This window comes from Eubalaena glacialis, chromosome 4 (genome assembly GCF_028564815.1).
Source record: "Eubalaena glacialis isolate mEubGla1 chromosome 4, mEubGla1.1.hap2.+ XY, whole genome shotgun sequence".
NCBI lineage: Eukaryota > Metazoa > Chordata > Mammalia > Artiodactyla > Balaenidae > Eubalaena > Eubalaena glacialis.
This window is the reverse complement of record NC_083719.1, coordinates 55,978,547-56,122,725: the sequence shown is the minus strand read 5'-3', so window position 1 is coordinate 56,122,725 and position 144,179 is coordinate 55,978,547. Positions and strand designations below refer to the sequence as shown.

At 40.7% G+C, this 144,179-nt stretch overlaps 2 protein-coding genes and 1 non-coding gene across 3 annotated transcripts; 1 reads left to right on the top strand and 2 right to left on the bottom strand.

The window, feature by feature from the left end:
• Positions 1-36,482: 36,482 nt before the first annotated feature.
• On the bottom strand, positions 36,483-38,114 carry CARTPT (CART prepropeptide). The gene is made up of 3 exons (XM_061187893.1): positions 37,956-38,114; positions 37,462-37,545; positions 36,483-36,590 (listed from the first exon to the last, which is right to left on the bottom strand). The coding sequence occupies exons 1-3, from the start codon at positions 38,112-38,114 to the stop codon at positions 36,483-36,485; spliced, it is 351 nt and encodes a 116-aa protein (XP_061043876.1).
• A 40,887-nt stretch (positions 38,115-79,001) lies between these two features.
• MCCC2 (methylcrotonyl-CoA carboxylase subunit 2) lies at positions 79,002-142,299 on the bottom strand. The gene is made up of 17 exons (XM_061187892.1): positions 142,041-142,299; positions 138,631-138,697; positions 130,952-131,036; positions 128,638-128,739; positions 126,368-126,495; positions 123,521-123,633; positions 111,817-111,930; positions 105,325-105,389; positions 100,299-100,398; positions 100,093-100,188; positions 96,842-96,914; positions 93,810-93,886; positions 90,873-90,939; positions 87,279-87,435; positions 86,281-86,395; positions 84,349-84,434; positions 79,002-81,643 (listed from the first exon to the last, which is right to left on the bottom strand). Exons 1-17 carry the CDS (start codon positions 142,167-142,169, stop codon positions 81,526-81,528), a joined length of 1,692 nt encoding a protein of 563 aa, XP_061043875.1. The 5' UTR covers positions 142,170-142,299; the 3' UTR covers positions 79,002-81,525.
• Positions 137,572-137,644, top strand: TRNAK-UUU (transfer RNA lysine (anticodon UUU)). Its single transcript has one exon. It is a non-coding gene; the product is annotated as a tRNA-Lys (tRNA).
• Positions 142,300-144,179: the final 1,880 nt, after the last annotated feature.

Here is a 144,179-nt window from a genome sequence, read left to right as displayed (position 1 = left end):
AACTTCTGATTGTTTTTCTCCTGTTAATCTGTCTTTTGACAGTCTCATTTGCAGAGCCCCAGCCAACGAACCTAGGTTTGAGGAAAAGGTTTTTTCCTTCCCCGCGTCTCCCTCCCATCCTTCGTATCCTTCATGCTAAACGAAGTCAATTATTATCATCGTCTCTCTTAACTTTCCAGCCAAGAACTGGCTGCCCAGCGTCCAGGGCAGGCACGTGGCTCCTGAACAGGCCTGGATAATGTGAGTGGAGGGTAGTGGGGCAGCCTGGGTGGCCTATATGGGGCTGTCTGCACATGCGGAGTCCAGAGTGGAGTCCACACAACTGCCAATTTCTCAAGGTTGGATTTTTTTTAATCCATCTCTCTCATTTTATTCATTTTCCTTTTAAAAGCTATCATTCACTTTTAATTATACAAATAAACACAAGTACATTCCCACAGTAAAAATATTAAATGTTACTTATAGCTAGCTATTTCCCAGAACCTCCAAATCCCAGTCTCTCCACAGAGAAAACCATCATTGCCAGTTTGGCTTGAATACTTCTAGGCATGTTTCTACGCTTGGATTACATATAGTTACACTTATCAAAATAAATAGTTTCATTTTTTTGTCATTGCTAATTGTTACTTTACAGAAATGACATCAAATTATACCTACTGATCTGTGACTTTCCTTTTGTTCACTCAACAATAGATTTCTGATAATGTTCATGCCACTTTACAGACCTATAGATCTAATCGCATATTCAGCATCTGCTATGTAGCATTCCCTATATGTTCACATTGTTCATTTAAGCACCCCCATAATGATGGATATTTAAATTATTTCTAATTTTATTATAAATAAATAATACAGTGAATAGCTACATATTTGTAAATGTTTTATTACAATAAATTCTAGGAAGTAAAATTGCTGGGCAAAGGATACACACAGTTATATATCTTAACATGGTTTTAAACCTCTCTCAGTCTGACCTTGAGAATGATGAGCAAGGGGCAGCAGAAGTGGGGAAAAGTCCAAGGAGCCCAGATGGACAGAGCTAAGACAACTCAGACTGCCATGGTAGGCAGAGCTTTTTCCCCTGAGGGTGTCTGAAATGGGCTATACAATAGATCTTTGAAAACCCTCAGTGGGCAAAGGCTACTCAAGCTGATCTGAGAGAGCTAGGTATGGCCATGGAGCTCATTAGTAAAGCAACTACTAGTCACTGGCAGCAAAAAAACTCACCACCACTCTGGGATCCATTCTGGTCCCACAACACAGCTCCTTCTTTGAATGATAAAGGCAATCCTGAGGAAGTAGATGTGGACCTCACTTAAGTCCTGCAGAAAAGGGAACAAGGATTTTCTCAATCTTTCCTTCAAGAAGTAGCTGATTGATGGACAACATGCAATGATCTAAGCTCAGTGAATACAAGCTGCTAAACTTCTTGACCTCATGTACACAGCTTGATGCAGCCCATCCAACCAACGTCCAGTGCTTGGCTGAATTATTACAGGTGATGAGACATGCCATTGTAAAACTAGTTAAATTATCAAGATGATGCATAAGAGATCAGCTGCACACACAATGAATTGTAGTTGGTCCCTGATTATGACTCGGATGTAGACATTTTGAACCAGGATGGAAAGGGCTCCTCACCTATAACTATTTCTTCCAAATACATGCTTTCCACAACTACTGCTATGTTCCACCCATGGAAGTATGACAGCAAGCAAGCATAATCCAGTAAATGAAAAAATTGTGGAATGCAATCCTAGTCACACAAAAGTGTATAATTTGGACAAAAGGCAAGATTTCATGTAAGTCCAACAATAGCCTCTATCAGAGGTCAATGAGATGGTGGATGTGGAAGTTTAACCATACCTGGAAGTCCATAGTTAAGGTAAAGAACATCCTGGGCCATATCTGCCTTTTGGTGTTAACTGGTCATACAATAAAGATTATAGATTGGACTCAGCAATGTCCTCCAAGTCACCAGCAAGAAGGACATAACACACAAAACAAAAGCCTCTTGGCTCTCCATACCTACTTGGCATACCATTATACTGTTTTTGAATTATTGCAAATGATACGTGAAAGGATTTCAGCTTTACCAATTGACCACATATAAACTCAATAAGCTTAACATTAGTCCCATGAAGATCTTCCTACCATTCCTTCCTGTTTAATTGCATCATGTGAAAGACTGCTCAAAGTTCAGAAATAGTTCTGAAGAAGAATAGTTCTGACTTTGGTTTGAATTCCTCAGGTAAAACCTTAAAGCTTGCATTCCACCACTTTTCAGAATATTATTATTAAAGAGAGAGACAGCATCTTCAGTACCCTGGTTATGGTCTGCTGAGCTTCATGTAAATGTAAATCCTCAGTATGTTTATTAGAACCTGGAGCCCACCACTAGCCAGAAAAATCAGCTTGCTTTCTTGGTTGCCATAAGAAAAAGTTTAAAGGAAGCCTATTGTAACAGGTTGAGCAAGACAACCTCTCTAAACTTGCTCAGGACGTAGAAGCTGCCCAAGTTATTGAAAATAATGGAGCTATAACTCTTTTGACAGAATTCCTTCACTCTAAAAATAAGGATATGGCAACATGAAACTACAGGGGTTTTTTTTCCAAATGTGTGAGAATGAACCACCTTTCAGTTGAGTTGACTAGCTCTCTCTCTTTCTTCAGAACTGAGCCAGTGGCTTAGAATGAGCCCATTGGTCTTGGACTTTATTGGCTATTTTCAGAATGATCCAGACTGTGGATAGAATGTCCAAGGTATGGACCCATGTTGAAACATGAGACCATGACCACCATCCAGATGCTGACCAGCTAGATGCTTGGCTGCCAGATCTGGGACATTATGGATGGACTGCCCTAGGTCACCACCATCAGCTGTCCTAGCTTGATATTGATACTATAAATTATGAATAAGAATGACAATACAAATGGATTTGGGGACTAACTCCAGGAAAAGAATGCACAAGAATGGATCATAAGATAGACTTTTTAAAACCCTAGCCTTTATTTAACAAAATAATAAATTTAAAGTATTGGTAATAGAACTGCCTTTGCTTGCTTTGAAGTAGCTCTTTAATTTTTTTGTTTTGAATAATGGTTAGTTTTTTAAGTAATAGTAAGTAGTGTTACAGCAATTTCTAATTTTTAAGAAACAAGTAATAATGTAGAACAAAGGTTGGCAAACTAAGGCCTGCAGGCCAAATCCAGCCTACTGCCTGTTTTTGTATAGTCCCCAAGATTATAATGGTTTTTACTTTTTTTAATGCTTGTGGGTGGAAATCAAAAGAATGATACATAATGATATGTGCAACTTATATGAAACACAATTTTTAGTGTCCCTAAATAAAGTTTTCCTGGAACATCACTTCACTCATTAGCCTACAGTTTTTCTAACCTGCTCTTATAAGATGCTTCAGGAGAAAATGAAATTACAAAAACAGTCCTGAATCAAAATAAATTTTTAAATTGACAAAAATTTTAACATATACTGACAAAACTTTTAATATATATTGATAAATTGCCCTCCAGGATACAGTGAAATTTACAATCCCACCTGCAGTATATCATATGTCCTTGTATATCTATTTCTCCATATCCTTGCCAACACAGTAATTTTTACCAATCTGATTAGTGAGAAATGATGTCTTTACATTTGTAGTTTCCTGCTTACTAGTGACAAAGAGCACCTTTTTATGTTTCTTGATCAGTGTACATTTCTTATTCTGTTAATTGTCTATTAATACCTTTGGCTTGTTGAAAAAAAATCTATCTTACTGTCTTTTAACTATTTCCCTGATTACTAGAGCAGTTATGTTCTTTAACATTTATTGGTCATTTTTTTCTTTCCTATTCTGTGAATTGCCTGTTTATATCTTTGCCAATTTTTCTACTGTGTTGCTTGCCTTGTTCTTATTAATATTGAATTCTTAAGATTTACTATTGTTTAGGGGGTCTCAAAGTGCAGTCAGTTTTCAGAAAGCAAACATAATCTGACACAATAACCTAAATTAAACTCTTGTCCAAGCCAGTCCTGGGGTTAGCATATTACCCCTTGTCTGTGTTGTACACCTACAGCAAAGCACAGAAAACTGCCAGATAACAAATTAGTTATCTCCTCCGGTGAATGCCACACGCCTCTTCTTTCCTTTTCTAATAAGCCGTTCAAAGAAAGAAGGGAATTGATCATTAAAAATAGCTGCTGGGGACAGAAATAAAGGTGTAGACGTAGAGAATGGACTTGAGGATGCAGGTAGGGGGAAGGGTAAGCTGGGACGAAGTGAGAGAGTGGCATGGACATATATACACTACCAAATGTAAAACAGATAGCTAGTGGGAAGCAGCCACATAGCACAGGGAGATCAGCTCCGTGCTTTGTGACCACCTAGAGGGGTGGGATAGGGAGGGTGGGAGGGAGACTCAAGAGGGAGGAGATATGGGGATGTATGTATATGTATAGCTGACTCACTTTGTTATACAGCAGAAACTAACACACCATTGTAAAGCAATTATACTCCAATAAAGATGTTAAAAAAAAAATAGCTGCTGGTTTTATCAGTAGCACTCAGTAATAACAAAATCAGCTTTGGGCTCAGAAAGAAACAGCATGTATTGAACATCCTCTGTGTGTGCTGGTGATTCATTAAGAAGCTAGCAAAAGACCTTCTAGACCCCCTGGTGGTGGAGGGATGGGGGGAGGTGGTGCTAAGCAACACCAGACCAGCCCACCAGGGGATAAGATACTAGAAGGGGTCCAGGTTGAAGCCCTTAGAGATTGCCATGGTCAATCCAGGAAACAGGGATGAGTTGACAAGTCCAGAGGGCAGGAACGGGGCCAAAGGTAGGAAACAAGATTTAGGACATGGATGGACCTGGAAAGAAAGGGGAAGAAGGAGTGAAGCAAGGCAAGCCCTGGAAGCTGTTCAAGGTCCCCAACCTGCTGCTGTAACAGCCACAAGACATTTTACATGAGTCCTCACGTGGAGTGGCTTAAAGCAAGTTCTCCACTCTCACTGAGCAACCCATAGAGTCCTTGACCCCTCCCCAGAGAGATGGATTCATTGGCCTGGGGTGGAGCCCAGACATCTGTATTTTTTAAAACATGAAGCTAAGGTTGAGAACTACAAGCTTAAAGAGTCAATCAGCTGACATAGAAGGAAGAGACATGGCCACAGTCTTGTATATGTTACAGTTGTCCCTTGGTATCCAGGGGAGATTGTTCCCAGTACCTCCACAGATACCAAAAGCCAAGGATGCTCAAGTCCCTTATATTAAATGGCATAATATTTGCATATAACCTACCCACATCCTCCCATAGACTTTAAATCATCTCTAGATTACTTATAATACCTAATGCAATGTAAATGCTAGGTAAGAAGTCATAAATACAATGTAAATGTATATAAATAGTTGCCTGTGCATGGCAAATTCAAGTTTTGCTCTTTGGAACTTTCTGGAATTTTTCTTCTGCCTATTTTCAATCTCTGGTTGGTCAAATCCACAGATGTGGAACCTGTGGATATAGGGGGCCAACTGTAATAACTGCTGTGCTCAGAAGCCCAGCCCTGGGTGGACAGCTGCTCTGGACCACCCAAAGTCAGGCCTGAGAGGGAAATCAAACTCAAGTGCCACAAGGGAGGAGTCGATGCCTAGAAGAACTGCGGTGCCACTAGTTAATCTAGGAAACATTGAACAGAAGATAATGTGTTCTGTGACACCCCCATGAGTCCATGAGTTAACTATGTCAATTTGTTTCAGTTAGAAATATAGATGGATTGCTCAGCAGAGAATTCTGGGCCAAGAATGTGCACTAGGAAATCACCAAGAGCTGCTATTGTGCCCGCCTATATTCATATGTTGAAGCCTTAGCCCTCATTGTGATGGGATTTGGAGATGGGGCTTTTGGGAGATAATTAGGTTTAGATGAAGTAACAAGGCTGGGTCCCTTGTGATGGGATTAGTGCCCTTATAAGAAGAGACACCAGAGAGCTTGCACTCTTTCTCCCTCCTCCATGTGAGGACACAGCAAGAAGGCAGCCATCTACAAGCCAGGAAGAGAATCTTCACCAGAAAATGACTATGCTGGCACCTTGATCTTGGACTTGTAGCCTCCAGAAGTATGAGAACATACATTTCTATTGTTTAAACCAAATATTTTGTTATGGTAATTTGTTATGGCAGCCCCAGCTGACTAATACAAGAGCCATGGGAATGGACCAGATTACACAAAGAGAGATCAGAGAGTGAGATGAGAAATATGTCAGGAATAGAAACTTGGGGAGTCTGACATTTAAGGTAGGGCAGAGTAAAGAGATCCAGGGAAGGGCAAGCAAGCCACCAGAGAGACAGAAAGAAAATGAGGAATGTGCCGAGAGAGAGGAGATTTGAAGAAAGCAGGGATGCTGTGCAGAGTCACTGGAGAGAAGGGCACAGTTTGAGGAAAGGAGAGAGGCCTTTCAAACCTTCTGCAGTGAAGTCATTGCTAACCTCAGAGAGACAATTTCAGGCAAAGGAGAGAGGCTTTTCTCTTCTTCCCCTTGTAGGGCTGGCTGCCTGGCTCTGCTCGGCACAGTTATGGGTACTGAGGCTTGTGGACTGGAAACATTAGGAGCTCCTTCTGTACCAGCTGGTCCATCAGGATGCTGTGCTGCCTGTGTCTGGAGTCCACAGAAGAAGCAAATGGTGCTTAGCTCATCCCCAGACTGTCAGACTACATGGTAGGCCTTATGCTCATGTCCCAAGTTACTAGATGGAACCCCACTGAGGCTGGAGCCCAGCCCCTGCCCCATCCTAATGAAATGGAGACCTCGACTCCCTCAGCTATCTCCTGCCAGCTCCTTTCCTTGGGGCTGGTTCTTTCTTCCCTATATTAGCTTAGGTAAACCTCTGATTTATACTTTGGACACTTAGATGCAACCAGGAGCCACAGCCATCTCCTGGAAGCCCTGATTTTGTGCTACCTTAGGCATGGCTGAGGGCAAGATCAGACATTTCAGCATGCCCCCTTGCACTGCGGATTTGGTACCACCATCCCATTGGTCCTCGTTGGTCCCCTTCCTCATCATACCACTGCCTCATGCCAGTTTAGTCTTTTCACTGCCCCCTTTTCCTCTGCCCTGGGAGCCCCAATCATGCTATGGGGTAGGGGCCACAGCACTGATAAGCATGCACTCACACTTTTCTCCAAGGTGCTGTCCTAACTGGCCTTTCTGAGTGCCTCAATGCCTCTGCCAATGTGGGGGTTCTTTCATCACTTTTTTTTTTTAATAATGTTAACAGACATATCAACACATTTGTCAAAATCACAAGTCAACAGAAAAAATTCAAACACTTAACAGAGTAAATATGAGAGCTGTCTCCAGGCTGCAATAATCTTGCTGGAACGCAGGCAGACACAACAAACGTCCTCTCATTTCCCTCCCACTACATCCTTTACACCAAGGCCATCGCCTGTCCTTCCTGGACCCTGATGATCTCTCCAATGAATAAACAATTAGGCTTGAAGCAAGTTTCCGGACCAAGCTGAGCCCATGCTGCCGGCAGCCTGATCTGTGATGAATGATCAGGGATCTTGGAAAATGTTGTGCGCCATATTTCACCCAGGGAATAATTTCTTGGTGTTAACTTTTTAAAAAGTGATTTCTAAGAGGGCTTAGAAAAAAGCCTACAAGACATCACCACAGTCATTCGGTTGTGTAGAATCCTTTGATATGCTCAGATAAAAGACACAGTCCTGTGTAATTAATCTAAGCCTGTGGAAGATCACCTAAGGTCTAATGAGTGTTGGACCAAGCCTGATGGATGCAGGGGAGGCAGCATGGGATATCCCAGCCCTGTTTGTTGCCAGCCCCAAGGGTAGTTAGATGAGCCCTGTGTCTCTTGTCACCTCCCTCTCATAAACAGGACAGAAATGAAATCCAAACCAGGGTCTCTGCTGATAACCTGAATACACAGAAAGGATATGTTTATCTTCAGCCCTGGTAAAACTGCTAAACTGCCTCAGTTTCTCCACTGGGAATGAGGGTGGATGCAGCTTGGAGCAGATGCAGTGTTTGTCTATCCCAATCCTATGCTATGCAGATGTGCACCTTTGCTCCACCCCAGCCTCTCCCTCCTATCCTTAGCCACTCTATTCCAGGAGAAGAGCCAGAATGGTCAGCCCATCAATCCAAATATCAATATCTCCAAGAAATGATATTGGACCTCCTTCCTCAAAATCTGGATGTTGCTAAGTACCTCCAGTGGTCAGATTCTATCTGCTTCTTTAGGTCTTGGATATTGATCTTTGATTGCTATGTCTATTTTTCTTGGTTTATCCCATAATCCTTGGGTGGGTGAAGGATACAATATTATACAGAAATACAGATAACACGGCCTGGGTAGTCTGCCTTGCTAAACCATATCATCCTGTACACACAAACATCTATCCTGACCATCTCAATGAGTCCAGCATCGGGACCAAAGACATGCCAATCACTTTCTGAGTTGCCTGGGCCAGAGGCTCGTTAGTGGAGAAAGTGATGGGAGTGATGGCAGAGAACATGCCGCCCACTGCTCACAGGTAGCAGCTGCCAGGAGTCAGAACGGGCCAGTAGGAAGCAGTGGGAACATCACGTCCCAGTCCTGGTTTTATCCCAGGGTCACTCTAGGACTTTGTTCTCTCTCTGCCTCACCTCCCTCCTCTGTGGCAGGAAAACACCGACTGTCACCCAGGGAGGGCCAGGTTGAGAAGTCCGTAATGAGGGACCCGGCAGCAGTTGATAGCTGTCCTGTGTGGAACAGCACATCCTTGTTAGGCCACATCCCTCGCCTCGCCTCAGGGATATCAGCAGCTGGCGGCAGGCAGCTGAGAGAATACAGACACCCACAGACCTGTCAGCTCCGTGAGCCGCCTCCCTGCCCCACAGTGATCTGGGGGCCACTCACTGGATTGTTGCTGCTCATAACAATATAATACCTGTGCTTCTACTTCCTCCAATGATAACTCATTTACTTAGGAGACTTACTAAAAGCCAAACATCATCACCGCATTGCCAGCTCACCAGTGGCGTTCATTCCATAAATACTGCTGAGGTTTTGTGTGGAGTTTGTTTTTGATCCAGGACGCTACAGAGAGGCTCACAGCCAATGCGAGGGAGTGGAGTGACTCGTCAGGGAAGACTTTTGCCTGCCCAAGTGGTGGGAAAAGTTCAGCTCTAGGCCAATCTTTTAACTTGCTCCTCTCCACTTGTCATCTTGTTTAGTGTCACTTAAAATAAATTGTCCCTTTCTTGGGTGAAACTGGGCCTTGGACCATAAGGAATTACTCTTGGAGGCAACCTGTGGAAGCTGCATCAGGCATTCAGTAATGGATGGCATTCTGATCGCCAGAGCCTCGCCTCTGGCAGCTCACCATCTCTCTCCTCCTTCCCCTCCTCGTTCCTTCTCCCTCAGGAGCAGCAGTGATGACCACTCAGAGCTGGAAGCCATCACTGCATGATGAGTTCTTACCCAGAATGATTATTAGGAGGAAGGGTGAGGTTGTTTTCACTCTATTCATGGTCATACGGTCAGAGACCCAGGAATGACAAATTCTGCCCTGCAATCGAATCTACTCCCCACAGCAAGATTCTAGGAAGGTATATGCAAGGTTCAGTGGCAGAATGAACATATTAAAACAATTTATGAATAGCTGTCAAATGCCTGACGTTCCGAAAAGAGCTCTGTGAAAAATGCAGAGTAGATTCTGCTTGAGACCTTCACTGAACTTATTTCTTCCCCATGCACTTGAATCTAGGAACTTACAAGTTCCTATGGAGGGGAATAAAGAGATGGATGACCCTCAGGGCCCCCCAGGATCCAATTATCCAACTCCTTGGACTCAACATGAAAGAGGAAGAAGTGACAGTTTACCAATTCTACAGAATAAGGAGAATGACAAAGAACAAGAGAGAGGCGGGGGACCCAAAGATGGCACCTTTCAAGGCACAATGCGCTCACACACAAGTAATTGTCTGGGACTCTGTTCCATCATCAGATTAGCAAGTCTTCAGCCCTTGAGGAGGTGGACAGAGGTCAGTGCTCTTGAGTGGGAGGAAGAGGGAGCAGTGTTCCCTCTCTTACAACTGACATCATCATTGTTGTTATCATCACGCCTAGACAAACACCTCCATGTCTATGCAGCCATTCTGGTGAACTTCTGTTTATTTACCATGCTTCTCCTATGGACCAGGCATGATACATGGCACTCTACAACCTGAATAGAGCTCTCTTCAGTGATTATAGCTAAGACAGCACTATTAACTCAGGTATTACATTTCAGGACGCAACTGGGATTGAAAGGGTACATTGAAACTGGCTAGAGAAGCCCCAAAGACAGACCTAGGGATTAGAAATGGAGCTCCTCACGTGGTAGAGCAGGCTCTCAGCTTCAGTTCATGGGGGAAACTCTACCTAAGAAATTAATTCTGGTACTTAGAGAGTGAGTAGCCTGAAGTCCAGCCAAAAGTAACAGGGGTGTCCTGTCAAGCAGACAGGCATGCAAAGCCCACGAGGGTTGAAAGGAGGCAGTGAAAAGGGAGGGAAGAAGGCAAAAAGGGTGAGAAAACGTTTAAGGTAAAATCTTAAGGTGACTAGCAGTCATTTTTTTCCAAGTTGTGGATGGGTGGGGAGTTGACCAGGGAAAGATTGACTCAGGCAGATGGAACAGTATGTGTAAAAGATGCAAGTTGGCCAGTTGTACATACCAGTTAAGTACTGGAAACTAGGGAAAGAAACAGACATCTGGAAAAAAAAAGAGAAATTTATTTCTCTCTTAAGTAAGAGTCCAAAAGTGGACATTTCTGAGCTGATGTATCAACCCCACAGAGTCTTCACTGACCTGGACTCCTATCTTGCTATTCCACATATTACCATTGGATTGTTGCCTCACAATCCAAGACAGCTACTTGAGCTCCATCCTTGGCATCTGCATTAAGGAGACTGATGTGATCAGATTTGCCATCTTGGACAATTGCTATACCTGCAACGTAAAGAATGCTTTGGAGGAGACAATGTAATGTAAGTAGGCCATTGAAAGAATTCAGGCAAAAGATAACTGTGATCTGAGCTATGCCAAGCTGCCACTAGTATAGCTTTTGCCAGAATTACTTCAATAGAGGACAATACTGATGACATAGTAAGTGACAACATGGAATATAAAACTAAATGAAGAAGCACATAGGGCAGAGTCCAGGAAAAGTGCCAAATGTGGAGCTTCCACGGTCCTCTCCCCATGGAATCATGGACATATTAATGTATGACCATACACACTAAGTATTGCCATCCAGGGAAGCTCACCTGAGCCTTTGGTGTCTAGAGTTTTCATTTGGGCTCAATCATACTGTGAAAATTAATAAAGGGAAACCTCACTAAAATGGAGTCCAGAAGAAGGATGGAGCTTTCACATGCATACCACTCAGCACCAATAAAGATCCCAACAGGAAGAGACATACCTTACATCTCCAGCAGGAAGTGACACTACTTTACTATGTCAGCAGGAGGAAGAAAGATTTTCTCTTTGCCTGACAACAGTTTGGTCAGTAAGAGACTGTTACCACTCAGTCAATGAAAAGCCACTATACTCTGAACTCCCAGTTTCCTCCAATGGACTTTTTGTTTATAACAGCCTCTCCCAATTTTCCCTTCTCCTCTATAAAAAAAAACTTCCTCTCCTTTGCTTTACTAAACTTGAATATGGCTTGCCATATTTGCATGTCCAGAATTGCAATTCTTCACTGCTCCCATATAAACCCATTTTTCTGGTAAAATAACTGGCTGTTTCATTGTTTTAGGTTAGCAACATATTTCCCATGTGGCTGACCTTTAGTCTCCAGCCCTCTCAGAGGTCAGGCTGATACCTATAATCTCCAACCCCTTTGAGAGGCAAAACTGATAGTAGTGATAATGGGCCCAACGCCCCCAGTATAAATCACACTGTTGACTCTCTAGTGGCCCAAGTCCCTAGGCAAACAAACACACTCCTATCAGACATAGTATTCCAAAGGCCTGGAGATCACCCTCCAGTAGCTGAGGGAAAAGTCCAGATCTTCAGGTAGGGTTAATTCTTCACTACTCAGTAAGGTAAAGTAGTGCCATGTCAATAGCACCTCATATCCTCCAAGCATCTTCAATTCAGGCCAGCAGAATTAAGGTCAGGCAATAAACTCACAAAGTTAACCAAGCCCTTGAGAAATTAAGCCATCATGTGGGACAGCCAATGGAAACAAACAATAGATTTAGACTCCTGGAGGCTGATAGTATTGGAACTCTCAGACTCAAAATATACAATAGATATACAGAAAATATTTAAATAAATAAATAATGTAATTTGAAATACGAACAAAAAATGAGATACTGTAAGGAATAGCAAACACATTTGAAAAAAAACTAATGGAACTTGTAAGAATAAAAAGGGAATTAGTAAACTGTAAAACAGAGGTGAAACGATTATCCAGACTGCAGCACAGAGAGGTGAGTATATGGAAAATACAAAGGGAAGAAGAGATAGGCAGGATAGGTTGAGAAGGTCTAAGTGTTTGAGAATGTGTCTGGGATTTGTTTTAATCAGGTGTGGTAAGAAATGCAAACACAAAAGTGACTGTCATGAAGAAAGAAGTTGTTATACCCAGAGATCCCTAGAAACAGAAGGCACAATGTGCCACACAGGGAAGCCCTGGGTTGCTTAGAAGGCAGAGGGAACAAGGGGAAAACATGGGCAAGAGCTTTTATTGTGGTTTCCATAGGAAGGAATGGGTGAGGCAGGGTAAGCAGGCTTAGGGTTAGCTACTTTGAATAATTTCAGTGGGCTCTGGGGTGTAGGAGCTGTCTCTACTTGTCTGGTACCTGGCCTTGGGGTGATTAGGGCAGGGGGATATTGGCCCTGAGTATGACAGCTCAATAGAGGAGGTGGTGGGGTTTGTGGGCTTTGGATTGGTTAGTTTGCATGTGAAAGGCATGTTCCCAGGTGACTCATCTACTATCTCTAGGAATTGGCTATCCCTGGCAGGGGCAATCTCTCCTGGGTCAGCAGGTCCCCAAGACATCAAAGCACTAGGAAATATAAAAAATTAAAAAACATGATTAATACATTAACATATATCTAACATGAGTCTGAGGGAATAAAGAACACCAAAGATGGAAAAGAGAGTATCTGAAGAGATAACGACCAGAAATTTTCCAGAACTAGTGATAATCATGAATCCACAAATCTAGACAACACAACATATCTCAAAAAGGGAAAAGAAAAAAGAAATCCACGCCTAGATATGTTGTAGTGAAACAGAATCAGAAAGACAAGAGAAGATACTGAAAAGTAGTCAGAGAGAACTGATAGGTTACATTCAAAGTAATGGCAGTTTAACTTATAACAAATCTCTCAACAGCAACAATGAGTAGTTAGAAGAGAAATAAAAATAACTATCAACTCAGAGCTATAATCCCAACAAAACCATCATCAAAATGACGACGGGGTCCTGGTTCCAGACAAGATGGAGTAAACACATTTGTATCTGTCTCTCATTGAATACGACTACAAACCATGGCCAGAATGTGTGGGACAGCTATCTGAGGCATCTTAAAGATTGATAACAGATTGTGGAAGGAGGCCAAAATTTTACAAACTAAACTGGCATTGAGTATCTGATTTTTTTCCTTTCCAGTATTACCCAGCCTAGACTCAAAAAGCAGCTCAAAAGTTGGGTGAGGAAAGAAAGAACGCCAGGAGAAGCCCTCTCTTTCCGGTCTGAAGGGGAATTCTAAAGGTCAGAGAGAGTACGGGGAAAACCATGTTCTTTTTTTCCCCATTCTCTCTCAACCCAGATTCCAGGGACCACACAACAGCAGCATGATGGCATCAGTGGCCAGACGGGCACTTACAACTCCCAGGGCGAGGAATTCTTCTCTGACCAGAGGAAAAGGATAGGAGGATGGGATAAATACCTGTTCCTTTTCTTCCTCTCTCTCTCTCTCTCTCCTCTCTCCTCCCTCCCCCTCCCCCCATTGCTTTGCCTTGGGTGGAGGTGCAGTAAAGGAAAAGACACAGAAGAAAGGGGAAACTAAGACCCCAGGTTTGGGGTCAGAAGACTAGGAACGGGTACTCGAATCAACTGGAAATTGTTAGATCATGGAGAAAAAAGAGCTCAAGAGAGAGCTCTCACAAAGTTGTGTATAAAACTCTGGACTCAACTCCAAGCTGTGCATACATGGATCTGACTCTGAAGAGTATATTAAAAGCTTTGAGAACTCTACTATAAGGTAGACCACTGCCAGGGTCCTGGACTGGCTGGGGCACACGCAGGACAGATCCAAGTAGAAGTGCAAACTGACTGACATTGGAAACATAGTCCATAGAGAAGAGGCCTGAACCTAACCAGGTTCTGTCTGCTTTAAAACACATCAACATTCTCCTTAGGATTTAAATAAGAAGTCTCATAATGGAGAAATTTTACCACAAACAAATCTTCACTTAAAAAAAAAACTCTAGGGGCTTCCCTGGTGGCGCAGTGCTTGAGAATCTGCCTGCTAATGCAGGGGACACGGGTTTGAGCCCTGGTCTGGGAAGATCCCACATGCCGCGGAGCAACTAGGCCCATGAGCCACAACTACTGAGCCTGCACGTCTGGAGCCTGTGCTCCGCAACAAGAGAGGTCGCGATAGTGAGAGGCCCGCGCACCGCGATGAAGAGTGGCCCCCGCTTGCCGCAACTAGAGGAAGCCCTCGCACAGAAACGAAGACCCAACACAGCCAAAAAACAAATAAATAAATAATAATTAAAGGTGCTAATAATTAAAAAAAAAGTTGTATCAATGTAACATCCATTAAAAAAAAAAACTCTAAAGAATAAACCTCAGCAAAAATGAAAATTTTCCATAAAAATAGACTAGGATGCAAGAAGGAAAGATGAAAAAATAAAATGACAAAATACTTGTAAATCTTTTTTTTAATTGCATGATGAAGTGAAAGTACTTAATGGAAACACAGCTATGAAGTCTCCATGAATATGTCATGTTTCTGCAGAGTCTGGGTCCTCTGAGAGAAGACATTTATAACTAATGTTTATATAAGCGAGACATTCCAGGGTAGTAAAGCTTAGAGACATCTCTCTCCCCAGAGGCAACCCTGGGTAATAAAGATAAAGACCTCTTCTTCCCTGCCTGCAGATTTGCTTACATTCCAGGATAAGAGCAATCTCTCTCTGAAAGGAGGGTGGGCAGATCCCAGCAGCTTCTTTATAAGTCAGTTTCCTAATTCAGGGTTCTCCTGAAATGCTCTCCATTGCATGTACATGTACTATCAGATTCTCAGCATTTCACCCCATGAGGATTTGGACTTAAGAAACCAGTGCCATGAAGCTACTCTGGCTGCTGCTTTTGACCTGAATAGTAAATAGTGCTTGTCTCAACCCAGGGGTCTTAAGTCTCCTGTTGGGGGGTGTGTGTGTGTGTGTGTGTGTGTGTGTGTGAGAGAGAGAGAGAGAGAGAGAGAGAGAGAAAGAGAGAGAGAAAGATTGTGATTCACAACAAAAAATATATATTTGGTCTTCTGACCACTCCCCAAACCCTTGGAATCTCCTAAGCAATGGGAGCATATTTTGCTATGATATTTGGTCTTTTGTTCTCAGTTTCTGAAATCACTTCAGAGCCATAAAGGTTAAATGGGTGTCTTGTTATTCATAAGGAGCCCCTTTCAACTACAATCGAGTTTATATTAACAAGGTGACTTACAAATTTCCTAAAGATGGGGTGGGCTTGGAGTCTGGTTGCACGGGAACCAACCATGAATAGAGGGTTGGAACTTTCAGTCCTACCCCTTAACATTCAGGGAGATTGAGTTTAATCACCAATGGCCAATGATATAATCAATCGCACCTGTGTAATGAAGCCTCCATAAAAACCCAAAAGAGCAGGGTTCAGAGAGCTTCCACGTTTGGGAATCAGAATGCTACCACGTGCCACTGTGCTGGGCCTCAAACTCCATGGGGAGAGAAACTCCTTTGTTTAAGATCTCAGCCTATGTATCTCTTCATTTGGCCGTTGATATATATCCTTTAATATCCTTTGTGATGAACCGGTAATCTATGAGTAAACTGGTTTCCTGAGTCCTGTGAGCCACTCTAGCAAATTAATCAAACACAAGGAAGGGATCATGGGAACCTCTGATTTATAGCCAGTAAGTCAGAAGCCCAGGTAACAACCTGGACTTGCAATTGGCATCTGAAGTGGGGGCAGTCTTGTGAGACTGAGTCATTAACCTGTGGAATGTGATGCTATCTCCAGGTAGATGGTGTCAGAGTTGAACTGAGTTGTCGGGAGAACTGCTTGGTGGTGTGTGAAAACTCCAACACGTTCAAATTGAGAGCAGAGTCATAGCGGATTGCACTCTTCACCATTTCTGATTTAACAATAGTCTTTAGTATCTATATTAGAAAATAAAAAGGCTAAAAATTTATGAGCTAAGCATTCAACATAAGAAATTAGAAAAGAACAGCAAAATGAATCCAAATAGAAGATAATATATTTCATTTAATTTGAAGTGCTATTGATTTTATGCAGTTATTTTATATTTATATTCTTAGACTTAGACATAGTTTTTCCCACGTATCGTTCAATTATTTTTCAACTCCAAGTTATCAATGTCTGTAATTTTTCTACATAATATTGTTTTCTGTGCTATCAGGAACATGAGTGATGTAGCATTTCTTAAGAGAGTGTGCCACTACTGTCTTGGGGATTTTGTTCCTTTCTACAAGTTTTGGTTGCATATGCAGAGCCATGACAAGTATGTCATAACTGCTACCTGGCTGACAACAAATAAAAGCCACATCCACATTTGAGGTATGTTATGATAAGAAAAATTATACACCTTAGAATCAATAAAATATGGAAATAAAGATAAGATCAAAAATTAGTGAAATTAAAAAAAGGAACAATAGAAAGCATAAGCAAAGCTAAAATGAGCTCTTTGAAAAACTAATAACAAACCTCCTGAGAAATTAATCTAAAATAAGATTAAGGCTCAATATTAGCAATGAAGAGGTAAACATAACTGCATATATAGCAGAGGTTAAAAAGATAATACTATTGTCAACTGAAAAAAAAATGCACAACCTAAAAGGTGAGAGTTATGCTTTATTCAGCAGACATTCTTAGGACTTTAGCTGGGGCCAGTATCCTTTGTTTTCTCATCCTGACTCTCTTCAGGGTGCACCGTTGGGGGTGGCTGCAGTCTGACGTCTGCTAGCTGGTGGGCATTCCTTGTTTCCTTCCTGAGTTCCCTCAGGGCTCACTTCTGGGGGTAGCTACAACATCCTTTATTTACTGATGTGGCAGGCTGCTTTCCTAGTCCACACTATGAGTAACTTTTTGATGATATATTTGAAATTTTAGATGAATAAAAAACTCATAAAAATGAAAACTTACTAAGATTGAATCAACAGGAAATGTAAACCCTGAGAATTTCCATAAATATTAAAGCTTTTAAATCAGTAATTAAAATTATTACCACAAACAAATCACCAAATCCAGGTAATTTATAGAAAAATCCTATCAAACTTCCAAGAAACATATCATTGTAATATTTTATAAACTCTTCCAAATACTTAAGAGAGAATATTCCTCAATTTAAGTTGGCTGGTATAATCATGATATCAAAACCAGACAAGTACAGTACAAGAAAGGAAAATTATAAGCCAATTACATTCATGAACATGAGTGCAAAGACGCCAATCAAAATGTTAGCAAATTTAAGCTAGAATTTAAAGAGAGATAATACATCAAACTTAAGTTGAATATATGCCAAGAATGCAAGAATGTATTAATCATGTTAACAGATTAAATTAGAAAGAAATCATCTCAGCAGGTTCAAGAAAAACATTTGTCAAAATTCTGCATGTATTTATAGTCTTTAAAAACCTCCCAACAAACTAGGAATGAAAGAGAACGTTTTAACCTGCTAAAGGATATCTTCATAAAATCCATTGCAAGCATCATTTTTAATAGGGAAATATAGGAAGCATTACCTTCATGAAAAGGAACAAGACAAGAATGCCCATTTTTATCATTGTAATTCAGCATAGTGTGGGAGGTTCTAACCAGCACAGTTAGATAATAACAACAAATTAAAGGCAGAATACTGAAAAGAAAAAATGAAAACCATTATTACTTAAGGTAATATAATTATATCTACATAAAAAACTCAGAGACTTTACAGAAAAATTATTAGATGTAATAAGATAATTTAGCAAGGAGCCTGGCTAAAAGATCAACATACAAAAAGTAATTACATTTGTATACACCAGAAATCATTAACTAGAAAACATAACATTTAAAAAGATTCTATCTCAGACTCATAGACTTAGAAAACAAACTTATGGTTACCAAAGGGGAAAGGTGTGGGGGAAGGGATAAATTAGGAGGTTGGGATTAACATACACACATTACTATATATAAAATAGATAACCAACAAGGGTCTACTGTATAGCACAGGGAACTCTACTCAGTACTCTGTAATAACATATATGGGAAAAGAATCTGAAAAAGAATAGATATATGTATATGTATAACTGACTCACTTTGCTGTACACCTGAAACTAACACAACATTATAAATCAAATATACTACAATGTAAAATAAAAATTTTTTAAAAGACTTACTAAGGTACAAACTTTTGCTATAAAATAAATAAGCTACGGGATGCAAAAATAAATAAATAAAAAAGATTCTATCTACAAGAGTTATAAAAACAGAAGATACTCAGAAATCTGAAAGCTATATATGAGACCTATATGGAGAAAAATTCTAAATTTCATTGGAAGGCATTAAAGAAAATGTAAATAATCAGTAAGACGTGCCATGTTTAATAAGACAACTTAATGTCATAAAGATATCAGTATAGTCCAAACTGATTTATAGATTCAATATAATTAATCAAAATCCCAACAGATTTTTTTTTTCAGAGAACTTAGAAAGCCAATTCTAAGATGTATATGGAAGAACAAAGGGTCAAGAATAACCAAGACACTCCTGAAGACAGTTAGGTTGAGGGGACTGTCCTAGCAGATACCAAGATTTATTATAAAACTTTAGTTATTAAAACAGTGTGATACCAGCACAGAAATGGATAAGTTGACCAACGAAACAAAACAGAGACCTTAGAATCAGGTCCATGCACAAGTGGAATCTTGAATTTACTACAAAGGTGGCATTGTAGATCATGAGAAATAGCCTCCCTTTGTCTAAAAGGAAGTGAAACAGTTGTGATAGGGACAGAGTAAAGGGACAAAGTAGGTAATTAAATAGTTAACCCCACTAGGGGACTGTAAGTAAAGAAAAAAGTAGGGGAGACCCCTGTAAATTAATGTTCACTCAAGAAAGTAGGTTTACTTAACCACAAAACCAAGCAGGCTTGCTTAGCCAGAAAACCATACAACAGAAGCATGAGATATGCCCCAGAACAATAAAACAATGGTGGCGTGAGACCCACATCCTGCCCAGTGAGCCCAATAAGTTAATGATTCCTAGGACACACTCCTTTGCGTGCACTAAAAACAAAAATATTAGGAAAAGGTGACATTATACTAAAACCTGAGATGATTTACCATTTTTAGCATATGTTACCACCTTTTTGCTTATTTCCATGTCACTATGACAGTCCCTGCTTGACCATGTAGGGACAAGAAAACTCCCCCACCCAACATGCGGGAGGAAGTGATGATGGAAGCATGATGTCTCCTCAAAAATGAGGAAGAAAATGGTCTTTTCCCCCTCCCTACTTTTCCTTTGATTTTAAAACAGTAGCCCACTAAGTTCCCGGGGCATGGCACCCTCTCACCCACCCACGTCTAAGCTTCACAAGCATCCTATTCTAATAAATCACTTCTTATCTAACACTTTGCCTCTCACTGAATTTTTTCTGTACTGAGACATAAAGAACCAGAACTCCTTGGAGCCCCCCGAAATGCTACCTAGTGGTTTCAGTTGGTTAGTCATGGAGGACAAAATGGAATAGGATTCCTACCTCTGGAATCTAGCAATTCTACATAGATTAAGGACTCAAATCTGAAAGACCAAACTTCAAAACTATTAGAGGAAAATGCAGGCAGGTATATATCTTTCTGACCTTGAGGCATGGAAAATTTCCTCAAACGATATTTTGTATAAAAAAGGAATTCCCTGGCGGTCCAGTGGTTAGGACTCCAAGCTTCCACTGCCAGGGGCCCGGGTTCAATCCTGGTCAAGGAACTAAGATCCCACAAGCCACATGGCACAGCCAAGAAAAAAAAACAAACATAAAAAGCAGTAACAAAAGAAAGAGTGATAAATTTGGCTACATTAAAATTAAGAGCTCACTAGCTACACGTGGCTACACTAGTGAACAACCATAGTCTCTAAAGTTAAACATTCGTGTACCCTTTCACCCAGTAAGTCCACACCTAAACAAATTCCCTACAGCAGTGGTTCTCAAACTTCAAGCATCAGAATACTTGAAGGGCTGGGTAAAACACGTATTGCTGGGCCCATCCTAGAGTTTTTGATTCAATAGGTCTTGGATGAAGTTCAAGAATTTGCATTTCTAACCATTTTTCAGGCAATAACTGACACTGCCCTATATGACATGTACACAAAAGTTCATTGCAGCCCTGTAATAGCAAAAAACTAGAAACAACATACATATCCATCATCAGAAGAATGGATTTTTGTAAAGTATGGTATAAGCACACAATACAATACTATACAAAACTGAAAATGATTTGTTGTCAAATACAGCAAGATGGATCAAGCTATATCCATTTATGGAAATAGAATGTTGATTTTTTAAATCAATTTCAAGAAGATTACAGACAATATGATGCTTTTCTTTATAAAACTCAAAAACAAATAATATATTACTTGGACATAGATAAAACTATTTTTATTTTAAAAGCAAGGGAATGAAAAACACAAAATTTGGGATAGTCATTACCTCAGGGGGTGGAGAGGAGGAATAAAGATTAGAGTATATTCATAGGTGTTCATTATATTATTATGCTTTATAAGTTACATATATGTCATATTATTTTGACATATATAAAACATAATAAAGAAAATAAAATATAAAAATTAAAATAATACTACATAGCACAAAATCTTAAATATCTTTAAAAATACACGTATTTATAGATGCAAAGAAAAAAAAATCTGGAAGAAAAAATATCAGAATGTTAAGAGTGGTTATTTCTGGATTGTGGAGTTCGGATATATTTTTTCTTTTTGTATAATTGTATGTTTTCTACATAAATATGCAATGCTTTATAATTAGACAAGTTTGTTTCTTTTTATCTTCAACACATATGGGATTCAACTTGCTGTACTCAGTTAATCCCCAAACCCTCTGTTCATTTCTGCACTGCCTCAGTACAAACCTTTAAAAGGATCCATTTCTATTCTCTAGAATATATGTCTCAGATGTCTTTTCATATGTTCATCAATGATAACAGTAACAATGATAGCTGACATTTATTAAGCACCTACTATGTGTTCTTGTGTTCTAAGTATTTAGTGAATAAGTCTGGTTAATCTTTACAAAAACCCAAGAGCTAGGTACAATTATTTTTCTCACTGTACAAATGTAGAAAAAGAGGTACATCGCCTACTTAAGTAGCCTGGATAAACTGCTTGCCCAAGGCCACACAGCTAGGAAGGTGGTTTCCCATGAAGAACAGTAAAGAGGAAAGCAACAGTTTGCATTTCATGTTACGTCCTGTTTTAGGGCCCATTTTCTCAGAAATAACTTGGTGAGATTATTCCACGTACCAGCAAAAAGTGGGGAGAGGACTCATGGAAAATTTATTAGATGTCCTGATCTAATAAATCTAAAAAACAATTGTAATTACTACTGATGACAGAACTTCCTGGCCAAAATCAATATCTGTCTAATGAGCAGTGTTTGGCTATTCTCAATCTAATCAAGACAAGCAGAAACCTGGATGACGTCAGCAGTGGTCAGAGTCAAAGAGCCCTCAGCTTCATCAGGCCCTGGGGACTCCTGCAGTTTGGTTCACCTTCCAAAGAGAAGAGCCCCAAATTCACGAGCTGTGCTGTTGACTGCTAGAAAAAGTTTCAGCGGCGATTTCCTTCACTGTCCACGTGCGTATACATTTCATCTTTCATGGGGAGATAGTCAATCATCTTACTTGCCAGGTACAGTGGAAAATAGATGTTATTGGGTTTTTCTGGCAACATCATGCTGGGATACTGAGGCCATATCAGTCCACAGATGTTGCCTTTTCACCAGAAGTGGCCTGAGTCGTCAATCGCCAAGCAGCTTATTTAATTTTATTCTAATAAAATCCCCAAATACATCACTTACTCTACCCAAGCCTAGTACCAAGGCTCTTGGGAGCTTCATGTTTCTGTCTTCTTTTCTCTATTTTCACCTTCCTTATACCTCAGTGACAACTTAGAGTTATTGAAAGTCCCAATTTCTGTCCTTTTTAAAAATGTCTATTTAGTTTTAATTTTAAGAAAGTAAGAATGTTGTTAGAAAACCCAAGATCTCAAATCTATGATGGTACAAAACATGGGGGACAGGCTGAGCATCCTGCGTTTGGGTCTGACCAGGCCAAAAGTGACTGTGGAGGCCAGTGGCTTGGGTCAGCTGGCAGGAAGGGCAGAGCCACACCCCAGCCCAGCACCTGAGAACAGAGGATAGTCTAGGCAGAGAAAACAACATGCAGTGAGCCCAAAGTATTTGCAGGGGTCCTTAAAAGTAGAAGAGAACATTAGAAGAGGGAACCAGAGAGATGGCAGCATGAGATGGGCTCTGCCTGATGTTGTTGGCTTTAAAGATGCAGGAAGGGGGGCATGAGCCAAGGATAGTGGGCAGCCTCTAAAAGCTGGAAACGGTAGGAAAATATATGTTCTGAATTGATTGTTAGGCTCTACTTACAAATATAATCCACATCCTCTTGTGAGCCACGCACACAGCCCCTCCTACTCCCACAATTCTATTTCCTGTAATTTTCTTAGTTTCCCTATTTCTCCAAATAGAGCAGAGCACAAAGGCCTTGGTGCAGCTGTTGGTACAGGCCACGCCTACCCCTCAGGGACCCTGGAAACACAACATATCCTTGGCCATGTTCTTAACTCCAAAACCCAGGGATTCCTCAACTATTTTGTTTCTCTGACTTTGAAGAACCTTAAGCCATTTAAAAACATTCTCTCCTACAAGTATTCATTGCACTTCTATCATGTTCTAGGCATTGTGCTTATCTCTGGCAACCCAGTGGTGAGCAAGATAAACACTGTCCTTGTCCTTGGGAAGCTATTGAGGGAAAAAAGTAGTAAACGATTAACCACATTTTTTTAGAAAAGCCAACACTTAAATAGACACAAATAGGTACTTAACACACATTAACATTTTATCTTCCCAGCAATCCTAAAGGTTGTTATTATTTATGTCCCCATTTTACAGATGAGAAAAATGAATTTCAGAGGGGTTAAGTAACTTGGCCAAGGTTATCTATCTAAATAGTAATGGAGCTAGGATTCAAACCCAGGCCATCAGGACCCAGATTCTATGTTCTCAGTCTTTTCAATACATTATCTCTTTGTGACTCTGTGAATACAAATATTCCTTATACCACCCATTTTTATTCTGCAACAAGATCTACTTTATCTAGAGTGACAGACCAGAAATAAGATTGCTGAAAAGCAGGGCAAAGAAAAATATGATCATGGTTAAATGCCTGACACCAAGCTCAGAAGCCCAGTCTAGTTTTGGAGGAACTTGCTGTGGTCCAAGAAATGATGCCAGTGTTAGATCTCGCTAACCAGACAGCAGAACTCTTTACTATTCACAATGTCCTTGCCCCAGAGAAGTATGACTCTGCTACAGATAACAGTTCTGGATAAGCCTGCTCTGGCCCCAAAATAGAACCCTGACTTTATCAAAACCAGATTCCATCTATTACATTCTCTCCTAGTGCAACAGCCTGGATCTCTGCCTGAGACTTCACCTACAAGGAAATGCAACTGCATTACCTGTATACAATCACTAAGAAACCTGCCCTCAGCCAAAAACCTCTTCCCCTCCTTGCAAAACTCAAACATGACCAGCTCCATGGTGGGTATTGCCCAGCAGCATCCAGCTGCAAGTGAGATTTGAAGTGTCACTGTGAGAGGTCTCCCAGTGAAGGAGGAGCCCCACTCTTTGTGTAGGACTTTTCCCCTGAGGATATACCCAGCTGTCTGCAGAATACACCAATGTGTGTCTAAGAAGGAAAGAAACAGGAAAAAGGGAATGAGAACCCTAAACTCTCCAGCACCTGCCTCCTAAGGTCAAAGAGACCCTAGCTAGATCCCTGTAAAAGATATGAGCATAGGGGATAAAGCCAAAATATTTAGTATTACCAGACAGAGCTTTGCTCCCCACCTTCTCTGAGGAACGCTGGATGAATAGACTGGACCATATTTCAGAGGGTCTCGCTTTGGCTGGTCTAGATTGATTGATTGAGCAGCCTGATTCAAAAACCATTTGAGTGGCTTCCTTGTTCCACTGTCTCTAGGTCCATACCCTCTCTTGGTCCTGAAGATCTCACCAGGGTGAAAAGAGACAGGGAAAGATAAATCTACGGGAAAACACACCCCAAAGAGGGGAGTCTTTCCCTAAAGGTCCCCAGTATTGGCCTAAAGCTACCTACCTAGGAGAGAGAGGAGGAGGAAGCCTCCCAAGGGGCAGAAGTCTCCAGATTCTCTCACTGCATTAACAGGGAGCATTCCAAAGGAGCCAGCTCCAGCTAGAACACACACGGGGGAGAACAGGTGTCAGTCTCATGGGGAAGATTCAGGAAGGAACACCTCCCCCAAAAGTCTTGAACAATAAACAGGAGTGATGACTTTCTTGTTATTTTCTATTTTACTTGTTATGAAAAATAGTAATAAAGTTAGAAACAAAAAACTTTTTTAAAAAATTTAGCACCTAGGACAGTGCTTATTATTCAAATATTTGTTGGGTGAATGCATACTCCCTTCTCCCAACCTAGAAAAAATTGCCAGACTTCCAAAACAGGTTCAGTATCCTATAACTACACACTGGATCCAAAAGGCTGGTAAAATTTTGGCACATTTAGCCTCAAGCTTCCCTGCCTGTTTTGATATGGGACATCCCATTTGGGAGTCTACCTCCAGACACCTCCAGACACCTCCTTCTTGCTAAGAGGGCAGGAATGACCTGACAGTTCCTCAGATGCAATAGTGAAACTCCTCCGTTATGTCCCACAATGTCTGAAACAAATCCTATAGAAGCCAGCCACAAATTCAGAGCATAGGAAATGATGCAGACTTTCCTTTATTCTTTGGAATATTGAATACTTACTGCGTTCAGGTACTGTTCATACATTTAAACTCACTTAGTCCTCCTTGGGTCAACAAGGTCGGATCAAAAGGGGGGAAAAAACTGCCTTCTTAGAGAGCAGGTGTCATCATCTTAACAGGGCATCAGTGGCTTTATAAGACTGTCTCATTTTAAGAGCGCTGTGTCCAGTTCCTGGTGTCACATTTTTAAGAAAGTCTCCACCTGTACTGAGAAGACGTCTCAGTAGAGGTGACCCCCAACTCCTAGGTGACAGAATAGACAGACTAAATGACAGCACATTGACATTGATATTCAAACAGTGATCTTCACCTGCTTCACTTTATCTTATTACGCCTAGTTTCACCTCCTCTCTCTCTGTGAAGGAAGAGTTCAAAGGAACTCAGGGCAAATGCCCACATATTTATGAAATATGATCTGTCTGCACTGAGCCTAGAGGGGGAATTACTTTTCCCTTTTCCTGAGGGACATCATTAGCAGAGTGATAATTAATGAAAGGCAGCAGCCAGAGTTTGGTAAATTATTAATGGTTTCAGTCATCCAGACGGCAGACAGCCCCTGTGTGCAGTTGTCCTTGGCAACAGTGTGGAAGTGCTCTGGGGAAACAGGGATGGTGGACAGAGAACTAGAGCCGTGTGTGTAGCTCTGCCTTCCAGAGTCTGTACACACAGATTCAGCCTCTCTCATCCAAGCAGGCTGGGTTTTCACACAGAAGTGTTCAAGGATTACGACTGGGAGCAGGTCCGTCTGGCAGACGGTGGATACTATCAGATTCTCCCCATAAAATGGCTAAGTGGGAATTAGGCCTGGTCCCAGGGACCTGTTAGAACACTGTGGGGAGGGAGTAGTGGGTCTTTTACAGCAACCACAGATATTGGGGGCCAGAGGGTAAAACTGAGAACTGCATTAGGAAATCAGTGCCAAAGTGTAGCTGAAGAGTGTTTCAAAGAGGGTTATCAGAGCCAACGGGTTGGAAACAAATGTCAGGAGCTGAGATACACAGACAAAAGGAATTCCAGGCAACCTGGGAAAATGACAGGGAAGAGAACCATGTAGGAACAGGTAAAAGAAAGATTATCAGGACAAATTCCCAGGGGAGAGGGATTCAATGCCATAGCAGGAATCTTTCTTCCTCCCTACGTCCACCTGCATGGGTCCCACTTAAACAGGGCCTTCTATTACATAAAAGCATAAGCTCCTTGAGGGTGGCAACTTGACTGTTTTCTTCTCTGCTCTATCCTGGAGCCTATCACAGTGCCTGACACAGAGTAGGTGCTCAAAAATGTTTGTTGAGGACTTCCCTGGTGGCACAGTGGTTACAAATCTGCCTGCCAATGCAGGGGACACGGGTTCGAGCCCTGGTCCGGGAAGATCCTACTTGCCGCGGAGCAACTAAGCCCGTGCGCCACAACTACTGAGCCTGCGCTCTAGAGCCCGCGAGCCACAACTACTGAGCCCACGTGCCACAACTACTGAAGCCCGCGCGCCTGGAGCCCGTGCTCCACAACAAGAGGAGCCACGGCAATGAAAAGCCCACGCACTGCAAGGAAGAGTGGCCCCCGCTCACCGCAACTAGAGAAAGCCACACGCAGCAACAAAGAACCAAAGCAGCCAAAAGTAAATAAATTAAAAAAAAAAAAAAAGTTTGTTGAAACAGACTCACAGGTATAGAGAACTAGGGGTTCCCAGGAGGGAGAGGAAAGGGGGGAGGGGCACAATGGGGGGAGGGGCAAGATAGGGGTAGAGATTAAGAAATACAAACTACTATGTATAAAACAAATAAGCAACAAGGATATATTGTACAGCACAGGGAAATATAGCCAATATTTTGCAGTAACTTTAAATGGAGTATAATCTATAAAATATTGAATCACTATGTTGTATACCTGAAACTAACATAATATTGTAAATCAACTATGCTACAATTAAAACATGTTTGTTGAATAATGAGTAAAGGGATGAATGAATGGATATAGCTATCTTACCATGCTAGCTATTGGCTAAAGGAAAGAAATATTGATAAGCATTTTTTTCAATGAAACCACATCAATTGTTACTTTGAGAAACAAAGAATTTACTGAAGAATTCATTGGAGAGCAGGAAGAAAGGTTTCTAATATACATAAACATACAGCAAATAACTAGATAAATGTTCATTAGACATATATTTATGTTCTTCCCATAGATTCCTTTTCCAAACGACTTCTTCTTCAACCCTTCCCCAACACAGCACACAAGCGTTCTCACTCTCTGTCTCTCCCTCTCTCTCCCCCAACCCTTACTAAGTGCAAAATAAAAACAAAAATTCTTCCCATATTGCATGTGGTTAAGAAAACCACTCCTCCAATTGTGATGTGATTTGAAGAATGAGAGGTGCCACTCCCACATGCCATCTTGGAGCCCTTGGTACTCTTTTTCCCTTTGGGGGTGTGTGCTGAGCCTTTGAAATCTCCAGCCAGGCTTTAGCAAAGTGTGAAGCAGATAAAGCTAGTTCCAGTGTCTCCCTATGGGGCCCTGATACCTCAGTCTTTCTGCCGTCACCAAAAAAGAGGCTGTGGAAAACCCACCCTAACATTAGCATGAGTAAATGAGTGGTCTGCGTCTTTCAGGAGTATTTGCTTTTTACATCAGAACCACAAGAAAAGGGAGTTTGAGGAAATTTCCTTTGTGGGGACTGATCTAGTGAACAGAAGATGAGTTACTGAATACAACCAAATTATGGGGTTTCCCTGGTGGTGCAGTGGTTAAGAATCTGCCTGCCAATGCAGGGGACACAGGTTCGAGCCCTGGTCTGGGAAGATCCCTCATGCCGTGGAGCAACTAAGTCCGTGTGCCACAACTACTGAGCCTGTGCTCTAGAGCCCATGAGCCACAATTACTGAGCCCGCGTGCTGCAACTACTGAAGCCCGCATGCCTAGAGCCGGTGCTCCGCAAAAAGAGGAGCCACTGCGATGAGAAGCCCGCGCACTGCAACGAAGAGTAGCCCCCGCTCGCCGCAACTAGACAAAACCCGCACGCAGCAACGAACACCCAACACAGCCAAAAATAAATAAATTAAAATAAATAAATTAAAAAAAACAAACAAATTATGAATTAGAGAACCACCTCAAAAATTTTCCCCAGGACTCAGAGGGAAAAGACCAAGGTAAAAAGGAGAAAAGATATAGTTCACATAAACATAGATATAAGAGATTCTATATTTATGTAAAAGAATCCCAGAAAGAGAACTAAACATACAGCAGGTATAAGAGATTCTATATTTATATAAAAGAATCCCAGAAAGAGAACTAAACATACAGCAGAGAAACAATAATCAAAGAAATGAGAAAAATATCTTTCACTTAACCAAAGAAAATCTAGAATCTTTCCACTGAAGGGGCTCAACAAGATTCAGGTGAGATTATGGAGACAGACCTACCCCAAGATACCCTGAGTGATATTTCTGAAATGCAAGTATAGGAAATAATCTCTACTCAGATATTGAGGGAGAGACAACACTCCAACAACAACAACAAAATGACAATTACAGTGAAAGATTTCCCTTACCCCAATGCCAGGAAACGATAGACCAACAGCATGACAGGACACTTCTACATCAATTAATAAAAACTATGTTTTTTGAAAAAGCAAAATAAACACAAATTCAAGTATGCGAGGATTCAGAAACACAATACCCAAGTACCCAGTCCCCAGAAAGGCGTTCAAAGAAAGATTCCCATGAATTGGAATAAAGAACTCAAAAATCGAGACAAAGTTAAGAAGAATCAACGATGAGCAATACCAATAAAACTTAGAATTAAGTCAAGAAAAGTGTTGCTATTGGTTGGGTAGTTTAATGCAAATGTTAACATATTACTCCTAAGGTAAAAATATAGAAAAATTTAAATGTTAAAAACCTGGATATAAAATACTAGATTATTTTAAAAGAGACTAGAAGGTACCAGTTATGAGTTTAAGATTCTACTACACAACCCAATAGAGCTGCCGTGAGGAGTCAGGAAAAGGAATAGTTGTAGGAGTAGCAGTGACAGAAGAGGAAAATCTGGAGATGGAGGTAAACTGAAAGAAGAAAAGCTATCAATAAATTAGAAAATCTATCAATAAATTCACCATGTCAAGCAGACAAGGTGAAGGACCGGCAGCAAAAACAGCAAGTCTAGAAAAGCATTGCTGGGAGAAATTTGTGATGGGGACAAGAGCAGGAGCAGGTATGTGGTCCTCCACTGCCCGCCCAGGGCATAGAAGAATCAGATTGCAGCCTCTCAGAAAGGGATCCAGGCCCTCAGGCTGTGAGAAGTATTAGCCGCTCACCTGGCAGGATCAAGGGCTATGGCTGTAGGACATGGCGGAATCTTAGACTCCAATCCTGATCTTTCCACCTTAGAACTCCACCAAGATTGATCGCTCAACCACTAGCATGTATCCATGGAGTCTGCTAGAGGCTGACTACTTCTCTAGGATGTAGATTAAGTCAGATTATTAAAAGGTCAAGTAAAATATTAATAGATTAAGTAAGATAAAATGATTATTTCAATAAATGCAGAAAAAATTCTTTGAAACTCAATACTCATTTATTTTTGAAAAAAAAAAAACTTATCAAACCAGGAATAAAAGTAAAATTCCTCAGTCTAAGAAAGGGTATATATTTTTTTAATACACACACACACACATTTCCTGTTAAACTTAAGAAACACTGTCGCTGAAATCAAGCATAAATAAGAATGTCTGCTGTCACCTCTATACCATTGACATTACACTGACAGACCCAGTCAATGTAATAAAACAGTAAGAAAAGGATAAGAATTAGAAAGGAAGCAAAAACTATCTTTATTTTCAGATAACATGATTGTCTATATAGAAAATTCAAGAGAATATATAAAAAATATTTAAAACTAACTAATGGGAAAGTTCAGAAACATTATAGGATCTCATGTTTATACATGATATGTAACATTCCTATATACCAATAAACCAGTTATGAAACATGATAGAATTAAAAAGCATACATACTTGCAACAAAAAGATACCAAATAATAAATCTAAAACTTGAAAAAATTCTAAAACCTATACGAAGAAAATTATTAGTTATTTTAAAATCCAAACTTAAATTGAGGTGATTTTAGGTTTAATCTTTCTTGTTAAAGCCTGTAGTTCAAATAAAGTCAAAACCAATTTGGACTGAGGCATATTTGCTTTATTTCCCAGTTGCTCAAACATAGAATATTAGATATGATCAAATAAAGTAGAATTCAGTCTCCAAATACCTCACCTGGAAGGGGAATCTTAGATGTCAGCCTGTCCGAATCCCTGCAAGGCTACACAGGTAACGAGTGGCAGAGCCATGACTAGAAACCAGGCTTCCTGCTTCCACTGCAGTGCTACCCTGCCCTTACCTCCATTCTGGTGAAACCACACCTGAACTGGAACCTAGAGCAAATCTAGAGAAGCTCCAGGTTCCTTAGAGATTCAAAACCTCAGTCCTCTCTCCCTCCTGCAAGCATCTCTCCCCATGTCTCCTTTCTCTGGCATCTACCATCCTCCCAGCCTTTCAGATTCCTCATTTCACAAGTCTCCAGGAGTTCAATGGCTTCCAGATTTCCAGATTTTCTAGACCAGTCAAATTTCCCCCCAAATTCTGGCATCTGAAAATAGAGATCCCAAATTTTGTTTTGCTAATGGAAACATTAGGAAAACAACCATCTATTTCCACTATCATTTCATAAAAGAAAGAACATTTTATAGAGAATGTACATTTCAAAAGGATGAATTTTATTGTATATAAATTATACCTAAATAAACCTGACTTTTTAAACGCAAGTATGCTAAACTTTGAATTGAAACAGTTAGAAATTGGATATATCTAGCTTTGGTATCTCAACTTCCACACCACTTTCCCATAGAAGATGAAATAAAACACCATTACAAACAGAAGAGTTTTGGGAAACCACCACTTCAGACTTTTCCTGAACGATGTCTTCTTTGTCACTCTTGTCCATCCTTACTGCTCTTATCCATCCAGGCTCTCATCACTTTTTTTCTGGACTACTGCAATATCCTCCCACCTGCCCTTTCTGTGCCCATGTCTCCCTCTCTGGTCCCTCCATTAGTGTGCTATCAGAGAGCTTCCTAAAACACAGCCCTGATCATATCATTCTGCTACCAGGAATAAAGCCTTGGCCCCTTACCCCACAATCTGAGCCAAACTTGTCTCCTTCATCATTTTACACCACATGGACCCAGTGCTCAAGTTATTTCTAACTGCATTCTCTTTTCCCTGTGTACTTTCATTCACACTACTTCCCACACCTTAAACAAGTTTTCCCAATCTTCACCCTTTGAAATATTACACACTCTTCAAAGAATATTCAAATACCACTTTGTCTACAAGCCTTGATAACTCACCTCTTGTGCCTTCTAAATTGATTTTTCTCTCTGTCTAGTATTTGATGTATCATGTCTTATGGTGAAACTCTCACTTTATGGCAGAGACCTGGCTATCATCAATTTCTTTTTTTTTTTTAATTTTATTTTATTTATTTTTTTATACAGCAGGTTCTTATTTGTCATCCATTTTATACATATTAGTGTATACATGTCAATCCCAATCTCCCAATTCATCACACCACCACCCCCCGCTTGCCCCCCTTGGTGTCCATACGTTTGTTCTCTGTATCTGTGTCTCAATTTCTACCCTGCAAACCGGTTCATCTGTACCATTTTTCTAGGTTCCACATTGGCTATCATCAATTTCTATATTGTGTATATATAATTATTGAATGGACAATTTGCTTCTTCTCCTCCTCAGCAGATGACTTTATATCCTACTTCCCTCAGAAAACAGAAGCCATAAATAACCACCCCAACTTCCTGCCAACACACCTACAAATTCACCTGCATCTGTGCACATCATGTTCTCCCACCTTCCCACTCCTCCTTCAAACTAATCTTTTTCTTGGCTCTGAATCCCATCCCCTCATCCCTGACAAGAGCCTTGCTTCATCAATTACCTCCTCTTTCTTCTAAATTTGTAACCTCTTCCTTTCTTCTGATTCCTCTTCTCAATAGTGCAGGGAACACCAGCTAGAAATATTTACATAAACTATTTTCAAGCCAAAAAAATTTTGCTGATAGACCCTCAAGACTAGATACCCTGAAAAAAGCACACCCACACTTAGGAAGGTAAAGGAAATAAACCATAAACACACATTAGCCAGGCAAGAGAGAATTATATTCATCCATCACTGAGACAAAGAAGATTAAAAGCTGATGTCAGGACAACCACCCTCCTTATTCTCAGTCCTACTTTCTCGTGAGAAATTCCTAACCTATGAACATCAGTTAATTTCACCTGGCACCTGATTAAGGCAACTGTGTACACCCAACGGGGCCCAAAGAACTATTCACAGGGGTAGACACTTGTGCCTCTCCTCATGGGGCATTCATCTGCTAAGAGTCCCTGGTCTTCTTTCAGTTCCTCAAGCATGTCGACATCTATCCTGCCTTTGAACATGTCAAACCCTCTGCCTGAAGCCCTTGTGGCAGAGTACTCCAACCACTCTGTCTTTGACATGACTGGCTCCTTATCCTTCAACTCTCAGCTCATATATCACATTTCCTGACCACTCATTTGATACCACAATGTCCTTCATAGAATTTCTCATGGCTTGCAATTTTTATTTGTTTGTTTCTTATTAATTTTTCTCACCACTAGACTATAAACTCTATGAGAACAGGAATTATGTCTGTCTTCCTTACCATTATGTTCTCAGTACCTAGCACATGGAAGGTACTCAAAAAAGTGTGGAATGAATGAATTATATTAAAAGCTAGCTCAGCATTGCAGTGGTTCTAGAACAGGAAGCTTAGCAGAACCACCTGAGGATCTTATTTAAACAATCCTAAACCCCCTTCCCTAACTACAAACTGTCAAAGAAAAACTATAGCTAGACAGTAGTTAAAGCCATAAAAACAGATTTTATTCAGGACTGTCGCAATAATGGAAAAGAGACCTCAGTATAGAACAGGGCTCAATTCCAAATACAGCATGGACAAGTAGTAATTTATGGCCAAGGGACAGGGTTGGGGTGTCTATGAATGGAAAGTTATTAAGAGGTAAAAGGGGAGATCCTGGCTAAACTGATCTAACAGGATCTTTGCTGAAGGTGGGCCAGGGTGATCAGACATCACTTCGGGGGTGGTGGAGAGTAAGGAACTTGATCATATTTGGAGAGTGATCAGATGTCCAGGGTGGGGAGTTCTTGATAAACTGACTTAGCAGGGTTCTTGCTAATACTATATTTTACAAGGAAGCACACAGATGGGTCTAGGACAAGGTTCAGGAAGCTGACTAAAGTTTGGTCAAGCAAAGAATCTTTGTCAATACCTAGAGTCAGATGTGCCATTTTCAGGATTGGGAGAGGGTACAGGTACACAGGTAGACTATGTATCCCTCGTAGCCCTCCAGATTCTGGCATAGGGTGAGGGGTATAATATCAGTAATCACCATGGGAAGGGGAATGCTTGTATGCAATTGAGAAAACTCCTCCAGTAACTTTCACACATCATCTCCAGGCCCCTGTGAGAAACACTGCTCCATTCCTATGCCTTGTAATATTATTCCTCAGATCTTTAGATGGAGCAGCTTGTCAACTTTCAGACGCCAGATCTTTCAGCCAATCTCAAAAGGTCTCTAAGGCACACACATGGAAGCCTCCATATGGGCGACAACTTTTCTCATTTAAACTTTCTTGATCTTTAATATTCTTGTCCTCTACCAAAGGGACCTTCAATCATTAAACATACTAAGACATTCTATTGGAAGAGGAGCTCTAATACTGATAAAATGAAAAGGCAAAGTTACTTCTAACAAGCCACTTAAGATTAAATGTTGCCATCGTTAATGTAAAATGTTACTAGCACTATGAACTTAAAATCTGGGCACCCACACAAAATTTTTGGAAAAAGCCTTTTCATACCGAGCCCACAGATTCTCCATCATCAATCCCCCATAAGTCCATATCCTTTAATTGTATTAAACAAGAAAGGAGGGACGATATAGTAGGGGTAGGGGTGAGCGGGCAAGTTAAAGGGGTTTAGAGAAATATTCTTATTCTTTTCTTTGAACTACAAATTCCTCCAACACTTCTCGCTTTTGGGTGAAACATTCCAGGGTGAAATAGGAAGCAGTTCTAAGTGTTATCCCTGAGGGTCTTATCTGTGCACTAACCAAGGATTAAAGCAATTTCCTCATCTTATTTATGTAGGACTGACACGAATGGGAAGAGTGAAGGTACTCGAGAAGAAAGATAGAATTTCAACTGAAATGCTTTCTGGAAAAGCAGTGGACTATGAAACTATTAAATAACTCTTTTCAGTTTTTACAGATGAAAATGCAACACATTTCAATCACAACTAAAGCCTGGAATTCAAATGGAAGTGTGACCCCCCCCAAAATACATTGGCATCCCAATGAGCTAATTTCTACTAAAGAAAGAAGAGCTTCTGGGGAATTTGGGAGTCCATACAGCCTGTTCTGGAGTGACATGGAGAGAAAAGACAAATCTTTGGAGTCAGAGAGATTAGAGCTGAAATCATGATTTAGGATTGGGTAACTTGAGCTAGTTCTGTCTCCTCTCTTGGTGTCTGTTTTCTCCTCTGGGGTAGGGGCAGAGGACTGATAACAGTATCTTGCAAGATTATTAGGAAGACCAGCCATGATAACAGTAACAATAAGAACACTGCAAAAGCCAGTTGTGTATGAAAATATTTTTTAACAGCATACTCTAGGTCCCCAAGAATCAGTGGAGGGACTTTATTTTTAAATTCTACTACTATGCAGGAGCCTCCTGAGTTTGCATTAGGAAAAAGCGTCTGTTCCTCTCATGATGCTTCTACCTAAATGTTACTTAGTTTGGTTTAAACCCCCAGAAACGTGACCTCGGGTAAGCACTCAGAAACATTTTAAGACTCTTAAACTTTACATTTAAGATTTTTGTATTTCTTGAGTTGAAACTGCCCCCATTAATTTTCACTTGCTCCCCTCAAAACTATTTACTGAAATGACTGTTATTCCTTTGAAGCAAGAATATTTCCAAGATGGTGTATTAAATAGTGCGAATGATTGTGTCTCACATCCTTAGGGTACCTGAAATAGCTATTTACCTTCCTTTGGACAAACAACAACTCCCAAAGAGCCCACTTTTTTTTTTTTTGACCAATGCATATCTTCTAATAAAGAGGTGTCAAAACAAAAGTCCTAATTTTTCAAATTGCTTTTAATGTGGCTAAAGTATAAGACAATTTCTCTTGTATTGGTCTCCCTGTTAAAATTAAGTATTCTAGCTAAAGCGTTTAATAAACAAAATATATCAACTCAACTCCAACCATCTTCATTTTATTTCATCTCTCTCTCTCTCTCTCATACACACACACACACACACACACACACACACACACCACACCACTGCAATCAAAGAAAAATTGTGTACAAAAGCTTGTGTGGCAAACTCCTAATTAATGATGAAAACTCCTTGGAGCCGCGGTGCCGTTTTCCCAATAGACTGCCATTTTAAAAATATTTCTCCTTGAAAACAACAGCATGATTAATGCCACGATTCCTGTTGAAATGACTTATGCAGAAACAACAAAGCACTATGAGCAATTATGAAAAACACTTTATTATGTATAATTTGTACATGCTTCAATTTGTGATGCTTGGGGTGATTTATTTTTCAGGTTGTGATGTCATCTACCAGATTTACCTGATCTAATTTTCATCCTGTCATGCCACCTACAAAAATACAATTTTCAAAGTGAAGTTCTCCTTCTTTACTTAAATAAAAAGTAAAAGCTTTTTATTTGAAAAAGCTTTGAAAAGCTTGTCAGACAGATAAAATAAGAATAGAATACTTTGCACACGTATCAACACCATACAAGGCATTACCCTTCACACAGTAACACCTAATGTGTTCTTTTATTTGGAAACAGCAGGAAAAGAGCCCCCTTTTCCTCAGAGGGAGATGCAAACTTTGTTGCTAAAGCCAGACTCCGGGGATGAAGGTGTGGTCCTCTGGGGAAAGTGGGGGCAGGGGGACTTATGGAGAAGGGTGGACACCTCATAAGCACTTCAGGAGGAAGGAATTGCAGGAGGTTCCTCGGGGACAGTCGCACAGCTTCCCGATCCTAGCTCCTTTTCGCACGGCGCACTGCTCTCCCGCGTCACACTGCGAACAACACAATGTGTAGTCATCCTGCACAAGCATGCCCATGCTCCCAACAGGCACGTCTCCCCATCAACACAAAGTCTGCCTCATGGGAGAGACAGATGAACCCTACCACCATCACCATGGGTCTAAGTATAGTCAGGCCTGAAATGAGGAGAGCCTTGTGCTTATAATTTCAGTGAGAGAACATAAAAAGAAAGAAATTTAAATTATTGAACCCCTCTTACTTTCTTCTACCTTTTGTGGGGAAGTTACATTTCCTGGCTCCTTTAATTGCGCATCCAAAAGAAAAAGAAATCAACAAGACCTTTTTATCTAAGAGATAAACAATAGACCTATATATTCTCACAACCCCTGCTCCCCGTGTTCACCTCCTCACCCCAAGAAGAAAGATTAAAGTGTGTGTGTGTGTGTGTGTGTGTGTGTGTGTGTGTTCTTCAAGGAAGGTGACCAGACCTGAATCAAGATTTTTGACCCTAGAACTTAGATTGTTAACAAGCTGGCAGTGGTCCGGAAGGCAGAAAGAAAATTAGGGGAACAAGCACTGACTGGATTTAAGGGCTCTTCCAACTCAGAGAATTCTTCGTGAGGTGAAAAAAGCACATTTTTAGGAAATACTGCTTTCCACGGAAACCCAAGGGCTGATTCCTGGTACAAGCTGTTCAATCCTCCGAAACGGCCGATCTACTCTTTAACCTTAGAGACCAAGGGGCAAGGGCTGACGGTGGAAACAGAGGGGAGCCCACAGAATTCTGCAAACTCATTATCTGAATTATTAGCCACACCCTGGAGAGAAGGTTGTGTAAAAGACACAAACTGTGATGTATTTCCTCTTGGAAAAGCATGGGGAGGGGTGACCCCAAAGCCTTACCATGGGGACTTGGCCATACTTCTTCTCATAAATCGGAATACGTTTACTCTTGAGCTTCTTCAGAACTTCCTGCAGCGCTTCGATCTGCAACACAGCGCCCGCAGAGCCCCAAGTTGCCGCCTTGGCTGTGCGCCCAGCCCCGGTGCTCTCTTCCAGCCCTAGTTATAAGGAACCCCGGAGCCACACACACGCCTCCCCTGCACTCCACAAAGAGGGATGTTCAAGGGGTGGAAACTCAGCGAGCGCTGTCCCACGAACTGACCGCAGGTCCAGGAGCCTCGGAGACTCCTGTTGCTCCGAGGAGCCGGGATCAGGGATTAGCTCTACAGACTGTCTGGAGCCCGTGGGTAACAGCGGGAGCCGGGAATTTGTGCCCACCTCCCCGGGCCCTGACTTAGGAATGGGGGTGGGGAGGCAGGGAGAGAGGAAGGACGCGCACAAAGGAAGGAACCTCGCGGCAGCTCAGGGGAGTCTGGGGCGGGGGGGATACAGACCAGCTGCTTCTCGTGGGAGGCATCCTCCACGGCGGAGTAGATGTCCAGGGCTCGCGGCTGGAGCTCGGCGTCCTCCTGGGCTAGGGTGCCCAGCAGAGGTAGCAGCAACAGCAGGGCGGCACCCAGGAGGGGCAGCAGCCGCAGGCGGGGGCTCTCCATGGTGCTGAAATCCGGCGCTACGGGGGCAACCCGCGCTCCCGCCTTTTATAGCGAGCCTGAGCCTGGGCGCAGGGAAGAAGGAGGGGGCGATGAAGGAAGGGGGTGTGGAGGAGGGTCCGGGTCAACCGTCTGTAGGCAGCGCTTCGCCGCCGCTTGACGTCAATGCCCGCTGGGCTCCAGGCGCCCCGGAACGAGGCTCTGCGCACAGATGGGCAAGAGCGCGGAGAACAGGGACCCCGCGCCCCCAAGTGCTGTCAGCCCCGCGGCAAGGGACGCTCCCCAGGGGCCTGAGCTGAAGTCGAGGGGCAAGAGGTGAGGGATGGAGAGAGGGAGGGGACTAGGAAACGGAAAATGCCTTCGAGTCAAGGCACAGACAGAAGAGTCCTTCCCCATCACCTAGCAGCCACAGCGGCGGCACGATCCACCTCCCAGCACCGCCGTGTTTCTTATCCCAGCCCCATTTGTGGCAGCAAGAAGACGGTGTTGCCTCCAGGCAGGCGTGTTTGCTGAGCACCTTACGAGGTACTCTGTGGTGGAGGGGAGGCAAATATAGTACATAAAAGAAAGAGAAAGCATGGCCTTTCTCCTGCTGGGTTCTTTGGTGGAGTCTGTGGTAATGAGAAAAGAAGGAAAAGAGACCAACCCCAGTTCAGCGGCGGCGTGGAGAGGGTAGAGAGCCAGGTTCTGGTTTCAGGCCTGGCTCTACCACTTACAAGCTGGGTGACTTTGGACAACATGAAGAACATATCTGAGCCTCACCCTTTTCTTTTGTAAAACTGGAATTTTAAAACGTACCTCACAGTGTTTTCAGGAGAATGGAATGACGGATTAGGTATGTAAAAGCCCTGGCCCGTAGCACAATGAACACCAAGCCTCTCCTTCGAACTCTGAGGCTGACCAGACAAGTGGCTGTGTGTGCAGTGTCTCGGCTTTTCCTCAGGGCAAATTCAACCATCCTCAGAACCCCTCCTACCCACTGCCCACCCCTGATATCTAAGAAGCCTAACTAGAAAGAAAGAAAAAAGGGGTGGAAAAAAATGCAACTTCCTGATTATGGAAATATCTCCAAAGATTAAAAGTCAGTGGTGAGCCAGGTCCTCAGTGACTTGTGAAGACTCTGTTTTTTCAGAGGTTGGAGTCTCCACAGTCTGAGCACAAATGAAAGTTCCTGTAGGGGAGGCAATGTTTTCCTACTAGACCTAGAGGCTTATCCCACCTGCCTGCCCACCTGGCTTCTTCTCTCACCACACCCTCTTTTTCTCAACTGCTCCTGAATCCATCCACTCTCATCCATCCCCATTACCACCACCCGAGTCCTGGACAGCTGCCCCAACCTACTTCTTGCCTACCCCCAACTCCCACCTCATCTTCTCTTGTTTTCCTCTAATCCGTAAGTCACCCCCAGCCAGAATGCTTTTCCCCTTAACATACACTAATGGCTTCCCATTACTTCCCATACTAAGCAATGAATCTAAATTCCTTATCCTGACTTACCAAGTACTACATGATCTGTACCCCTGTCCAACCTCATGTCCTACCATTCTGCCCTCTCCACTTCAACCTCAGTAGCCTTCTTTTTGGTCCTCTAACAGGCCAAGCTCATTCCCACTTTGAGGTCTTTACACTTACCTTACCTAGAATGGTATTCCTTCATCTCCAAATGATTGACTATTTCCTGTCATTGAAATCTCAGTTTAAATGTCCTTGACCACCCCATCTAAAGTATCCACTAATTTATTCTCCCACAGATTTATTGTTTAGCAGATGCTTTGGGTCATTGGATAGTTAATGCATAATATGTGTCTGGTTATTACATTTATCAAGTATTTAATTGTTACTCAAATGCACACTGGGAAGCAATTCAAGAAGTAATATCTCAAAAGAAAAAAAGAAGTAATATCTCCTCTAATAACTGGCACACATATTAACAGCATCAAAACATTTTCCTTTGGGATAAATGCAACTTGAAAATTAATCTAGCACCTCCCATAGCTCTGCCTTTCACACATACCTTGCAATTCTATACAATAAAACTTCAGTAGCAGCCCATATTGCCAGTCAAACTTTACAGACACATGTTGGCACTTGTTGCAAAACCCATCTCCAGTGATAAAAGTATTCTAAGCTTTAGAAGAAAAACAGTCCCTAATAAGATTTTAGCCCATCCTTCTGCAAAGATGGGGATATTCCCAATGTAATACTTTCTCTCAAACTGTGATCTATCCAGACACAAACAATAGCTTTTCCTTTGTGCCACTCCTATTGGAAAAACAGCTCAAAGTTCAAGTCCTGCTGACGTTTGGTTGGTGCTATACTCTTCATGGAAGGAGGACACCACATTTAGTTGAGGGGTTGGGAAATGGACCCTTGGACAATTCTGTGAAGCAAGCCACAGGTATCTTGGTCATTTACATGCTACAATGCTTTTTTCATCTATGAATAGAATGACTTGATAACCTATCTTTAGGGATCATATGGTACAATAAGATTTAGACCATTTTATTCCCAAAGATAACTTATGTAAGTTATAACAAGGGAGAGCACAAAAGCATGAGATGTTCTGCAGTCTGTACACCATGCCCTGGCAGGAGAATTTATGTATTCTTGCTACTTTCTAATGACTCCATTAGAAAGAAAAAAAACCCACCTTTGATAACCCCAAGCAAGTAAAGTCATAAGTGGATTTAATCACTACTTCTCATCTCAGATATAGAAATGGGAGTCAAGTCACCTCTCAAAAGAGAAGCAGTGACCAGGATGTGTCTATGGAGATTTACTGTAGACAAATCTCTCAATCACTCCTCCTAAGATAGAGCAGGTCTCCCGTTCTGCTCTTTGAAATAGTTCAAGAAGAGAAATCTCATCAGCAGAGAGCTGAGAAACTAGTGCCAGTAAGATCTACTTATAATGTACTGCTATCCGAATTAAAAAGATTGGAAAAACCTCTTCTGACCATTGTCTATCTCTTGGAGTTCTAAAATTTTCACTATAAAAAATTAATTAATTAACCCATTAATTGATTTGTGACTTGGCAAGAGAAGAGAGTCTGGTTCTGGTCTAAATGCCCTAAAAATACAGGGGCTGGTCAGTATTACTAAATGATAACTCTGGAGCCCTAAAGTGTTAAATAGTGAGAAGACCATGGAGAATCAGACACCAAAATGACATTCCAAATTCCAGTACTTCCCTCTCCCTCCTTCTTTCAAATTTTGAATCATTTCTTTTCCTATACGGCCCGCAATAGCACCAGCCTTTTGAATTGTCATATTGCTCAAATGTCAGACTACTCTGTTGTCCATTAATGCCCTCTCTACCCCCCACAACCAAGTCTTGTTCAACAATAAAACTTCCTCAGTTTCATTAACTTCTTTTTTTTTAATTAATTAATTTATTTATTTGCTGCGTTGGGTCTTTGTTGCTGTGCACGGGCTTTCTCTAGTTGCGGTTGAGTGGGAGTTACTCTTCATTGCGGTGCGCGGGCTTCTCATTGCGGTGGCTTCTCTTGTTGCGGAGCACGGGCTCTAGGCGTGCGGGCTTCAGTAGTTGCAGCACGCAGGCTCAGTAGTTGTGGTGCGCGGGCTCAGTTGCTCCGCGGCATGTGGGATCTTCCCAGACCAGGGCTCGAACCCGTGTCCCCTGCATTGACAGGCGGATTCTTAACCACTGGACCACCAGGGAAGTCCCTTAAATCCTTAAATATTTGTATTTAAGATTGCTTCTCTTTACCTGTGTTTGCTGCACTTTCCCCCCAAGTTAAACATCATTCTGTCTCCTTTGGTACACATTTATAATCTCTCAGGTGGCACACTTTCATTTCTACATTGTCTGCTCTCCACCCTCCCTGCCTGTGGAAGAGAGATTACTTTCCATTGGCATTCATCTTCTGTTTACTGACTTTCAGTCCAGAGCCTTCCTTCCAAAGGAACTGATGTTCACTCTGTTCTGACTAAACATCTTTATCACTATGTGAAAGAAAATAATCTTTCAGGGAAGGACATTTGGTGTTGGTGCTAAATTGGGAGGTGTTGGAGATGTAGTAGGGAAGAATATGTGCTTTACAGGCAGCCTCCAAAGGAATAAAGCAGGGGAAATTAGACAAAGCTTTTCATTAATTTTTTTATGCTTTCAGTTAAAAGGCTTTCAATTTCAAGGTTTTCAATTTTTAAAAATATGAATGCCAATATGTTCACAGCACTGCTAAGTACTAGGAGGACTGCTACGATAATCAAGACAAATTCTTGCCCTTGATCTTTGGGTCTGGTCATGCCTACCAATACCCATAATATAACAACTCAGTGAACTTAGGGTCCTAATAGAGAAGGAGAAGCCCAGAAAATTCAGAGATTAATTCCCTCTAAAGATAGGAAGCTTCACAAAAAAATGGCATGTGAGTGGGTCCTAGAGGGTGGGTAGAATTTCAGTGATACCAAACATCCCACTCTGGGGACTCGGGTACAAGCAGGCTATGTAAATGAAGTCACAGAGGCAAGGACATCTCAGGGAACACTGAGTGATCTGGTTTGCTGGTGAGTAGGCTACATGGAGAATCTGAGAGGTGGCAACGTGTAATGGGAAACATGACTAAAAAAGGAACTGTAGAGCAGAAAAAGAACATCCAAAGCAGCAATAAATAGTTCCAATTTTGGATCCAATGAACAGGAAACACGAGAATAGATGAACCCAAATAATTCAATTTTTAAAATACTAACACTAAAAGCAATTCTTGACCTGAAAGGTCTAGCCTAAGAAAAGTAGGATATAAGGAGGAATCACTGATGAAGAGATACTTGTCCCAGGACAAAGCAAGCAATCTTTCTCTGGTTTCTTTTGCATAGCACACCTGGAACACAGCAGACGGAGTGCCACACCTAGCCCACACTCCCTGTGCCACATCTATCCTGTCTTCTCCTCTAACTCTTCTGGATCCAGATCTCCTAAGCTTACAGGAAGTATAGGGTTAGCACTAAAGCAGTAGACTAGGATGCCCCAAGAGATGAACTCTATGACTTAATAGTGAGCAATTTGAATCCTTCAATGGCTGCTCGTTGCCTATAGATTCTAGTTAACTTCACAGCAATGGTGTCGAAGTTTCTCATAATTTGGTCCTAGCCCATATTTCCAATCTCATTTTTCTCCATTCCCAACAAGTCCCATCAGATATCTTGTATCTTATTTTGCAGGCACACCATACTTATTTCTTAATTTTGCACTGAATTAGAGAAATAGACTAGGTTATGCTAAGTAACAATCAAAAATCTCAGTGACTTGAAAAAAGCAGGTATATTTCTTACTCATGTCACATGTACATCAAGGGTTGATGGAGTGCTGTGATCATCATGGTCAGTCAAGGACCCAGACTGACAGAACATTCACCATGTCTGATGTTTCTGGTTGTGTTCCAAAGGGAAAAAAGAGCACTGGACAGTCTTAAACAAGCTATTAAAAGCTTTGGCCCAGAAGTGATATTTCACTTTTGTTTCCAACTCACTGTCCTGAACTAGTCACATGGCTCCACCAAGGTAAAAGGGACAAAATAAGAAGCACAGTGTTACCAGGAACCTAGAATGCATTAATGATTACCACATGTTCTCTGCATGTTTGTACCTCTGCCTCTGTCCATGTCCTTCCCTATGAACCTCACCTTGAACATCTAAAAAGCTCACGCTTCAAGATGCATCTTACCTGAAGCCCTCCTCATCCACTGCTCCATCACACCACCAGGTTTGCCTTGCCTTTGTTTCCATAGAGCTTTGTACAAATACTTATTAAAACACCTAACCTGCATTACATCATATTATCCTATGTCTATCTCATTTGCTAGACAAGATCTTTGAGGGCAGAGAATATATCTAGTCACCTATGTATTCTCAGTATGTAGCATGGCACCTGACACAGATGAGGAGGGGAACATTAGTTGCTATGAAATGAAAGATTATCTTTAGACACTAACAAGATGACCATCCAATAAAGTACACAATCTATTGCAGAATAGCTTCATCCAAGCAGCTTAAAAGTACTACCAATTTACTATCCAGAAACACCATTGTCACCCTTGTGTGAGGGGAAAAACTGTGCCAGAAGGGGTAAAACTGTTTCATAGTAGTCAATTTCAGAGGTAGGATTTCTGAGGTTCAGACTATGGCCTCTCTCAACATTTCCTCCAATAACTCAGGGCATTTCAGTTGCAAAATGGAAAATTTTTCTCAAATGCAAAACTTGCTTTGTCACTAGGAAGAAGGATATTGTCTCCATGCTCTTCTTATAGACTTCTACTTCATTGCTTTCCCCTCACACTCACCATGGTGCAATATGGAAAGAAAACTGGAATAGGATCAATCTTAAAAAAATTCTTAGGAAGTTTAAAACCTGTCCCTGATCACCAATCTCCAAATCATGGAGACATGAAGAAGTGACTTCTGTGCTGGACAGGGGTTTGGCTTAGAGGGCATCTAAGGTCACTTTAAAAACGACTATTCTGGGACTCTTCTATGCCTCCTTCAGAACTCATCAAAGTGAAGTCTATTTCTTTTGACATAAACTATAACCTCAGGAGAAACAGAATACCATCCGGCATGATCCAAAGAGGCAGGGCCTGAGGGCAAAAGTATATTTTATAAGAAGAAAGATTTTCAACAAGTTTCTCCTCTACTTTTTAGAAGCTCTCTGGCCCTGACATTTCTCCACTGCACATCAACAGAAGTTTAATCTGGTTCTGGTTTTAACAGTACATTCATCACATTGGCTTGGCTTACCAGCTAAGTCAGACCCCACTTCTCCTGTTCTGCAAGCTAGATGTATTGACATTCAGGTCTCTGTTCTTCCCATCAAACTGCCTCTCTAAAGCCAGACTGGCAGCCTCTGAGATGGATGGGCTAGCAAGCATTCCTTAAGCTCCTCCAACATTTGCAGGACATCCACAGGGACTGCGCTTATTACTCAGGAAGGGGAGATTAGAGTGGACTTTGAAAAGACTGCAATCCAGAGAACGCCAAGCTTGCCCAAGGTAACATGTCAACATTTTCCTCTCCTATTAATGATTGCTGGAAGACAGTTGTTTGAAAACCCAGTTTAACTTTATGAACAGTATTATAGACAAGGAAGGTTCTTATATTTCTATACAAAAGAAGCTTAGAGACTTTAGGGAAGGCAATCCAGTTAGAAGAGTGGGGACAGAGGGGCGTGTCTTAAAGCTGCACTTGCCAAAGAGTTGACTGTTTTAGGGGGATGTTAGAGAGATGACAATGAAGATTATGGACATGTTTTAAAACTCCTCAGCTTTCTTCAGTACCCCATATTCCCTTAATTTTCCACCCTTCTCTGGAAAAGAGAGCTCTTTAATAGTACTCTCCTCTCTTCGGCTCTGGGGCCTCTACTCTCATTCATCTGAGGATATGAGCTATTCCTTCTCTTTTCTGTATATCATGGTGGTCTGTGGCTACCCCTCTCTCTGATGGTATATTATACATTGTGTTCCTGTTCACGATTATTTAGTGCTCCACCCTGGGGTAGGATTATACTTTGGGTCCTGTTCAACTCATACATGACCACATGACTTGCTTTGGCCAGTGAAATACTAAGCAGAAGTATGATGTGTTGTTTTCATGGGGAAGATTTAAAAGTCAGTACATACTTGGCCCTGCTCTCTTTTTCCTCTTCCATGATGATTGGCAATGTTCCAAAAAGGAGCGGCTCTGTCAGCCTGGGTTATGGAGAGTTTTGGAGGGAGAAAAATATTGAGCACAGCTACAACCAACCTTCAGTGGACATAGAGTGTGATCAAGGAATAAACTTTTGTAGATATGAGCCACTGAGCTTGGGGGGTTATTTGTTACTGCAGCATAATTTAGCTTAATCTGACCTGTTCAGGTAGACAGACTACCATATCCATCAACACATCTCATAGATAATATTAGTTATCTATTGCTACATAACAAATTACCTCAAAACTTAGTGGCTTAAAACAATCCATGTTTATTATCTCACCATTTCCGTGAGTCAGGAATGCAGGTGTGGCTCAGCAATGCAGGTGTGTCTTAGCTAGGTCCTTCAGGGTTTGTTATAGGGCTACAATCAAGGTGTCAGCCCAGGGTCTCTCAGAAGGTTGCAATCAGAAGAAGTTGGGGCTGCCGTCATCTCAAGGCTCAACTAGAGTAGGATCCACCTCCAAGATAACTCAGTGGATGTTGGTAAGGTTCACTTCCTCAAAGGCTATTTTACTGAGGCCTCAGTTACTTGCTGACTCTTGACTAGAGGCCACCCTCAATTCTTTCCAGGTAGCCCTCTCCCTCAGAGCAAGCATGCGAGAAGAGCCTGAAAGAGAATGCCAACAAAAGAGCAGGCCCAGTCCCTCCTATCCTAATCACAGAAGTGACATCCCATCATTTTTGCCAAATTCTATTCACTGGGTCCTGCCCATGCTCAAGGGCAGGGGATTACATAAAGGTGTGACTATCAAGAGGCAGGGATCATTGGGAACCATGTTAGAAACTGTCTACCACAATGACTCTGTCAAAAAAGAAAAAAAAATTGATTAACACGAATTGTGCAAGAACCTAGGCTTGACTGGTGAGGTAAAGAAGAGAATTGCAGAATTTAACAACTGGGCTCTGAAACCCAAGAAGTCTAAATATCTTGCCTAAGATACACAGTTAGAAGTCAAGCCAGAACTAAAACTCAGATCTGTATTATTTCCACTAGACAGAGATAAGTGAAATATTAAATAGCAAGACAAATTGCATTCAACTGAAACAGAAGCTAGCCATCAATTGCTAATGGATTGTCAAATAAATCATCTGGACAATGAGTGAATAAGAAGCGCATGGAAGACAAGTTCTTTAGGCTGGAGCAATTGGAAAGGTAGGTCAAGAAAGGATGGAATGTTTGAGCAGAGAAGAGGGGAAAGTGTTCTTGGCAAGGGATTGGTCAAACTGAGGGTTCTTCAGGGAATGCTAGTGTCATTGGAAAAAGTTGCCCCAAGTGATTCTGATATAACCTGAATGATATAACCCCCTGGTTGAAGAGCACTGCTCAGGGATTTTTTGCATAATCTAGTGAGGTGTCAGGAAGCACGCTTTGCCCTACAAAGATCTCCAAGGCCAAATCTTTTCAAGATTCCAATACACTTTGTTCATAAAACATGAATAGCTCAATAGCTATATAGACTCTACCCAGTATAGATGGGTAGAGTCAAGTCACTGCCAGTTCAGCAAAGACTTCTATGGCCCCCTGATCTAAGGGGTCATGAACACATCTCAAGGGGCTTTCCAAGAGCTCCTAGCATGCAGAAATAAGCCCCCAAAATATAATAAGTAATTAAACCTTGAAGAAAGACTTATTTATATTCACCTTGAGCAGATACTGTGTTCCTAACTCTGTAGGCGATAAAATTGATAATTTAAGTAACTGGATCCAGGTCCCCAGACAAGTGGGAAGGAAGTTGGACCCAAATCCTCTGAAAAACTAGTGTTTTCTTATTTATACCTTCCTTCCATTTTATTTTATCAACTTGATCATTTTTGTAAGGGGGTTAAAAAAAAAAGAGGGAGCAAAAGAGAAGGAGAAAGTAAAACTTGAATTCTAAAATAATTTTTAAATACAGTAAAAGATAGTGCCTAATGGTCAAGATTCCCCCTTGCTCCCTGAAAAACCAGGTCACTTTCCACTGGAAGCTGCAAAAAGGGCGGGTTAAGTCTCCAAGTGCAAGCTTTGACTTTCAAAATGTGAACTGGGACTGGCCATGTTATGACAGAGACCTTAATGTCAGGTACACGAGAGGGCTTAGGGCCTTTTAGCCGTTGGAAGAGCAAAGATCTCAGCCTACGAGGACACAAAACCCCACATGCCTGACTGATGAGGAGGGGGCCCTGCGGAGCCACAGTGACAAGCATTTGTGATGCTTTGTACCCAGATGTAAATGTCATTTTCTGCCATTTGCACTCTTGGCCAGGGTAGCCCTGGATGAAGACAGCACTGATGGACATGGCCTTTGCCCAGAGCCCTGCAGTGAGGGTAGGAATGGACAAAAGCTGGAGCTTTGCCCACAGCAGCCACCAGATAACCACAGAGACCAATGTCCTCCAGTGTTTGCTAACGAAATTTCTCCTTAGCAGATGAAAAGGACTTCAAAGAAACCTGTCCAGTTTACTGTATTTTTTTATCATTATGTTTTATTTCTGAAGCAAGGGTGAACATAAAAGAGTAAGTAGCTTCTAAATGTTTCCTCTTTCCTAGGAATCTTAATATTTGCCATAAAACAGTCTTGATATTTGAGCATTTCAAAGGAAGACTTTGAAATAACTCTTTGTTCCTTTCTCATCTTCTCTCTTTCTCCAGAATTCTATAAAATCTTAGCACTGGAGGTGCAAACATAAAAGTCAAAAGAGCCCAATTACACGTGAGTAAATCAGGATGAGGTGAATGGGGCTACCCTGGAGGTGCTGGGAGACAGGTAAAAACAGCAATTTTGATGCAAGACTTCATAAGCCCATTTCTCTGACATAGAGACCTGAGGCTGGAGTGCTACTTATGGGCAAGCCCTACTTATTGTTCCTAACTTGGCTGCAGATTAGAACCACCCTGGGAGCTTTTCTAGTAATGCCTATCTAGCCTCAGACTCTGATTCAATCAGCCTGAGGTAGTGCCCAGGCAAGGGCCATTTAAAAGCTCCCCATTCATCTGCCAATGGACACTTAGGTTGTTTCCATGTCTTGGCTGTTGTGAATAGTGCTGCTATGAAGATAGGGGTGCATGTGTCTTTTTGAATTATAGTTCTGTCTGGATATATGCCCAGGAATGGGATCGCTGGGTCATATGGTAATTCGATTTTTAGTTTTCTGAGGAACCTCCATACTGTTTTCCATAGTGGCCACACCAACTTACATTCCCACCAACAGTGTAGGAGGGTTCCCTTTTCTCCACACCCCCTCCGGCATTTGTTATTCGCAGAATTTTTTTTTTTTAGTTTGCAAACTTGTGTTTCCAATTTTTTTTTTCTTTTTTTTGCAAGACATTTATTGAAGTAAGAGATTTGGGGGGTTTTTGTGGACGTTTTAATGATGGCCATTCTGACTGGTGTGAGGTGGGTACCTCATTGTAGTTTTGATTTACATTTCTCTAGTAATTAGCGATGTTGAGCATCTTTTCGTGTACCTATTGGGCATCTGTATATACAGAATGGACAAACAACAAAGTCCTACTGTATAGCACAGAGAACTATATTCAATATCTTATGAAAAACCATAATAGAAAAGAATATTTTAAAAGTAGATATATACATATATGTATAATTGAATCAGTTTGCTGTACAGCAGTAATGAACACAACACTCTAAATCAACTATACTTCAGTTTAAATAAATAAATAAATAAATAAATACTCCCCAGGTGGAAGCCAGACGTATCTCATTCTTTCAATGATCAGATGGCCTTCTTGGTGCCTACACTGAACTAGTCTTTGGGTCAATTAGCTTTGTTCTAGCCTTGGGGCTGCAAACTCAGATATTTAAGAGGGCCAGTAAGGTAAGGCATGAAGAGGGCCATATACAAGGCAATAGAGAGTGGTAGAACTTCTGGTTTTTCAACAGATGGAAATTTGGATTTTTACATGAAACTTCCTGATTTTAAAATGTTGACAACTGATTTAACATGAAACTCTTTTAAGGTACACAAGGCAATAGCCTTGGTTCCCCTTCACAGCAGTTCCTACAATGGGTCCTCAGATGATCTGGTTATCTCTTTCTTTCCAGGATAAACTAACAAAATTAAGGAAAGAGAGAGCAGGTCTACAGAGCTTGATTGCATGACCTGGTAAACACTGGCCCCCATCAATATGGGGAAGAGAGGTGGGTTCTCATTTATACCCTTGTATCTTTAGTTGGCATTTAATAAGACTGTGGTTACAGAGAAAGCACAGGAATATCTCCATAACCAAGAGGGGTACCTCTGAGCCCGAGGCTAACCCTTACGGTAACCCTAAGCCCAGACCTTAGACAAGGACGTGCCACTGGGTCCAGGACTTCAGAAGAAACTCAACAAAAATAAGACGGGGAATAACTGAACCCCCAAAAGATCACTGTTGAGCCTTTTTGTTAGGATCACCAATAAGAGAGTGTGATGTATAGGAAAAAGCACAGGCACTGAAGCCAGACACTTACCCACTGTACGGCACTAGACAAACCAAACCATCTACCAGACTTCACATCCATAAAATGGGCATAAAAATACCTCCCCCATAGAGCTGTAATGATGACATAAAATGAATATAGAGCACTCAGCACAGTGCCTGGCACATAGAAGGCACTCCATAAACTCCCAATCAGAAAAGGCAACGATTTTCATCCCTTTGTAATCGAATTAAAGCATCTCAGAACACTTACAGTTGGAGAGCTCTTCCAAACACCCAATTTAATTCTAAATTCCTTTTGTTTATCTGCAACAGCTGGCAAATACATGTTCCTTCCACATAGGGAACACAGGTAACAAATGTCCCCTCCCTTCACAGCTCTTTTCTCCTTCCAGCATTTTCCCAAGCCTCTAGTGATTCCTGTTGCCCTCTGAATTCTGCCTTCCTTCCCACATACCTCAGGTACATCACATATTACTATATCTACTATAGCACCTGCCAATCAGTTCACCAGGATGTGAAAATGCCGCACTTTAGCAGTCTGCATGCAGTCTCCCAACAGAATTAACCTTAGGGATGAGACTGTGTGCTGTTTACCTTTTCATCCTCTTCAGATACAGAAACATCACCCAGGAGACGAAAAACGTCACCCAGGGCACCTTCTCCCAGCCTCTTTCTGCAAAGCCCTATCTTGCCTCCAGCACCCACAGCCAGTTCTGAAATTACATTTTCCATCTTGGTGGGCTTTGCATTCCGCAAAGCAGCTACATTCACGGTTCACAACCTTCCATGAAATCTGTTTACGTACAGTTTAATTTACAAACATGTAGTGACTTCTATCTCCAACCACTCTACTAAGGCCTTGAGGAGGACAAACTGAACAATACAGAGTCCTTTACCTGAGCTCCCACATTAGAGAACAAGTTTTCTTGAGGAGATGACATCCCATCAGTGGTTAGGCAGCTTTTTATGAATACTTCTCTGCTCTGTATCTCTTTACCAAGATATCCACCTCTGATTCAGATTCCCTGGCCCAGAAGTGGAGTGGGTATGACTATTAACTAATATAACTGATTTTTTGTTAACTTATTTTTATGAAGGTGACATTGGTTTGCAACATTATATAAGTTTCATGTGTACAATGTTATATTTCTATTTAGTTTCCATCCATCACCATACAGTTGAAACCCTTTACCTATTTTGCCTTCCCCACCTTCCAACTTTTCCCCTCTGGTAACCACTACTCTGTTCTCCATATCTACATGTTTGTTTTTGTTTGATTTGGCTTATTCATTTATTTTGTTTGTTTATTTTCTTTATATTCCACACATGAGTGAAATCTTACCGTATTTGTCTTTCTTTGTCTGACTTATTTCACTTAGCATAATACCCGCAAGGTCCACCCATGTTGTGAAAGATGGAAGAGTTCAGCCTTTTTTATGGCTGAGTAATATTCTTTCTATATATACCACATCTTCTTTATCCATTCATCCATTGATGGGCACTTAGGTTGTTCCCACATCTTGACTATCGTAAATAATGCTGCTATGAACACTGGGGTGCATATATCTTTTTGAATTAGCTGTAACTGATTATTTAAAATTAAGAGCTTTCATGTGCAAATAGATCTGGAAGGAGGTCAGGGTATGCTACCCCACAATATGCCACTTTAGCATAAGGATTATTTTGATAAGAATTTGAGCTGAAGGCAACTGAGAACCAATAAACACAGAAAGAGTTCTCTGCCCTCCCCTTATCTGCCTATAAGCAGAAAATAATTTTTTCTTTGTGAAGGTATCCCCCTCTCCTGTACCAGAAGAGGAGAGTGACCCTTATCACCGAAGATAGACAGCAATGAGTTTTGCAGAAACAAAGCTTACTAAAATAGCCCTCCTCTTCCATTAGTTTCCCCCATGTATTTCCTAGTCACTTCCTTACAATTTATTGTCCCTTGAAGCTCAAACCCTCTTTCCTTTGTTAAGAAGCGTATATAAGCTCCCAAGTCTAACTGCTTCTTTGAGTTTCACTTCTTTTCTGTGAAGTCCCATGCATGTAAATATTAATAAAAATTCTGTGTTTTTAAGCCTGTTAATCTATCTAATGTCAGTCATATTTGTAGGTCCCCAATCACTGAATCTAAGCAGCTGGAGGAAAAGATTTTCCTCCCTAACAATTTCCTTCAAAGCAGACATTCTTGGAGACAGTATACTTACACTCCAAACCTAAAGACCTGCACCCCCTTCTTGGAAGATTCATTGTAGTTTATTTATTAAGCAAACAATTGTTGAGCCCATATGCATTCAGGGCTGATGGTGGAGAATTATAAACATTTAATGGCCCTTAAGCCATGGGTAAGCTACTGGAGGTGGGATGAGGGGACATCAAACAATTCCAGTACAGTGTGAGATGAGCTATAAAAGAGAAAAGCACAGAACGCTCCAAACTGGAACTCGAAAGCTGTGCTTCTAGCTCCTTCAAATCCCATGCTCCATCATAGCAGACATAGTGATCTTTTTTAAACATAAACTGAGTTTTGTTCTTCCCCTGCTTAGATCCCTTGAAGGCTTACTTCACACTTTGAATTCCTAACTCTTTTCATGGCCTGCAAGACACAGAGTGAGCTGGTCCTTGCTGCCCTCTCCACCCACATTCACTGGTTCTTTGAGCATCTACTAGGCTGTAGGCCTCCACTCACCTCATTTCAGGCCACTCCCCTTGACCCTCACCTACTCCTGAGTGGTTTCTTCTCATCCTCCAGGTCTTTTGCTCTAATGTCACCTCGACAGCCACTTAAAATAGCTGTCCTTTGTTATTCTTAATTACAGAACTCCATTTCCTTCAGAGCACTTATCACTATCTGAAATGGATTAATTTGTTTCCTTGCCAAAGGTTTATTTTCCTCCATAGATTGCAAACTCAGTGAGGATGAGCTTCTGGTCTGAGTGGAACAGCACCAGCCACAGGGCGTCTCAGGAATGAACAGTTCTTTTTTTTTTTTATAAATTTATTTATTTATTTATTCGTTTATTTTTGGCTGTGTTGGGTCTTCCTTGTTGCACACGGGCTTTCTCTAGTTGTGGTGAGCAGGGGCTACTCTTCCTTGCAGTGCGTGGGCTTCTCAATGCAGTGGCTTCTCTTGTTGCGGAGCACGGGCTCTAGGCACACGGGCTTCAGTAGTTGTGGCTCGCAAGCTCTAGAGCGCAGGCTCAGTAGTTGTGACGCACGGGCTTAGTTGCTCCGCGGCATGTGGGATCTTCCCGGACCAGGGCTCGAACCCGTGTCCCCTGCATTGGCAGGTGGATTCTTAACCACTGAACCACCAGGGAAGCCCCGGAATGAACAGTTCTGAATGAGGAAACAAGTGGAAGGTCAGCCTTCTGGGCAGCCCCCGCCACCCACTCCCCTGCCATGTGGAGCTCGTGCTATCTGCAGTCAGCCATCCTTCACCTGCCCACGGCCAAACTGGTGCGAATGCTCCCACACACCTGGCACGTCCAGCAATGTCTCAGGGCCCCTTTGCAGCTGTGTTCCTGGGTTCCTTCCCCCTCCCCACCCCCGCTCCCAGGAAAGCCTGTGGAAAGCAGACTGGATGGAAATAGAAGCCTGTGCCTCCCCCTCCCTCTTCATCACACCTCCCATACAGGCACTGTCACTCACACACGCACACACTCACACACACTCACACACACACACCCCCAGAGAAGCATGGCTAGGTGTCTACAGAGGGAGACACAAACTGCACAACTGGTACAATTCTGGCTTTATTCTGAGACCTTAAACTCCTGGCCCCTCACTCCCAACTTTCTTCCCAAAGGGAGTCCATGCTGCGTCTTTGCTCTGGGGCTCCTGCTGAACCCCACCACAGGTCAGCCTCAGGGAAGGCCTTGCCGCTGCTGCCCAGGACATCCGGCATGACCAGAGTTTGGGACGGTGCCAGTCAGTGACTGTGGGCACTGGGTGACATCACACATGAGCTGGCACTGGACTTCCAATGCTGCACAGCATGAACTTCATCATAAGAACGGGAAAATACCGACTTGATGCCTCCAGAAAGAAATGGCTAGGATCTCTTTTCCTAGGGATCAGACAGATAAAGCTGAAATGGCTGTTGGTAATACCCACTGATTGCATCTCAAGGGCCATTTCCCTGAATTAAGCCTGGGTCTTGTCGTCAGACAGCTTATTCCTTTATAGCTGCATCTACTGGGAAAATTTTAGTTCTAAAATACATTGCATTAGACAAATGGAAAAAACCTTTTACAATTTTGTAGTGAAGAGGAGGGGGGCATAACAACCTAATTAATTTTTAGGATAGCATAGAGCTTACTGAAGACCAGCTCTGAAGACAAGATGCATTAGTGTCTTAGGGGTTACACTCAATAGATTTTGACATCAGAACCCCGCCGTGTATGCTAATGGAGCCCTTACTCTGGGCCAGGCACTGAGCAAAGCACCTGACAGGCATTTCTCATTTAAACTGAGGATCAGGAATTATTCTCCCATTTCCACATGAGGAAACTCAGACTCAGAGAGGTTAAGTAGTCACACAGCTTGTGGGTGGTGAGTCTGAGCCCTTTGCCACATGGCTCCATCAGTTCTTCCTGCCACCATCTCTGTGCTTTTGAACTCAAGGGTCAGCGAGAAAGCCAGGGGAGGTAACCAGCTTAAAATCCACCATCCAGGGCTTCCCTGGTGGCGCAGTGCTTGAGAATCTGCCTGCCAATGCAGGGGACACGGGTTCGAGCCCTGGCCTGGGAAGATCCCACATGCCGCGGAGCAACTAAGCCCGTGAGCCACAGTTACTGAGCCTGCGCGTCTGGAGCCTGTGCTCCGCAACAAGAGACGCCGCGATACTGAGAGGCCCGCGCACCGCGATGAAGAGTGGCCCCCACTTGCCGCAACTAGAGAAAGCCCTCACACAGAAACGAAGACCCAAGACAGCCAAAAATAAATAAATAAATAATTTTTTTAAAAAATAGCTTTGAAATTACAAACATTATCACTGTTAAAAAAAAAAAAATCCACCATCCACTGCCACAGTGTCCACTTCCTGTCCCCATCTAGGTGGCCTCATCACCAGCCGCCTTAGGCAGACAGCTCTCAAGGCTGCTGCGTGGAAATTGGACCTGCGGGAGCAGTGAGGAGAACAAAGGGCCGGAGGGCAAAAGCCTTGAGACCCTCTCCTGCCACCTACGCACACAGCCCCCAGTCACCCACATCCAGCTCCCACACCACACAGGATACTGATGACATGGCTTTCAAACAGTAACAGTGCTCAGCGTGAGTCACCACATTTCTGCTGGACCTGAAAACAATGTGCTTTCAATAAGCTGCTCTTTCAAAGCTCTGAGACAGAGCTGAATCTAGTGGGTGCCCGTTAAATACAATCCAGCATATATTCCTTTCCTGATAATTATTAGTAGTATAGAATTATTATTATAGAATTATTATTATAGAATTATTATCATAGAATTATATAATAATAGTAATAAATGGCTACTGTTTACTGAATATCTACTATGTGTCAGATGAATTACATAGATATTTCTCTTAAATAGCTGTATCATGAATAACGTACACTGTACTAATATTTTAAGTTATTAATTTAATAGTTATTAATAGTATCTTAATAGTATGAATTTACTATTAAAGTATTTTATTTATCCATTTCTAATCATTTGCAAAGTTAATAATTTCATTCTTTCAGACTTTTTTTTTTTTTTTAGAAACAAATCAATTCTGACTGCCTTCAGCAAACGAGGGCTTTTTTGTTTTGTTTTTGCTTTTTGTTTTGTTGTTGCTGCTTTTTTTTTTTTTTAAGTATTTGTTTATTTATTTATTTATGGCTGTGCTGGGTCTTCGTTCCTGCGCGAGGGCCCTCTCCAGTTGCGGCAAGCGGGGGCCACTCCTCATCGCGGTGCGCGGGCCTCTCAGTATCGCGGCCTCTCTTGTTTCGGAGCACAGGCTCCAGACGTGCAGGCTCAGCAACCGTGGCTCATGGGCCCAGCCGCTCTGCGGCACGCGGGATCCTCCCAGACCAGGGCTCGAACCCGTGTCCCCTGCATTGGCAGGCAGACTCTCAACCACTGCGCCACCAGGGAAGCCCCATTCTTTCAGACTTTTATAGCAATTACAGTTTAGAATAGGGCAGGCCCTATAAAGATTAATTCATTTAGTTCTTCTTAACAACACTATATATTATCCCATTTTTTTGCAGATGAGGAAACTGAGGCCCAGAGAGAGTAAGTAATTTGCCCAAGGTCACACAGCAAGTAGGTAGCAGAGTTGAGATTCGAACCCTAGCAGTCTGATTTCAGAGTCCAAGCTTATGGCCTCTACTCTTTGCTGTTACAAATGAGCCCAATGGCTAAACTCTTGAGAGAGCAAATGATAACTACATAAAACTAATAATTGTAAAAAAAAAAAGGATTAGCAGATTCAGACGAGTTCAGCCTGTGACAGAGTCAGAATCACATACATTTCTTAGAAACACTTTTACACACTGAGTTGAGATCACAATAAACAATAAGTGCTTAATGTTACCTACTATAGAGATTCTAATTTTTTTTAAGATTAAGTACATAAAGACTTAGAAATGCTTACAACACTTATCAGCATTCCTAACTGTAATTTGTTAGTGTCACCATTTATAACTCAACAGGAATGGTGTGTAATGTGTTCATTGGATATTCATGCCATCAGTGGATGCTCAGCTAAAACCCACATGCAGGTGAATCTTGGGGAAACATATTTAATTAGTTGTGTGTGTGTGTGTGTGTGTGTGTGTGTATAACATACAATAGCCTGACAGATTTATTGGTGGGAAACAGGACACTCAGGTAGAATATGTAATGTGTCCACCATCACACAGCTGGATGAGTGGTGGAGCCAGGATTTGAAGCAGATCTGATGCAAAGCCCACATCCTTTCTACTCACTACACTGCCTTTCTGAAAAAATAGGATGAGAAGGGATTTCAGCTATGTTTTCCTATAAAACCTTGAAAATATGTTAAAAGCTATTCATCAAGAGGAGATAAACAGACCTAACTCTCATAAAGTATAATTTATCTGCCATTCTTTGATCTATTTATTTTCTATCCTTCATAGATTCTGTATCCCCAGGGTCTTTCATAAGTCATATTGGTTGTCATTAAAAAGATTATCTATTTAATTGATTGTTTTTAGTTTAAAATTCTATAAAGTAAGTTTGCTATAAGCTGGGAATTCATGTTTTACAGTATTTCTTTTTAGTGTACCATAGACTAATTGTTCCTTTCTTCCTTTTTCTAAATGACTTATTTTAACCCAAAATAATAGCAACGGAAACCAAGGAATTTTGTGGGAAACATATCTGTGGATATTGTTATTATTTTGTTGTCTATTGTTACTCATTGAAATCACGATCCTTATCACAATGGTGACAGGATAATTCCGGATAACATACATTGTCTACAAAGCGGGTGAGAGAAAAAGGGAAGAAATGAGAAAAATGGTTAGATCTCATCACAGCTGGGTCACGCACACAGAATAAAATGCCTGTAAGCTGTTTTTCCCTTAAACTGCTTTATTAAAAAGCGCAGTTTGCTTTTTCTGCCTTTAACTTCATCTTTGAGGCAAGTTTCTACCCTTTGCTTTACTTCAACTAGCTAGCTAACCCTAAGGTCATTCAAGATAACTTCCCAAATGTCAGGCACACATAGAAAAGGACAAGGGCTGTAAGGTTTAAAACACAGGCTGCTCCTGACCAGAACCGACCTGCCTGGAGTGGGGGGGGTCCAGCTGCCCCAGCCCCCCACCAACTCAAAGAAGTAAGGGGTCCACTTAAGGCCTGTTGTCTGTGAGTGTCTCTCAAACTACTTGAGAGACCAGGGTTAAGGTTAGGGTTGGGGATAGGCATGAGCGAAAGCAAAGCCCTGAATTTTCACAGGCTGAGGCTACTCCCTTCTTCCTCTGCAATCACACTGAAGTGCTCTTCTTGTGTCCTGAGGAATCATAATGGCAGAGCCCTTTCTCGACACCGTGCTGAGTCTTACCCACACTACACAGCAACCCTATGGAGTGAGTGCTATCATTTGCATCTTTGCCCAGAAGAGGAAAAGGAGGTGCAGGCTGGGGCTACAAAACCCGGCGAGCCAGCTGCAGAGCTCACTACCAAGGACCACAATTCTGCCAGCGGGGCATCCCCGCACCTCTGCAGGTGTCTTGATGCATTAGGTAGAAAAATGGGGAGTAGGAAGGCCAGGGACTCGGGAAGAGAAGGGGAAGCCCAGAGCAGGGGACTGAGGACCGAGGGAAAGGCTCAGCACCTGCACTATGTCCTCCACTCCCTGGGCCTGGAGAGGCGAGCATAAGCTTCCAGACCCACCTTCAGGGCTGCCATCACGGTCCTCAGAGGCCTGAAGGAGAGGAAGTGGGGCTAAACCTGAATTTTCAGATTTCTTTTTCAGCCTGCTAAAAGCTAAGAAAAGTCTGCTTGAGGGAGATTGTAGAGTCTGTCCCTAGAAATGGACTTTACAAGAGAGAATGGACAGTCCTCTCTGTTGCGTATTGAACGTCCTTCCATCAAACCAGGATGTTCTGCTACTGCCCCATCCCCACCCCAGTGAAGTCCTCTTTCTTGTCTTCTCTCTGCCCCTTTCTTTCTCCTTTTCTACCAGTCTTCACTAATTTGACATTTTGAAATACTCCACCTCTTAGTCACACCATCTAATAATTTCTTGACCTCCTTGATATACAGACAACTAAATAGTTTTTGGCTCAGTAATAAGACTTACTATGTCAGACTGAAAAAGAAATAACGTCTACACAGGGAGATCAGCTCGGTACTTTGCGACCACCTAGAGGGGTGGGATAGGGAGGGTGGGAGGGAGATGCAAGAGGGAGGGGATATGGGGATATATGTATATGTATAGCTGATTCACTTTGTTATGCAGCAGAAACTAACACACCACTGTAAAGCAATTATACTCCAATAAAGATGTTAAAAAAAAGAAAAGAAAGAACGTCTAAAACATCTTGTCCCCACAAATCAACACTCTTTCAAGTCTATAGCAAATATCTACAATTAAGTATCAAGTGAATAAATAAAATTAAAATTTTGTTTGCTAACAAACCCTGACTCTTGGAGCAATAAAAACTGTTTGTGTGACAATATCCCTGTAGATCTTTTTTTTTTTCTGTTGGTCTCATGTGTTCACATTCAGCTAAATGTTCAACGTGGATTCATTTATGGAGCGAGGAGATTTTTAATGTCTCCCTGGCCAAAGACCTCTCTGGATGACTGCTGCCATTGCCTCTCCGGGACAGTGTTCACCTCTGGGGGATTTTTCCATTGGTCGTGGGTCATCACCATTCTCAGAATGTATTGTTTGTCTCTACCTAGGCCCCTGTAAGTGAGAGAAACATAACTGAGGGCTTTGGCATTAAACAGGCCTGGGTTCAGTCCCAACCCAGCAATTCTATTCTCTCCCATGTGCACAACGCCCCCATGGTCGTGGATGAATATTGCAGCACTGTGTTTAGAGAAACAAAGGAGACAACCTAAATGCCGACCCTAAGGAAATGTACTGCTCTGCTGGAATACTACACAAGAATTAAAAGAAGTGATCTAGATGTTTACCAGACTGTACATTTATCAAGTGCTTACCATGGAATAACTGGACAATTTTCTGTTCTATGGCTAATGATTTCAAATCCACCCCCCATGCAGCAATGTTGGTAATGCTTGCTTGAGAACACAAGAGGGATTCTGTGGAAATCTGTATCAGTGATAGAAATAAATAATTCAGCATCTTTGTCATAGTGATGGACAGCCAGGGGCATCTTTCATAACAGCAACAACAACAAACGGCAGTTACTGAGCTCTTTCTGTGTCAGGCACTGTTCTACACGCTTTACATGTTTAACTCAATTTCTCCTCCAACAGTGCAATAAAGTAAAGACTACAAGAACATGCGTGTCACAGATAAAGAAATTAAGGCACAAAGAAAATAGGGAATTTGCCCTAGGTCACACACTAGTGATGGTAGGACTGGAATCCAACCCAGACAGGCTGACTTCAGATCCTGTGGCCCTAACCACGTTGCTGCCTGTATTTCTATTGGAATCAAAATGGATAGATGTCAAAATAAAATGTGAATGGGGAAAAAAGGATGCAGAATTTTATGTAAGACATCATTTATGGAAACTTTAAGAGCACATATATATTATAATAATACCACGTACTAGCTACTAGCATATAAATGTATTATGTAAAAGTATTTTTATGCGGATTGGAAGAAGCTACACCTAGCTGCTGAGAGCAGTTCATTAGAGAAAGAGGGGGAAACAAGGCCTCAGGAGGGGGAGGGGAGAAAAGAAATTGAACAGAACTGTATCCCTAATATTTTATCTAATATTTTATCTCTTTAAAAAGATCTCTTCAACTTTGATTAGTATGTGAAGTCAATGCACTGCCCTTTTAGCTTTCCCAGTACTCTTACAAAATGTCTCATTTTTTCCTGTCATTCATATTTGCAAAGCCCAGAATCCATGAACATGCTTTAAATTTAATCCTACCAATTAACATTTGTATTATTAGGAGACAGTTTAAATGACATTTACTTTTATTGAGTTATGCATTTTAATAGTATGAAAAGATTTGAAGGCAAAACCAAATAGGTTAAACAAATAAACTTTACTTTCTAATGATAAAAGTGAGGCAGGTTCATTTTAGAAACTTTAGAAAATTCCAATATGCAAAAGGACACTTCACTGAAATACCACTGTTTACAGTCCCATGTATATTGTTACAGGGTTATTCTGTGATTAAATATACATACATAATTTTATATAAAATGACATTATACTGTATATTCATCTCCATAAACTGCTATTTTCCACTTAACACACAGCAAATGTCTTTAAATGCATTTCTGCATTAAACAGTTACATATGTTTGATTCTGTGGATGTATGTATTTAACCAACTGTTATTCCCCCCCTCCAAGAAAAAGAAGTTTAAATAAAGACATTTTTGGAAAAATGGAAGCTGAAAGAACTTGTTGCTAGCAGACCTACACTACAAACAAGTGTAAAAAGAAGTTCCTATGGCTGAATGAAAATTATTCCAGATGGAAATTCAGGAAACTCTTCAAAGGAATGAAGAGCATCAGAGGTAAATAAGTGAGTAAACAACTTTTTGTTGGTTTTTTTTATATTTCTATAAAAGATAATTTAAAATTTAAAGCAAAAAGGAATAACAGTGTATTGTAGGTTTTATAACAGAAGTAAAATTAAAAGATATGACAATAATAACACAAAAGATGGCAGGAGAAAATGGACGCAAACTCTAGTACTGTTCTTATATTATTCAGGAAGTTGTACAATATTATTTGAAGCAAAATGTGATAAGAGGCACATTGTAGACCCAAGAGCAACTACTAAATAATTAAAACAAAAAATATGAAACAAGACAGTAATTATATGATTCAAAGTAATAACTGATATTTAAAGAAAGGGAGAACTTACTTAAACTTAAAAGCTTTTACACAGCAAAGGAAACCACTGACAAAATGAAAAGACAACTTACTGAATGGGAGAAAGTACTTGCAAATGATATGACCAATAATGGATTAACAGCCAACATATATAAACAGCTCAAACAACTCAACATCAAAAAAATCAAACAACCTGATTAAAAAATAGGTAGAAAAATAGACATTTTTCCAAGGAAGACATGCAGGTGGCCAACAGGCACATGAGAAGATGCTCAACATCGCTAATCATCAGGGAAATACAAGTCAAAACCACAATGAGATATCACTGCACCTGTCAGTATGGCTATTTTCAAAAAGAACACAAATAACAAATGTTGACAAGGATGTAGAGAAAAGGAAACCCTCGTACACTTGATGGGAATGTGAATTGGTGCAGCCACTGTGGTAAACAGTATGGAGGTTTCTCAAAAAAACTAAAATTAGAACTACTATATGACCCAGCAATTCCACTCCTGGATATATATCCGAAAAAAATAAAAACACTAATTCGAGAAGATACACGCACCCCAATGTTCGCAGCAGCATTATTCATAATTGCCAAGATATGGAAGCAACCTGAGTGTCCATCAGCAGATGAATGGGTAAAGAAGATGTGGTATACACACACACTCACACACACACAATGGAATACTACTCAGCCATAAAAAAGAACAAAATTTTGCCATTTGCAGCAACATGGTTGGACTTGGAGGGCATTATGCTAAGTGAAATAAGTCAGACAGAGTAAGACACACACTGTACATTATCACATATGTGGAATCTAAAAAATACAACAAACTAGTGAATATAACAAAAAAAGAAGCAGACTCATAGACATAGAGAACAAAATAGTGGTTACCAGTGCAGAGAGGGGGAAGAGAGGCAACATAGAGGCTGGGGAGTGGACGTACAAACTACTGGGAGCAAGAAAGGCTACAAGGATGTATTGTACAACACAGGGACTGTTACAATATTTTGTAATAACTATAAATGGAGTGAAACCTTTAAAAACTATATACAAAATTTTTTTTAAATTTAAAATAAATAAATAATAAAAAATAAAGAAAGGAAGGACTCATCATTGAGAGATGCAGGCCGACTTCACCATTTTCACCTGCTGCTCTTCCAGGAATAAAAATATCCTCTAACATTTTGACTCTGGTCTACTTCCTTAGTCCCACCTTTCAACTCAAAATATGGAGGCTGGGACTTCCCTGGTGGTGCAGTGGTTAAGAATCCGCCTGCCAATGCAGGGGACATGCGTTCGAGCCCTGGTCCGGGAGGATCCCACATGTCATGGAGCAACTAAGTCCATGCGCCACAACTACTGAGCCCGCGTGCCACAACTACTGAAGCCCGCGTGCCTAGAGCCTGTGCTCTGCAACAAAGAGAAGCCACCACAATGAGAAGCCCACACACCACAACGAAGAGTAGCCCCCACTCGCCACAACTAGAGAAAGCCCACGTGCAGCAATGAAGACCCAATGCAGCCAAAAATAAAATAAATAAAGTAAATAAATAAATTTTTAAAAATATATATGGAGGCAACCAAACCCACCTGAGCAAACTTTTAAAGAAAATGGACATAGGCAAATAGTCCATAGGGGTCCATAGAGAGAATTGAACTAGATGAGAGCCAGGTATCCTCATCATGAGCCCGTGACTTAACCAGAGAAGCTTGGGTCCCGAAGCTTTGACATTAATCACTTTAATTTCAATTTTAACAATGTTTATCATCACTGAAGAAATTTTAGATTCACTTTTTAATACAGTTTAATGTCTGATCACCAAAGTGGAAGTCTGCTGGCATTTTCAATACCAAGGGATAAATTTTTCTAAGACTCAGTTCCTTTTTGCATCCATGTGTCCACAGAGACAAAACACAGCGACTTGGGCTTGAATGCGCCCTTCAGGAACAGCCAGCTGTTGATGCCAAATACATCGGCACTTGGGTGATGGAAATCAAACAGACTTTATGAATCATCCCATTTGTTGCCCGGATCCAGGCACAGCTCTGCATATGCCTCTGACAAGTCCTCTTGCTCAGTGACGTGCAGCCAGTGGCTGCAGGCCTCTGGCAGCTGGGACTTTTTTTAATGGTTCATCAATCTCAAAGTATAGTAATCACTTTAGACCCATCCCAGGCTTCCTTTGTGGCTATGGGCAAACCAGCTGACCTCCTAGAATCTTGCATTAGTCACTGGTAATTATTATATTAATAAAACCTAATACTTAGGCCTTAATATGTGCCCTGAATGGGCTCTAAGTGACTATATAATACATATGTATAATAAATAATACATACATATATATAATAATATAATAAATAGTATATATTCACTTAATCTTCACAATAGATAATGAAACTGAGACAGAGAGAATTTGAGTACCCTCCCCTCAAATACAAAATGAAGAAGTGACAGAGCTGAAGCTTCAAACCCAAGACTCAGCTCCAGCTCTTCACCTTGGTACCATGCAGCCTCTGGTAAAGGAATGGTGAGAGACTGAGCCATCACAAAATCAACTCATTTTTAGCACCAATTTCAAGGTGACAATAGACAAATACTAGGACAGAACACAGTAACCTCATTTCTTACCCATGTCCCTACCACTAATCCACTGTCCCCACAGCCTCCTTTTGACTGCCCCAAATGTTCATCTTGGAAACACTTCCCCCAAAGAGTTAGAGACAGCTCCCCTGCAGTCACTCTGGAGGGTCCACCTGTGTACTGGATCTCGCTCTAGTGCTGACAAGTCAAGCCAAGTTGGCTTTCTTACCCTTAACGAATGAATTCATTTGTTCATTAAACAAATATTTATCAAGCACCTGTTATGTGCCAGCCCAGGCACTGTGTCAGGAACTGGGAATACAGCACTAGATAAACAGGCATAGCCCTTGCCCTTGCAGAACATACAACCAAGTAAAGGAGACAGATAGTGAACTCATAATCATTAACTGTTTGAAGAGGGAGGGAAAATTTAGGGGAAATGTAATAGAAGAGCCGACATTTGAGCAGAAATTTCAGGGTTTAGTGGGTGTTTGTCAGTCAAACAAGGAGAATAAAATTCCAAGTTGGGAGTGAGCACGTGCAAAGGCATGAAAGAGGGAAACAGATTTGAGGGTTCCATGACTGTGGGACTATGGGCAAATGATGGCAGAACAGGAAATCAGGTGAAAGAGATTAGGCAGGCTTTGACTGAAGAAAGCAAACTAAGCCAGGACATGTGTCTCCTCGCCCCCTTTACACGCCAATAAAATCACAGAAAGGAGCACAAAAGGAAGAAGCCAACAAAAACAAAGATATAGCAAGGAGGTCATCAGTGGATGCATCAAGGTGGAAAGCACTAGAAACGGTGTTGACTCATGAAGCAGTGTAGATGACAGACATCTAAGTTTGAGGCTTCCCCAAAGCAGACCCTGAGACAAAGACTTGTGTACAGGTAGTTTGTTTGGAAGGTGATCCCAAAAAAGCATAATGAGGGAGATGGGAAAGAAAGGGAGAAAAAGCCAATCAAGTGCATGTTAATTTGACGGTTATTAGTAGGCAACTAGGGCTCCATCCCGGTGGGGATGTAATGCACCTCAGAGCTGGAGTATTTATCCAACAAATTCCATCCCTCACTGGTTGAAGGTTGTCCCTGGAGGCTTAACCCTCCAGCACTTTCAGGCTGCCCTGCTTGCTGAGCCAAGCCCTCCTGGCCCAGGAGAAAGCCTCCAAGCAAGGAAAGGCAGGTACCTGAAGTAGGAAATTGTTGGTATCTACAGAAACTGGAACTGCAGGTGAACTCAGAGGTGAGCTGCAGGGATGTGGTGCCAGGTATCAACAGCTTCTGCTAGGTACAATAGGCTCCAAACTCAGAATGTGTGAAGGACAGCAGGAAAGGGGCAGGACTTAACTGGAAATTAGCTGAAATTCAGTTCACCAAGCAAACATTCTCTCACAACACCATGCATAGTAGACTCTGCAGCCAGATCATTACCCTTCTCTTGCTCTATTATTCATCCAAAACTGAAAAGTTACAAAGGGTGGCAATACCATACTCAGATATGTTTCTTCCAAAATCCAAAAAGGCCTACCAAGTGCTGTGCCTCCTTTTATTGGTAGACAACGAAAGATACAGCAACCTGTCTTTTACCTTGCAGGAGCTGTTTCAACTGGACCCCCAGAAACCACTAGGGAGACAGACCACTAAATGTTCACAGGCTTTATCTCCCACCTTGGGTTCACATATGTCTCATTAAGGCATCTTAAGTACTTGCTACTTTGTGCTCATCAGATCTAATTAATATCGGCATCAAAATTGTGGTCCATTATAATGTTGCATGGAATGTCAAAATGTCCAAGGCTTTGGTGGACCATATTATAACAGAAGGCAGAACAGATTGTGTAGACCCAAGGCAAGACTGGGGAAATATACGGTTGGTTCTTTTGGGTAAAAGCAATTTGCGTCTGGTGATACAAAGTAGTAAAGAGAAAAAAGCATTTTCTGGGTCAATATCTGAATACCAGGTGCCCAGGGCTGTATTAATTTGCTCCAGCATGTACACCATACCTGAAAGAGCATGTAAAATTGCAATCACGTTTACAATCATCTACAGTCATTCTCCAAGATTTTTCTGCCTTCTTCAAAGGCCAAACAGGAAAGTTAAATGAGGACGCAGCAAGTCGCAGCAGCTCACATCTTTTGTGTTCGACAATAGCAGTATTAGCTATTTCCTCCCATGTCAGACTTTGTGCTTGTCAACCTAATTATGGATCTAGTGACAACAAGGGGAGATTGGAGTGGGTCTTGATGATGATTGGCATCCTCTTGTAAGGCAACTTCCCCAAGTAAAATTATTACTATCTTCAAGCTAGAGAAGACTAGTCTTCTCAGATGCAGAAGGGTAGCCTGCTTCCACCAACAAGGGAAGCTTGAAATGACTTGGGGATTTGAGATTCTTAACTCTACCTGAGCCCATAATATGTCCCCATCCAAGTCTTAAGATTTCATTCCTCCTCAATGTTCTAACTGTCACAAGAGAGACATGGCAAAGCTGTGAATTCAGTTAAATTTTGTATTTCATTTTCGGCTAGATTGGCTCTGTGGCTATAAGAAATAAGAGATTATTTTACGGCTGCCCTAGAAGCTCTCTGGTTCTCTATAACTAGAGCTGAGAATTTAAACATCTAAGCTTGTCATTTTCTTTCTCTAAGTGCTCCCAAGTACCCAGAAGAATCCATCCCAGGCTATTGTCCTCTGTAGCCATCATTACTGCCACAATGGTCAAGTGCAGCAGCCACTTGTTCCCAAGGATACTTGCTTCTGTAGATGCTTCATCACAATTGACCACACATGAGATAGGTTAGAGATTAAATTTGCCAGCAAATGGGTTTTGACACCAAAATTTCAAAAAAAAAATCTTTCAGATTTCACAGACTTTTGAATTTTAAAACTGTTGATAAAAAATTATGAACTTGTGATAATATAACTATACTGAGGGGAGAAAAAGAGGAGATGGGGATGGCTGTGTAAGAGAGCTAAAATTTTAATTTATTATAGCAAGAATTAAATAGATGATTTCTAAAGCTGAAAAGCAAAGAAATATTAATATAAGCTTTTAAATAGGGATATCACCAAAAGAACAAAATAGAAATGATTAAAAGTGGTTGCTTCTATGGATAAAGATGGATGAGAAAAGTGGATCAAGGGACTATTATGAGACTGCTTGTTCTATTTATTTTAACCATTTGTAGGTATCATTTGATTTTTTTTTTTTTTTAAAGAATTTAAGCCAGGCCCAGAACACTCAAGGATACCAAGGAAAGACATGTAACTTTTATCCCTGATTGACAGAGAACTAACAAAAGTATTTAAGCAAGAGAATGGTATGATCAAAAACTGTCTTTAAGAAAGGTCTGGGGGGTGAGGAGTGTACTATATGATCTCACTTACATGTGGAATCTAAAAAAGTCAAACTCATAGAAACAGAAAGTAGAATGGTGGTGACCAAGGGCTGAAGGGTGGGAGAAATGGGGAGATGTTAGTGAAAGGGCACACACTTTCAGTCAGAAATGAGTACATTCTGGAGACCTAATGTACAACATTATGACTATAGTTAATAATAATGTGTTGTATTCTTGAAATTTGCTAAGAGACTAGATCTTAAGTGTTCTCACCACACACACACACACACACACATACACACACACACACACACACACACACAAATGGTAACTATGTGAGGTGATGGCTATGTTAGCTCCATTGTGGTAATCATTTCAACAATGTATATGTGTATCAGAACATCATGTTGCACACCTTAAATATATATATTTTTTATTTGTCAATTGTACACAATAAAACTCGAAAAAATAAAGATTTTTTTTAATGTAAAAAAAGAAAAGAGTTATTTTCCACACTCATGGTTCCCATAGCTCAGTAGTTCAGGACCTATTTCACTTGCAATTCCAAGTTCCAGCAGTGAGAATACATAAGCTCATACCTCACACAGCTCTCAAGTAGTAGGACAGCACACTGACACAGGCTTTTTCATTTATTCTATCAGTTATCATTACTGCCTCGGGGTATAAAGAGTTATATATGGCCCCATATTGTACTGAAGCCCGATCTGGAGGTTTAGAAGAAAAAAATCTTCCACTAAGAACCAAAGAGACAAGATGAATTCCTGGGGTTTAATGGCCATGGGATAAAGGTGTGGACAGAACGAGGATCTGAATAGCACCCCTCAGATGCCTCAGGTACTTCCATGTCCATTTCCCTGCTGGCATGTGTGGGTGGGACTTAGAGAGGGAGATGACCAAGAGTTAACATAGTCTTTGATCCTGAATGTGCAAATCATATTTGAAAATATTCCCCATTAAATTTTAATCCAAATATTTATGTGGTATGAATGGACAAAGAAAGAGAGGAGGGAAGAGCTTCAAAATGGTGGTTCTGTGACTCAATGTTGTGACCAAGGACACAGATCCTTTCACCCTGCTCTGCCACACACAATGTCAGCTTCATCCTTTGATGGGCAGCAACAAGTCTCCAATCCCAGAGCCACATCCCCACAGGACAAGATCCAGAAGAAGAAAGAGACCAAATTTCTGGCTTTTCCCTGGAGCAAAGAAACATCTCCTAGAACCACCCCTCTACAGACTTCCTCCCATGCCAATTCCTAGGTTAATCACTGGGGAAGAGAATGGGAAACCTGTAAACCAGGAAGGCCCACCTGGGGCTGAGGGCTGACCGGCTTCCCTGAGGCATGTGCATGCATTCGTAGGTATGAACGACTGAAGAAAAAACAAATAGAGCTCCACAGGAGAGAAAACAGGAGGATGGATGCTGGGCAGACATCCATTAGCATCCATTACAACATCTCAGTGGAAAAACTAACTTACGGGGTCAGGAAATCAAACTATATTAACTGGTAATTTTGTTCAAAATCAGTAGAGAAAATATCCCGATTTTGGAAGGTGAAAGTAAGAAAATGCTAACAGTAAGGACATAAGACCCACAAAAAAGTAATTCCAGTTAATCTCATAGAAATCTGGGAGAACACCTGGCCTCTGAGATCGCACAGGCACACTCCGTGGGCAGAGCGCTCAAGAATCCTCTAAGAACATAGGAGGCCCAGGAAGGGTAACAATGCAGAGCCCATGCATGTTTAAATGAATAATAAATATAATAACAGACAGCACTCCTCAAGCACTTGCTCTACACTAAGCGCTTTACATACACTAGCACACGAAATGTTCGCAAAAACTCAGCGAGGGGTTATCAGAGATGAAGAAAATGAGGCTCAGGTGGGTTGTTACTTGCTCAGCTTCATAATCCTAGTAATGAGGAAGGCAAGACACAAACGCAAGTTTATTTGATTCTGAAGATCATGCTCTTGGTCACTCATCTACAATAACTAGATTCTAGAGAATTGGAAGAAGTAAACTAAACAAGTTAAAGCATGGTCCACATCAAAAGTTCTGAAGGATACCAGTCTAGTTTTGGTAGCGTGCTTTCTCCATCTTCAATTAACGAACCATTCCTAAATACCCACTCTGCCCTGAGACATCCTCTAGGTCATCTGGCCAACCAGTACCAGCATCCCCTACAGTCTTCTACTAGAGTGTGGCCCACAGACCAGAAGTCTTGGCATCGGTAAAAGCTTGATAGAAATGCAGAGCCGCAGGTCCTACCCCAAACCTAGTAGATTAGAATTGCATTTTAATAAGATCCCCAGGCAATTCATAGACGCATTAAAGTTTGAATTACCACCCTACAGCATCCCTGACATCTGGGCTCCTCTAATCTTTCCTGGGACAGCTAGGTCCATAACCACACAGCTCTCATTATTAGTAAATTCTTACTAAAGCTTCCCTGATCATTCTACACCTTCCCCTCGGGCTGCCATCTCAACTTGCAAATGGCAACCCTTCAGATTTTGGAAACACCTATCACGCTTCCCCATAGTCCTCCCTCTTTAAGTTCCTTCAATATTTTCCAGATCATACTGTTTATTTCCTTCATATCAGTGATCCCTGACTTAATATGTGCATTGGAATCACCTGAAAATACCCAGGGGTAGATCCCAGGAATCTGTGTTTTTTACATACTCCACAAGTTCAGCCAAGGCCCAGTTCTACGCCTCAGAACCACTGCTCTGCATGCCCTCTAGTTTGTTAATTTTCTCCCTAGAATACAGCTTATAGAGCTGAAGACAATGCTTTGCCTTAAATATAGACATTATTATGGCCCATAATTAGAGCAGCCTGAAGTGTGACTAGTTCTTATAAGGAGTCTCATCACACTGTTAACCCTTATTAAGCCTGCCGATAACCAAAACTTCAGGGTCTTTTTTTTTCCATATGAACTGCTGCAAAGCCAGGTTTCCCCAGTTCTATACATAAGCTCTTTATCCTCCTTTAGAATTAGATGTAGGACTATGTACTTATTACTCTTAAAATTCCTCTTGATGTTTTGACTCCTTAATTTCACCTGCCAAGAGTCTTGAATCTTTAGTCCATCCTTTATTGGAAGGCAGTGAATGGACTGGGGAAAGCTGGCCTCTAGAATCAGACATGCTTGGGTACAATCAGATTTATGTTATTGAGACAAATGGCTCAAATGGCTGTACACAAGGCTCTGTAACTTAAGAGGCCAGCTCAATGCCTGACAAGAAATGTTTGTGCAATATAATATTTGTTGAGTGAATTAATGATGTAATGACTGATGGCAGTGATAACCAGGGAGACCGGTTAGGAGGCTCTGGTACTGATACAAGTGAGAATAGATGGAGGTCTGAACTGAGGTTGGTTGAGTGATAAAGAAGGAGGATTTAGGGAGCTATTGAGAGGTAGAATCAATAACATTTATTGGGCAAGAATAAGAATGTCAGGGTAAGGAAGAGGGAAGAATCACAATGACACCCATGCATCTGGACTGAGCAACTAGGAGGATGCTGGTGCCTGGCGCAGGACCATCCCATATACTGCCTCAGCCCATCCCACATGGTTGCCTAAAGGCTCCAGGGAAATAGGAGTATTCTCCATCACCTGCGTGTGTGTTTAATTGAAATGAGGCTGATACCTTTATGGACCTAACTCAATTGTGGCACGGATACAACTGATCAAAAATAATCTCCGGATAGCTTTGAAGATATTATGCTAAGTGAAATAAGCCAGACACAAAAGAACAGATATTGTGTGATTCCACTTATATAAGATACCTAAAACAGGCAAATTCATAGTGACAGAAAATAGAATAGCTGTTACCAGGGCCTGGGGGAAAGGGAAGAATGGGGAATTATTTTTTAATGAATACAGAGCCTCAGTTTGGGATGATGAAAAAGCTCTGGACATGCGTGGTTGGTGATGGTCGCACAACAGTGTGGATATACCTAATACCACTGAATTGCACACTTAAGAATAGTTAAAATGGAAAAATTTTATGTATGTTTTGCCACAACAAAACATGTTTTAAATGTACCTCAAGTTATCAACCATCCATGTGGATGAATATTCCCCTTTTTATCTAGTTACGGTTGGTTGGGAGCGAGGAACTGACAGAAGTCCTCAGAGGCTTAAACCCTCTGTTTAATTCACTGAGAAGTTACAACAAAGGCACTAAGGCATAAAGAACTGACTCAGAAAACAATTCTGTGGAAGCAAAATATCAGCTGCTGTTATGGCCCATGATGCAGAACACTTCTCCTATTTTTAGGTGTTTGTTTTTGCTCTGATCCTATTTCTTTCCATAACCTTGAATAAATCTCATTAGAAACTTTTAGCTATTGGTAACCACTTTCAACAAATAGCCTGAAATAAGGTACATATAGACGTCAAAATAAGGCAAACTTTTATCTGAGCTGTGAGCTATACCTAAAAAAAAAAAAAAAATGTACATACGATCTGAAATTTAAGATCGTAAATTTATGGAAGTGTCTTGAGATGCACAGTGGCTCCATTTTGCAATCTCCTGACCTCGCCTTACCCTGTGAAGTGACTCTCAGCCTTGGCCACACACTGGGATCACTTGAGGCAGATTTACTAATTGCATCCTGAGCTGAAAGAGTCTGATTTAGTTATCTGGGGTCCAGCCTGGGCAGCAGAATTTTTCATAAGCTGAGTTCCTCAGGTGATTCTAATGTTCAGTCCAGGCTGTGAATCACTGGCTTAGAATTTAAGACAAATTCACCCTACCCTGAAAATGGGAGAGGGAGAGAAATGTACCTAACCAAAAACATACAAGAATGATCATATCACCAAAGCAGAAACTGATCTTAGAATCCTAAAACTTTAGAAGGAACCTCAAGATAATCTAGAGAAGTCAGTGGTTCTCAAGGCACAATCCCCAGATGGGCAACATCTGCATCAGCAGGAAATGTGTTAGAAAAGCATAGTCTGGGGCCCACTCCAGACCTGTGGAATCAGAATCCGAGGTGGAGCCCAGCGATCTGTATTTTAAGAAGTACTCCAGGCCATTCTGCTATCAGCTGAATTTGAGAACCATTGTTCTAGAGCAGTTACAGGGAGCTTTAAACAATATCCCATCACACCCCAAAGATTCTGATTCAACAATTTTTTTTTAAACCTCCTCAGCTGTTTCTAGTGGAAAACCACTAATCTAGTCCCACCCTTATATTAAAAGATAAGGAAAGACTAGCCCAAGATTAGACAGCTAGTTAGTACCACCAGCTAGAAAAGAGCCCAAATCCCTTGATCCCAAATTGAGCTCTCTGTCCAGCAAGCAATTCAAGTTCTCCTACTCAGAATGCTAGATCCATTCTAGTACAGATTTAAATTGTGACCCAATCTGAAGACTCCATTGTCCCTTTACTTATAGGGCTCAGTTCTAGGAGTCTGATCCTCTGGTTACCTTTCCTATATCCCTCATGGCGGAAGGAGAAGGTTAGAAGGCAGGCCACATTAAAATCAAGACAAAGTAGGAATAAAATAAAATAAAAATACCAATAGCTCCAAAATAAAAAAAGGAGCCTCACAAATACTTGCAAACATCCATATAATAAATGCAAAGTGTTTTCGTTTCAGAAGGGATTATGGACAATATATTTACCATTCATTTAAGACCAGCACTGTGGTCTTAAAGCTACCCAAAAGGTCACTTAAGGCTATCTACGAAGTCACTTAGTTCTACTTTCTGTCTCTTGATATGGCTTTAAATTATCCCCAATGGAAGATTGTCAGATTTTTTAACCAGATTGCCAATTAAAAGTAACCTAACTTCTTATTCAGTGACTTTTTTCAGCAATCAAAAGGTTGCAATAAATTGAGTTTCCCTTGGACTTCCCTGGTGGTCCAGTGTGTAAGATTCTGCACCCCTAATTCAGGGGGCCTGGGTTCGATCCCTGGTCAGGGAACTAGATCCCGCATGCGTGCCGCAACTAAGAGTCCACATGCTGCAACTAAAATAAAGATCTCTCATGCCGCAACAAAGATCTCGCATGCCGCAACTAAGACCCGGCGCAGCCAAAATAAATAAATAACAATAAATCCTTAAAAAAAATACAAAGTAGAAATACTCAAATAAATCAGCGTTCTTAAAAATAAAATAATTGAGTTTCCCTTGGGGCAATTTAAACACCCAATCCAGCCTCACTATTGACGGTGGTGGGAAGTTACAACTCTCCTTTGAATGTTCTGAGTCTGAGGGTCAATACCTTCAGTTTACTTTTCTGTTTACATTATCTTTTTTACTTAGTTTCAGTGTTCCAATGGTTTCATTTCTGAAAAGTCTTGTTTTTAGTGCAGGCAGTAAAGCTTTCACCAAGTTGGAAAATATAGAGGAATTTATTTTAACCTATGGCTTGCAGAACATGCTACCAGTTAGTGTTTGTTGCTACAAGCTCTGGAGCCTGACGGTGGCAAATTTTTTTCAAAGATTGTTGGAAAAATGTAGGATGCCAGGATACCCCGGGCTCACAGAGTCCAGCAACCAGGTTAGTGCCAGGGAGCCCAGAGCAAGAATGAACGACCAGCCTCATCAACTCCACTGGAACAACTCAGGGCCAGGCGCCTCCCATCTTTGTCCCTCTGCTCAAGAGTCAAAGCACTGGAGAGTCAGCCTGGCCAAGCCTCGGTCATGTGTCCAGCTCTCGGCTAGGGACCAGGGCTCTCTGCTTGACATGCTCACCAAGATCGCACAGGAGAGGGGTAGTTCCCAAATGAGAATGAAGGTGCAGAAGGAGCTGAAGGGGTACTAGGCAGGTGGAAAGACCCTCCCAAGTCACTGCCTCACTGCTGCAAGAGGACAGGGGCCGTGCTCTGCTTTATCTTTGCATCCCATCCCAAAGCCAGACACACAGTAGGCCTTCAGTAAGTGTTTGTTCATTTGAATAAAATAAACTCTGACAAAGCTGAAGAATGCATCGTCATCCTGCTAAATGTTCTCCACCATCAGTCTTACCAAGCCAGCTAGTGCATACACTTACGTGTAGAATTTTAAAAGTCCTGGGCTTCCCTGGTGGCGCAGTGGTTGAGAATCTGCCTGCCAATGTGGGGGACACAGGTTCGAGCCCTGGTCTGGGAAGATCCCACATGCCGCGGAGCAACTGGGCCCGTGAGCCACAATTACTGAGCCTGCGCGTCTGGAGCCTGTGCTCCGCAACAAGAGAGGCCGCGATAGTGAGAGGCCCGCGCACCGCGATGAAGAGTGGTCCCCACTTGCCGCAACTACAGAAAGCCCTCGCACAGAAACAAAGACCCAACACAGCCAAAATAAATACATTAATTAATTAATATTAAAAAAAAAAAGTAACTTAAAAAAAGTCCTTAGCACGCCCTTTTTGTTTTCCCCTCCAGCTTCACTTCCAGTAAGTAGTTCTGGTCATGTTTTCTCTTCAGAAAGTTCTCTATTAAATCCCCACCTTCTAAGACCTTCCCTTCCCTCAAATCCTCACCTCCTCTGCCCACTTGCCCTAGTACTGGCAGAGATAAAGGGGACCTGAGGAGGTGGAAAGAAAACTTGGGCCTCTGGAAAAAGAAAGAAAACTACTAGGTCAGAGAGGCTGATTTTGGTCCCCTGCCATCTTCCCCAAGTTCACACAACTTTTTAGTAGCAGAACTAGGACTGAACTGGTCTTCTCCCAGTCCTTCTCAGTCTAGTGTTCTTTCCACGACCATGACGTCTCCCATGCACTTATGCTGAGTCTTCACAACTTGTTACTGATGTGACATTGTCACCTAGACACAATTTTTAAAAATTAAAGGAAACACTCGGTTTGTAAACCATTTAATTCTACTAGAAGCTATTTCAGTATCTGAAAGCACCAGGGTCATCATTATATCCAGCAGTACTTGTACCATAAATGTACATTTATAGAGCACAATTTAGCAACATGCCTTAAAAGTCTACATACACTTTTGGGAATTTGTACTAACAAAATAATCACAGTCATATAAAGGAACTACAAGATATTTGTTGCAGCATTATCTATAATAGTGGGAAACCAGAAACAACCTAAGTATCCAACAATAAGGGAGTGGTTAAATCAAACAGGGCATCTATACAATGTAATATTATGCAACAACAAAATTATTGTAGAGGAAATATTAAATGACATGAAAACATGTCAACACACTTATACTACATTAAGTGAAAATGCAGATTACAGAATAACATTTTTGTGAAAAAAGTTCCTACAGATAGAAAAAAGAGAATAGTATACAAGAAAATATTAATAGCAGTTATCTCTAGGTGGTGAAATTACAGAGAATTTTACTTTATTTTCTTCACTGTCTCTAAATTTTTTACAAATAACATTGTTGGATTTTTAATTATAAATAATTTTGCAACAAAAGTTATTTTTAATTATCCTACAGCTATAAGAATGTGATGAATAGAGCTATGGTTGAAAATATCAAATACATCTTCTACAGAAACCTCTTGATACTAGTCCGAGTTCTCCAAAATTCTACTTGTTCACATCTTACAATTAATATCTGCTCAATTACACATTTAAAAAAAATGTCTTTTCTCCAGCTTACTTCTGACAAGTAGTTTGGTCACGTTTTCTCTTCAATAAGTTCTCCATTAAATCCCCACCTTCCAAGACCTTGTCCTCTCTCAGACACTCCTCTCCATTAACATAAGCTCAAACCTGTGATTTGGGTCATCTTTGTGAAAGAAAAAGCCTCCAGACATACAGAAATGCTGGCTGCCACAGAAAATCAAATTACCCCTGCCTTATGGTAAATTCTCCTCTTGAGTCAATTACATAGCTCTCTAAAATGTTGACGCATATCATGTGTTTGATATCATACTGAAATCTATATTAAAATTTACACATCAGGCAGACAGCCTCTAGAAGCTGAAATCAGCAAGGAATTAGATTTTCCCCTCAAAGCCTCAGAAGGAATGCAGCCCTGCCATTTTGATTTTAGACTTCTGATCTCCAGAACTGTAAGAGAATAATTCTGTTTTAAGTCACTAAAAAGCTACAAAGCAGGGCTTCCCTGGTGGCGCAGTGGTTAAGAATCTGCCTGCCAATGCAGGGGGCACGGGTTCTAGCCCTGGAAGATACCACACGCCGCGGAGCAACTAAGCCCGTGCGCCGCACCTACTGAGCCTGCGCTATAGAGCCTGCGTGCCACAACTACCAAGCCCGTGCGCCTAGAGCCCATGCTCTGTAACAAGAGAAGCCACCGCAATGAGAAGTCTGCGCACCGCAATGAAGAGTAACCCCCGCTCACCGCAACTAGAGAAAGCCCATGCGCAGCGATGAAGACCCAACGCAGCCAAAAATAAATAAATGAAACAAATTTTTTTTAAAAAACGAAAGCTACAAAGCAGCTATCTGGAATACTGGCTTGTAAGAATTATCAACACCTGATGTGTAACATCAGTACCCAGTCCATGATAGTGAGTTACAGAGAGAGCAACCATACATCCCAGGCTGCCTGGTCAGTCCTGGCTCACACCTGTTTCCCAGTGTAATTATTAGCAGTAGGGCCCTTTCACTCTCAAGTGGCCCAGAGTGGATGGTCAATTATACAGTCACATTGATTATAAGCCTCCTCATCTGGAATGCACATTTGCCTACAAAGGTCAAAGGCAGACAGAAATTTCATTTAGCTACAAGAACAACTTTATCCTTAGCATCCTGATTCCAGATACAAGAGAATCCGAGGCACATTAAATAATAAATTATTTTTAAGTGTTTGTCGAAAGGCTTTTTTTCAAAACAAAAAAAACAATGTCATCATTAAATATTAGTTGTATTTAATTTGTACCATTTATAAATGTTATAAATGACAGGAGACCGTAAGTGTCTAGTTCATTTTCTTGCCATTTTTCTAAATACTGAATTTCAGAGCCCATCATTAGAGATCCAGTTTTGATCAGGAGAGTCGACAATCATCCTTCCAGAACACCATTATCAATACATTTTACAACTAACAAGAACCACGTGATCTCCCCTCCCAAAAGTCTTATGAAATCATTCAAAAACCTGCTCTTGGCCCTGTAAATGTAATATACAGCCTCTAGTCGTGCCTTGCACGTAACCATGCATGTTTGGTAAATGATCAGTTTTTCACTTGCACATTCAACAGTGCCTTCTGCTAGTGTGACAAATTCTCATTTGAAAACATTTTTCTTGAAAACTGAAAAACAGAAGTAATTTTGTCTCTTTTTCATTCTGTAAGTGCCCAGAAGGGCTAATTTAGAGACTAATTAGCTGTATATTTCTCAAAATTCTAAGTTACTCATATTATCCTGGCTGAAATTATTTTTAATAACTAAAATGTTTAAAAAATTCTCATTAAAAAGAATTAGTAGTTACGTGAGGTGATGGATGTACTAAGTAACCATACTGAGGTAATCACTTCACAATATATGTGTACCAGATGATCACATTGCATACCTTACAGTTACATAATGATGTATGTCAATTCTATGTAAATAAAGCCGGAAGAGCAGACAAAAAAGGCTGCCTATTTTGGTAAAATGTTATAAATGTTTTTTATCAGGTAAAACATACAAAATAATTTAATTAATTTAAGTGTGGTGCCAGTGATGACCGTGATTTTTCCTAAAGAGAGAAAGGTAAAAACACTCCTAAAATATTCATGAATCTTTGACTTGTGGATGGTTCCTACCCATGGAACACCAACTAGTCTTGATAAAAAATCACTTTGTTTTCTGACCTGGTTGTAAATGTTAACTGAAATTTTAATATAATTTACTATTTAAAAATACTCACTGTGTTCCTTTGTTGGTTGGCAAACTAGCCGCCATACGCGCGGGGCTAGGAGAGCTGAGGAAAGAGGCAGCCGCTCCAGATTGGGAGGTAGCAGGTTTAATAAGCCAGGGAACTCACAAACGAGGCTTGGCGGTGGCAGCCGCAAGACGAGGGGATCTCCCCACCCGCCAGCCAGAATCTTCAAAGTTTATATAGAGGCCTTATCGGGGTTCAGTCACGTATTTAGTCCAGGTGGTCTCAGCAACATCTTACTCTCTCAAGGCTTCGTCCTGCAAGCTATGGGGATGGTAGGCCGTAGGGGAGATGGGGAGGAGCCAACGACTGATTGGCTGGTTCCGGGTCAGGGGTCATCTAGCGGGTCAGGGGTCAACTGGCAGTCACATCCTCCCCATGACCTCCTCAAACATTCTTCTGAAAATGCAACTTACCCCTGAACTGTGATCTTCTATCTATACACTTCTCAAAAAACTAAATTGACTTCTGATACACACTGCAGCCTAAACTGAACATCACACACAAATGTTTGAAATATTAATTTTATTAGGAAAGCATTTGATAGTTGTTTTAAATCATATAATCAATCACTTTATTTTAAAATGATGTGGCCTGAGGATACAATTAAAATATGGACTTTTCATTCATTCAACAAATATTTGAGCATCTACAAGTGCCAGGCATTGGAGATACAGGCCAAACAGGAGGATCCCTGCTCTCACAGAGCTTACATTCTAGCAGGAGGGCAACATTAAAGAAATGTTTGTATTTCTTATAAACATATAAGACAGAGGAAGTGACAGAGGAAGAAGATGGTGCTCTATAAGAGCACACAACAGGTGTCTAACCCAGCCCAGGGAAATCACAGAGACAAAAGATAGGTGTTTAAGTAGAAGGGAGAAGAGAACAGTTCAGGCACAGGGAACCTCGTAGGCTCTAAGGGGGCAAGGACTTCATAGGTTTAAGGAACTGGAAGAAGTGTAGAATGGGTGGAGCACCCAGAGTGAAAAGAGGAGTCAAGGGGATGAGACTGAAGAGCTGAGGATCAAGATCCGTGGAGGCCATGAGGGGTCTGGCCCTTCAAGGAACCAGTGAAAGAAGTAAGGAAGGAAGCAGCACGACAGATGTGCACCTGAGAATGGCCATTCTAATTCCAGAGTGATGGAGAGATTGGACTAGGTAAGACTGGATGCAGGTAGACCCCTTCTAAGGCCTGCATAAAAGACAAAAAAAGTAGGGGAATTCAAGACAGGAGGCAAAAATCAATAGAACTTGATGATTGAGTCTGAGGTTCCTTAGACCTGTTAGATAGACAGGTCTGGAGCTCAGGGAAGAACTGTGTTAAGAACTGTCAACACAGGAATCATCCCCATTTAGATGGCAACTAAAACCATAAGAAGGGCTGAAATGGCCCAGCGAGCATAAATCAAGCCATGTAAAACACATACATTCAAGGATGAGGAGGAATAAAATTCAGCCATAAAAAAGAATGAAATCTTGCCATTTGCAACAGCATGGATGGACCTTGAGGTCACTATGTTAAGTGAAGTGAGAAAGACAAACACCATAAGATCTCACTTATATGTGGAATCTAAAAAACAAAACAAACAAAGCAAAACAGAAAACCAAGCTTATAGATACAAAGAACAGATTGGTGTTTGCCAGAAAGGAGAGGGATGTGGGGTGGACAGAATGAGTGTAGGGGGTCAAAAGGTACAAACTTCCAGCTACAAAATAAATAAGTCCTGGGGATGTAACGTACAGCATGGTGACTATAGTTAATACTGTACTGCATATTTGAAAGTTGCTAAGCGAGTAAATCTTAAAAGTCCTCATCACAGGAAAAAAAAAAAAAAAAGTCTGTAACTGTGCTTGATGATGGATGGTAACTAGACTTATTTTCGTGATCATTTGCAGTGTATATAAATATTGAATCATTATGTTGTACACCTGAAACTAATATAATGTTATATTCAATTATATCTCAATTAAAAAAAAAAGGAAAAAGGAAATGTGCCAGCGGCAGGGAGAAGAGAGAATGGGGAGTTATTGTTTAATAATAGAGTTTCAATTTGGGATGATGGAAAGTTCTGGAGATGGATGGTGGTGATGTAAATGTACTTAATGTCACAGAACTGCACACAAAAAAGTGGTTAAAATGGTACACTTTATGTTATGTATATTTTACCACAATTATTATTTTAATAAGAATAATTAAATAATAAGGAGATACTTTTGTGCTATTTGTATCTTTCAGAATAAGAATGCATTCACATATGACTAATGAAAAATCAAGACAAATGGTAAAGGGAAGGAGGAATGAGCAGAGGAAATAGGGCCTGCAAAGGAAGCTGAACAAGAATGGCCACGGAGGCTGGTGGAAAACCTAGAGTGTTACAGCAATGGAAGCTAAGGACAGAATTTCTAGGAGGAAGTGTTTGACTGATTTGAATGCCCCAGAGAATTAAATCAGGTTAAATCGGAAAAGGACCCACTGGTTTCAGGAACATGGAGGTCAGCGGTGACCTTGGAGAGGGCTGTTGGCAGTAGAAGCCAGAAAACGAGAGGGTGAGGAGAGAACGGGTAGGAAACAGAGCCCAGAGTGCAGACAAGAAGTCTGACAACTATGGAGAGGAGGACGGTGGTGGCTGGAGGGAAAAGTAACAGATGCTTATTTTTAAAAGTACATTAAAATATCACCATGCATAATCTGCAAAGCAGTCAGTTCAGTGGAAATACAACTTTATGTTAAAAATCTCAACAATACCTGGAATTTACAGATTACAGAACTTTTCATAGTACTTACGGCTTAGAAAGGATAACTCTAAGTTATTCTCTTCCTTTTCAGGGTGGTAAAGCTGAGCCATAGAAAAATTTCTCTAAGAGAATTTACAAGGAATTGAGCTGCATCAAATAAATATCTTCACTGATTTTTTTTTTAAAGGTAGAAAAGTATAATGCACTGTGTTAAGAAAACAATTTTACTGTAATAGCCACATATTGAAAAAGTCTAAAATTTTAAGGCTACTAATTTATTAATTTTTGGTACATGTCCAATGGAAGATGCTTTATATTCCAATTACATCCTCAAGATACCGAAGTTAGTCTTCTGGATGGGTGCGTTGAGGGCTGCACTAAGACTGAGACCCAGGACCAGCCTGGTGTCCACTGGATCGATAATCCCATCATCCCACAGCCTGATAAAAGAAGAAAAACCGAGTGATTAGGAGTCCACCACCAAACCACCAGTTATACACCCTATGCCCAAAAGTGCCGAGGAGGTTTTCCTTCAGGTAATATGTGGATCTACTGATTAGCTACTATAATCCTGCAATGGAAACAATGTTCAAGAGGGGAATAAAGAGAGAAAGAAAAATAACATGACTCTTACACAGCTTTAGGAACAGCTTACTACAAGGAACTTCAAAATAAACCCTGGTTTTATTTATTTCAGGAAAAACTTTCCTGTCCCTCCTCCGCCCACACAAACATACAAGTCAAGTTGATATATTACTGTTATTATTATGGAGAGCCACATAAACCAAGGTAACAGTCTCCAACCAAAGTCCCTACTAGAAAAGGTATATTCCCCCAAACTCCCAAACTCTTAAGAAACTATGAAAATTACTGAATAGACTTCAGTACATTTTATTAATAAAATAAATACCTTCATATGTAGTTCTTTATTTTTTGCTACAATAGGAAAAACAAGTAATGGCTTTAAACTGCTTTCAGAAGAAACTCAAGTAGAAATCTTAGTTTGCTTTTCATGGACAACCTCACATTTATAAAAAAAAAAATGAGTAAGAAATATTGTTTTTTAGAGGTCATTAGTGGGTGGCAGTTTTGCTTTCTTTAAACAAACTGCCTTCAGTATCTGGACATAGCATCAATTATTAAACCATACTTACATCGACAGACCATGAATCAAATCATTGCTCATAAAGTATTCATAATAGGGATCTTAAAGTATCAACAGCCAAAAAAAAAAATATTATTCTTGTAGTTTGTAACCCGGTCAATTGATTACACTCCCTTCTGAAGCCTACAGCAGAGTAATATAGCAAGCACGATGGTGCCGGGGCTGTTCCAGGTAAGAGGCCCTAATCAAATGTCTGGAAAAGTTTGATTATAAAAACAACTGAGCAGAAGAAAATTGGCATGCTGTACATGTAACATGTAAGGATTAAGAAAAACATAGGAAGCTACAGTACTGTACAGATGATGACAGAGCTCTCTGAAAAGACAGGTCTAGCCATGTTAAAGCCTAGACAGACCACAGAATTTTATCGTTAAGCTGAGATTTATTAAACCCAAGGAAGGTGCCATAAACTGGTTTGAAAATCCTTTCATCTTTGAAACAAAGTTGGTGTCTCCATGCCACCAACTGTTTCAACAGAAGGGTTAAACATCTATAAATTAAAAGAAAAACCTTGTTGTTTTTCAATATTAATTTCCAAAGATAAGTCTATCTGGGCCATATGCTCTCCTGTCTTGAATATAATCCACTAAAAACAATAATAATGTAAGTATGAAAATAATAAAGGATTCAGTCTTTCTTAAGAGATGACTTAGCCAGGGCTGAAAAACAAATTAATGGTTCACACAAAATATGCCATTTTTCAAAGTTTAATACTCTAACTGTCCTTGTGAATTTCAAAGTCTTATGTAAAAACAAACAAAAAACTATAGGTGAGCTTACAATGTATATTTTCTCTTTAACCTTTTATATGATTTTCTATTTCCTCTTTGCTTCTACTGGCTACTACGTAAGCCTATTTAAGTGATGGTAAAAAGAACGTTTATTTCTCAAAGACTACAAAATATTTTGTTCTTAATTAAGTGAATCAATGACCCACCACAGCAAAATATACCTGTACATTTGCTTGCAGAAATACATATTAACAAGAAGAGAAACAGGCTTTTCAAAAATCCCAAATGGTGTTAATTGAATTTTGAAACTAATTATGCTCTGAGAAATAAGTATGTTCAGTCTTTCCTGCCCCCCCAACATCAGGAGCAGTGCCTGCCACAAAAGATGCATTTGAGGAACTGACATGGATTCTAACTTTTGATTTTCTTTTCTCCCTCCTCTCCAGTTTGCCTTCACAGTAAATGGCATAAATCACAGCATAACCCAATTTTTAAAGGACACAAATAGTTATTTTCTTTTTTCCATCCGCCCAAGGGATAAAAGAAAAACATGAAGCTTCAATTATTCTTCAGAATGTAGAACACTGAAGTTGTTGAAAAAAGAGGTATGAAAGCACACGCATGTCTCCAACGGGGACAGCTGTGATAATTTATTACCTCATTTAAGTGGTGTAAGAAACAAACAGAATAAGAGCCGCCATGGTGTGTGAGGTAATTGCTTAGTGTTGACATGTGGACCCTGGCTATGAATAATCACCTTCTGAATGCACAAGCTCACGTGTTAACAAGTGTTAGTAAGTGTTCAACCATTTTCATCTTTAAATGGGGTAAAAACAAAATAATCAGAGAGGGGGATGACAGGAACCCATTAGCGCAGAACTAATTCCTGAAAGTGACACAGCCAGGAGACTATAACTCTCAACTTCCCAGCCCCAGTGCGGTCCACCTCTGGCCACGGTGCTCCTGCAGGCCTTGGACCACTTCAACTAGGAGCGGGATGAGGGAAGAGGGGTGGAGAGTGGCAGAATCAGACCAGTAGTGATGGATCCAAAGACCAGCCTGGGAGAAGGAGCGGCATTTCAGCACTAAGCAGTCCCATTATAGAAACAACAGTACAAAATTGTGTCCAAACGTTATTTTTTGGTTCCCATGAGGGTTGGATCATGCCAACTGCTCAGATCTCTGTAAAGCTGCTGCCCTGACTGCCAAGATGTGCCCATCAAGAAGTCAGTTATTCTCTGGCTCTCACCTTGCACTGGAATAGTAAGGGTTTCCTTCCTCTTCAAACCTCTTAATGATGGGCTCTTTTAAAGTTGCTTCATCAGCACTGGAGAACTGAAAGAAAAGGCACAATGAGTAAGGCCGCTGCAGGGGAACAACAGATCCACTCAAGAGAACCTCAAGAAAAAAGAGGCAACAGATTTCATGAACGATAATGTTACAACCAACATCTGCACATTGATGTATAGATTACGTGGGATGCTTTAACATACATGATCTCACCTGAGACATGAGTATCAAATTAGTGCACTGTTATATCTCCCTTATCAGAGCCAATGTCCTGAGGCTGTTTAATGTCAGGTCAAAACCAAAGGTATCACATATTCCAGCAGGGTATAGCAATGGATGTGAATTATACAATATAACAAAGGGCTATATTACATCTTGCAGTTTCTGTATAAGGAGGGGGAAAAGTAGGGAATTTTCATTCAAAATAGCTAAAATTTTAAACATTTTAAAGCTTAAAGGGATAAAACAATAAGGCCCATTTTAAATAACCTCTTCAATTTCCCAGATAGCTGAGAGAGATTTTTCCCTAATTAAAAATTTAATGGCTTGCCCATCCGTATTGCCAGAAACAAGTGATAATTCAGATATTAAAATCTTTATGCAAACTAATTTTGAAATCCTGAAAAGTATTTTCAACTTAAAAAATATTCTACACCAAAAACCAAGTGATTTTTTTTTCAAATAAATCCAACCTTTTATGTACTTTCATCGTTTAATATCATTTATAGGTCCAGAATTTGGAGGAAGAACCACTAAAATCCTATACTTTCCTTTCACATATAAAAATAGATGAATTCATATATCTGTATATCAAATTAATCAAAGCACAACTATTTAATAAGATCGCCATGCTGGGCTAGAATTTAAGACATGCCTTCAAAATATCAGGTAGAATTTCATATCCCCCACTCCCCACTACATACACACAAAAGTAAAGCTTTCCTTTTGCTTGGATACTAGTTAGTACTAAAGTGCATCTGAAACTTCAACTTAAGTCTGCAGAGTTACTGTTGCTTGGAAAAGATAGCTGGGGATGTGAAGCATGGATGAGGGAGGCAGGAACCACCCTCTGGCTTTATATTATCCCCACTCCACAAACTAGGCGGTTGACCAGATAGATGATCAATCTCTAAATGGCAGAAGTGAGAGCCTGCGAATGCAGGGCCTCCTCCACATTATGCCTTGTTACGATGAAACAGTGCACCTAAGCAACTTTAGGAACATGCACCAATCATTTTATAGGCGTGTTGCTTACACAAAGTAGTTGTAAGTTATAATAAAATGTAATGCAAAATTTCAGATGAATCTCTAACAGAGACACAAACAAGAATCCATCTCAAAAGCAGCTATTTGCTAATTTGCTTTTCATTAAGCTTCCAGAGCCCTTTCCCTCCTTCTTCATTGATACTTCCACAGTATAATAATGGTATTCAATTCTCATTACACGACGGGGCCCTCCCACTAGAGGTATCCTTAACAACAATCTAAAAGTAAAACAGGAAACACAAAATTCTGCTGCTTTAGGTCATAAAATCAAAGACATAAGTCAGATTTATTTAAATCTCACTAACTGCAAATGACTAAGAATCAAACATCTTCATGCCTCAGGCACCCAGAGACAAGAGTTTGTTAAGTGTTTTCTTGGAGATTCTGAAAAGTTTGTAAATTACCACGAGAAGGTACTTCAAGTGAAATGGCTCTAAAAAGAGAGATGGAGAATGTGTAAGTCTAAGTTGCTAAAACAATTTCCAGGTCAGCATCTTCTAGATAGAGCCAGGCCCTGAATGTTGGAATCCTAGCCACAAACTTGGAGGGGTTTTGGGTATGCTGCTCCCTGGCTCCACAGTGTTCTGGTGAAAGTCAAACCCGGAGACAAAGAAACAGCACTTACCCGTTTCCCTTCCCGTGCTCTTTGGTCCTTTGCTACTGTCGCTAGCACATTAGCTGCCTGCTCTCCTCCCATCACTGAGATGCGAGCATTTGGCCACAGGTAGAGAAATCTTGGGCTATGGGGGGAAAAAGGAAAGAATGATCAAATGAATTCACTGTACTACACAGAGATTTTCAGAGGCCCATGTTTACCTTTTAAATCAGTGGTTCTTCATTCTGGCTGCACATTACAATTATCTGGGGATTAAAAAAAAAACAACAATGCCTAGAACCCACCCCAGAGAAATCTCCATCAGTGGGGCTTCAGCACGGTAGAATTTTTAAGCTCTCCAGGTGATTCTGATGTCTGTTTTGATAAATAGTATTTTTCCATTTCATCCAAATTTACTGGGCAAAAAAGTATTCAAAATATCCTCTTATTATGTGCAGTTATGTGCTGTTTTCCATTCCTAAAATTGGTGATATGTGCCTTCTCCCTTTACTTTTTAGTTTTAACAGGGGATTCTCAAGTTTGTCAACCCTTTTAAACAAAGCAACTTTGGGCTTTCCTGATTCTTCTATCTTTATAATGTTTGTACTTTATTATGTCCTGTTTTTATTTTTCTTGTTTTAATATGCTGCTCTTCTTTGAACCTCTTCAGCTGGCTGCTTGGCTCACTGATTTTCAGCCTTACTTCTCTTCCAGTATATAATATATAATTAAGTCTACACACCTGTCTCAAAGCAAGACTTTAGACACATCACACAAGTTACGACATGTAGTATTTTCATTATCAGCCATTTCAAAATATTTCCTGATTCCCACTGTGGATTTCTTCCAAGTGGTACTTTTAGCATTGAATTTCATTTCACCCCTCCAAATGATACAAATTATGGTATACTGATTAAGATTTGTGAATGTCATTCTATATTTCAAATAGCCTTGAAGTAAACTGACCATTTATAATGATACTTGAAGTATGATTCATTCTTTCAGAGAAAATCATGACAACCACCTACCTAAATGCTCTGCCACACATCCCATAGTTTCCAGCTCCATAAGAGCCCCCGATGATGACAGTTATCTTCGGCACATTGGCACAGGCTACGGCAGTCACCATCTTGGCGCCATCCTTGGCAATTCCTTCAGCTTCATAGTCTCTACCAACCATAAATCCTGTGAGAAAAGAACAGAAAGAGAGCCTCAGGGTGATGAGATTAGTGTGCAGAAGTCATTTTCACCAAGGTACTAGAAGGACATCTTGTCAACCTTATATTTTACCACAGGCCTCTCACCCTAATAAAATATTTATATGTGAAATATGCCCCCCACAAATTTGCATTAAAAGGTAAAATAAAATTTTCTCTAATCATTTAAAAAATTGTTTAAATGGTTCATCTGGATGCACGCAGAGATCCTCAAACAAGATAAGAATACAACGTATCTTCAAGAAATTATCTCAGAACAATAGCTTGGTGATGAAAGAACAGGATATGGCAAGCTAAGGAAAAAGTACTATGGCAAGCCCAACTGTGAGGGCTTTAGGATTCACTGACCTAGTTTAAAATATAGATTATTCCTTCTGAAGCGCTGCTTTAAAACTTTGATGAAATAAAATTAATGTTTCATAGAGATGCTGAGTCCCTGTCAGCGACTCAATAGCAAGATAAAAGAATTCTCATTATAATTATAGGATCCTTCTACTTCTCCAAGCTCCCACCCAGCTCTGTTGAAACTGGCCTGCAGCATCACTGGGCTTTCCAGGCCTTGGGGTTCTTCCTCTTCACCTTATAAACGTCGCATCAGGCTTCATTTGTCTCCCTCCGCACCCAAAGACTCACGTGCCTACGTGATGGTCGCTGTTCTTGCTTTGCAAATCTCCAGCAATGGGTAATCCAATTCAATTAAACCATTTTTTATGGATCACCTGTACTTGCTGTGGATACAACAGTGCTGATGTAACCAGCCCTGCCCGCACCAGGCACCATCTGCTTCCTCTGGTCACCTGCCCTGCCCTCTGAACTGGGCCCTCAGAATAGCTCAGAGACTCCTTTATCTATTTTACCTCGACTCCCTGTAACATTCCCACAGTAGCTATCTCAAATATCGACTCTCTTTAAAAGCCCTCACCCACCACCCACCATCCTATCACCCCGCTGTGCCTCTAGTTCCTGTGAGTGATTGTGCCTTGAAAAAGAAGACCGAGGCCATCTCACTTGGCTTTCTCTAACCCTTCTTTTTCTCACCATAAAGAACAACATAGTCATGCTGCCTTTCTTCCTTTACTCTCATCTCTGTGGAAGAAATTAGAGTTACTCAAAGTTTATCCCTGAGCCCTTTCTCTTCTCTCTGGGTGTTATCTATTCCCGCAGCTTTAAACACCATCTCCATGTTCTGAGGATGTCTCCACGTTCGCCTCCAGCTAACACACCTCTTCAGTGCTCAAGACTTTTCAACTGCCCACCATATATTTCCAAATGGATACATCTGAGGTCCCTCAAATGCAATGTTGCAAAACCAAACTCAAACTCTGCTCTCTGACCCCAACCCAACAAAAAATAAAGCACAGCGAAAATGTAGGAGTCTTCCAAGCACACGGTTTAACTTACTGGTGGTTAATAAATCATGAGTCATTATTAGAAACAAGGTCTCTGGCCTAGTGAAGCTTCAGAGTACTTTTACCTGCCCTCTTAGAAGGTTTGCCACATGGGGCCCTCTCTGGCTGCCTTCTGGATATAACTCCTCTCAAGAGTCATCTAACCAAATATCTTAAACTTAAGAACAGCACCAGATGAAGATGTTTTAGCACCAGTACTATGTAAAGCCCTGCTGACTGTCACGGCCAAACTCCTTCTCATAAAGGCATGCCTGATCCCAACAACTAATTAAGGACCTCTCCTTCCTTTGAACCTGAGATAACCACACGTGACTTAGAACAGTGGTCCCCAACATTTTTTGGCACCAGGGACCAGTTTCATGGAAGACAATTTTTCCACGAGCGGGGTGGCGGCGGGCGGGGGGAAGGCTCAGGCGGTAATGCGAGCAATGGGGAGCGGCAGATGAAGCTTCACTCCCTCGCCCACCACTCACCTCCTGCTGTGCGGCCCGGTTCCTAACAGGCCGTGGGTCAGTACCAGTTCGTGGCCCGGGGGTGGAACCCCTGACTTAGAAGACTGGGGGAAACATTTTTTTTAGCTAATCAACATATCGGAGTGCCTCCTATCTGTCAGGCACCATGCAACACACAAAAAGTATAAATAGGAGAATCACAGAATGCCAGGAAGAAGAACTCTAGAACCCTAAGAGCCCTTAAAAATCATTTCATCCGTCATGCTAGGATCACCCATGGAACGTGAAATCAGACAGTTGACATTGGTCTTATCATTCTTTGGAGTCAAAACACAAATCGCAGAACTTCCCTGGTGGTCCAGTGGTAAAGAATCCGCCTTACAATGCAGGGGACGCGGGTTTGATCCCTGGTCAAGGAACTAAGATACTACATGCCAGGGCAACTAAGCCCATGCGCCACAACTACTGAGCTCGTGTGCCTCAACTAGAGCCTGCATGCTGCAAACTACAGAGCCCATGCACTCTGGAGCCCACGCGCCACAGAGCCTGCGTGCCACAACTAGAGAGAGAAAACCCCCCACCACAACTAGAGAGAAGCCCACGCACCGCAACGAAAGAGCCCGCATGCCACAACTAAGACTCGACGCAGCCAAAAATTAAATAAATAAATAAATAAATAAATAATCTTTAAAAAAAAACCTCAAATCCCAGACTTTGGTTCAGGATGTGCATGTCCATTTAAGATGTTGCTTCAGGTAGAATTAACTGCACAATGAAAGATAAGGAAAAGGGAGGACCACAGCATGTACTTAAAATCCTTTATGGGGAACAAAGTACTGCGAAAGAGACCATGGGTCAGATAACACCCTCCAGCACTAATGAGAGTGTTACTGGCCGAGAATACTCTGCTGTTTTCTGGGTGGGTGGGTGCACATGTGCAGGAGTAAAGGAAGGCCACTCAAATGTTTGTGATACACTTGAAACTCAGAAATTGCTTCACTCAAAAACATGGATAAATTCCCCCAAATATTCAAGATTCTTGAAGTGTTAACCTTTAAAGATAAATCTAGAGAGAGCATGTCCAATAAAGCTGTTATGATGGAAGCATTCTATGTCTGCACTGTCCAATACATGAGCCATACTGGACACTGCAGCTCTCGAATAAATGCAACCAAACTGGTTAAGCTATTTTCTTTTTCTTTTTTTTGGCTGCATTGGGTCTTTGTTACTGCGTGCAGGCTTTCTCTAATTGCTGAGAGCAGGGTCTACTCTTCGTTGCAGTGCGTGGGCTTCTCATCGCGGTGGCTTCTCTTGTAGCGGAGCACGGGCTCTAGGCGTGTAGGCTTCAGTAGTTGCGGAGTGGACTCAGTAGTTGAGGCTCGCAGGCTCTAGAGCACAGGCTCAGTAGTTGTGCCGCACGGGCTTAGTTGCTCTGTGGCATGTGGGATCTTCCCGGACCAGGGCTCGAACCCATGTCCCCTGCATTAGCAGGCAGATTCTTAACCACTGCGTGGCCACCAGGGAAGTCCAAGCTATTTTCTTACCAGTAATGTTTTGAAGGAACAGCAGAGGGATATTCCTTTGGCAGCATAACTGGATAAAATGAGCTCCCTATAAGCAAATAAAATAAAAATCTTTTTAGTGGGAGGTTAACAGATCTAATCATCATTTACCCTGCCAACAACACATTTGGGTCAAAGAAAGAGTACACTTTGCTTGGCTAGTCTGACCTTATAGTAACAGTAATAATAATACTACCATGGGGACCCACTGTCAATGGAACATGTGACTACAATTTGCACTGTACTTGTTTTGCACAGGCACCTGTGTGATCACTGGCACATGACTGTAGGCCAACTCCTGTGTCAGAGATGAAGTCAACCACTAATATTCCAAACAGCAAGTGAAACTTCAGGAACAGAGAAGAAAGAATTGCTTGTCAATGAGAATTTCTGAGCCTCACCATAAGGCAATTCTCTGGTTCTCCACTTTAAAAAAGATAGAATATAAACCCTGCTGGGATACCTACGTTTTGACGATCACTTGAAATTCTTTCATGCACCAAGATTATAGTAAAATATATCTTTCTTACCAACATACTTGAAATAAAGGGGATTTTTTTTTTTTGGCTGCGCTGGGTCTTCATTGCTGCGCGCAGGCTTTCTCTAGTTACGGCGAGCGCGGGTTACTCTTCGTTGTGGTGCGCAGGCTTCTCATTGCGGTGGCTGCTCTTGTTGCAGAGCACAGGCTCTAGGCATGCGGGCTTCAGTAGTTGTGGCACGCAGGCTCAGTAGCTGTGGCACACGGGCTTAGTTGCTCCGTGGCATGTGGGATCTTCCCAGACCAGGGCTCGAACCCGTGTCCCCTGCATTGGCAGGCGGATTCTTAACCACTGCGCCACCAGGGAAGCCCAAATGGGATTTTAGATGAGTGCTAGACACCTTTTAACCCTGAGTTTAGGAAATTAGTTATTTAATGACACAAAAATATAACTATTCCTTTCCCTATCTTCTAAAGATTATGTGAGTAAGAAAACACTTAAAGCTGTTTCCTTTATATTTTACTCTATTTGCAGATGCCTTTAACTTAGCTGGAAATGCCTTGGCAAGTACAAGATTGCAAAGCAATTGCTCAACCTCAAATACGAGAATGAGGAAATCACACAGACTTGTGGGGTTTACTTCAACAAATGAAATGTCAGACAGAGGCCAAACATAGCTCTCCTCCCGGATTTATCTGTGACAAGCCAACAAATAAAACAAGGCGGCGTTTGTTGGCCTCAGTCTGACATACCCTCTATTGAAATAAGTATATTATATAGTCATTAAAAGTCAGTGTATTAGGGGCTTCCCTGGTGGCTCAGTGGTTAAGAATCCACCTGCCAATGCAGGGGACACGGGTTCAAGCCCTGGTCCGGCAAGATCCCACATGCCGCGGAGCAAATAAGCCTGTGCGCCACAACAACTGAGGCTGCGTGCCTAGAGCCCGTGCTCCGCAACAAGAGAAGCCACCACAATGAGAAGGCTGCGCACCGCAACGAACAGTAGCCCCCGCTCACCGCAACTAGAGAAAGCCGGCACGCAGCAACACAGACCCAATGCAGCCAAAAATAAATAAATTAAATAAATTTTAAAAAGAAACTCAGTGTATTAGAAATATTTAATTTTTTGGAAACGCTCACTATACATACTATTAAGTGAAAACCAGCAAAACTTCTCTATATATGGCAAAACCAATTTTGTTTAAAAAAAGAGGGGGAATAGAAAAAACTAAGGAACCATAATAAAATGTTACTCAAGGTTATTTCTGGCATGAATGTAGATGACTTTTATTTTCTTTATTTTTACTCTCTTATTTTCGTCTTATAATCTCAGTGGGGGAACAATAATGAATAGCAAAATCCAGAAAGTAACCTTACTAATAAAACATTCTGCCGAAGACAAATTCTTCCTAATTAGGGTATGAAAGTGCTTAATTGCCTGTTACCTGCCTCAGTAAGAGAACTTTTACCTTGTTATTCACTCTATCATTTGAAGAGGAAAAACAAGGCTAAACCTTTTTATTTTCTTAAGAAAATATTTTATCAAATAAGTACATGAATTGGGCTTCCCTGGTGGCGCAGTGGTTAAGAACCCGTCTGCCAATGCAGGGACACGGGTTCAAGCCCTGGTCTGGGAAGATCCCACATGCCGCGGAGCAACTAAGCCCGTGAGCCACAACTACTGAGCCTGCGCGTCTGGAGCCTGTGCTCCGCAACGGGAGAGTCTGCGACAGTGAGAGGCCCGCGCACCGCGATGAAGAGTGGCCCCCGCTCGCCGCAACTAGAGAAAGCCCTCACACAGAAACGAAGACCCAACACAGCCAAAAATAAATAAATTTATTAAAAAAAAAAATAATAATAAGTACATGAGTTACATTTATCCAAGTTTAGGTAAATCTGAAACAATGATGTATGAAATTGAATACTAAGCCAAAAGATATTCATGAATTCCCTCTTTTAAAACCAGAGCTTCAGTAACAAGACCCATTATCTTTCCGTTTCCAAAAAGTGAAAATATAATCAAGTTAAACTGATTACGGGATAGAATAGAGCAGATCGTGTCTCAGAACCATATGAATAGTATGTTTGAACCCCTCGAGTGCGTGAAATACTTTCAAGACAAGTATTCCTATATTCTTAGAAAATGTATACATCATCCACAGCAGTTATAATTCAAGTATTAAAAGAACTTTCTTAAAACAAACATTTGTATTTTTAACAGTGCTCAAGACAGTTCATCATATTCACGTAAACCTCCCTAAAGCTGTTTCAAACATTTAACACGCACACACATACATGTTCACACGTATAGGCACACAATGTTGTCTGCTAAGGCATCTGGTTAAATATTTTAAAGATTTTATGTAATAATTTTCATTCATTACTTGATAATGTTTAAATTAAAACAGAAAAACCTTGAAACATTTTTAACAGTACTTGCCTTTTTTGCAGATTCAGAAAAGAGAACTCCATTGTTTCCAACGATACCTATTGGGTATCCAAATATTCTAGCAAATCCTCAAAAGAAAATTGAAAAAAAGATGTATGTATTTCAGAGGGCTTTTAATTCACAACAAACAGACATATTTATACATTGTTTAATTTCAAATCAATGTTTAAAATGTAGAGATTTCGTCTATGGTACAAAATAGCTCATGGCTTAATTTATTTCTAAGGTACTGGAGTCTGGGTTTTTTGCTTTCTTGAAAGGGGTGTGTTACATATAAAGTTATCCACTTGTCTGACCAACCAGTTTGGTTAGATGATTGGATTAGTGTGTCATCCGTTCATTCATGTAACATATATGAGTGCCTACTATGTACCAGACACGAAGGGTATTCTGATATAGAACAAATCAGAGACACAGATCCCTTTAAAGGTCAATGTTCAGAGCCATCGGCCAGTTTCAGGTGACTAGCTTGCCTTAAAACGCCTGAGGTAATGACAGGCCCTTGAAATAAAAGGGATAAACTCAACAAAGACAAACTTTTTTAAAAAGCAGGAATGCAGTCAAGCCTGGTGGTAACCGAGTTTAAGGTAAGAAATCCAGTTAAGCTTAGAAGAAGAATAAATCACTACACTTTCATTTTCTGTGTTTGCATCTTTTTCTTTCTCCTTTCCACAAGTTTTGTTTTTGTCTCACTACCACTTCCACTACCACTCCACACACACAAAACACACACACACACACACACACACACACACACGAGAAATGAGAGAAGAAAAAGGGGAAAGAAAACCCTGTTATTTTGTGAAGTAGACACTTTAGGTGATTCCAGGAGGCTATTTTGTAAATATGAAGGATGTGACTAGAGACCTTCCCAAGAGTGATTTTCAACAAACCTACTTGACTAAAAATAGGTGTCAAATACTTGGAAGCCAAGTGTCAACAAACTGTGCTTGTGAGAGGGGTCACAGGAAGCTCAATGCCAAAGTTCCTGGACCAGGCTCTGTGTCCAAGCTCAAGCTTGGACAGGCTGCCACTAAGGCCCCTGGCGTGGGGCGCCCGACACAAAGCAGGTGCTCGAAGAATGAATGGATAAGAGAGAATGTCAACCTACTGACAAGCCAGAACACCGAAATTTTTAAGACTTATTTTTGTTCTTTACTCTGGCTTTGTCTTGATTTATTTTTTAAAATCCTTATGTTTATTTAACATGTTAAAATGAAACACTGATTTGCCGGTCACCTTGATTTCTCTTGGTCTTTCAGACCTAAAATCCCAGCCAAAACCCTAGGCTGCACACCCTAAATGGCACTGCCACTTACAGAGGCAATTCAGAGAGGGGCAAACCTCCCCAAAGTTCTAACAATCCACTCTGAGTCCTGACCCATCCCACAAAAAGAGCTGGGAATCTCGCACGTGTCTCAGCAGCACGGTGCTACCCCTGAAGGTGTTCTGCCCTGTGAGCTGTTTAAACTTTCCATCCACCCTTAGTCCTGCTGAGTAGGGCGCATGCCCCACTACATGAGGGTCACCCATGGAGGGAGCACCTTCACCAACTTCCTATGGGCCAAACAAGAAAGCAAAATGTCTATGAAACTCCTAGGCCTACCTATGGCAAGTGCAGGGGCAGGAGGAAAGCTGTAAGAACTGCCAGAGACACCTGATCCTTAGAAAAATCTGTCCTTCTCCCTCCTCACTCCCACTCATGGCCCCCGCATTCATCCCTCCCTCCTCCTTTCCTGCCCCCTCCCCCTCATGCCCCCTTTCATCCTCTCTTACTGCCTCCTCACCCTCTCATCCCCCCATCTCCCCTCTTCCTCTCTCCTTCCCCCTTCGCCCTCTCATTCCTCTCTTCTCCCTCTCACTCCCCCCCAACCCCAAACCTTATTTGAATTCCAGTACAGACAAGAAGAGATGGAGATCTGCCATCTGGTAGATCTACCGCTGGTATTTTAGGGGGCAAAGGTACCATAAGCATTTTAGCAAGTCCAGGGCAAATACATAAAAACAGATGACAAAGACAGTCCATCCATCTCTGAGAAAGAAGCAGAAACACTTCTGACTTGTTTTAAACTGCTGCACAATGAGGGTTACATCCTGAACTATTTGGTGACAAATCCTGTCTATATATCAAAGAAAAAGCTCTTAATCACTTAAACACCTAAATACAAACACATAAATTCCACTTCCAGTGTGAACCCTTCTCTTGCTCATAAATCAGACCAGGAGAAACTGCTGTGACTTATCTTTAAGCCTCAATGTATATTTGCAATTTGGATTTTTGCAGCTAGTTGTTTTTTCTACTCTGATATGCTGTCTTCAGATTAACTACTACATTTTGGAGCTTCTTTAAGACCAAGTAAAATGCCCAAATTTGTTTTGCCATTTGTCCAAGATAGATTACTATGGACCTGGTGTCTATGTTTCAAATATTTCTTCAAAGGCCTACAAACGTAACAGTTTAGGTGAATGAATTAACTTTTATAAACATTCTTATTTTGTTTGAAATTTTCAGACTTGGTATTCTGTCCTGTATTCTCAATCTAGTCTTTGTGTGGATCAACATAAGACCTACACAGAGGCGGCGAGAAGGTTTAACTCAGTCTACAGTCTTCTGGGAAACTAAAACATCACACGAAACTTCACAGTCGAATTGAAGACTAAAGAATAAAGAAGACGTGCTGAAATTTTCAAAATAATTATAGTCATCCAGAGAAATTTTAAAAACTACAAATATTTTTGTTAATTTTACTATAAGAGCCTTTTTATACAGCTAATGCTACAAAGTCACAGAATAATGGTCTGGACCAGAGCATCTTGCCCTCATCATTTTAAATTCTGGATCCATGAAGGCATTCAGCTACAAGTGATCTTTACAAAACAGCTCCTTTTGAGTACTGACTCACACGTTTATACCTCTCTAAATAACAAAGCTCATGCCAAGTGCATCAGGGCCGTGAGACAAGAGATCACTTATTTTCAAAGCAGCATAAAATGTTCACATTTTCAGTTCTTCATCTTTATACCTGTAACTAATGTGTCTCCATATAAGGCTTTAAATTCACTGAATCTGCTTCCATCCACGATTCTAGCAATGACCTAAGAGGAAAAATAACAATGTCCCTGAGCAATTATATTATAAAAGAATTTTTGCATTCAAGTTATTTGTAAGGAAAACAAATTTGTAATGAAGTTGTCACTTTCACAAAATTTCACCCTACTCAGAAAATCTTCTCAGAAGAATTTCACTTGACATGCATGGTTAATGCCCTGAAGTCATTCTGGGCCCTGATTTTACACTTCTCTATAAAAGCAACAGCTCCATGTTGTATACCAGAGAAGCACAGAGACTACATGGGCTGGTTGTTAGACTCAGAGCTTCAGGGGCTCTCAAATGTATTGGCCGAGAGTCAGGGATTCAATCAGAAAGCAAGGTCCTACTACATGTCACAGGGAATAATACTCGATATTTTGTAATAACCTATAAGGGAAAAGAATCTGAAAAAGAATATATATATATATATATATATATATATATATATATATATATAACTGAATCACTGTGCTGTACACCTGAAGTTAACACAACATTGTAAATCAACTATACTTCAATTAAAAGATTATATTAAGAAAAAAAAAGAAGAAGAAAGAAAGCAAGGTCCAGCCTTAGAGTCAGAAGACTTAGGCTCCAACCTAGGGTATAACATATGATTTATGTGTCCTGGAGTAAGGCATTTAACCCCTCTGAGTCTCGGTTCTCACTTCTGCAAAGATGGAACAAAGTTGTGAAGATGTGATGAACTAGTAATAAAGGAACCTAAGCAAATAATGCTGAGATGAAGAACCAGCTCTGATTCCCAGCTTCTCCCAGCTCTACCACTGGGAAACTAGAGTCACAGGCTAGTTACCTAAAATCCCTGAAGCCTCAGTTTCCTCATCTGTTTAAAAAAAAAAAGTAATAACAATAATAATAATACTTAAGAGCTAATAACATTGCCTGGTACTCATCAAAAGGTAGCTATTATTATTAAGCCTTCAATAAAGGTTCACTGATTCTGAATCTGATACACATACACAAACACACATATAATTAATCTACACAGAGTCAAGTTACTAGTTTATCCTCCATATTCATCATTATACATCAGGACTATTTCAAAGTGTTCTAAACATGAAGCATATTCCAAATTTTTTCAGAAACTATTTTAGATGCTACACATCATTTTTTCTATCCAGTTTGAGCTTCCTTTTTCCTGTTTACCACATCAATCAAAGCCTTATTTTATAAGCTGCAAAGGCTGAAAAATGAGTGAATAGCTTACTGTGAATTATATTTTAGTTATTTTCCTGAAAGGTCAAATAACATAATGGAGATATAACAGTTGTCTAAGTGCTATGTGGCTCCAAAATTACACCTTTTGAAAAACAAACACATAGCAACAACCATTCTTCCACACAAAGATAAAGCCACTCAAAAGGTCAGAGCAACCTAGGGCCACTTAACGTGAAACCCCCTTCTATTTGCTTTACGATGAAGTCCACTCAGCCACATAAAATATACTAACTCATCTTCACAAAGACTCAAACTTTAGGAAGCAGACATATCATATGGCACTACTCCTATTTCTAGGAGCAGAAATCAATGCTCAGAGAGGTTCAACCCCAGCACCACTGACTAGGGAAACAAGGACTATAACCTGGGTTTTTCAATTAATATCCCAGTGTTGTCCCACAGCTCCATATGCTAGTAAGACCTCCATACAAGGCTTATTTGCAATTACAGAAAAATATAATAAATTAACATCACAATGATGAACATGAATCAGCAAAAGGTAGAAGTCCAGGATACAATTTAAGAAGGCAGAAGTCTATCTTTATAAAAAGATATCCATTAAAATGAAATTGAACTACCATGAAGGCATGGATTCACATCTGTTTTGCTCATTTCTGTACCCCTAGTGCCTGAAACAATACCTTCATGGAAAGAGCACTCAATAAATACTGTCGAATAAATGAAAAAAGTGATTATGCTTGAAAGAATGAATCCTTAGCCACCTAGAAAACTTGACTATTAGAACAACTCATTTTTCAGGCACATCAGATTGTAAGTGCCATTTTTTTCTGTGCCTGTAATTAATTAAAAAGTCAAACTAAAAACCTCATTCTAAAACTTACAGTTAACTAAATTACCTTGCTAAAGTGAAGTACCAGTTGAAGTTCCATTAAAATCCAGCATTTAAGACCCTCTAACAATAATAGGGTATTGCCTAAATAAATATTTGTACATATCCATAAGTGGGGTATTACATTCATCAATTCATCCAAAAAAATATTTACTGAGTGCCTACCATGTCACCAGGTACTAGTATAAGAATCAGGACCTAACCACAAAAAACATTTCATGAAGAAGTTTTAAATAATGGGGAGATGTTTATAATTTAAACTGGAAAAAGTAGAATTAAATATATATATATCAATATACGTATGTATGTATATACTATCTGAACTACATAAAAATGTATACATACACACTAAGCCAAAACACCAAAATACTGGCTGCTTTCTCTGCATGGTGGAATTACAAGCAATTTTATGTTTTTCTGTATTTTCTATATTTTTCACAGTTAGTACATAATAGTTTTATAGTCAAGGGGAAACATAACAAAACATTAAGGCACAGAATCTGATATTAGGACAATTTCCTAGTTTAGAAAGTATCCTACCAGATATGGATACTGAACAAAATAAAAGACTACATGTTATAGGCAAGCACTAAAAATTGTCAATCTAGACTACAGAAGACAATCTGTAACCACAGCAACATCTTCAACTGCAATCAAATGTCTAATCTTTGCTCATGTCATATTGATCTAAAAGGGTATGTTTTTTCCTTTCAACAACTTACTGACATTTCATCCATTTCCCAAAATAAGAACCCAAAAAAGAAATAGCTGGAAATTATAAAGTTGTGCTACATCATTCCTAATGTCCAGAGGAATATGGAGTTATGAACAAAGCAAGCTTAGTCATCGTGCAATGAAAACTTTCCAGTAATTAAGAGGTTTTCCCTGCCCTCTTCCTTTTAGTAAGATATCTTTCCCTTATATGTCATTCCTTACTGAGACCCACAACAGTCCCTTAGTTTAGGGATGAACATACCTAAAACAGACTTCAGCTTTGAAAATGGATACACACAGCCTATAGTTCAAACAAAGTTTAAACACATGTCATAAACTATGATAGCATAGCTTACAGCTCACAGTTCCACTTTACACACCTCTCGGACATCAAAGTTCCTCTTAAGGTTGGCACCAACTATTCCATACAATTCATCAGCAGGAAATAAAGGATCTTCAGAAGGTTCAATGGTAACCTGCAGAAATATAGAACAATCACATTAGCCTATTTAAAGACATTATTTCAAGGTGACATAAGCCAAAATGCTTTGGGAAAATAAAAAATATAAGAACAGATCCAACTCACATCCATTTTCTTCTGATAATTTAGATTCCTTACAATCTTCCTAGCTAAGTGAAGAGCATGATTATCATCCAAAGCGTAGTAGTCACTTACTCCAGACTTTCTACAGAGTAAAGCACACTAAAAGAATCAGAACAGGGAAAAGGAAAATAATTAAATATCTTAAACCCCAAGTATCTTCTCTAAGGATGACGTCTTTTTACTTCCAAAACACTTTAATAACTGTCATCTAATTTGATCTTCATAACGTCCCTGGCAAAACAGTATTAACCTTGTTTTACAAACAGGAAAAACTGAGGTACACAAAAGTTAAGTACCTTGTCCTAGGACCACCAGTACCTGCATAAGAACCCACACCTTCTATTTTTCAATCTTGACCTTCTTCTACTGGACCACAGGGCCTTATTTAATGTTCATCCCATACACCTCAGACAAAATCGTATATGATAAAGTTCAACCACAGCTGGCACGCTTTCGTGATGTAGTTGGTAACAACAAAAAGTGTTTGTACCTCACTGAGACCCCAGTGAAGATGCCAACTATGGCCTCTCATTTCTGAGAGACTGCTGAGGCCTTCCTTACCAAGTTACACCCCAAGAGTAAGCTGCTGCAGGTAGCACACACGAAGCCTTGAAAACGCTGTTCCTCAGATCAATGGTGAAAATGGGTATTGATAATATGGAACTGTGGTAAGGGCCTGCTCAATTTCAAGTTCAACGTGAATAAAGCATGGGCGTGCTCTGGTTCCAATTAGATGGCTTGCTGTTTCACTTGTAGATGTACTATGACTTTCTAATAAAGTATTAAAAAAAAAAAACTATAAAGTCAGGCAAAAATATACACCTAAAGGGACTTCCCTGGCAGTCCACTGGTTAAGACACCACGCTTCCACTGCAGGGGGCACAGGTTCGATCCCTGGAGAGGGAACTATAAGATCCCACGTGCCACGCAGCACAGCCAAAAAATAGAAAAAAAAAAATATATATATATATATATGTGTGTGTGTGTGTGTGTACACACACACACACACACACAACCCCTGAAAAAAACAGAATTTTAGTTCATTTTATGAGCAAGAACTAAGCTGCCGCAATCTAAATTTTGATGTCTTGTCTAAGGAAAACACCAACTCCTTAGGCGACGTCTTAGAACTGGGCTCTCACAGCGGTTTCATGTCACTGTCCCCCTCGGGCTTGGGTGCTCCTCAACAAGAGCAAGGACCATGTGTGCTCCTCTTTATAGTCCTCCAACCCTTTGCAAATAGCAGACCCTTCAGTTTCTTTAATTTAGTAGGACGTTTTACAACTGACCCTGTCTTCCAAATGCTTCACAAATACCAGCTACAATTGCTGACTTCCAGCTACACTGTAGTAACTCAGTAAGCAAAGAAAAGCAGAAGGGACTGCTTCCAAATCAGTAAATATTTAAAATAAAATGCTGCCTTTTTTTAAAAAAATAAATTTATTTATTTATTTATTTATTTTTGACTGCATTGGGTCTTCATTGCTGCGCATAGGCTTTTCTCTAGTTGTGGAGAGCGGGGGCTACTCTTCGTTGCGGTGCGCGGCCTTCTCATTGCAGTGGCTTCTCTTGTCGTGGAGCACGGGCTCTAGGCGCGCGGGCTCAGTTGTGGCACGTAGGCTTCAGTAGTTGTGGCTCGCCGGCTCTAGAGCGCAGGCTCAGTAGTTGTGACGCATGGGCTTCGTTGCTCCGCGGCATGTGGGATCTTCCCGGACCAGGGCTCGAACCCGTGTCCCCTGTATTGACAGGCGGATTCTTAACCACTGTGCCACCAGGGAAGTCCTGTAATGCCTTCTTTTAAAAACTGTCTAGCATTTACCAAAACAACAGGAAAGGGAAAACCTTTGATGAGACACTCTACTATGTAAAGCTTTGTGTCAAATTAACTATGAAGGATGACGAATCGGAGACGTACAAATACGTATTTACAATGACAGAGAGAACCCAAAGCAAGTTGTGGCTAGTAAATTTTATGACACTGTTCCCAAAAAAGCCATCACCATCTAACCACTGTCCCATGATTTTAAACAGGCTATTATGAATGATAATAGCTAAAAGTAATAGAGCACTTAGTATGCCACAGACACTGTGTTGTGACGCAGGAACTATTCATATCTTCATTTTACAGATGAGGAAATGAGGCTCTGGGAAGTTATGTAGTTTGTCTAGTCACAAGGGTAACAAGTGAGGCAAATGGAAGATGAATCCTAGAACCTACACGCCTAACGATATACCACCTACACCCTTTATGGGCACCAGATGACTTTTTTTAAACTGTCAAAAAAATTTTTTTAGTTAATGTTCCTCAAATACTATCTTCATCTCCTTCCCCTGATTAAGCACCTACAAACAGTGGCAGCCCACTTTGTCCTGTTTCTATTCTACCCGCATCCTCTCTCTCTCCAGGCTGAAACATCTACTTCACTGTTCCCCTGAAATGGTCAGTAAATGGCCAGATAAGAGAGAAATGCTGCATCTCTGCTCACAGTAGTGTTCACCGAAATAAGCACGTCTTCTGTTTAAAACCAGGCAGAAAACTCAAGCTCTCGAAGCTTTTCTCTGCCTACCTCAATTCTGCTCCAGCTCTTCCCTTAATCATTCCTCCTTTTGCCTCTAGTTGTAAAACTGGAAGCATAATAGCTTATTTGTTTTGTAATTGTTTTTTAGTTCATTCATTTATATCTCTTACCTGCCGAGTTAAATTATAAATCCTTGAGGGCAGGGACTAGGCCTGAAATTTTTCTGTATTACTCATAACACTTAGTACAATCAATCTATCCACAAATAAGTGCTCAAAAAGAAAGGAGTGAATGAAAAACTGAGGCAAAGGTAGGTTCCTTAGCCAACTCTTCAAAAGGCAAGGCAGTGTTCTTTGATAGGAGGGTAGAAACGTTGTACCTATTTTCCGTCTCCCACCTACTAGACTGCTCCCACAGTCACCTGCCTCCCTGGTTTGTGGTTTGGCAAAGCAAAGAAAGGTTTACTGCACCTCCCAGGCCACCGAGCTCAATGGTTAGATCTACCTGTCAGTTATGTCTGGGTTCTTTAGGGTCTAGTCCTGGGCCCTCTTCCTTATCTACACTCACCTCAGGGTGAGCTCACCTAGTCCTATGGTTTAAATTCCACCTCTGTGTTGATGGTTCTTGAGCACGGATCTGGGCTCCAGACTCTTACAGTTAACTGCCTATTCTGCATCTCTACTTGGATGTCTGGATCATCTCTAACTTAGCAGGTTCAAAAGCAACACTTGATCCCCCTGCCCTATCCCCAACTCTGCCCCTCCTCCCGTCTTCCCAATCTCAGGAAATGAAACCATTTCATGTTATCATCTTTGTCACCTCACTTTACTGTGCCCCATATATGAAATCCATCAACAAGTGCCTCAATTCCACCGCTAAAATAGAGCACAAATCTGATTACTCCCCTCCTCCGTTCACTACCACCATAATTATCTAAGCCACCGGCACCTCTCACCCAACTCTAGCAATAGTTGTATGCTATTGATACAACCACCCAACTGGTCCCTCACACACACTACTGCCAACCCTCTAAGCATTCATTCTCCATTTAGCAGACAGAGGGATTTTTTTTTTTTCTAATGAACTGTTTAATAATAGCACAATCTCTCCTTAAAACTCTTCGATGGTTTCCTAATTGCTCATAAAAGAAAAAGTCCAAAACATTTAATGACCAATTATGATGATAAACAATAATAATAATGGCAGTTAACAATTACAGGTACTTATTTTAAAGCAGGTATTGTTTCAAGCAATTTACACATACCATCTCATTTAATTCTCACAAAATTCTAGGAGGTAGATGATCTTCTTACTCCTGAACTCTAACCTGAAATGGGAAGACCAGCGATGTGATGGAGCGGCTCATGCCTGACTCACGAGAGCCAACTGTATGCATCTCTTCCTGATTCCATGTTCAGTGGTGTCCCGCTGGTAGCTTAAAATCAGCTATGGCGGGATAATTCATACCACAGATATTGGCAGATGCCACAAAGCAGGACATTTTCCCTCCTCAGTGAATCAGCTAAGCATTTACCTGCTATTGAGCATTTAGCTAAGCTATTCTCCAGCATTGCAAGCAGCCTGCATGGACCTTCAATGGACACTAGCCTCTCAAGCAAGCCCTAGATAGCAGCTCAGTCACAAGCAAATGTAAGTCCTCATATGACTTCCCCAACAGCCCTTAAGATCAACAGTCTCCCCTGCCTCTCTGCACCTGTATGCTTAGATAAAATCCCCATGGAACTTACCAATACCCCAATCTTCTGGTTTGATTGACCAATCCAGCTGTAGTCAGGGGACCCCAAAGCACTCCAACCATGGACCCTAATAAAAACATGTACCCCAGGTCCTGTCTCTCTCTCTGGGCACTCTGCCTGGACTGCCTCATGTGGCCCCTCAAGGTGTGCTGTGTACTTCCTCCAGGACCTGTGACTGATAAACTTCTCTATTTCAAATTCTCTTGTGGTCTGTTGTTGAACCACGGCTCACCATCCAGCACCCTGTGCTCCACTTAACAGTGTTAATTAAACAAAGGCATAATGCCTGCACACCACTGGGTTAGCCCCACCTTCTATATGCCTATACTTCTTTGTAGCCCTTATCATGTATACATATTTATATAATTTTTTGGTGATTATTTCTTTATTGCCCACCTCTCTGACTAGACTATAAGCTTCTTGAGATCAAAGACAATGTCTATCTTATTATCTCAAATACCTAAACAGTGCCTGGCACATAACAGGTGCTCAATGGATGTTTGTTAAATAAATAAGAAACCTGTTTCTCCAGTCTTTCTAGGCTATAATGAAAAAGTTGATGTTCTTGCTTAGAAATGGAACTCTAAAGAACTGGACCCTAAAAGAGCAGATCTAGAACAAATAAACTGGTTTGATCTGGCAAGTTTAACACCTGGAAAAAATAATTTAACACTTCTTTTAAACAAACAAGTGACAATCAATCCTGGAAAGAAACAACTGCTTCTGTTTCACCTGCAGTGAAGATCAGCACCTCCAAGATCCTCAGCTGACACCTCTTCTCCAGTGGCTGCTTTAACCTACAACAAGGATAAAAGTCAATGGTGAGTTTTCTCCATCAGAGATACAGTAAGTCTCCTACAAACAAACAAGTTCCGTTCTGAGAGCGCGTTCGTAACTCCAATTTGTTCGTTAAGTCCAACAAAGTTAGCCTAAGTATCCAATTAACACAATCGGCTATACAGTACTATACTGTAATAGGTTTATAATACTATTCACACAAATAATACATAAAAAACAAACAAACACAAAAAATAAAGAAAATATTTTTAATCTTACAGTACAGTACCTTGAAAAGTACAGTAGTACAGTACAACAGCTGGCATATAGGGGCACGTTTGCATCTTCAAAAGTTCGCAACTTGAAGGTTCGGGGAATTACTGTATTAAAATGCTGTCCTACACACCTCCTAACCTGATTATATCTACCATTCTTTCTTCCCTAGAACTAGACATTTTGTTTCTCATCCCACCCACCTAGGTAAACCTAGATAATATTGTCTCTAGTCTACAGACGAGAAATGTGAACCCACAGTCACTAAGGAACTTGCCCACAGCCCCTGAGCAAGGGATGGAACCGATTTGAACCCAGACATTCCTGGTCTGAAAGCACACTCTCTTTCCGCTACATTATTCTGCCTCCACACCCATGTTAAAGCCTTTGTGTCTGTGCACATGCTCATCCTACTGCTGGGCTCCCTTCTCCCTCTCACCCCCCCGGCGAATCCCCAATTATCCTTCAAGGCCTATCTGCTCTGTGTGGCTTTCCCCAACCTGCCCAGGCCTTTTAACCATTAACGACACTCCATGGTTTTAACAGAGCAATGTTTGCTCGTCTGTGGTTCAAGAGCATTCCACCTACACCTCCAACATGGCGCCTACCAGACTATATGTCAGTAATTTGCATGTGTCTCTGTCATCTCCTCTATACTGTGAGTTCCTTGATGGCAGAAACTGTGATTTATTCATCTTTGGACACAATACCTATATTGAAGTAACGCTATTTTTTCACCTTTGCTGAAAAATTCCAGTGACTATCAAAAACAAACTCTTAAAGGTATAATATATTTAAGATGGGGGGAAAAAATCTCCATGATTACCCACATCTAAGATTCAGCATAATATGACCAAAAAGAAAGAATCCTTAAGTAATAAATTAAGAATGACTTAATTATAGGGACTTCCCTGGTGGCGCATGGGTTAAGAATCCGCCTGCCAATGCAGGGGATGCGGGTTTGATCCCTAGTCAAGGAAGATCCCACATGCCGCAGAGCAACTAAGCCTGTGCGCCACAACTACTGAGCCTGCGCTCTAGAGCCCGCGAGCCACAACTACTGCAGCCCGCGCATTTAGAGCCCATGCTCCGCAACAAGAGAAGCCACCGCAATGAGAAGCCCGCGCACCGCACAGAGAGTAGCCCCCGCTCACCACAACTAGAGAAAGCCCACACACAGCAATTAAGACCCAACACAGCCAAAAATAAATAAATTAATTAATAATAATTAAAAAAAAGAATGACAATTATAGCCTGAGAAATTCGAACAAGAAAAAGCAAGAAAAATCATTTAATGCTAAATGCCAACCTGATCCCTTAGGAATCATTTATTGATTCCTACTTCTTTGGGGTGGTCGATTTGTTTCTTTTTCTTCAAGTAGTAAAAGAAAAGCTTTTACTAGAATAAGGAACACTAATCTAAAATACAGCATAGAAATGACTTATTCACTACATCAAAAGCTCTGTCTTAAATAAAATATTATTCCACAGGGAGAGGTAATTAAATTTTTCACCTCCAATTATGCACCCCCAGAACTAAATTCTTGATTCTCTTCTCCCAAAAAATTTGGTGTAAAATAACATTCAGTCCAGACAATAACTACTTATAAGAGGTGTCTGGATATTTAAAGTTGTAAAAACGAATAAACGTCTGATATATGATAATTCATTTTCAGGGAACTGACTGATATCAACTGAAAAAATAAAGATTTGTCATCAGTTAATATTTATGGAACACCCACAACATGTTTGAAACTGTGATATGTATAAAGATGATAAAAGTCCAAGAGAAAATGAAAACTGCTCATTCTATTAAGTAACAAGTTTGGATGATAAACAAAAGGTAGGAGAACAAAAAAACTCCTTCAAAAATTTGTCTTATTCCACAGGGAACTTTGCTCAATAGTATGTAACAACCTAAATAGGAAAAGAATTTGAAAAAGAATAGATACATGTATATGTATAACTGAATCACTTTGCTGTACACTTGAAACTATCACAACATTGTTAATCAACTATACTCCAATATAAAATAAAAAGTTTAAAAAATTTATCTTATTAGTATGCATTTTTTTCCAACCAGGTTAAGCTACTGAAAGCTACAACCTCACATTATGTGTGAAACCTACAAAGCCTTTTCTCAATTTTCAGTGAAACAAGCATCAAAATTTAGAATTCTCAGGCAGATAAGGCTGCTGCTGCTTCTTTTTCTACCTGTAAATACAGGCTTTTGATGGACGACTACTGAACAAGGTTTAGTTCTCTAACAGAACTGCAGACTTCAGCTGCTACGTTGCTTCTTTCTGAGGCACACGTTAAATCTGACTCCACTAAATAGACATTGTAATGCTGACCTTTAGACAAAATCTTCTCTTGAAAACAGTTAGCATTATTTCAGTATTATGATACTACCTATATTCCCAAAAAGATGTTTTAAAATTTTAGTCATATTTTTACTTATTCTCTAGTGAAAAATAAACAGGAATTACCCAGGAAAGTTTACTACACATAGGTAAATTAACCAACGATTGCTATCACACATAGCTAGAGAAATATTGACGAATAATATTTAATATTATGCTGTAGGCTTTTTGAATAATGCCTTGAGACTTTTAATTCATTTGAAAAGGCAGCTCTTCAGGCTTATCTGATCCTCAGTAAAAGTTATTAAAAATTAACACAATCATTTGGAAAATACACTTATTTTACATCAAAGTATAACATCTTTTAATGTACTCTTTTTAATAAACTTGTGTTAATATTCCAAAACCAGATAATTCCTTGACAGACTTTTGAAGCAATAAACTTACTTTTCAAGATATAATTCACATACCACAAAATTTACCATTTAAAAGAATACAATTCAGTGTTTTTTATTATATTAACAAGGCTGTATAACAACCATCACCACCACCTAATTCCAGAACATTTCATCGCTCCCAAAAGAAACCCCATACTCATTAGCAGTCCCTCCCCATTCTACCCCCTCCCAGTCCTTGGCGACAGCCAATCTACTTTCTGTCTCTATGAATTTGCCTATTCTACATATTTCATAGCAGGGTAACTATACAATATTTGTTCTTTGTGTCTGGCCCAATGTTTTCAAGGTTTGTCCATGTTGTAGGATGTGTCAAAACTTCTTTCCTTTTTATGGCTGAATTACTCCACTGGTAGGTTTATTATAGCTTTAGAAGTTCCTTCACATTATTCTTTTTACCTATTTAATATTCTTGGATTTTACTTACGTAATGGGATGCTTTGTTGTAATCAGTAGAAATTACCTGTGTCTTCACCCAGCCTCTCTTTATCACTCTGAAGTCTAGGATCATGTTGTGACATAAGCAAAGCAGGGTGACAACTGCTTTCCTGAAAATCACAATGGAGACGTCCAAAGGAGAGATGAGGAAGCGCCGAGGATGAGACATAATCCAGTCCTCAGTGCCTGCATCACGGGCAGGTGGCCAGTGAAGTTGCACAGGGTCCCACTCTCAGAAGGGCCCTGTGCTTGGGGTTTAATGCTCAGTGGTCACCCTAGTGAAAGTCTAACTAACTTTATCTTTGAATTTGTGTTCTGTAAGTGAAGTCTGATGGGACAATGGAGCATGTGTGTTGAGGTTTAGAGCCTCAGATCTTGTGCAGTCTGCCTCCCCCCATCTCCCTGGGATGGGCTCTTGGCTCCCTGCTTCCCTGTTGACTGGCACCTGGGCCCTGGGTCCTGCCCTGCCTTCTCCTCCCCACCCCTGCCTAGCACCTGTTACATCTGCCCCAGTGGGGGCCTGACACAGGTGTAGGGAGGATCAGAGGTCAGGTGTGCCCCCCATGGTGTCTCAGGGAAGAGCATGGTAGCTCCATCACTGTCCTGGGCTGGCAGTGCTGAGGTGTGCTCTCCAACAGGCCACTCTGCATGTTGGGGGGTGCCGGAGGGGATGCTAAGGGCTAGCCTTTTGCTCGTTCCCCATCTGGGTACCAAGCACATTCTCACATGGAGGCAGCACATCCTTGGGGACATGGCGGGCCCATGGGAAGTAGAGATGCCTGGCAGGGGCGGGGGGGTGGGGCCTGTCGTTAAATAACAAATAAAAACACCATGACTGGTAGACAGACCACAGAAGAAGGGAACATGTTTCATATTTTAGTATCTTTTAACAGTAGTTTTCTCCTTTTTGAACAAAGGGTTCCATATTTTCATTTTGCACTGGGGTCTGCAAATCACTGCCCTACCAGTGATCCATAAAGCTTGCTAGTATTAAAAATTTAGAGCACCACTCATAGCTATTCTAACTCTTTTCTCTTGGGAGGTGGGGGGACTTAACCTTTTGAAAAGATAATGTTTTCACAAGACTCGGAAAGTCAAAGGTCTCTCTCCCACCCTGCTTCATCTCCTCTGTGTTTAAACAGCATTTACTCTATCTTTTTCAGTTTCTTTATGCATATACAAGCTTACAAATGTATAATTCCCCCCCTCCACTTTACACAAAAGTTAACACACTATGTGTAAGCACCTTGCTGTTTTCACTTAACAATTTACTGGTTTGTTATTGACCGTGAGTAGAAGAAAAGATAAGTATTTTTCTTCAGGCAGCACCATTCAAGGGGGAAAGGATAGTCCTTTCAACACATGATGCTGAGACAAATGCATGTCCACGTACAGAAAAATGTCGAACCCCTTCCCGAAAGTGCACCAAAAAACAACTCAGAATGGATCACAGACCCAAACGTAAGAGCTAAAATTATAAAACTCTTGGAAGAAAACAAAGGATTAAATCTTTGCAACCTTGGAATAGGCAATACCTTCACAGATAGGACACCAAAAGCACAAGCAAAAAAAAAAAAGAAAAAAATATAAAAATTGGACTTCATCAAAATTTAAAACGTTTATGCTTCAAAGGAAAACACCATCAAGAGGGTGAAAAGACAACCCATAGAAGAAAATATTTGCAAATCATACATCTGATAAGAGACTTGTATCCAGAACACATGAAGAATTCTTACAACTCAATAAAAAAGACAAGAGCCCAATTACAAAATGGGCAAAGGATCTGAATAGACAGTTCTCCAAAGAAGATATACAAATAGCCAACAAGCACATGAAAGATGCTCAGTATCATTAGCCATTAGGGAAATGAAAATCAAAACCACAGTGAGGTACCATGTCACACCCACTATGATGGCTACCATCAAACAGACACACAGTAACAAGTGTTGGAGAGAATGTAGAGAAATCAGAACCCTCACACACTGCTGGCAAGAATGTAAAATATGCTCTGGACAGTTTGGCTGTTCTTCAAAATGTTAACCTTAGAGCTACCATATGACCCAGAAATTGTACTTGTAGGTTTATATCCAATAGAAATGAAAACATACCCATATAAAAACTTATACATGAATGTTCATAGTAGCATTATTCATAATATCCAAAAAGTGGAAACAACCCAAATGTCCATCAACCGATAAATGGATAAACAAAATGCAGCCTATCCATACAATGAAATATTATTCAGCCATAAAGAGGAGTGAAGTGATTCCTCCAAAATTTGAACATAGAATTACCACATGATTCAGCAATTCCACTTCTGAGTATATACCCAAAAGAAATGAAAGCAGGGACTCACACAGATATTTGTATACTCATGGTCACAGCAGCATTATTCCAAATAGCCCCAACGTGGAAGCAACCCAAAAGTCCACTGATGGATAAACAGACAAAATGTGGTATGTACATACACTGGAGTATTATTTAGCCTTAAAGAGGAAGGAAATTCTGAAACATGTTACAACATGGATAAATCTTGAGGACATTTTGCTAAGTGAAATATGCCAAACACAAAAGGACAGATATTATATGATCCCACTTAAATGAGGTTCCTAGAGGAGCCAAATTCATAGACAAAGTAGAATCATGGTTGTCGGGGCAGTGAAGGAGGTGGGGAATAGGGAATTAGTGTTTAATGGGGACAGAGTTTCAGTTTGGGAAGATAACAACGTTCTGGAGATGGATGGTGGTGATAGTTGCACAACAAAGTGAATATACTTAATGCCAGAGCACTGTATATTTAAAAATGGTTAGAATGGTAAATTTCATATTATGCATGTTTTACTTCAATCAAGCAATCAAGTAAGCAAACAAGACTATGTTCTTACCAAAAAGAAACAAACAAACAACTAGCTTCTTACCAAGGGAGGTCCTCCCAAGAAAATGGTACCCTGCTTGCGTACGATGATGTTTTCATCAGCCATCGCAGGCACGTAAGCTCCTCCTGCTGTACAGGAGCCCATGACCACTGCTATCTGGAATCCAAGCACACAAGAAACTCAGGCAGTACAGCTCAGACAGTGAATTTATACAGTCCCTGGATCTATAGTTCCACAAACACTGCAGTACCAGGGGATATTACTAGCTTGTACCTGTGTTTCTCTCTTTTTTCTTGGCTGTGCCGTGCGGCTTGTGGGATCTCAGTTCCCGACCAGGGATTGAACCCGGGCCACGGCAGTGAAAGCCCAGAATCCTAACCACTAGGCCACCAGGGAACTCCCTGTGTTTCATTTTTAAAATGGAGTCCTCTAAGTGTTTAGAATAGTTTCCTAACTTTTGTATCAAAGCATTTTGAAGGACTTATGTCACACTTTACAAAGCTTGTGGACAATCTCCCTGTTAAAGAGAAGACTGACCAAACAGACCTTCACCCTGAGCAACTAATGGAGAGAAGAAACTCACAATCCATCCATAAATTAGCAAAATTATATTAAAAGGACAACTTTTAAATCTAATAATAATAACAGTAATAATAAGTCCTCTAAACAATTGCCACTTACCTCATAGGAATACTGAAATAATTCTCCAAATGAGTAATGTTAATTTTGTGTTACCCTGAATATAAGACTTTCTAAATATAAAACTAATGTTAGCATCACAATTGAAAATCTTGCTAAAAAGAAAGTCCATTGTGTTGAAGCTGGGTGATGCATACCTGAGGGTTCACAGTACTATTTTCTCAACTTTTGTGTGTGTTTGAAACTTTCCATGATAAAAGCTTAAAAAAAATTCTTGCTTAGAGATTAGTATGACACATAATAAATATGGGTTTTGCTGATTACCCCTAGACAGGAATAAACAATACCACAGAGAAAAATAAGAGAAGTATGTGGTGAATATTTTCTTAAATTATCACATGAAAGTAGATTTTGCTAATTCCAATATGCCATCAGTTTTCCTTCTAGTCATACAAGTATCTGTTCCGGAAAAAAAAAAAAAAAAAATGCCACACTAGTATTAATCCAAAGGTGAAAGGCAGCATGAGTTAACATTTTTCCATCTAAATGGCTGTCACAAAAGGCATTTTCCCCTATTTCATGTAACGTTATGAAAAATGGCTGTAACATTTCTTTGTCAACATACTACAGAAGTGTTTATCACTTATGGTTTTGCTTATCAATCACCCAGTTTTTTTTCTTTCAGCTTTATTGGAATATAATTGATATACAGCACTGTATAAGTTTAAAGTGTATAGCATAATGATTTGACTTACATATAGCATGAAATGATTCTTAGTAGGTTATAGAAAATATCCATCAGGGACGTTGCTGGCGGTGCAGTGGTCAGGACTCCGTGCTTGCACTTCAGGGGGCTCGGGTTCAATCCCTGGTGGAGGAACTAATATCCCGCATGCCGTGTGGCAAATTAAAAAAAAAAAGCGGAGCCTAACCACTGGACCACCAGGGAAGTCCCCAAAATTTTTAAAATAGAAGAAAAATATTTTCTTTATGATGAAAAAACCCCTTAGGATCTACTCTTAACAACTTTCATATATAACATAGAGCAGTGTTAATTATATTATTCATATTGCACATTACATCACATTACTTATTTATCTTATAACTAGAAGTCTGTACCTTTCGACCTCCTTCACCCAATTCCCCTTCCCCCCATCCCTCGTCTCTGGTAATTACAAATCTGATCTCCTTTTTTATGGGCTTGTTTGTTTGGTTGGTTTTGAAGTATAATCAACCTACAGCACTATGTTAGCTACTTCAATACAACAGAGGGATTTGATATTTCTATACATTTCAAAATGGTCACCACAATAAGTCTAGTTACATTATGTCGCCATATAAAGATATTACATAATTACTGACTATATTCCCCCCACTGTACATTTCATACCCACGACTCATTTATTTTACAACTGGAGATCTGTACCTCTTAATCCCCCTCACTTATTTCTCTCCCTCCACCCACACCCCACCTCCCCACAGAAGTCTGTTTTAAAGATATCTATGGCTAGAAAAACTCTTGCCCACAAGCACAAGGAAACATTCATCATAGCAGTGTTTATAATAGCAAAATATGCAAATAGCCAACATGTCCGTCAATACAATATTTTGAAAGGGATACTGTAGATAAATAAATTCTTTAAAAATCTGGGGCAAAAAATAACACAGGAAAGGTTAGTACTGCATAAATCCAAGTGGAGGGTACATGAGTGTTCTGGTCTATTATTCTCTGTACTTTCTTCAAGTTTGAAATATTTTATGGGTTTTTCTTTAAGTTTATATCAGAAGCAAAGGACACGATTTCACCTTATCAGCCTGTTCTCTGTGCTAGAACACTAGAATCCACCATCAAAAAAAGAAGTCAAGGAACTAGAGAAGAGTCACAATGATGTAAGAGTATGGAAGGGGACAATTTTCAAAAGTAAGCTCTAAAGAACTAAAGAGGCACAGCAGGGTTCCATGAAAACAAATATTGAGCAAAAGGAGAGAAAAGAAGAGCAACTGCCAGCAAGTGGTGTTCCAAGACCAAGGACTGGGGGTTGGGGGGTGGGGATGGAGCAAAGACGAATTATTTTGTCAAAATGTCGTAAGACAAAAATGAGGGAAATGAAACTAAATGTCATCCTGTCATCTCAGGGTAGAGAGAAAAGATGTACCAATTTAGCAGAAAAGTCTCTCAAGAGAATAGCTGACAAATTATTAGCACATAAGGCAAACAACAGTCTCTCCAGCCCTCGGATCTTCCAATGTCCGTCTGAGATGGGCAGTCAGGGTTTCGATCATGCTGCAGCCCCTTTGTACCCCGCAGCTCCAAGGGGCAGTGCTGCCGGGCTCCACATCAGGGACCCATTTAAACCCCAGTCCCACCTCCTTTGATTCTTCTCTGTCTTGCTGGCTGATCTTCCCCCATCTCTGAACCTAGACTGGCGGGGAGGGTGGGGAAGAGAATACCATACTCACTTTGTATTCTCCTCTATCTTGTTTTTAAAACTTATGGTTTGAGACCTCCAAGCCCCTTTTTAACTATCACAAATGCTCTCTCACAAAACAAATTTTACCATATTCCTAAGAACACTTCAGATGCCTTTTCGCCACAGAATCTCTGCAATCAAGGAAATCAACAATCCACTTCTCAGACACCAGGTGAGGCATCACAAACATACACAGAAGACTTTTGCTCAGTAACAGAGTAGGAGACTGTGGTAGGCAGCTTCTAAAACGCCACCGCCCTGCCCCCTGCCATACGAGACTCTTGGTATTCACCTCCTGTATGATCACGTCCCCTTGAGCGTGCGGTGGATCCGGTGACATGCTGCTAATGAATGGAATATGGCAAGTGATGGGACATCACTGCTGTGCTCAGGGTATGAGGGACCGTGTCTTCTGTCTTGCTGGCCCTCTTTCTCGCCCACCTGCTTGCTTACTCTGATGCAGCTAGCTGACATGCTGTGACATACTGTATGGAGAGGCCCACAAAGAAAAGAACCTACAACAGCTCATACGGAACTGAGGGGTTTCTGCAAAGAACTGAATCCTACCAACAGCCACATGAATGAGGTAGGGGGCGGAGCCTTGAGAGGACTGCAGTCAGTCACATGATCCAGCTAAGTGCAGAGCTCGAGGATCCAGCTAAGCTGTGCTCAGACCCCTAACCCACAGAAACTGTGCGATAATAAATGTTGCTGTTTTAAACTGTTATGTTTGGGGGTAATTTGTTCTGCAGTAATAGAGAACTAATACGGAGATCAAAAACCATCTCCCTTAAGCGCCTGCAATTGAGGCCCATCTGAAGACCTAGGAAAGTCTCTGTTTGAAGTGCTTTGTCGCTGTTGCTCTTTAATGTATCTGTGAACTATTCCTCTAGTCCAGAGATGGGAGACAGACCAGCATCAGCATTCTGTACCATCCCAGAGAGTGATGAAAATCCAAGAGAAAGACGTGGATAAGCCTTGAAGCCATTATGCTAAGTGAAAGAAACCAGGCACAAAAGACCACTTAGCACAATTCCATTTATATGAAATGTCCAGAATAGGCAAATCCATAGGTTACCAGGGGCTGGAGGGACTGGGTAAAAATGAGATTAACTGCCAGTGGGTATGGCATTTCCTTCTGGGGTGATAAAAGTGTTCTAAAATTGATTCAACCCTGTAAATACCCTAAAAACCATTGAATTATACACATTAAATGAGTAAATTTTATGGTATGTGAATTATAGCTCAATAAATTACACTTCAATAAAACTTATAAAATTTTTAAAAAATACAAGAGCTAGAGTCACTAAGTATACAGGAATCAAAATTCTCAAATTTTTCATCAATAAGAGAGGCTATTCTAGTTCCAAGTATCTAACAGACACAAAACTTAATACTGCTAAAGCAAGGACTTCCCTGGTGGCGCAATGGTTAAGAATCTGCCTGCCAATGCAGGGGACACGGGTTCGAGCCCTGGTCCAGGAAGCTCTCACATGCTGCAGAGCAACTAAGCCTGTGCGCCACAACTACTGAGCCTGCGCTCTAGAGCCCGTGAGCCACAACTACTGAGCCCGAGTGCCACAACTACTGAAGCCCGCACACCTAGAGCCCATGCTCCGCAACAAGAGAAGCCACTGCAATAAGAAGCCTGCGCACCACAACAAAGAGTAGCCCCCGCTCGCTGCAACTAGAGAAAGCCCGTGCACAGCAACTAAGACCCAACACAGCCAAAAATAAATAAATTTATAAATAAATTTATTAAAAAAATATATATAGCTCAATAGAAATAAAAGAACACAGTTAAGTCACCACTGTCACACAATCTCCTCTTCTGCATTTAATTCTGAGCCCTTCACTCACAAAATAGAGTGAACGTGCACCAAGAGCTCCGCCACTGTGTCTACCGCTGCTTCTCACAGAGCATGGGGACCCCAGGGCCCAAACGGCACCAATGACTTTCCACATCCCAAAGCATTCGTCTGTAGTACAATGAAGACCTTACATTGGGCCACACTGGACAAATGATTCAGAACCTCAGAAAGAAAATTCTGCTGCTTTCTTGTACTAAAGGGACATTAAAGGGACATAAGGAAGCTGCGTGACCACAAGCTGTTCTGACCGTGCTCAGAGTACAGGTTTGGCTGTGTGGGCAAATCCCAGGCACTATGTCAGGAGAGACATGACCGCGCCCCTCATCTGCATCAGAACAAAAGACAGCTCCCACGAGTTCCACTGAGAGGCCACCATCCACCCTGTCACCAGTGAAGTGGGCCTGCTCTGTGACAAGGACAAGCCAAGAGATCCCTCTTGCAGGGTCAGGAGGCCCATGGCAACTCAAAAACTTGAATCCAGAGCAAGAAAACAGCAAGTAGGCTAAGAATGATGTGTAACTGACAGTAACAATCTTTGTCATCACTGGCACAGACCGCACAGCAAAAGCTGGAAGTGAAAGGAAACGAGAGGCTACAAAACAGAGGTAATAGTCTGGAAAAACTTTGGGCAAAATTTCATTACCCTCCAGGTCTTGCCTGCACAAGTAGAGACTGGTTCTCATCACACCAAAAACAAATTACATATTGTAGGTCAGCAGCCTGCCCTATGGAAGGGGTGTCTGAGAGGGAGTCAAGAGGTTTCATACCCAATTCTGAGAAGCTGTGTGAACTTTAGACCTCCATCTTTCCACTGAAAAATTGCAGAAGACTATCTAGTTCAAAGGCTCTCTGTGATAAATGTAATAGAACTTGGGGAGGGAGATTTCCAGTTGCTTGGTGGAAAAGCCATTAAAATTATAATATGTTTTTTAAATCTCTCATCTTCCTTCTTTTTCCATTCAAAGTATTGTAGAAAGCAAATACTGCCTGTATCACTTTTTTCTTCTTCTACCTAAAGAGTCACCATTAAAAACTAAAAGCCATAATACACACGTATCTATTCAATGGCTGTCCAGAATTTAAGAACATTATCAACTATACCGACGATCACACTGCTGATCCTAGAACGTGCATGCTTATCCGTGCTCACTGGATAGGATGAAACGTACACAGAGAACAAAAAGTCCATCTCACCCAGAACATTCTGTTTCTTCCTCAATCTTTTTATCAGAGCGCCTCAAAACAAAAAAAATACCAGAGTGGTTTCTTCTACCCCTGACCCTATCTGGCTTCATGAGCAGGTTGAAATGCATTTAAAAAATAATAATATACAGTGTTTATCCTAACTAGGACCCTCAAAACAATTACCAAGGTCTGAAGCAAAGAAAATAAATTTCAAAAATAATGAGCTAAGCCAAGGAGGGAAGAGGGAAAAGTTAAGAAAAGAGGAAGGGAGGGACACTTAAGAATAATTTTAGGCACATCTCCAAAAAGAAGAACAAACAGGCAGAAGTGCAGAGAAGAAAAAAGGGGGAAAGGCCTGAGGAGCTGCAACTAAGCATAGCTAGGTGAATAACAGCTATTCCAGAAGAAATAAACTGTTAATAAAAACAGAAACATTTGCTGCTGGTGTGGTAAGGATCACAGTAAAACGAGGAAGAGAATTAATGCATCAGAGCAAAACCAGTCTAGACTAGACTCTCACTAGACTATAAAAATTAATGGTAATGTAAGACTTGAAGAAAACAAACACCAAGATCCCACTTCTGAAGAGAACTATAAGTCTCACATTTAAAAAGCCAGCAACATGGGAACCACATCAGGAAAATAAAAGCAGCACAGCCCCAAGATCATCATGGCATCAGGCATGGATTTGGAGGACCAGAGAAGGTATCCTCGGGACATGAGGCTCAGAGAAAGACCACAGGACACCAATACGCCAAGTCTTTAAACTTCAAAACAAACCAGGGTCCTAAAACCTACCAGAAAGTAAGGAAAAATGAAACAGAAGAGAATACAAAGGTAACTACCTAGTTAACTGTTTTTTCTCAAGTGCAAAAACAAAATTGTTGAACCTGGGAGGTCTGTAGGAATCTGGCCACATCTTTACAGCTGCAAAAATATAGGAAGAAACAGAGATATGGTTGTCAGGAGACATACTTCTTAGAAATCAGTGGATAAATGGACTTACAAAGGGCAAGGTTAATAACGTTAAATAAAAACCAATCTTGGGGAGGAATAGGAATTGAACAAGTAAGGGAAGCTAGTGCTCACTATCAAAATGCACACATAACTGCAGTTACAACAGTTATTGCTTTATGTAGAAAATACAAAAAATTGTTTTTAACAGTCCACCTAAACCAAAGTCTTAAATAAATAATAAAATATATTGGAAATTCCCTGGCCGTCCAGTGGTTAGGACTCGGCACTTTTACTGCCGTGGCCTGGGTTGAATCTCTGTTCGGGGAACTAAGATCCTGCAAGCCATGCGGTGCAGCCAAAAATAATGATGATGATGGTAATAATAACAATAATAAACATACATTAAAATATAGGAAATAGAACTACTCAGTATGTTAGGTATCACTTTAATGGTTATTAAGGAGTTTCACTCAAATAATAAATTATTAAGTAGGTAAGTAAATGCTCTGGGATATAAACAATCCAATATTGTCTCTAATCTCAAGTGGCATAGAGTCCAGTAAGGGAAATTAGTCAGGATATGTCTAGATAAAAGGGATAAATGCCATTAGTAAGATATAGCTCAAGAATTATGGGAGTTGAGGGGGAAGATCACTTCCGGTAAGGGATTCTGGGAAGCTTTCCTGGAAAAGGTGGCATCTGAGATACACCTTGGAAAATGGGTTGGAGACTCAGATCAACCCATATGGAAGGACTGGGGGAAAGAGAGTCCGGCATAGACCTGAGCAGAAACTCATAAAGGTCATGATGCACATGAAAAATAGCAAGCGCTTCAGACTGACGGCAGTTTACAATGCATGATCAGTTAAGGCTAGAAAGTTAGGTTGGAACCAGATCACACGAGGTCTTAAGTATCAGGCTATGAAGTTTGGTCTGGAACAAGGGAACTAGATAAAGAATAACCTTATAGTAATGTGTACAATAGACAGAAAATGCCTGAACTAACTATGGTGATGGCAGTAGGAATGGAGTGGAGATGACCAATCCAAAGATAAAAACCAACATGACTTGATTCATCAAAGGTTTACTATGTATTGATTATCTGCCCAGCATCAAAGGACCTCCCAGGGGTATAGAAATAAGGAAGATATATATTTCTGACCTAAAAGGATGAAGTAGGGGAAAAAGCAGAGAAGAGTCAATGATGACATCAAAGTTTCAATCCTAGAGAAAAGAGCAAGAAGGAAGTACCATCAACAGCACACAGAAACACGGGTGAAGGAACAAATCAGCAGGGGCAGCTAAATACGGAATGTCTACTCTGAGCCTCTGGTACCAGCAGGAAATCTAACCAAACAACAGAACCCCAAGGGTAGGTGGAGGTGGAGGGAGGCCAGGACCAGAGAATGATCATGGAAATGACAGGTATGTCATTAGATTTTATTAAACTACTAAGGACAAGTTCTTGAATGGGGTTGGGAGGATTAAATGAAGAGAGTGGGAGAAGAAGGAAACCAGTGGCACGAAGCCTAAGGAGAATTTCAAGAAAGGGAACAATAACAAAACCAACAGGTTGTACAGCGTGAGAATCTCCAGGAGGTTAAGGTTAGCGGGACCCCCCCAAGGGCAGCAAGGTTTTTAGGAATGTGAGTGGTCAGGAACGAAGATGCTAGGCCAATCCTTAAGAAGTCTGGTAATCCAGGGAGGGAGAGAAGCTTCAAAAACAGCAGAAGCTAGAAAAGGTCTTTTTCTTTGTGCATCATTTTTTGCTACTTTTTCCTTAAAAAAAAAAAAAGAGGGGGCTTCCCTGGTGGCGCAGTGGTTGAGAATCTGCCTGCCAATGCAGGGGACACGGGTTCGAGCCCTGGTCTGGGAAGATCCCACATGCCGCGGAGCAACTGGGCCCGTGAGCCACAACTACTAGGCCTGCGCGTCTGGAGCCTGTGCTCCGCAACAAGAGAGGCCGCGACAGTGAGAGGCCCGCGCAATGCAATGAAGAGCGGCCCCCGCTCGCCGCAACTAGAGAAAGCCCTCGCACAGAAACGAAGACCCAACACAGCTAAAAATAAATAAATAAATTTATAAAAAAAAAAAAAAAAAAAGAGGAAGTCAACATGATTATTGGCTGTGAGAAAAAAAATTAAGTGGATGTGAAATATTAAAGCAAAAGAGAGAAAGAGGGTTAATGATGAAGCACAAATGAGGGATCAGTATTAAGATTATAAATGACAAGTCTAGTCTTGGAGAAGAGAGGCAATTCTTCCTGGGATTAAAAAAAAAGACAGAGTAAGCAGTATTGTTTTTAATAGAACAGTGCTCACACATGACTTTCTCAGTAAAGTACGAAGCAATAGCTTCAGTGGCGATATCAGGTTTATAGTTCATATATTGGGGAAAAGATGAGAAGAGGCACCATGGACACTAGGATACAATAACAATTAGATTTTTTTTTAATTCCACGAGGTTCATAAGAATATAAGAAGGCAAACCTCAGCCACAAACTTCCTATTGGGGTGAAATAGAAAAAATAAATGCTAAGAGAAGTGGCTCAGTTAAAGAAATACTGATGTTAAAATTTTTAGGAAACAAAAATTAAATAGGCAAACTGAAGGCATTCAGTCAAATGCCCCTTAGATATTTTAGATTTTTTTATCATAAGCAGATATTGTTTATCCAAAATTAAAAGGACACTTTTAATTTTAAAAAGACCTAGTTTTTAAAGCACTTCAAGCTTCAGGTTCCACAGGAGCAGAGACCCTACCTGGTTTGATTCATCTAGTACAGGGCCTGGCTTAGAGTAGCTTCTCCATAAATATCTGTTAGATGTTGGCTGACGTTTTATATAGTCCCACAAAAGCTACATGAAGAGAAAGACAGAGCACAGAATAAGCATGCAAGGTGGCAGAGGTCTACAGTGAGTTGAATGGTGCCCCGCCACGCCCCAAATTTGTCCACACCCAAATCTCCGGAACCTGTGAATGTGACCTTATTCGAAAAAAAATGGGTCTTTGCAGATGTAATTAAGTTAAGGATCTTCAGATAAGATCACTCTAGATTACCCAGGGGCGCCCTAAATCGAGTGACAAGTATCCTTGTAAGGGAGAGAGGTCACAGAGGAGAAGACCATGGGAAGACCAAGGCAGACTGGAGTCACATAGCCACAAGCCAAGGGAACGCCTGGAGCCATCAGAAGCTCAAAGAGGCAAGGAATGGAATCTTCCTTAGAGCCTTCTGAGGGAGCACGGCCCTGCCACCACCTTGATTTCAGACGTCTAGCCTCCAGAAACTTGAGAGAATAAATTTCTGTTATTTGAAGCCACCCTGTTTGTGGTAATTTGTTACGGCAGCCCTAGGAAACTAATACAAGTTTCGTATAGCTATATAAATTATAATACCAGGTTAAATGGGCTAATTTCCCCTATAAGACAAAAGATCACAATAAGAATTTCATAACAGATAATGGATGCAAGGGCCATCTGTGCAAAAGTGAGCAAAGCTGAAGTTTCTATTTAGATAAACAAAGCATAGATATATGCAAGGTCGCCACATAACAGTAAAGTATATAATAAATAATAACAACACATTGTATTGGTAGATTATAAAGAAGAGAGATATAGTAATTGCAAGTGATGACTAATTAATTAGAATACTAATAAAAATACTACAAACTTAAGGAATTCAACAACAAGACAAAAACAAAGGAGTTGCAGCAGTATTATGAAGTATTTCAAACATACAAAAAAGATTAGAACAGTAAAATAAATATTCTTTACCTAATACCCAGTCTTAATAAATCTTAACATTTGGGCAAACTTACTTCTGAATTTTTTTAAAGGAATAAAATATTTCAGATACAGTTGAAACCTCTATAGACCTCCTACTTGGCCTTTATTCTCCTCCTCCCTCCCAGCTCAAAGGTAACCACTGTTCTAAAGTTGAGTCTATCATTCCCATGTACCTGTTTATACATAATAGATTATTTGATATATTTAACACTTGCATACATAACAATTTGCTATACATTTATTCTATCCTTTTTTTTTTACCCAACATATTTTTTGAAACTTATTTCTCTTGATGCACACAATTCTAGTTCATTCATTTTAACAGCTATTATAACTCTCCTATGAATGGGCATTTACTTTGTTCTTTAACTTTTGCTATAACAAACAATGCTACAAGGAACCTTCTTGTACATGTCTCCTCAAACATATACTAGAATTCCTCCAGGGTATAGTCCTAAAAAAGCAATTTTACTCAGTGTTCTTTCTTTTTAAAAACTCTTTTCCTTTGGTAAATAACCTTTATTACAGCATAACAGTATTCCCATATTTAGCAGATGAATCTGACTGGAGATATCCTTATGATGCTTTCTGTGGAAAAAGACTAAATTCTGTATTAAATTCTGTTCTGGAAATTCCCTGGCGGTCCAGTGGTTTGGACTCCATGTTTTCACTGCCAAGGGCCTGGGTTCAATCCCTGGTCAGGGAACTAAGATCCTGCAAGCTGCATGGCACAGCCAAAAAAAAACCAAAACAAATTCTGTTTTAAGTCATCTCAGAATACCTGGTTAGCAAAGACATTTGATGCAAAAAGCAATACATCTCATTAATGAGAAATTACCTGTATAATACTTTTAGAAGACATAACTGCCTGATTATAGAATATGCGGCCAAAGTGATCTCGATCTGGAAATACCTCTGCTTGTCGAGGTAAGTTTGCTCCTCCCGAATCAACTGAAGAGAAATAAGTACATCTCAATGAACAAAACATGCTACACACAGGAAGACTTATCTCAATGATAACATCAGTTCTTAATTACATTCGCAAAAAACTTGCCCTATCTTTCTAAACTCTTCTACAGCCTCTTTCTCCAATCCTTCAATGCAGCCCCCCAAAATGCACTGTTTTCTTCAAACACATTAGGCTCTCCTACCCCTGTGCAGAATTCCACTTGAAATGTTTAGGACATTCTCTCCCTTGAGGATTAGCCCCAGAAACACCAAAAATCCTTAACCAGTTCAGCTAAAATTGGATCTTTCTCTCTTTTAAAACAATCTGAAAATCATCTACAGAATTCATGTGATAACTTTATTGCACATTGCCTCTGGTACTCTTTTTACTGCAGATTACAGTGGTGGATAAGAATGTCAGCTGAGTTCAAAACAGAGCTTCATTACTTCACAGCTGTGTGATCACAGGTGTGTTTCCGAACCAGTCTACTGCCTCGGTCTCCCCACCAGTGAAATGAAGGTAACTGTGGCTATCCCATAGGGTTGTTACTGGGACGACATGAAATAGTGTATGTGAAGCACTTAGCTCAGCACATACTGTGAGTGCACAGAGTGAACGTTACAAAAAGTTAGCTAGTCTTATACCTATCACTCTTGCCTGCAACCACTAAGTCTTCTATTGATATTTAATACATTAGAGACAGGGACAACACGATACTCTTCACTGCATCCCCTACAGTGTTGGGCACAGCACCTGCAAGCAGTGGGGCCTCATTTGCTGTTTTCTATACATGAAAAGCAGTTCACACTCTGAGTCAATGAGGTAAATTCACTTTCATAGGAGAAAAAAATCTCATCAGTACCTGTTCAAATATCCATAAAAATGAACAGTATATACTGGCGTTTTTACAAACTAAGCCAATATCCAGGAAGTACCAATTTTAAACTGCCTTGCTTTTATGTTCTTTTAAAAATATCCTTAGATTTAAATGTACTTTCATTCCAAATATAAATTTACTTTCATTGAATATTAAATTTCTTTAAATTACGTCTGCTCAAACTATGTACATAATCAAGCATTTAACCTAGTACCTGGCACTCAAGAGACCCATATATATTAGCTACTATTTTTTCATGGTTTGAACCCATTATGGTGAACAGAAAAACAAAATATTGGGTTGGTCAAAAAGTTCGTTCGTTTTTTCCCACAACATGCTTCTAACTAGTGCTTAGTTGTCCTTAACTCACTCGAAACAATTTTGTTAGATTGTATTGTGAAAGCTGTCATATCAGCAGTGCATTTTTAAAAAAAACTTATCAAATTGGTGAATTTTTGTGTAGCCATTTTAATATTGAAGATGGAAGAAAAAAGGCAACATTTTCAGAATATTATGCTTTATTATTTCAAGAAAGGTAAAAATGCAACTGAAATGCAAAAAAAGATTTGTGCAGTGTATGGAGAAGGCACTGCAACAGATCAAATGTGTCAAAAGTGGTTTGCGAAGTTTCATGCTGGAGATTTATTGCTGGACGATGGTCCATGGTCAGGTAGACCAGTTGAAGTTGATAGCAATCAAATCGAGACACTAATTGAGAACAATCAGTGTTATACCACGCGGGAGATAGCCGACATACTCAAAATATCCAAATCAAGTGTTGAAAATCATTTGCACCAGCTTGGTTATGTGAATCGCTTTGACGTTTGGGTTCCACATAAGTTAAGTGAAAAAAACCTTCTTGACCATATTTCTGCATGCAATTCTCTACTTAAACATAATGAAAACATGCCATTTTTAAAAGAAATTGTGACGGGTGATGAAAAGTGGACGCTGTACAATAATGTGGAACGGAGGAGATTGTGGGGCAAGGGAAATGAACCACCACCAACCACACCAAAGGCCGGCGGTCTTCATCCAAAGAAGGTGATGTTGTGTATGTGGTGGGATTGGAAGGGAGTCCTCTATTATGAGCTCCTTCTGGAAAACCAAACGATTAATTCCAACAAGTACTGTTCCCAATTAGACCAACTGAAAGCAGCACTCTAGGAAAAGCATCCCGAATTAGTCAACAGAAAAGGTATAATCTTCTATCCGGATAACGCAGGACCCCACGCTTCTTTGATGACCAGGCAAAAACTGTTACAGCTTGGCTGGGAAGTTCTGATTCATCCAACATATTCACCAGACACTGCACCTTCGGATTTCCATTTATTTAGGTTTTTATAAAATTCTCTTAATGGAAAAAATTTCAGTTCCCTGGAAGACTGTAAAAAGCACCTGGAACAGTTTTTTGCTCAAAAAAATAAAAAGTTTTGGGAAGATGGAATTATGAAGTTGCCTGAAAAATGGCAGAAGGTAGTGGAACAAAATGGTGAATACATTGTTCAATAAAGTTCCTGGTGAAAATGAAAAATGTCTTTTATTTTTACTCAAAAACCAAAGGAACTTTTTGGCCCACCCAATATATAGAAGAAAAAAACACCACTCATGTAGAGAAAAAAATGGCAAACCCCAAAATACTGTCAGGGATTCTTCCTCAGTGATGTTATTATGGGTAGTGCTTGTTTACTTTTTCTCCCAGAGTTTTTAGCAAAGAATATGCATCTCTTTTGTAATTATAAGAGAAGCCAACAGTTTTTTAAAAATATCCATTGATAATGTCATATATATATAGACTTCTAAACAATCTTGTATTTTTCTAGCTAATAATCATTTATTTTACAATTCTCATGACTTGCCCAAGTAAATGCAGGGGAGCCTGTTTTGCATCGCAATTTCTTGTGCCCGTAAGTGTTTCTTCACAGTCACCGGGTAGTAGGTACCTCCTTTGACAGTGGCATCATTGGCAACAATAATGCATTCTACTCTGAAAGGCAGAAATTTCATCGGAAGGAGAACATGAGAGAGTTCTTCAAAGTAAAGACCAATTGCATCTCATTACAAGACACTCCCAATACAGCCTCGCAATTTCTAGTACATATCTCCAGTGACAGCCATTAGTAGACAATCTTATGATATGAAAGTTTTAATCACTGTTCACATTTATTTATATAAAATGAACCACTTTTAATAAGTTTACAAACTCTAACTTGATTTTTAAAGAATCATCACCCCATATTAGTAGAGAAAAACTAACAACCTAAGCCACATTTCGTAGTGGTTCTTTGAATGAAGGGGTCCTAATAAGATAGTACAAAAACAACAACAAGGAATCCAAGTCTCGGGGTGAGAAAATCCCTCATGATAAACCTTTAAAATTTCCTTTTAGGACGGTAATTTTCAAAAAGGAAAACCGATCCATCAAAAGTATTTATTTTTCATATTTTCTTCATGTCACTGCCATATGCTTTTCTATAAAACTAAAAGAAGTTTAAAGTACAACACTTACCTTGCTTAAAGTAACAATAGGTACAAACTTTAAAATAGTATTTTGAAAGCATATACTACAATGAGTCATTAGTGGTGCCCTTTCTCACCAAAACCAGTCTGTCAGGTACCATGGCCCACAAGTAACACGCAAGAAGCAGGGAAGTGAATGAAGAGGGCCAGTAAGGGAGCCTGCTTAGTACTGCCAGGAAACCCGAAGATCAGAGGCTCACTTGAAACTGGAGAGAACAACAGTGTGGTCTTTACAAAATTTAATCTTTATATTTACGATGTTTTTGTTACCTCACTTTATATTCTCTAGAATTCTAAAAAGAAACTTACTGAATCCTTGCTGAAAATGAAGTAGAGAACAGCAACTGAGCGCACGGCCTCAGGTAGTGTTGTACTTCTTTTATTAGGGTATGTGGCTCCTCTCCTTTGAGCATCAATTTTATTCACTAGGTTATATAAAGCCTTTTTCCACATTATAATTAACATCTTATAGAGTGGGATGTACATTTTTAATGACTTTAACATTGAACAAACTAGACTTCAAAAGGAATTTAGGCTTTGGCGGGTGCTGGGCCATAACCCCACACCTCCAGATTATGGTCACTCCTCCGTCCTGGGGGTGCTGCACTAGAAAAGCTTAAGAAGCTCTGGTACAGGGAAGAGCCCAGGCTATGAAGTCAGACAAAGCTAGGCTGAAATTCTGACTCTGCCACTTGCTATATATGCGACCTTGGACAAGAGACATAACCACTTTTACTTGTCTTATTAAAAGGTCACAGACATGTTACAGAATGAGAAATAAAATTAGTCCACAAAAATACTGTATTAGACATCTATCGGTTTTGCCTACCCAGCATCTACTATTTCGGCGACAAAACTAAACTTTCTTTCAGACACTGCCCTCTCTCTGTTTTTGAGCCGTGTGGCTCTAGCGGGACTGACCCCAAAGCCCATCTTCAGAGGTGAGCACAGGGACCAGGCCTGTCTCCTCAGCGGCCACGCCGCGGGCTCAACAGTGAGCTCTGGTCCCAGGCCTTCACCCTCAAGAGCGCTCAGCCCACCGCAGCTGCTAAGCTCAGAGCGCAGAAGCCGGGGATGTCTGGGGCCAGCTCGGCTTGCCTAGGAACAAAACCAAAACCCAGCCTGTGACCTGGTAACACCGTTTGAGCTCCTCGACCCAGCTAGGCCCAGACGTATCAGTTAAGAGAGTCAATAAATTCTGTTTTGGTTTAAACTAGTTTGCACATCTATCATCTGCCAGAGAAAGAGTGCTGACCATATTCAACCATATGATTATGTAAGAAAGGTCAATTTCAATTACTATGAAGTACTACTTTAGACCTTTTAAACGAGTGAATTCTTTTTCAGTCATACTATCCAACACTAGAGCAGCTCTAGTGAAAAGAGAAAATCAGTCTTGCCCTGGCCCTTGCCTCCACGGAATCTCAAGAGCTAAAATGCATACACTCCACAGATGAATCTAACACATGTCTGGGTAGGAAGCCTCAGTCCTAAATAATATCACGAGCATAAAACTCACATGCTCATATGCAGAGCAGTGAGTGCTGGACACCCTGCCTCTTCGGCCTGCTTCCTGAACCACATGGCTGAGTGTGGGCAGAATACTCACCCTGACACTCTCCCAATGCCTGTAATAATGCCACCGGCGGGGACTTCCTCATCACCATACAACTGGTAACCGGCAAACTGGGATAATTCCAGGAATGGAGACCTGAACGGAAGAAAAGATGCTGCTTGAATTAATGTCGTTTTTCAAAAAATCGTATTTAAACAGTTAACACGTGGAAAAGGAAATTTTTTTCTTTAATGGGGCAATGTTTCAAATATGCGTGTTGGACATAAAATCTACAAAAAGAATGTCAAAAACAAAATCTAGGGGACTTCCCTGGTGGCGCAGTGGTTAAGAATCCGCCTGCCAATGCAGGGGACACGGGTTCGAGCCCTGGTCCAGGAAGATCCCACATGCCACGGAGCCACTAAGCCTGTGTGCCACAACTACTGAGCCTGCGCTCTAGAGCCCACGAGCCACAACTACTGAAGTCGGTGTGCCACAACTACTGAAGCCCGTGCGCCTAGAGCCCATGCTCCGCAACAAGAGAAGCCACCGCAATGAGAAGCCCGCGCACCGCAACGAAGAGTAGCCCCCCCTCGCCACAACTAGAGAAAGCCCACATACAGCAATGAAGACGCAATGCAGTCAAAAATAAATAAATTAAATAAATTTAAAAGAAAAAAAAAATCTAGTGTGACCACCCTGGGGATTTATACAGTATAGCCATACAAAGGAACACTAGGTTCTTATTTTTAAAGATGTTGTACAGATGTGTTTATTAATATAGAAAGAGAATGGCACCTAACACTTACGTAGCACCTACCACGTGCCAGCCTCTCTCCTAGGAGCTTCAGAAACACAAACTCATTCATTCCTCAGAACTACCTCCTGATATGGATCCTATTATGATCCTCACTGACTGATGAGGAAACTGAAACACAGAGATTAGGTCAGTTGTCTAAGGTCACACAACTACTAGTAAGTGGCAGAGCTGGGTTTTAATAAGCTCCGTAATAAGGGACCAGGCTCTTAACCACTGTATTATTCTCTCACTTAAATGTTCAGGATACACTGGGGGGACGGGGGACGGCGGACGGCGGACGGCAGGGGATTATAAAACACCACGTTTAGTATGATTCCATTTTTCTTTAAAAAAAAAAAAAAGTGATTCACATTTGCATAAAAACAGTGTAGAAGGATACACACTAGGTGTTAGCGGTGTTTGTCTCCAGGCTGGGCGTGTGTGTGCATGTCCCCAGAAACAATACTTTTGAGCCTTCATTTCTCTCTCTAACTGGTCTTTTTTTTTTTTATGATTTATTTATTTGTTTGTTTGTTTATTTATTTATTTGTTTGGCTGCGCTGGGTCTTAGTTGCGGCATGTGGGATCTAAGTTCCCTGACCGGGCCCCTGCACTGGCAGCGTGGAGTCTTAGCCACTGGACCACCAGGGAAGTCCCTCTCTCTAACTGGTCTTGGTGCTTCCACCCTCAAGGCCCACAGTCTACTCACAAGACAACAGCCAGAATAACTTTTTAAAACCTAAGTCAGATAAGTCCTACAAAGTCTCCCCATTTCTGTCAGAGTAAAAGCCCAAACTCTTACACTGGCCTACAAACCTCTTACCGAAATCGCCCGTCTCCTGCTACTCCCCCGTTCACTCCCACCACCCCACCACAGCGCCTTCCGGCTCCTTTAGCATATCAGCATCTGTGACCTGCCCCCACCGCAGAACCTTCGCACTGGCCACTCCCCTCCGCCTGCAACGCTCTCTCCCCAGATATTTAGAGCCCATCTCTCTTCACTCCTTCCAATCTTTGCTCAAATGTCACCACCTCAATGAGGTCTATTCTAACCACCTCATTTGAAACTACAACTTGACCTTCATCTTTCTCTCTCATACTCTGGTCTACCTTTTCTTTTCCCCATGACATTTATCACCTTCTAACATACTATATAATGTATGACACTTATCATTTATTTTCTATCTCCTCCTGCTACAATGTAAATTCCAGTAGGGTAAGGAACTTGGTCTATTTTGTTCAGTGATGTATCACTAGCACCTAGAAAAGCACCTGACACATAGTAGCCTCGCAATAAACATCTGTTGTTGAATCTTACGATAAGAACCAGAATTTAAAATCATTTATTTATTAAACTATCTAAGATGGGAATTCCCTGGTGGTCCAGTGGTTAGGACTCTGCACTGTAACTGCCGAGGGCCTGTGTTCAATCCCTGGTCGGAGAACTAAGATCCTACAAGCCACGTGGCATGGCCAAAAAACAAAACAAAACAAAACAAAACCAAAAAAAACTAAGAAAGAACCATGGAATAGAGAACACCCTGAGCCAGCACTTGGGTATGTACCAACCCTGGGTCTATAAGATTGTCAACTCTTTCTCTTGGTAACAGTTTTCCTCTTGATATGTGACGTGCTCGGGCTTTCTCACCACCTCCTGTGATAAAAAATAGGATTAGATTAGATGAATTCATTATAAGGTCTCCATTTAACTTAATACCAGAAAAACATATAACACTTAATCCAAAATATGGTACTTTTTAAAAAATTTAACATATCCTGTGAAAAACAGCTAATTTTTCAGATCATTCAAACTGGCATTTTTTAAAATCAATCTATCCCTGAGCCCACAGTATATTATACATTTTCTAAATTCAGTAGTAATTACTTAAGGAAATAACGCAGTACTTTTCTCTGCATCTCATACATTGCAAATACTGTCTCATCTCCACCACACTTATTACACCTACTATAAATACTAGCACTGTCCTATATGCTATGTGAAATTTGAAAAGTTCCTAACTTCATTTGTACCAGGTAAAAAGCATTATTTTAGAAATGATTTCCATAATAAGCACAACAAAACTTAGCTAAAGGTGCTATTTTTAGGCCCCCAAATAGGAGAGAGTTGAACACCTTATATAGCAATTTAAAAGTCCCCTTTTGTTAGTATCCCGAATCAGAGATGATCTTCGGTGTTTCCTGACATTGCTCCAGACTAAAGGAAATTACAATAATTGAAGAGTCCGCTGGGGTAACCAACCCAGTGAGGCTGCTTGAGGTGAGGGGTACACCAAACCTCACCCAGCCTGAGAACGGCTAGGTTCAGTACCTGGGGAATATCCATAACCCACTCTCAGCAAACCAAGGTAAATAATCAGAACAGACGATCAAATTGTACCTAAATATGTTTACCTTCACTGTTGCCCAAGAATTCCATCTTAATATACTCCTTGTCTACTGAAATGTTCAGCTGTTGAAGAAAGCTATTTGTTTTTTAGGTGAGAAAATAAGTTCATACAGATTTCAAACAAGCCTCCACGTAGCACAACCTTATTTTCAAATCAGGACTTTCCTATGTCTAAGGGGATTTTTTTTTTTTTTCTGAAAAGGTAGAGGGCATATTTTTAAGACTAAATCTGCCTTAAGGTAACCAAGAAAATCATAACATACATCTAATCTTTTAAAATGAAAATAATTCTGGGAGGGAAAGCCTTACACGATAGTATGAATTAAATCAAACTGCTTTCCTCTTTTCTCCCAGCCACCAAGAACTCAGAGTGCCCTACTGAGGTGTGTATAGTTATAGGAGAGAGGGAGGACGAGAGAGTGACAAAGGGCAGAGGAAGCTTCTGAGAGTGACACATTCATCGTCTTGATTGTGGTGACGGCTTCACGGGTGTATACATATGTCAAAACTCATCAAACTGTACGCTTTAAATAATGCGGCTTATTGTATATCAATTATACCTTAATAAAGCTGTTTAAAAGTAAGTATTAAAGAAAAATAAACCTAAGACACTGCAAAGAAGACCAGGCTTGGGTGAGGGTCTTTGGAGACTTTGGCGACATAAGCGTCCACTAAGGGGCTAGCAGGAAAAAGTATGGCAGGGGAGGGTGGGATGAAAAAGAGATAAGAAAACATATCTGTGTTTTGGGGTTTTTTTTAGTACTTAAAGCAACATTATTCTTAATTCTGCCTAGAGCTTCACTTTACTATTCCAAGCACCTAGTGAGTTCTGTTTTTATTAGGAAAAACAAGAAAGAGTGCTATCCTTGATACAGATTCTCAGGTCACAGAATTCAGCTCCTCTGGCATTTAAACTGGCCTAGGATATGTGGACCACCAAAAAAGACAGAATGTCACAGCACCTTAGTTTTCCAAGGATTACTCTTAAAAGATTTTGCATTAACTATCTCCACTCCCACAGACTCAGAGCCAGAAAAGCCTGATGTTTTCCTTCTATCTCATTTACCATACTGCACTGATTCTAAAACACACATTTTGTTCACATTTTAACACCCCTAAAATCAGGAAGCATTTTACAGTTTATAGCATCTTTTCATCTCTGTCACCAGGGGGCAGTCGCGAAATAGCTGTCTGCCTCTGGGTGCACAGCACAAATGTCTAACTGTGGTCACTTCAATGGTGCTATATGCATTGCTGGAACTACCTGCATGCAGTTTAACTTGAATTTTCAAATGTTTTCAAAAACTACACAAGCCTTAAACAACAAGGTCCTACTGTATAGCACAGGGAACTATACTTAATATCTTGTAATAAATTGTAATTGAAGAGAATGTGAAAAATGTATATACATGTATAACTGAATCACTTTGCTGTACAGCAGAAATTAACATGACATGTAAATCAACTATACTTCAGTAAAGTAAATTTTTAAAAAAACTACACAAGCCTTATCTTAAGGTCATTAAAAGACCCCCTTTCAACCACCAAAAACTATTTGTGTTTTTCTATATCAATAAAGTTATTACCCAGTTTTAGAAAAACTAAGCACTTCTGAATCTATCAAAACACTTAGAGCCCTTCAATTAACTTGTGTTAATCAAAGTACTTAGTTCTGGCTACCACGAATAACACAGCTGGGTTAATCCTTGTTCCATGTACAGAAATGACTAAGCCACTCCTAGCAATCCTACATGCTCCAACAGGAACCAAAGGGGATAGCAAAGACGGTGCCCTGAGAAGAAATCTGAAACAAAGGTAGCAGTGAGGCAGAAAGAAAGGAAAAGACAAAAAGGAGGACAAGAGTCCACTCATTATTGTCAACCTTTTTATTTATCAGAAGTTCTATCAAATGAAAACTTCAAGGATTAACTTTCGAAGCAACCTGAAACACTGTCCCGTCTTCTTATCTGAAAATTACTTAGGAAATCTTATGAATTTTAAAGCCAGGATGGGGCTTCCCTGGTGGCGCAGTGGTTAAGAATCTGCCTGCCAGTGCAGGGGACATGGGTTCGAGCCCTGGTCCGGGAAGATCCCACATGCCACAGAGCAACTAAGCCCGTGCGCCACAACTACTAAGCCCACGCGCCTAGAGCCCGTGCTCCACAACAAGAGAAGCCACCACAATGAGAAGCCCACGCACCGCAACAAAGAGTAGCCCCTGCTCGTTGCAACTAGAGAAAGCCCACATGCAGCAATGAAGACCCAATGCAAACAAAAATAAATAAATAAAATAAATAAATTTATTTTAAAAATAAATAAATAAAAGTCAGGATGTCTATACAGGTGGTCAACAGGCACAAGAAAAGACGCTCAACATCGTTAATTATATATTAGAGAAATGCAAATCAAAACTACAATGAAGTGCCACCTCACGTCAGTCAGAATGGCCATCATTAAAAAGTCTACAAATAACAAATGCCGGAGAGGGTGTGGAGAAAAGGGAAACCTCCTACACTGTTGGTAGGAATGTAAACTGGTGCAGCCACTATGGAAAACAGTGTGGAGGTTCCTCAAAAAACTAAAAATAGATTTGCCATATGATCCAGCAATCCCACTCCTGGGCATATATCCGGACAAAACTATAATTCAAAAAGATACACGCACCCCTATGTTCATAGCAGTATTATTCACAATGGCCAAGACATGGAAACAACCTAAATGGCCACTGACAGACGAATCGATAAAGAAGATGTGGTGTGTATATATATGGCTGGAATACTACTTAGCCATAAAAAAGAATGAAATAATGCCATTTGCAGCAACATGGATGACCTAGAGATTATCACACTAAGTGAAGTAAATCAGAAAGACAAATACCACATATTAATCTAAAATATGATAAAAACCAACTTATCTACGAACAGAAACAGACTCACAGACACGGAGAATAGACTTGTGGTTGCCGAGGGAGGAGGGGGTTGGAGAGGAATGGGTTGGGAGTTTGGGATTAGCAGATACAAACTATTACATATAGGATGGATAAACAATAAGGTCCTATTGTATAGCACAGGGAACTATATTTAATATCCTGTGATAAACCATAATGGAAAAGAATATGAAAAAGAATGTGTGTATATATATACATATATATATATGCATAACTGAATGACTGCTATACAGCAGAAATTAACACAACATTGTAAATCAACAATACTTCAATAATATAATTTTTTTTAAATGTGTGTTTAGAGGTATTACTGATAGGCGATTTTTTTTTCTTCTTTATACTTTTCTCTATTTTCCAAAATTTCTATAAGTATAATATATATATTATATAACATAAGCATATATTACTTTTAAATTATATATACCTGTGTAATATCCATCTTCCTGGCATAACAGTATTAGTTCCAGGCAACACTGTGAAGAAGGCTTTGTCCTTTCCTGGCTTCCCTCCCAAGGAGCCCTGCTCAGTCCTCTCTTCCCCTTTAGAGACCAACCAGACCGTCAGATGATCAGAACCTGCCATCCCCAGCAGATGCTCAGTGCTGGAGGACTCTGCCACCTCTTATTCAAACCCTCTAGTCTTAATATCCAAAGGGAATGATCAATTCATCAATTCTGCTCCCTAACAAAACATACTTTCATCTCAACAAGGGTTTTGGTTCTTTTTCAGGAGACAAGACCTTATTCCAAGATGGTTTCTAGTCATCATTCTAGTCGGCATTCTGAAAAGCCTACCAGCAGGATATTTTGCCTCTCGAATCATACCCAGTAGACAAAAACTCATGTCATTTTTTAACACCATTTCCTCACACTTAGAACAGGGGTTCGAGAGCTACCTGGTCAAAAAGGATGACAAATGTCCACTACCCATGTTTTCACAAGTCACCCTCCTACTTACACACCCCTCTCTCCCTAGAGAGAAATTAGGGTGGTCTGGGGACAGTGTAATTGACATTCTTTGCTTTTTGACTGCTTACTTTCCTTTCCCCTTTTCCTGAAAACAGTACTGCCACCACCATGAAGTTCCAGGAGCTGCCAGCCACAGTACACTTGAGCCCTGGTGGACATGGGTCCAGGCTGGCACCATTATACTATATCCCCCTGGATATAGTGGCTGGGCCAAAGAATGAACATGGGACCCAAGTGAACCCATCAAAGTTTTCCAAATCGGAGATGAAAGGATAACTAGATCTTTCCTTCAGATTGTAAACTGTAAGAATATAATCCCTGACCTGCCAGCAACATGGTTCCCCACCTCACAGAGAAGCCAGAGAGAATGCAGTCCACACATATATACACATCCTGAAATGAGAGAAGATGGGCAGAGACAGTGAGTCCTGGAGGGGCTGGAGCCCCCCGGCTCATTCAGCACTTCCTTTCCATGGTTTGGTTGTTGGTTTCTGGATTAAACAAGTTTGATTTGGATATTTGTGACTTAAATCCAAAGGGACTGAATACAGCCATCATCAAAACAATATTCTTCATATATTACAAATACCTAACTTAGAAGGAGCTAATGATGTTTTTTTTTTTTTTTTTTTAATTCTCCCCTGTACCGTCATAGATAGAATGGGAGCAATTACTGCCATCTGAATGAGGTCTTTGCTTCAACTGGTCCCACACTGAGTTGCATATCTGTTTGTTCATGTCATGGTAACTTTTACAGGATTTAATTGATTTTGATCCTAAACTACTATAGTACAAAAGACAGAGACCAAGATATTCCAAATGGATTTAATTTCTGGTCTTTTCAATCAATTTTGATTAATCTATTAAGTCAAAAGAAGACAGCAATGTGTGCTTGGAATGAATAATGCCTATAATTCACAGACCCACTCTTAAGTCTCAAGTTATGAATGAGGTACTGAAAATTTACAAGAGGGATTAAATAACTGGACCAAAGTTGCTTAATTATTAGAGTAACCAGTCCAGCCTTCCACCCTCAAAATTCTACAAAGGACAAAAATACTGAGCTTATTTCTTCCCTAACACCTACACAAGTGAATATACAACTTTGGATGGTCTTTCTGTTCATCTGCCATTAATTAATTACCTTGCCTCCATCCTTAAAGTCCTCAGAGGAAAAAAATATAAAAAACATTTTTATTTAAACTAAAGAAAAATCTATCAAGGTTTTGCTAAATTATTTCACTAATGACTTCTACTGAAAGTCTGTCCTCTGAGTGTGATAAGATCATACCCAGGAATGAAACAATACCCTTAAACCACAGGTTTACAGATAAAATAGATTCTTTATGAGGACACTGGGGAAAATTCTTTTTAAATGAAGGCTGTAAAATTCATATAGTTCCTTCTCAGTTAGGTACTTGTAATATATTAAGACTCTTACTTTGGAAATGGCCATTAGTTTCAAGTCACATAGCCTTCTAAATTGTCATATACACCAATAAGGGCACAATAGAATGCGATGTGGTACCTGTTTATACATTAATATTTTATATTCCTCCCTATGATGCAATTTCTTCCAAGCAAAAAAATGTCTATTATGTCCACAATTTAAAAATAAAAAATAATGACAATTCACAAAGTTTTTAGGATATCTCATTTAATTAGCAATAAACCCATATAGAAATTATTTCCAAATTACATGACACAGCAGAAAATGCACAATTACGCAAAAGGTAGTATGTAGTATGAATATGACTAATGGACAGAAAATGTTTTAGTTGCTTCAAGTGAAACAAAAATTTCAGTGTGATGGTGTGGCTGAAATAAAAACCTTAAGAAGAAATAGTTTTAAAAATTGATGAGGGAGTTCTCTGGTGGTCTAGTGGTTAGGATTTGGTACTTTTACTGCCATGGCCCAGGTTCAATCCCTGGTAGAGGAATTGAGATCCCACAAGCCTCACAGCGCAGCCAAAAAAGAAACTGATGAACCTGAATTTCTACTTTCCCCCAAATAATGGCAGTGCTATAAGAGCAGAAAAACTGTCCAAGTAATAGGAAAAAATAAGATGTCTGCATGCCAACAAATGCAGTTTTTTTTTAATTAAAGTATAGTTGATTTACATTATTGTGTTAGTTTCAGGTGTACAGCAAAGTGATTCAGTTTTATATTTTTTTTTTCAGATTATTTTCCATTATCAGTTATCACAAGATAGTGAATATTGTTCCCTGTGTTATGCAGTAAATCCTTGTTGCTTATCTATTTTACGTATAGTAATTTGTATCTGTTAATCCCATACTCCTAATTTACCTCTCCCCCCTTCCCTTTCCCCTTTGGTAACCACAAGTTTGTTTCCTATGTGTGTCTGTTTCTGTTTCGTATATAGATTCATCTGCATTATTTTTTAGATTCCACATATAAGTGATATCATATAATATTTGTCTTTCTCTTCCTGACTTACTTCACTTAGTATGATATTCTCTAGGTCCATCCATGTTGCTACAAATGGCAATATTCCATTCTTTTTTATGGCTGAGTATACACCCATATATTTATGTGGATATATATACCACATCTTAAACCAATCGCCTCTTGATGGGCATTTGGGTTGTTTCCATGTCTTGGCTCTTGTAAATAGTGCTGCTATGAACACTGGGGTGCACTGTATCTTTTTGAATTACAGTTTTCATCTTTTCCAGATATATGCCTAGGAGTGGAATTGCTGGATCATATGGTAGCTCTCTTTTTAGTTTTTTAAGGACCACCATACTGTGTTCCATAGTGACTGCCCTAATTTACATTCCCACCAACAGCAAATGCACAGTCTTGAAGAGTCAAAAGCTTGATGCTACTAGTTTTTCCTAAAATGAATAATTACAAGGGACATCTTAATTAAAAGCATAAACTGAAGAATAAATGAGTGCTTACCCAGTCTGATGTTCTGTGCTCGTTCTTGGAGTTGATTTACTAGTGCTTTCATCTGCTCATAGTTTTCCTAAAACAGAAGCAAAGAAAAAGAGGGAGAGTATTATAGGAAAGCAATGATTTTTTTTACCACAATAAGGGTTAAGGAGAACAGCATTACATGCCAACCCCATGTGGCCTCCACACTGGGCCACTTTGCCACCCGTGTGGCCTCTGTGCTGGGCCAAGTCCAACGTGTAAAAAAGATTAATTCGTGCCTCTCTGTCTTTGCTCAAGCTCTTCTGCACTACCACCACCCTCTCTGGTCCATCTATCCAAATCTCACCCCCTTTTAAAGCCTAACTGATGTTCCATCTCATCTCCAACACAATTTCTGGCTACTCCCACTCATTTTAACAACTTCCTTCCTTACACATCTACAGAACTTAATTGATCTCTAGTTTTGTTTTCTTTTGTCAATGAATATAAGCCCTTTGAGGGTTAGAATGCCATCTTATTTTTTCTGTCCCGTCAACCACTATCGTGAGGAGATTCCAACCAATGCAGAAATACTTGTTTTACACTTACTGACAAATTACACTTAAAAACAAAGCCCAGGGGGAAAATGGATTCTATTTTATGTTTAAAAAGGAACAGGGGGGAATTCCCAGGTGGTCCAGTGGTTAGGATTCCGGGCTTTCACTGCCAATGGCATGGGTTCAATCCCTGGTTGGGGAACTAGGATCCCACAAGCCACACGGCACGGCCAAAAAATAAAAAAATAAAATAATCCCAGCCTCCTTTTTCAGACAAGTGTGGCCATGTGACTAAACACTAACCAATGAGATATAAGCAGAAGTTGTTAGGTATGACTTCTAGAAAGGTGCCTTAAAAAAAAGGACAAGAAGGTGAGGGTGTCCTTTTACCTATTCACCCTTTCTCCTCCTTTGCACCTGGAACTCAGACATAATAGCTGGAGCTTAAGCAGCCATCTTAGACCATAAGATAAACTGTACTACTTATTTTAAATTCTTCCTTCCCTCCCATCCTAGCCAAGGTTCACTGTGAGATTATACTTCCCTACCCCACAGTCTCTGAATCTGTCCGTATTACTTGCTTTGATGAGTGGAATGTGGGCAAAGGTGACAGTGTACCAACTGCAAGAAGAGGCTTTAAGAAGGACAAAGTGTTTCCATGCTCTCCTCTTGTGCCCCAGCCTTCCATTATGAGAGGAGCATCCCACAGCAGCCACTGCCCCTTCATTCTGGGTCCTGGAATAAGAAACAAGTAGAGCAGACCTGAATCTACTACAGTCCTAGAGCAGAACTGCCACAACCAACCCATAGATCCAAGCACAAAAAATAAATACTTGTTCTTTTGAACACTGAGATCTTGGGATTGGTTGCTACTCAGCATTACTGAAGCAAAATCTGGCTAATATAGTAATTAGTCCAAGGTCACTCAGCTAACAAGTAGTAGAATTAGGATTTAAACCAAAATCCACCAACTCCAGAAACTCGCTCTTAAAGCAACATGCTACAATGTCTCTTCTGCCCACTGAAAGGGCCACTGTTGACACTTCAGCACATTTCCACCAGGTCTTTTTCCCCCTATGGAAATATGTTGCTTGTTAGCTTTTACACATACATGAAATACTAAACCAGTGCTTTTTCCACCATAGCACAGCTACTTCCCTATTCTAATAACTGGCACACAGACTGAACCAGAACATAAAACATTTTACATAGAGAAAGAAGTTATAATCTCAGGCTCACACTCCCTAACCCCTAGCTAGCAGCCACCATCAAATACATCAGCCAAGATGTGACTTCAAAAAGATGGCAGAGCAGGAAGCTCCAGGCCCTTATTCCCCCACAGAGACATCACAAAACAACCCAAAACTGGCTAAAGTAACCTTACAGGAGCTCTGGAAAACACTCAGAGGTCTACAGCAACCAAGAGAACACCCAGTCAAGAAGCCATATTCAAAATGGTGGGAAAACCATTCTCCACACTGCAGCCACACTGATTATTCTACCATGTCCATAGGATCATGCCACTTCTCTATTTAAATATCTTAGCAGACAGACTGCAAAGTGAAATCTAAATGTGGCTTCTACACATGGCTTCCCTCCTCTACCTGGCTGCATAAGCAATCCCATCTACTCCATGAATTCTCCACCCTGGCCGGGACTTCCAAGTTCTCACTCCCACTAACCACTTTCATAACTTGGTACCTATGTTCTCATAACTCCTTTAGTTTGTATAATCTTGCCTCCCATTCTCCATCCTGAACCTGGCCAGTTCTTACCCAACTCAAGATCCAACTCACTCATTGCCTCCTATCTGCAACCACCTTTTTTAAGCTTTAGACATCACTCATTACAATGCATTGCTTTCTTGTCGTCTCCCCCACAAAATTATGATTCTATTCCTACACATCTATTCCAAATACCTAAAATAGTGGCTAGACCACAGTAACCACTTAAAGTTTCTGAATAAAACATTCTCTCCTGATCCCAGGACATCTAAAGACTTTGGAAGTCTCCCATTGGATACTGTTTCTGCCTCAGCCTGCTGATTTCCTTTCAACCTCCTTGTTTTCCCAAAGGCAGGAATTATTTAAAATGTATTCTCTGAGGGACCTTCCTGGCGGTCCAGTGGTTAAGACTCTGAGCTTCCAATGCAGGGAGTGCGGGTTCGATCCCTGGTCGGGGAACTAAGATCCCACCTGCCGCAGCGGTGCGGCCAGAAAAAGTCTTCTCTGAAAGTTATTTGCACAATTTAAATGTTATCTGTACAGGCTTAGAAACCACGGGACAGACTGAAAATTTCCAGCTCTGATATTTCACAAACCAGGAGTTGTTTTTTTAACGCTGTGATACCTCTCAATTCCAAGAAAAGCCATTTAAAGATAAATATTTTCTATTAACATAACCAAACATTTCAAGTCTGATAAGCACAACCCAGGGTCAGCTGTGCTAGGCCAGTTGTTCCCAAAGCTGGCTGCCACCAAGGCCCTGCCCTCCCCTCTCACCAACTTCATTAACAATGCAAACACCAAGACCCCACCCCAGAGAAGGAAAAGGTCCAGGGTGAGGCTAAGGCAGCCGTATATTCAACAAGCTCCCAGGTGACTGCTAAACCAGAGAGCCACTGGTTCTGAGAACCACTGATTTTAAAGATACAAAGTATAGTGCCAGTGCTAAAAGTGAACTAAAATGTATCTGATTTGGAATTGTTTTCTTTTTCAAACTTCACGACCCCCTGATGCGTCCCAGAATCATGACAGGGGATCCAGAGAAAAGAGCAGCGACTGTTGAAGTGTGCCTACCCTGTACCTGCTTCCCAGTCTGGCCAACGCCTTGTGCCGTCGGTGAAGAGGAACTGACTCGGGCTGGGTACTCCAGGCCCGGGCCGCTCACCCGCCCTACCTGGTAGATGGCAGAGCTCGAGTCCGGTTGGGTGCCCAGCGTCGCCACAGAGTCCCCATGATAGGCGCGCGGCGCGGGGGCAGCGGCGCGGGCGCACGGCCGCAAAGCTAATCTCAGGGCGGCCCACATGGCAGCAGGCACAGAGGCAGGAAAGAGCGTGAGAGACCGGCCTGCGCCGGTCCGGAGCCGAGGCTTTCCCCTCCAACTCCCACGCTTCGGGATACAGCTCAGCCGAGGCCTTTGCAGTCCCAACCCGCCTGAAACCTCCCGGATTCTGAGGCCAGCCTCGGCACGTGCCGGCGCACGCCGCCCGTGATTGGTCAGCGCTGAGCACCACGCCCCCCGAATTCAGCGAATAAGGGACAGAGGTGCAGCCCCGCGAGGCCTGTCCCATCGCGAGCCCCGGAGCGTTGCGGTTCCTGGGGTGGAGCGACCGTTCTGCGGCTTCCCAGTCTCCCGAGATGCTGAGCTTAGAAGCTGCGGCTGAGTTTCCTTGCTGTCGGCCTCTGTGCTATTTTTTTGTGCTGTTTTCTTCTTCCCCTGCTGCTAGAAAGGGTATTCCGGGGCTTGAAAAAGCTTATCCTTATATGAGAGCTGGAAACTGAACAGGCTTATTAAGCTGCCCTAAGAAACTCTTTAAGGAGATAACCATTCATTCAACAAATATGTCTTTAATGTCCCATATCAAGTGCTCTTCTGGAGCAGGGAATACAGTGGAGAACAGGCAAAGCGTCCTCTTTTATAAAGCGGAGAGAACATAAACAAGTAAATAAAAATAAAAATTCTAATAGTGATAAATTACAACTTAGATGTACAATTATAACGTACTTCTATAACTTTGCCTATAACAAATCTGAGCTTCCTCACAATTTCTCATCCACTGGACAGTGAGGAAAAATTAATCTTATTTAGTCCACTTAAGTCTTAGATTTCAGTTAATTTTTGTATATGGTGTTAGGTAAGGGTGTGGCTTCATTCTCTTGTATGTAGATATCCAGTTTTCCCAATATCATTTGTTGTAAAGACTGTCCTTTCCCCATTGAATAGTCTTGGCACCCTTGTGAAAAATTATTTCATAAGCAATGGTTTATTTCTGGACTCTGTATTCTATTACATTGGCTGTATGTCTGTCTTTAAGCCAGTACCACACAGTTTTTTGATTACTGTAGGTTTGTAGTAAGTTTTGAAATCATTAAGTGTGAGTCTTCCAGCTTTGTTCTTTTCCAAGATTTTTTGGCTATCCAGGATCCCTTGAGATTCCATATTAATTTTAGGGTGGGTTTTTCTATTTCTGCAAAAAATGCCAGGATTTTGAAAGGGACTGCATTGAATCTGTTGATAATGTTGGGTAGCATTGACATCTTAACAATATTAAGTCTTCCAATCCATGAACATGGGATGTGTTTCCATTTATTTATGTCTTCTTTAATTTCTTTCAGCAGTGTTTTTTCGTTTTCATTGTGCAAGTCTTTCACCTCCTTGGTTAATTCCTATTTTATTCTTTTTGATGCTATTGTAAATGGAATTGTTTTCGTAATTTCCTTTTCAGTTTGTTCATTATTAGTGTATAGAAATGCAACTGATTTTTGTGTGCTAAGTTAGTATACTGCCACTTTGCTGAATTCATTTATTAATTCTAACAGGTTGTGTGTGTGTGTGTGTGTGAGTGTAATCTTTAGGGCTTTGTAATAAGTCATCTGTGAATAGAGATAGTTTTACTTTTTCTTTTCCAATTTAAATGTCTTTTATTTCTCATTCTTACCTAATTGCTCCAGCTAAAACTTCTAGTACTATGTTGAATTGAAGTGGTGAAAGTGAACATCCTTGCCTTGTTCCTGGTGTTAGAGGAAAACTTTTCAGCTTTTCACCATTGAGTGTAATGTTTGCTGTGAGTTTTTCACATGTGGCTTTTTTTTTTTTTTTTTTTTGGCTGCATTGGGTCTTCATTGCTGCTCACGGACTTTCTCTAGTTGTGGTGAGCGGGGGCTACTCTTCGTTGCGGTGCACAGGCCTCTCATTGTGGTGGCTTCTCTTGTTACGGAGCACGGGCTCTAGGTGCGTGGGCTTCAGTAGTTGTGGAGAGCTGGTTTCAGTAGTTGTGGCTTGTGGGCTCTAGAGCACAGGCTCAGTAGTTGTGGC

What these genes read in the sequence shown, in the direction of transcription:
- CARTPT (XM_061187893.1), bottom strand. Translation starts at nt 38,114, where the DNA reads ATGGAGAGCCCCCGCCTGCGGCTGCTGCCCCTCCTGGGTGCCGCCCTG. An exon ending in CCTCCCACGAGAAGCAGCTG is followed by an intron (nt 37,546 to 37,955) that starts GTCTGTATCCCC and finishes GCTGTGTTGCAG; the next exon opens with ATCGAAGCGCTGCAGGAAGT. An exon ending in AGTATGGCCAAGTCCCCATG is followed by an intron (nt 36,591 to 37,461) that starts GTAAGGCTTTGG and finishes TGTTGTTCGCAG; the next exon opens with TGTGACGCGGGAGAGCAGTG.
- MCCC2 (XM_061187892.1), bottom strand. Translation starts at nt 142,169, where the DNA reads ATGTGGGCCGCCCTGAGATTAGCTTTGCGGCCGTGCGCCCGCGCCGCT. An exon ending in CGAGCTCTGCCATCTACCAG is followed by an intron (nt 138,698 to 142,040) that starts GTAGGGCGGGTG and finishes CTTCTGTTTTAG; the next exon opens with GAAAACTATGAGCAGATGAA. An exon ending in CTTCTAAAAGTATTATACAG is followed by an intron (nt 111,931 to 123,520) that starts GTAATTTCTCAT and finishes CTTGGATTCCAG; the next exon opens with ATAGCAGTGGTCATGGGCTC.